The 126,044-nt window shown below is 44.8% G+C and overlaps 1 protein-coding gene across 1 annotated transcript; it reads right to left on the bottom strand.

The window, feature by feature from the left end:
• Positions 1-17,309: 17,309 nt before the first annotated feature.
• GRB2 (growth factor receptor bound protein 2) lies at positions 17,310-89,051 on the bottom strand. Its single transcript, XM_047081408.1, has 6 exons — positions 88,861-89,051; positions 80,227-80,441; positions 28,927-29,024; positions 22,443-22,565; positions 19,027-19,195; positions 17,310-17,841 (listed from the first exon to the last, which is right to left on the bottom strand). The coding sequence occupies exons 2-6, from the start codon at positions 80,302-80,304 to the stop codon at positions 17,656-17,658; spliced, it is 654 nt and encodes a 217-aa protein (XP_046937364.1). The 5' UTR covers positions 80,305-80,441; positions 88,861-89,051; the 3' UTR covers positions 17,310-17,655.
• Positions 89,052-126,044: the final 36,993 nt, after the last annotated feature.

Raw genomic sequence — 126,044 nt, 5'->3', positions numbered from 1 at the left:
GTGTGCCCAAGGTCCTTCAAAGGCAGATGGCAAATTCGTGGCCCAGCGGAAATGAGATCACTGGCAGGTGCCAGCCTTCCTGGGCTCACACCTTGGCTCCGGCTTTTGCATATTTAAAATCTGGTCATCTCATTTTAAGTTAAATATACTAAGTATATCCTATCGTGCGGAAAGAGAAACCGGAGAAAAGCGGTTCCCGTCAGCTTGGGGAAGTGAATCCTTCTGTGACCTCATCAAAATTTACCCTAAAGAGACCTATTAAAAGCTTCTTTGGATTTCCCCTGCCTTCTCAGAGGAAGTAAATACCTCCTTGGCCTTGACCACATAGGGTTGGTATTTATCAACTCCTCCACCAATGATCTGTCCAATCACAGGCAAAAGAATCTCTTATTGCCCGAGCCGTCAGCTGTGCCACCAAGAAGAGTCCTGAGAGCCAGGAGGTAATTTGCTGTGGCTCTGTAGCCAGGCACGCCTTCCTTTGGGCCACAGTTTCTCTACCTATGAAGATGGAAGTGTTAGGGGCACCTGGGTGGCTCAGTCGGTGAAGTGTCCGACTTCGCACAGGTTATGATCTCGCTGTTCACGGGTTCGAGCCCCGCGTCGGGCTCTGCTGTCAGCTCAGAGCCTGCTTCAGATCCTCTGTCCACCCCCCCCATCCTCCCCTGCATGCGCTTTCTCTCTCTCTCTCAAAAATAAATAAACATTAAAAAAAGAGGGAGAGATGGAAGTGTTGGACTACAGGGTGTCCAAGCTTTGCTGCCTCTGTGCTTCCAAAGGTATAAAAATATCTGCATTTTTAGTAAGCATCCCAAGGGTTCTCAACTTCAGCTGATGCAAGAATCATCTGGGGTGCTTATTTAAAAATGCGGGTACGCCTCCTTAGGGATGCTCATTCTGATCAAGCAGGTCTAGCATGTGGCCCAGGAATAAGCATTTTGGTTGGTGGCCCATGTTTGGAGGAAGATTGAATTAAGGGGTACACATCTTAGTGGATCATCCCAGGCTCTCCTTATTTCTTTCTCCTTTCTTATGACTCTGGGTGAGATGAAGGGCCTCTATTCCCCATCATTTTTTTCCATCAAATATTTATTGAGGGTCTGCCTAGCCAGACACTGTTAAAAAAATTTTTTTTTACGTTTGTTTATTTTGGAGAGAGAGGGAGAGAGAGTGTGAGTGGGGGAGGGTCAGAGAGAGGGGGAGACAGAGAATCTGAAGCAGGTTCAAGGCTCTGAGCTGTCAGCACAGAGCCTGACGCGGGGCTCGAACCCACGAACCATGAGATCATGACCTGAGCTGAAGTCGAAGTTGGGACGCCCAATGGACTGAGCCACCCAGGTGCCCCCAGACACTGTTTTTAGATGCTGGAGATATAGCAATGAGCAAATCAGAATTTCTTCCCTTCTGGAGCTTTCTTTCACTTAGTAATACGTACCTGAGTTTCCTCCATATCTCTCTGTGGTGTGATAGCTTACTTCTTTTTAGAACCAATAGTTCACTCTCTGGATGCATCACACATTCACATACTGAAGCACATCTTGGTTGCTTCCACATTTTATTTACCTTTTTAAAGTTTATTTATTTATTTTTGAGAAAGACAGAGACAGCATGGGCGGGAGAGGGCAGAGAGAGAGGGAGAGAGAGTGAATCCCAAGCAGGCTCTTTACTGCCAGCTGCAGAGCTCAATGTGGGGCGCGAACTCACGAACCATGAGATCATGACCTGAGCTGAAACCAAGAGGTGGACGCTTAATCGACTGAGCCACCCAGGTGCCCTGCTTCCATGTTTTAGTGATTATGAATAAAGCTTCTGTAAACATCTGGGTGTAGGTTTTTGTGTGCATGTAACTTTCCATCATTGTCATTTACTTATTTTTTAAACTTTGGGGCTGTAAGTTTGAGAAAATCATCAAAGACCAACAACTGTAGGAGGGTTCTGGAGGAAGCTGGGGCAGCTTGCAAGGGGCCAAAGATAGGGGCATGTTTGACCAAGTTCCCTTTTCTGTCCTTTCAGATTCAGTAAATGATTCAAACACCAGCGTACTAACCAAAGGGCGGGAAAACACACACACACACACACACACACACACACACACGAAAGAAAGAGGATTCACTGTCCAGTAGCTTTCAAGAGCTGATTTCTTATGCATTTCAACTTTCTTCTGCTCTTGTCAGCAGAGCCAAACATCAAGAAGCTATCAGGAATGTCAATGTCAGCCCCAGGAGAAAGCTTTCCAAGTCTGCTGGAGGGGTCTCTGGGCTTCCAGCTTTCTGTGGTTTCTAGCATTTGGTTCTCTCTGACAAGATCATCCGCCTTCGTGGGTGACAACACCTCACCCATTACTCATTTCTGAGCTTCCCTGAGAAGGTGTTTCCTGCTGTGTCTGTGGGAAGCCCGTCGTCAGTCACCGCGTAACGCGCAGAGGAAGAGTGGGTGCAGTTCCATCACAGACGAAAGGCTGCTGTGCCCCAGGTCAACTGCAGACCACGTCCCCTTCCTCCACGACTTCTGATCTCACCAGACTCAAGAATGACTACTTCTGGGAACCTCAAACTTGGACGTAAAGTTGACAGTAAAAAAGACGAACGACCCAATAAACAAATTAGGCAAGAGAGCTGAACAGACATTTCACAAAGAAAGATACAAATGGGTAATAAGCAAAGCACAAAAGCACCCGACAGCATAAGCCCAAAGGAAGTGCAAATTTGAAATGGCAATAAGGCACCACTGCACATCCACCGCAGTGGCTAAAGTTGTAAAAGACGGATGACACCAAACGTTAGCAAAGCTGTGGGGCAACCGGAACTCCGGCCCAGAGATGATTTTTAAGTAATCTCTACCCCTAACATGGGGCTCAAATCCAAAACCCTGAGGTCAAGAGTCCTGTGCTCCACCAACTGAGCCAGTCAGGTACCCCATTTTCAACTATTTTTTATTTATTTTTTATTTTTTAAAAATTTTTTTCAACGTTTTTTTTTTTTATTTATTTTTGGGACAGAGAGAGACAGAGCATGAACGGGGGAGGGGCAGAGAGAGAGGGAGACACAGAATCGGAAACAGGCTCCAGGCTCTGAGCCATCAGCCCAGAGTCTGACGCGGGGCTCGGACTCACGGACCGCGAGATCGTGACCTGGCTGAAGTCGGACGCTTAACCGACTGTGCCACCCAGGCGCCCTTCAACTATTTTTTAAACGTTTATTTCTTTTTGAGAGAGAGAGAGAGAGAGAGAGAGAGAGAGAGAGAATCTGAAGCAGGCTCTGTGCTGTCAGCGCAGAGCCTGATGCAGGGCTCGAACTCATAAACTGCGAGATCATGACCCAAACCAAAACCAAGAGATGAACACTTAACCAACTGAGCCACCCAGGCATCCCTCAACCATTTTTAAGTGTCCAATTTTGTGGCATTCACTCCATTTGCAATGTTGTGCAACCATCACCACTCTTTCTAAAATGTTTTTCTCACTCCAAACAGAAACCCTGTATCCATGACACAATAATTCCCCATTCCCCTTCTTTCCTGGCCCCTGGGAATCTTTTTTTTTTATTATTTTTATTATTTTTTAAAATTTACATCCAAATTAGTTAGCATATCGTGCAACAATGATTTCAGGAGTAGATTCCTTAGTGCCCCTTACCCATTTAGCCCATCCCCCTCCCACCACCCTTCCCGTAACCCTCAGTTTGTTCTCCATATTTACGAGTCTCTTCTGTTTGGTCCCCCTCCCTGTTTTTATATTATTTTTGTTTCCCTTCCCTTATGTTCATCTGTTTTGTCTCTTAATTTTTTTTTTAATTTTTAAATGTTTTTATTATTGAGAAAGCATGAGCAAGGGGAAGGCAGAGAGAGAGGGAGACCCAGAATCCGAAGCAGGCTCCAGGCTCTGAGCTGTCAGCACAGAGCCCAATGCGGGGCTCAAACCCATGAACTGTGAGATCATGACCTGAGCTGAAGTCGGACGCTTAACCGGCTGAGCCACCCAGGCGCCCCTGTTTTGTCTCTTAAAGTCCTCATATGAGTGAAGTCATATGATATTTGTCTTTCTCTAATTTCACTTAGCATAATAGCCTCCAGTTCCATCCACGTAGTTGCCAATGGCAAGATTTCATTCTTTTTGATCGCCGAGTAATACTCCATTGTGTGTGTGTGTGTGTGTATATATATATATATATATATATATATATATATATACCACATCTTTATCCATTCATCCATCGATGGACATTTGGGCTCTTTCCATGCTTTGGCTATTGTTGATAGGGCTGCTATAAACATGGGGGGGCATGCGTCCCTTTGAAACAGCACACCTGTGTCCCATGGATAAGTGCAGAGTAGTGCGATTGCTGGGTCATAGGGTAGTTCTATTTTTAGTTTTTTGAGGAACCTCCATACTGTTTTCCAGAGTGGCTGCACCAGCTTGCATTCCCATGGGAATCTTTACTCTACTTTCCAGGTCTATGGATTTACCTCTTTTAGATATTGCATGTAAGTGGAACCATACAATATTTGTCCTTTTGTGTCTGGTTTCTTTCATTTAGCATAATGTTTTCAAGGTTCATCTACATTGTAGCACGAATCAGAATTTCATTCTTTTTTCTTTTACGTTTATTTATTCATTTTGGGAGGGGGAAGGGGCAGAGAGAGAAGGAGAGAGAAAGAATCCCAAGCAGGTTCTGCACCGTCAGTGTGGAGCCAGACGAGAGGCTTGAACATACGAACCACAAGATCATGACCTGAGCTGAAATCAAGAGTCAGGTGCTTAATGGACTGAGCCACCCAGGCACCCCAGAACTTCATTTTTCTACGTGGCTGAAAAATATTCCATTTGCACGCATACACCTCATTTTGTTCATGCATTTGTCTTTTGATGGGTATTTGAATAGTTTCGCAATTGTGGACAATCCTGCAACAAACATTGGCTTGCAAGTATCTGAATCCTCATTTTCAATTCTTTCATCGGGTCCATGCCTAGAGGTGGAATTGTTGAGTTATATCGTAATTCTATGTTTAGTTTTGTTTGTTTGTTTGTTTGTTTGTTTTTAGGAATCACCAAACTGGTTTCCACAGCAATTTCACATCCGCACCAGCAATGTATGAGGGTTCCAACGTCTCCACATGGTTGTTAATACTTCTTTTCTATTTGTCTGATGCCACGTGCTTTTGCATACACAATTTTCTCTTCTTTCCCCCAGCGTCTCTCTGAAGCCCTTCCTGACCCCATCTGAGTCTGTGTTTCACCCCCCGCTTTCCCCATACCCTATCCCTGTCCTGAGACAGATCACTGGTCAGCTTCCTCCCTACGTTTTGAGCTCCCTGAAGGTTGGCGTTTGCCAACCTTCCCACTCTTCTGTCTCCAGCACCTAGCACAGATCCACGTTCAAAATGCTCAACACTTGGGGCACCCGGATTGCTCAGTCGGTAAAGCTACGGAGGAGCTTTCTGCATGGAGGAGAGTTGAATGGAGAAAGACTGTGGGGCCTCTTTGGGTGTCTTTTTTTGCTCACCTTTGGGGTGGGGATACACCTGCTTCTGAGGCCCCTTGAGCTCTGGAGAAAAAGAGGTGTCAGAGAATGTGGAGGATGAACGCTTGATACACATGCGTGAATGGTAGGGTTTCAGGATTAGATTCAGCCATGACAGTGACGGGGCCCTACAGTAACAGCGGCTAAATCCATCAAAGGGCAGGGGACACTGTCCAGGGCTGGTTAGGCCACTGTCTTCACGAATGTCCCACGGGCACAGAGGCCTAGTTCATCATGCCACCATCCCAGGTGTGGCTCTCACTGTCTGACCCCAGGCAGCAGCTGGAATTCTAGCAACAGGATGGAGGAAGGATTCGGAGGAGAAAGGGGTTCTGGGAGGGCTACCTGGAGCTCCCACATGAGACTTTCACTTGAATCCTATTGGTGAGAATTCAGTCACAGGGCCACACCTAAAAGCTGGAGTGGCTGAGGGGCACCTGGGTGGCTCAGTCGGTTGAGCGTCTGACTTCAGCTCAGGTCATGATCTTGCGATTGGTGAGTTCAAGCCCCACATCCGGCTCTGTGCTGACAGCTCGGAGCCTGGGGCCTGCTTCGGATTCTGTGTCTCCCTCTCTCTCTGCCCCTCCCTCATTCCCACTCTGTTTCTTTCTCAAAAATAAATAAACATTAAAAAAAATTAAATAAGTGTTAAAAATTTTTTTAAAAAAAGTCATGTACAGGCTATAAATTGAGTGTTCCACTACTCTAGAAGAGGAGGGAAGGGAGGGGGGGAGGAAATGACAGCCCGTGGCTCAAACCACGAGATCATGACCTGAGCCGAAGTCAGATTGACGACTGAGCCACCCAGGCGCCCCATGGACAGTCTTATTTTCTTATTTTTAAATATCCCACCCCCTTGTCAGCTGGATCCAGAACTCGGGCTGGGAAAGCAGGTCACCGTAGCTCTCCTGAGTCTGATAGGCCTCCCGAATGACAACTGGTGTGTTCGCTCTGAGCTCATGTAAGTGCCCCGAAGCGTAATGGGTGCAAACCTGGCCCTTGCCCTCACTCCTCCCGTGGTCCTGTCCTACGCTCGGGAATCGAAGGGCACCGGGTGCCCCCTCTTCTGTTCGCTCCCGTTCGGGCCCGTTGAGCACTCCTGGCAGCGATTTCCGTGGTCGACCTGGTTCCTGGGGTGTGTGGCCTTCTGACTCTGGAACTGGCGGCACCTGTCGCTCTAGCTAGAGGCTGAGGGGAGCCCATTTACACCCCTCCCTGAGACCATCCGCCGCGCCTTTCCGCTCTGCTCTCGGTCAGCCCGAACCTGGAAACTACCCCACTTCGGGGCGTCTGTGTGTGACACCGGTGCGATCTCCATAGTGACTCCCCTGCTGATATGCAAGCCAGCGCGTGAGAGGATTTCACGGTCTGTGCGTGGTGGGCGGTGGGGGGCAGATGGGACGTGGGCCAGCTCCTGCAGGAGGCTGTCTCGGGCCCCCACCCGGGACAAGTGGGCCCTCCCCGAAGCAGCAGGAGGTGCAGTGTTAGGAGAGGTGGGGGCTGGGACGCTGCTAGAGAGGAACCCGGACAGCCTCCTGCAAGGCGGAGAGACTCCCGCTGGGTCTTCCCGGCCTCTAACACAGACGGAGCAACAGCCACCTCGCGGCAGACGCCGAGGGTCCCGTCGGTCTTGTAGGTGAGTGGCATGAGGCAGCGTGAGTTTGGGGAGGACAAGCACCGGTGCCCAGAACAAATCAGGATCACCTGGAAGGGGCTGATGGGGCCAGGGCAGTTCGAGGGCGTGAAGAGTTACGGCACAGCCCAGCCGGGTTCTCATGCCTTCTGGTCAGTCTCATGCCTTCACAGTGAGCCGGACTGTGTGCGTTCCGGTTCTGTGTGGCCATGTGACGTTGCGCTGGAACGTGATATGCGCCACTTCTACGCTTGGCTGGCCCCTGAGGCCCCCCACGTTCTCTCCTCCCCGCCGCTGGCTGGATGCACTAGACATGCTCTACCACTGAGGTCGGGGGCGACGAGCTAAATGAGCAGCAAGACAGCGACGCTGACGCTGCCCCGAGACCAGCACCTTGCAGTCCTCCAGTCGCCTCTGCCAGTTCCCTGGGGCCTCGCCCCCCTCCCCAGGCTCGCGGCTCAGGAGGGCACGGCTGGCCGGTTCTCTCTTAATTGTTCTGACCCTACCTCTTGTGCCCTTGGTCAGTCACTGGGCGCATGTTTGTGCAGATTGTCCTGTGGTTCGTTCAGGCCTCTGCTCAAATAGGAGTCCTCTCTCAGAGAAGCCCTCCCGAAATACAAATAGTAATCCCCTCGATTCCAGCACTTTCTCGTCCTGACAGCACTGTTTTTCTGTATAGCTCCCGGGTCTCTTTCTTTTTTAATGTTTATTTTTGAGAGAGAAAGAGACAGAGTGTGAGCAGGGGAGGGGCAGAGAGAGAGGGAGACACAGAATCCAAAGCAGGCTCCAGGTTCCGAGCTGTCAGCACAGGGCCTGACACAGGGCTCAAACCCACAAACTGCGAGATCATGACCTGAGCCGAAGCCGGAAGATTAACCAACTGAGCCACCCAGGCGCCCCAAGATCTTTAAAACAAAAGAGCCTCAGGGGCGCCTGGGTGGCTCAGTTGGTTAAGTGTCTGACCTCCGCTCAGGTCATGATCTTGCGGTTTGTGAGTTCGAGCCCTGCATCGGGCTCTCTGCTGTCAGCACAGAGCCTGCTTCAGATCCTCTCTCTCTCTCTCTCTCTCTGTCTCTCTCTGCCCCTCTCCCCCAAAATAAATAAACGGTAAAAAAAAAAAAAAAAAAAATTCAAAGGAGCCTCAGTGCTGGGAAGCAGCAGGCTTTCCATCTCTCCTTGGCCCTGGGGCTAGAGCTGTGCTATTCCAGATAGCCCTGGGAAACAGATCAGCAAGCAAATCTTAAGTCAGGCACTTGCATTACAAGAGAGGAAACTTGTTGGGGCTTACAAGGACCCTTAGGACCCTTAGGCTGCTGCTGATTGAGTTGGGTAACCCTGGGGTAGGGAGAGCAGGGGAGCGGAGGGGGGGCGGGGAGGATGTTGGGCTCGTGGAAGTTGAGGTGCTTGTGGGCTAATGTCTAGGAGCAGCATGGCCTCCTCCCCTGTAGCTCAGGACATAAATCTGAGCAGGGGACCCAGGAAGAGAGGTTGTGGGCGTGGAGGCGGCCCTGAAGCCATGGCCCCGGCTGAGACCCCACACTTGCCACTCTTGGTGAGGAAACAGGGCCGAATTCTGCTGAGCCTGAGGAAGGCCAGGCCCTGAAGGCTGGACAAGGGGAGAGGAGGAAGCAACAGAGGCGGCAGAAGGGGCAGGAGGCAAACCAGCGCTGGAGGTGCTCAGGCAGCCCGTATGTGCTGTGAGGACCCTCCCCGAGGCTATCCTTAGCCAGCCCCTCAGCCTCCACCCCACCCAGACTGCGGCCCCCCTGCCCTGCCACACTTTCCCTCCTCTGCTGAGAAACCTTCCCAGCTTCCAGGACCAAGTGCAGACTCCTAACCCTCAGGAAGGTGTGATGTAAGGGGAAGCGGGGAGGCCCAGGGCTTTATTCCAGGCTGTGTGACCTTGGGCAGGGCCTTAAACTCCAATTCCCTTGTCCATCTGTTTAAAAAAAAAAAAAAAAAAGCCAATGTCGCCAGGTTGGCCTGAGGATCCATGATTGTGTGTAGGTGTTTTCAAACTTTTTTTTTTTAATTTTTAAAGCTTATTTATTTTGAGAAAGAGAGAGACCATGAGCAGGGGAGGGACAGAAAGAGAGCAAGAGAGAGAATCCCAAGCAGGCTCCACGCTATCAGCACCGAACCCGATGCAGGGCTTGAACCCACTGAACCGTGAGATCATGAGCTGAGCCGAAACCACGAGCTGGATGCTTAACCGACGGAGCCCCCCAGACACCCTGGTGTTTTCAAACCATGAAGTGCAATGGAACCGGTACTGATTACGATCTTGGCTTTCAAGGCCTTTTACAGTCTGAGCCTGGTTCTCTGGGCCAATTCCTCAACTCTTTGGCCCCCTAAGTTCCTTCTGAGTGTCCCTGGCTGTAGCCAGCATCCACTTTTCTCTCTGATCTGGGGCCAAGGGCTCTCTTCCTCTCTGCTTGTCTACTTATCCTCAGCCTGACGCCACAACTGACCCACGCCCCACCCCCCACCCCCTGAGGAGCCTTTCCTGACCAGCTTCCTGTGAGCTCTTGCTCTGCCACAGCCTCAAAACCCCACATGCCTGCCTTCCCTCCAATTGATGTCGCTGGTCTCTTCGTCCAACTGAGGAGCTGCTCCCTGAAGCCAGGACCCCTCCTTGACCTGCCTGTGGCCCTGCCCTCTGGCCACCACCACCAAGCCCAGCACCCCGATTCAATAGCCACCTGCTGGCAGGGCTCATCTGCAGTCAGGAGCCGCAGAGCAGTGGTCAGGACCCAGACTCTGGGTGACCTTGGACAGTTTGCCTCCTATGCTTTGGGAGTAACCAGGAGGTGACCTTGTACAAGCTACCTTTCTCAGCCTCAAGAAAGTTTGAAAAGCTACGTGAGGGTTGTCCAGGATACTGTGGGCTCCTCGATGCCAGCTCCCACACCTGGTAATCCATGCATGCATGCCAGCCCACTTCTGGTCAGCCCTGTGCCCACCCATGGCTTCTGTTCTTGTTGAGGGCAAAGAAATTCATCCATAGTTTCCCTCTTTTATGTTTCAACCTTTGACCCATTTGAAGGCTACCCTGGTGATCGTCGTGAGGTTCGACCCAGCTGTCTTTTTTCAGAAGGGTACCCGTTGTCCAGATTATATTTATTAAAAGGTCCATTGTTGGGGTGCCTGGGTGACTCAGTCGGGTGAGCGTCTGACTCTTGATTTTGGTTCAGGCGAGGATCTCATGGTTCGTGAGTTCAAGCCCCACTTCAGGCTCTGCTGACAGGGCAGAGCCTGCTTGGGGTTCTCCCCACCCTCCCCCTCAAATGAACATTAAAAAAAACAAGAAAGGTCCCTTTTCAGCTCTGAGATTTGAGAGGATGCATTTTACACTCTGAGTTTCCATATGCTGGGGTCCTGTTTCTGGGCTTTCCGTTCTGTTGCTGTTAGTGGCCCTGCTGGGCATGGCCGCCAGGCTCATTCCTGAGTCTTCCCAGGAGGTGGGGGTGTCCGATGCGCCACCCCTCTCCCACTGCTCTCCCTTCTCAAGTTCTCCTGGCTCTTCTGCTTGTTCATGTTTTCAATGTAAACTTCAGATAGTTCCAGGAAAAAAGCCTCTGGGTGTTTTTATTTGGATCGTGTTCAATTTATAAACTACCTTTGGAAGAATTGACATCTTTATGACGTTGGGTTTTTTCCTCGCCAAGAACACAGCTCCGCCTTTCCAATTTCATGTCCTTTGGGAATGTCTCAGAGTTTTCCTCGGGGAGGTTTTGCACGTTTCTTGTGATGTTTATTTCCAGATATTTTATCTGTTTTGTTGACATTGGAGATCAGACCTTCTCTTCCAACACGCCATCTCACTGGTGGGTGTTTACATGTAGGAAGGTATCGATTTCTCCATACGGGTTTTTATCTCACTTTCCTCCTGAATTCCTGGACTGTTTGAAGTGGTCTGGCAGTTGGTGTCATACAGATAAAATTGGTTTTAAATCTCAAGTTTAAACCCCACAACTAGGTGAGCTCTAAGAAGGCTCTTCCACTGCTTCTAGATCTCCCTGCACCGGGATCCCACAGAATTAGTTTAATGAGCAAATGACAGACTGAGAGATGGGGGGCTTAAATGGGATGCTTGATGACTCCTTGTCATGAAATCGCCTTAAATCTGTGCCAACATCTTATTTGCACAAAATTCTTTTTTTAAATATTTATTTTTGAGAGAGAGACACACAGAGCATGTGTGGGGGAGGGGCAGAGAGAGAGGGAGACACAGAATCCAAAGCAGATTCCAGGCTCTCAGCTGTCAGCACAGAGCCCGATGCGGGGCTTGAATTCACAGACCGCAAGATCATGACCTGAGCTGAAGTCAGATGCTTAACCGACTGAGTCACCCAGGTGCCCCTCTTTTTTTTTTTTTTTCTTTTATTCAAAACATTTTGTTCTAAGGGAAACAAGTTCTTTTACAAATGCTTTCTGCCCATAAAATTTCAATCACTTTCGTAGCCTGAGTAAAGTAACCTGTGAGGAGAGATTACCTTTTTCCGAACAAAATGCCAGATCTGTCAGGATGACTATTGTCAGGCAAAAAAATAAATTAATTTAAAAAAGGCAAAGCAACACGTGTTGGCAAGGATGTGGAGAAATAGGAACCCCCGTGTCCTGATGGTGGGAATGTAAATTGCTGCAGCCACTGCAGAAAACAGTATGGAGTTTCCCCAAAACATTACAAATAGGCCTACCTAATGATCCAGCAATCCTACTTCTGGGTATTTATCCAAAATAATTGAACTCAGGATCTCAAGGAGATATCAGCACTCCCGTGTTCATTGCAAGGCTAGTCACAGTAGCCAAGACTTAGAAACAACCTAAATGTCCATCAACAGATGAGTGGATAAAGAACATGTCACACGCACACACAATGGAATACTACTCATCCTTAATAAAAGGAAATTCTGCAATATGGGACAACAGGGATGAACACTGAGGACACTGTGCTAAGTGAAACAAGCCAGTCATGGGAGGACAAATATTGGATGCTTCCACTTACATGAGTCGAAAATATCAAATTCATAGAATCAAAGACTAAAATGGTTAATCAGCAGGAATTAGGTTTCAGTCAAGCAAGATGAGTAAGTTCTAGAGATCTGCTATACAACACGGTACCTATTGGTCAATGATAACGTATTGTACACATGAACATTTAAGAGGGGAGCGGCGCCCTGGGTGGCTCAGTCGGTTGAGCGTCCTGACTTTGGCTCAGTCGGTTGAGCGTCCTGACTTTGGCTCAGGTCACGATCCTGCAGTTTGTGGGTTTGAGCCCTGCGTCGGGCTGTGTGCTGACAGCTCAGAGCCTGGAGCCTGCTTTGGATTCTAGGTCTCCCTCTCATTCCTCTCTCCCCGACTTGTGCTCTCTCTCTCAAAAATAATAAACATTAAGAAAAAAGAAAATTTAAGAGGGGAGATCTTGTGCTAAGTTTTCTTATCACAATAAAAAAAGAAAAACATTGTTGGCTAAAATAGCTGGTTCTGGAAGCTCATGGAAGAGGGGAAGTAGGAAATACACATTTAAGGGAAAAAAATTCTTTGCAAAGCTCCCGGAGGATTCTGGCTCTAGCCCATCCTCCTCCTTTGATAGGATGGGCCAGGGATCAGAAGCCCAGAGGCAGTAATGAGGGTCTTGTCCAAGCCCTTAGAGCCTCACTTCCTTGTGGAGTCATCCTGTTTCAGTGCTAGTAGGTATGGACCAGAGAGAACACGGTCTTCCTACTCTCCAGCTGCACCCCTTACCCTAAGAGGTGAAAACAAGGGGCAGATGCATTTAAAAAACATTACTAATTGGTTTTCCTCCAAATCCTTGCTGCCTTTTCTGGCCTGGCAGGCAGGTCTGAACTTCAGAAAAACATGGCTGGACTTCCCTCCAACCTTCTACCCTCGAAGACTCCTAAAGCAGCTGGATGTGGTGGGGGAAAGCTTTGAGGTCTGTCTCCGTCAGCTCAGGCTGCTATAGCAAAATACCAGAGACTGGCGAGTCTGAGATCACGGTGCTGGCAGATTCGGTTCTTGGTGAGGGCTCTCTTCCAGGCTTGAGACGCTGTGGCCTCGCTGTTGTCTCACAAGGTGGAGAGAGAAAGCTCTGGTTATAAAGACTCTAACCCAACATGAGGACCCCACCCCCATGACCTCACCTAATCTAATTCTCTCCCAAAGGGCCTGCCTCCTCATACCATCACACTGGGGGTTAGGGCTTCAATATTTGGATGGGGGTGGAGAGGGGACACCCACATTCAGCCCATGGCAAAGTTCGTAGTCCTAGCTCCGGATCCTACGAGTTGTGTAACCTTGGGCGAGTTACCTAACGCCTCGGACCTTATTTCCTCATCAATATGATGGAATACAAAGTCTGCCTCCTAGGGTTTTGGGAGAAGTGAGTAATACATAAGATGTCAAGCACGATACCAGGGTATTTGCTCAATACAGGTTTCTCCTCTCTGTCCATCTGCGGCAGAGGCTGGCTGTCATCTTCTCCTCTCACATTTCTCATCTCACAGTTTGTGAGTTCAAGCTCTGAGTTAGGTTCTGCACTGACAGTTCGCTCTCTCCCTAGCCCCCTGCCCCTCCGCCACTCATGCTCCCACTCTCTCTCAAACTAAAAACAAAACCACCAAATGAACACACGCTTCAAGAGCATATACAGCGTCTCCCTGTTCTTTACTGTAAAACAGGGCTGAGGACTGGAGAATGTGCATTTCATGGAAACATGGTGTCTGGGGGAATGAAAGCATTTCTAAGGCACCAGATACCATTCCATGTTCATTCTTCCCAGTTATCCAGGCGCTCTGGTAAAGCAGAGCTCCATCCACACATCGCCGACCGTACGCAGGTCAAGGGAGCAAGACAAGGAAAGGCAGACTTCCTGTGCCCCTGGCCTTATCTCTTTCCATGACGTCGGTGTCTGTGCCCTCAAGCACCATCTTGGAGTACCTGAAGGTGGGGTCTGGTGCTGCAGAGACTGCCTTGAAGCCCTCGATGGGAGCTGTCAGCACTGCTCCCTCTGCAATCATGTTTGAAAATGAGCCTGTTACCAGTGAGCCGGGCGTACTGGGCCTCCTGCCGCTGCAGGGCCACCGCAGTGAGTGCAGTGCGAGGAAGTCTCAAGGCCACTCGTCCGCCTAACTCGTAGGCATCAAACGCAGCTGAGCTGTCCATGGGGCATGCCTCCCCAGGAATTACACATTCATGGTGGAAGGGGATCCAAACACCAAGAAACCTGTGACCAAACTCTGCAAAAGCATCACCGTTCCCATTAATTCCAATGCTGTTCTGACGCAATGAGTCAAACAGAGCAAAAAGCCACAAGGAGGCTGATGGGCAGGGCCTTAAGTTTTCACTAAAATGGCCCCACTTTGGAAACAACTGCTCAGCTTCGGAGTAGCTAGCACAGGTGGTCCAGGAGACCAGCAGAGTCCAGCAGGACGGTATCCACTGAGGTCATCGAAGAAATGCGAATTGAAAACTACTGCACAAGTAGGGCAACCACAAATGAGGTAGTATGCTGAACTGTAAGAACTAGACCACGAACACGGGGCCCCTGGGTGGCCGAGTCGGTTAAGCGTCCTACTCTTGGTTTTGGCTTAGGTCATGATCTCACGGTACACGAGTTTGAACCGGGCACGGGGCTCTGCATGGACAGTGTGGAGCCTGCTTGGGATTCTCTCTCTCCCTCTGCCCCTCCCGCACTCTCTCACTCTCAAAATAAATAACTTAAAAAAGAAAAAAAAAGATTCTGTCTCCCTCCTTCTTCCTCTCCCCCACTGGCACAGTCTCCCAATTTCTTGCTCTCAAAAACAAAACACAACAACAACAAACATAAAACACACACAACACAGACCAAGAAATTCCTTGGGTTCAATTTCCATCAGGCTCTCCCCAAACAACACTTGTTTGGTCTAGAACAGCCAGCACGATGTGGTCAGACACTCCTGGTCTCACCCTGCAACAGCCAGCCGAGCAGACGCTTTTTTTAGCTACTTAGCACATGGAGACTGCTTCAACACACAGCATTCTGTGCCTCTGTCCTTTATTTAAGGGAGGGGGAGAGGGGATGAGAACCAAAGAAGCCATGCTCTTTTGGTTAAGCGTCTGACTTGGGCTCAGGTCATGATCTCACAGTTCGCAGGCTCAAGCCCCACATGGGGCTCTCTGCTGTCAGCAAGGAGCCTGCTTCAGATCCTCTGTTCCTCCTAATCTCTCTGCCCCTTCCCCTGCTCACACGCTCTCAAACATAAACGTTAAAAAAAAAAACAACCCAAAACACCAGGCATGCCTGGCTGTGCCCTCAAGCATCTCGGAGCACCCAAGGGTGGGGTCTGGGCATCCATATTGTGAACAAGCCCCCCAGGGACCCTGATGAACAGCTGAGTGTGGGCATCCCTAATTCAGGGGCCCAGCAAGACCCACATGCTCCCCAAGGGGCTAGGTGAGTCAGAAGACAGGACACAGGAGTCCTGACATATGACATAGCTTTTAGGTTTTTACTTTAAGACGAAAGGGGGAAAAAAAGGAGAAAAGATACAGAGTGAAGAATTCATTGTATGTTTATTATTCACAGTTAATCACTACCTACCAAATGCTATCCGCAGAGTTAAAGGATTAAGTACATAAGTCTTTTTATTTAAACACTGATTTTTTTTTTAAATATATACACACACAAAACTTAGTTTAGCAAGGCTTCATGATATACACCAATTCCAAAATAAAACAATCAAATGGTCCAGGTGTAGAATGCCAGAGATTCCTCTTATCATCACCAAGGAAAGGAGAAGCTACCAGAAAGGGCGTGAGGTGGCAGATGCTCCATCCGGAAGAGCAGCCGCCTCCGGGGCCTCTGAGTACTCCGGGCCGAGTCCCGCTCCATAACCAAAGTCCAGGGGAGACTCCAACCTCCAACCAATTGGAGACTTCAGAATCCAAAGGCCGTCACCAACTCCGGGCAGCCCCATTTTTTGTTGCAGGAATGGGATCAGGTGGAGAAAGTTCACAGGCACATCACTATGAGGGGCAAGCAGCTGACAAGGCGTGCAGAGAGAGCTCTGCCATGGACACGGCCTTCCTACATTTCCCACTTGTCCTTCCCCAAACAGTCCCTGCCTCACGGAGACACTTCCTTGGGGGGGGGAGGGGGAGCAGCTATAAACACAGCCCTCTGGGAATAGAGACACGAAAACCCAGCCACTTCATCAACGCTGCCCCAGTGCTCGCCTGGGCAGGTTAGGGAGTCAGCACAAACGAAGAAAGCCACGAACAGACACCTCTGTTTCAGAGCAAGAAAAATGGAAGCTCTCATTTTCCACCCCAGTGCTGGAACACAGTACAACCTGGGACAGTCACAGAGGGACGTTTTAATTTCCTTGGGCTTTCCTGTTTGGAACTTGCTGGCTCCAGGGTTTTGTGTCTGGAGGGGGTGGGGGGAAGGATGGTGGGCGCTCTGGAGTTGAGGAGGGGCAGACAACAGCCTAGATCACAAGGTCAAGGACTCTGACCCCCCTCCTCCCTAGGTTAGATCCAGTCCGATGTGGGAGAAGCTGTAACCTCTCCTCCTTCCCCGGCAGCAGGTGCCACTGCAAACCCCAGAGGGCTGGACAAATATTAAAGCTGAACGTTCCAGGCTCGTGGCTGCGGACAGGCAGAAATGCCCACACCCTCCACCTGCGCTGGCCTCCTCTCCTCTACCCCACTCCCTCTCTCCCTCCCCCTACCCAGGGAGGATGATGTACACAGAGTAGGAGACAAATTGGCTGAAAAGCTCTGGACTGTCTTTAACTTACTTTAAAACAAATAAAAAAAAAAAAAACACCACTCATAAGCAACTCTTGAAATAAGGAAAAAGGCACTATGAAAAATCAACGTGCTTAATGATACCACGTGGAGAGAAAACAACATAGAAAAGAGACAAAGGTTTTCAGGTTGACTTTTCTCGGGAAGCCGTGAGGGGCCAACAGTCCTTCCCTTTTGCCCTGCTCCATTTCCAACTGTGTCACAAGACGCTGGGGCTGGGGGCCGCCCCTTTGGCAGAAGGTGACCAGCAGGGGCTGCCACCCACTGCCCTCTCCTCTGTGCATCGAGGAGCACAACGACGGCTGTTCTTTCTTCTGTCATTCCGACCACGACAGACAGTTTGCATAGAGAAAATACCAGCCTGCTTGGTTTCTTTTCTTTTATTATTGGCATCAGCTAGGACTATATGTGGTATTAGACGTCATGCACTGATGGACAGAAGAGGAAAAGGATGAAAAAGAGGAGAAAGGAGCAGCGGTGAAAATTTGTAATAAAAACTCTTTTCTTAATTTATAGGTAAGTTTTGGCATTTTTATATCCAACACCCCCTCCCGCCCCCCCAAAGTTCCAACCAAAGTGAGAGGGTCACCAGGTGACCCAGCCAGGTGTTCTGAGCTCCCTCACGGGCTGCTGTTAAGACAGCTCGTGGGTTTAAATCTTTTGTATGTGTTTTAAATTTTTCACTTTCTTTAAATAATCTCTTCTTGATTCTTAGACGTTCCGGTTCACAGGGGTGACGTAATTGCGGGGAAACATGCCGGTCTGCCCGTGGCAGGCCCCTTTCCACCAGTTGGGATCTGAGTTATCCATGACGTGGATAAAGTCTCCCCGACGGAATCCCAGCTCTCCATCCTCCTGGGGATCAAAGTCAAAGAGGGCCTGGACGTATGTTGGTTGCTGCAGAAGAGGGGCAGGGAAAGAGCACATGCTGGGTCTCTGCTCACAGCCAGCCCCCTGCTAGGTGGGGCTGGTCACAAGGGCGCAACAGATGTGTGCGACTCTTTATGTCTCCTGAGATGACCTCCCATTTCTCCTCCCCCTCCATTTATCCTTATAGGTCCTACGTCTACTCTCGTGGGTATGGAGTACTTTCACCAAAGCCCACAACACGCTAGAACACGCTGGAGTCTATTCCGCCACGGCGGCCAGGGCACCACACCATCGAAGCAAGTACTGCTTTCTCAGGGAAGGAACTTGGGAAACAGCAATCAGGCTTTGGTTTACAACTCCAGGCTTTGAAAAGGCTTTACTTCCCATCACTTTATTGCTTATAAAGTCCTTAAGGTTTTACAGAGTCAATAGCTTAAATAAAGTAAGGTGGAGGGCCACCTGGGTGGCTCAGTCGGTTAAGTGTCCGACTCTTAATTTCTGCTTAGGTCAGTTCGAGCTCCACATTGGGCTCTGTGCGGTCCGTGCACAGCCTGCCTGGCATTCTCTCTCTGCTCCTCCCCCCCACTCACGCTCTTCAGAATAAAAACTTTAAATAAATAAATAAAACAAACAGGGGCGCCTGGGTGGCTCAGTCGGTTAAGCATCTGACTTCAGCTCAGGTCATGATCTCACGATTCGTGAGTTCGAGCCCGGTGTTGGGCTCTGTGCTGACAGCTCGGAGCCTGGAGCCTGCTTCGGATTCTGTGTCTCCCTCTCTCCCTGCCCCTCCCCTGTTCATGCTCTGTCTCTGTCTCAAAAATAAATAAAAACATTAAAAAAATTTGTTTTAAACAAAGAAAAGTGGAGCTCCCCGTAACATAGGAATACAGGAATGAGCATGGACTCCACTCCCTCAACAAGTGAGGTTTTCCTCCTAACTTGCTTCCAGCGATACAATATTGGACAGCGTTAAAGACCGTTTCCCTAGAGAGACATAGGTGGTAACCAGCAACGCACTGCCTCAGCCGAGGGAGCCTCTGGAAAAGGCAAAACTATTTTGTTTCAACCACAAACCTTTAACATGAGCTAAAGGTAGTATTTTGAACAATGAGCACAGAAGCCCTGGCGGTAATCCTCTGAGAAGGTACTGGCCTGCCAGAGGAGCTACTCTGAATCGCTACAAGTGATCCCGGTCTCTCTGATGAGGCTTACCTGCGGCACCTGTTCTATGTCCCGGAGGAATATCTGCTGGTTTCTGGACACGGATGTAGATCTGTGATAATCTACCAGCTCATTCAAAGAGTTGAATTTCACCACCCAGAGGAAGTACTTCCCAGCTCCATCTCGGAGCACCTTGAAGTGCTGCACGTCATTCCCAAACCTGGGGGCGCAGAGAACAGGTCAGAGGGCTCTGTCCTGGCTCCCTGGGGGTCACCGGCCCATCAGATCAAGGAGGGGTCTTGTGAGGACTAGTATTCTGGCAACACTCCTCACAGGCTGAGGCACAAGAAGACTCCCTCGCTGGAGAGTTAGGACACCAAGTGCTCCTGAGAAGCCTCTAGGGGACTGATGCTCACCAGTGATGACAGGAAGTACCCTGGCAGATAGGGAAACCCTGTCCATCAGGTCAATTCTGAAGATGTTTGTAAAACAGAAGAGAATGGCCTAACCTATGGCATGCCTCTGTGTGCCCTGCACTGTACCACATCAAACAGAACCTCATTCAAGGCAAAGAATGTGACTTCGTTAACTTTTCAAGCAAAAAAATAATTAAAACCTTATGTGAGATTTCAAGATGACAAAAGGTGGGACAGGAAGGAGAGAGAGCGGACGGACTGGACACACTTTCAACAACTTTCCCGGAACTGGGACAGTTTAGAGTCATGATTCCTGCGTAGGGATTTTAGTTCTACTCATGGGAGAAAAGTATCAGAACAAAAGGACGTAGCAGAACAGTAAGTCCAAGAGGCTTGCCTATCACCCTCTTACATCAGCCCACAGGAGTGGGACCGCGACTGGGTGCTGACCACCCCTGACCACAGTGCTACGTGGCTGGAGCAGCAGCTCAGCAAGGCTCTGCCTGTCCTGCTCACTGCTGGGTCCTCAGCCCTCACAAGGCACTTGATGAACATCTGTAAATGAAGGACAGCGTCTCTTCTCTCTTTCAGTCTTAAAGGGGGAAAGAAATGGAAAAACTTCTTAAAAACCACCCAGCAGGTGGCAGCACTGGGCCTCAAGCAGGGGATTCCATGAGTTCAGAAACCGTGTTGCTATTTCATGGATGTCTCTGACTCCACAGAAGCTTAACCCCCACCGGTGTGAGGCAGACAGTTTCTAAAAGGTGTACTGGGTCCCAGACAGTGAGCTGTTATCTACCACAGTGTTTTCCATCACTGATTCACATCTTGACAACAGAGAAACATCTCAGAGACTGTGGATTCTTGAATCTCCTTTGAGAAGGTTTTTTTTTTTTTCTCAGTGTTTATTTATTTATTCTGAGAGAGAGAGAGGGAGGGGCAGAGACAGATGGAGAGAGAGAATCTCAAGCAGGCTCTGCACTTGCAGCACAGAGCCCAATGTGGGGCTTGATCCTACGAACCGTGAGACCATGGCCCTGAGTATCTTGAGGTGCAATTACTACCTTGATGTTTCTTGTTATCCTGTGTTTCATCATCTGTTTCCTTACGTTTTATGCTGATCTGAGTAGAAATCAAACACTATCAAATGAGGAGGGCAAGCAGTTACTCGTGGGTTAGTTCTGAGTGACGGCCACCACCATGGCAGGTGGTATGAGGTTGGAGGCCTTGATTACCAGTAAGTACTGTGCATGCTCACGCGGTAGCCACTGGCAATCTCCTGAAACCATTCCGTTTTATCAAATAAAACTTTAGGGGCGCCTGGGTGGCTCAGTCAGTTAAGCGTCCGACTTCGGCTCAGGTCACTATCTCGCGGTCTGTGAGTCCAAGCCCCGCGTCCGGCTCTGGGCTGATGGCTCAGAGCCTGGAGCCTGCTTCCGATTCTGTGTCTCCCTCTCTCTCTGCCCCTCCCCCGTTCATGCTCTGTCTCTGTCTCAAAAATAAACGTTAAAAAAATTAAAAAAACAAAACAAAACAAAACAAAAAAAACTTTAAAGAGCCCATGCATTTACTGTTTCAAAAATAAAATTTGAAACAGATGTTATTACTACCTTCAACAACACAAACACCTAGGGGGCACCTGGGTGGCTCAGTGGGTTAAGCATCCGACTCTTGATTTCGGCTCAGATCATGATCCCGGGGTCATGGGATGCAGCCCCACATTGAGCTCTGAGCTGACAGCCAGAGCCTGCTTGGGATTTTCTCTGCCTCTCTCAAATAAATGAAACTTAAAAAAAAAAAAAAAAAAAAGGCATTGGTAGAAGAGGAAAATTCTGATGATAATAATTAGACCCGGTTTGATTTTCATGTTGGGACTAAAAAAATTCACTCTGTAGGACAATGATCTGTGAAGTACTGTATCACAAAAAACTGCCTCCCATACCTTCAGTGAGGAAAGGAACACAAAAATTCAGTTTAAATCTACATTTCCAAAAACCGTACTGGTTCCTAAAATGAAACAAGATATTCAGTTGATTCTGGAAACTGAAATATCTACATTCTGTGCAAATGGCAAATAAATCGTCTTATGGGCTTCTCTTAAAACTAATCAATATAGGGGTGCCTGGGTGGCTCAGTCGGTTAAGCATCTGACTTAAGTTCAGGTCATTATCTCATGGTTTGTGAATTCAAGTCCCATGTCGGGCTCTGTGCTGACAGCTAATAGCCTGGAGCTTGAAGGCTTAGGATTCTGTGTCTCCCTCCCTGTCTGCCCCTACCCTGTTCATGCTCTGTCTCTCTCTCTCAAAAATAAATACACATTAAAAAAATTAACCTTTCAAGTTTTTATTTAAATTCTAGTTAGTTAACATATAGTGTAATATTAGTTTCAGGAGAATTTAATGACTCATCACTTACATACAACACCCAGTGATCTGGGTCTGTATGTAACCTAATCACACTGTCGTATAAATGATGTATAAGTGATGTGTAAGATTCCCAGGGCAGGGGTGCCTATGATAATACATTAAATGGAAAAAGATGGGAGTCAAAACACATATGGAAATGACACTGATTAAAAATCCTTATTTCACAGATGAGAAGCGATTTGCTCTGAATCCTCAAGGTTCCAACTTCTAGCCTCCATGGATTCCTTGGGCGGTAAAATTCCCACCTTCCCCATTCGTTCCCTGCTTTCCAGTTCCCCTTCACATTTATATCTACCACAGGGGAAAGCAAAACACCCCCAAACCCTTGTGTTAACCTTTTAAAGGTAAAGTGAGAGGCCCAGGACGGTGTAGATTCAAGCTAGGCATCACCAACTGAACGCTGGAGTCACGGGGCTCTAAACTCAGTGCTGGTAGAACTAATTTTTAAGAGGAGCCAGAAATTACTATTTTAATGTACAACTTTCTGATTTGGTAAAACACAGTTTAGGCCAATCCTTTACCAGCTGCTAACCTTTGGTGTGTGTAGCCAGACACCCGGCCTGTGGCTTCACAATTCGGATCATCAGAGAGAGGACTCCAGGAGACCAGAGCGGGAAGTACTTACTTGACGGAGAGGGAGAAGTCCCCAGGGGCACTCTCACTCTCTCGGATAAGAAAGGCCCCATCATGCCGCTGTTTGCTAAGCATTTCTTCTGCTTTGGCTCTGGGGATTTTGCCAAAAAACCACCTAAGGAAGGAAGACAAGCCAGTCAACATCTGCTTCCCCACAAAGAAACGGGATATCCAGCCTCCGAAATGTGAGTAACAGAACACTCCTTGCCAAAGGAAGGGGCCTCCCTCTTTACCCTCTAGTGTCAACATGCCCCACAAAGCCATTCAAGTCAGCTTCTCCCTTGAGAGATGGACCATCTCCCTTCAAATGACTGTTCCCTACCCTACTCTCCAGAAAGTGACTCATAAGGCATGATCGTGGGCCACTCTTCCTATAGAGGAAGACACTTAAAGATGGGCCTCCCGGGCCAAGGCCCACTGGGCTCCCTACTGACTCATCAGCAGGGCACTGGGGAAAGCCCGGGTCTGTCAATATGAAGCACCGGAAGAACCACATAAGGAGAGACAGGCCTCTACTTGCAGCCATTTGCCAAGGTCACGGTTTTGCTACAGTGGGATTAAGGGAAATGGAGGTAGGAAACCGGAAGGCCCAGAAACTCGAGACAGGGCTACTTCTTGTAACGGCCCAAGGCAAAGAGGGTCAGGCTCTGAGAGAGCAGCCTCTGCTGTCACAAAGGCTGGCACTCCTCTCGAGGCTCCGCTCTCTGCCATCACTGCTCAGAGTCGGCTTCTAGGAACCATCAGGAACATTATAATTTATCCTATGCAGAGGCAGCTAGTGGCAAAATTCAGCTTTTCATTTGGAGGTTACAGATTCTTCTGCTCTCAATGCTAATTCACCTTGGCCACAAGAAAAAGTGGGTGAATTCATGCAAAACTATGGGAGTATCTGGCCTGTGGAGGAGGAGGAGGAGGAGGAGGAGGAGGAGAACCGGTGAAAAGAGCTTAAAGTCATAGCTGCCTATTTCACACGAAAACCATTACTAATTAGGATGAGTGAACTGTGAAAACAATACTCTCTTTTCAAATTTGTCTTTAATGTGTTACTATTTTAAAAAGCAATGATAGGGGTGCCTGGGTGGCTTGATCAGTTAAGCATCCAACTCCTGATTCCGGCTAAGGTCATGGATCTCACGGTTTGGGAGATCGAGCGCCATGCTGACGGTGTGGAGGCGTGGAGCCTGCTTGGGATTCTTTCTCTCTCTCTCTCTCTCTCTCTCTCTCTCTCTCTCTCCTCCTCCTCCTCCTCCTCCTCCTCCCTGGCTCACTTTCTCTCTCAAAATAAACACACATTTAAAAAAATAAAAAGCAATGGTATTACTTAGAGCTAATAAAGATCTATCTGCTTCATCAGACTCTTTACATGGTACTTTGGAAGTCTGTTTATATATACAAGCTGTAATAACAAAGGTACCAAAAAGTCCGTTAAAGTAATAAATCTAACTTCTTCTACCTTACAAGTACGGAATCTCTAAAGTAACATACTAAAAAAATTTTTTTAATGTTTTTATTTATTTTTGAGACAGAGAGGGACAGAGCATGAGCAGGGGAGGGGCAGAGAGAGAGGAAGACACAGAATCTGAAGCAGGCTCCAGGCTCTGAGCTGTCAGCACAGAGCCCGACACGGGGCTCAAACTCACGGACTGTGAGAACATGACCCGAGCTGAAGTCAGATGCTTAACCGACTGAGCCACCCAGGCGCCCCTCTAAAGTAACATACTATACTGACATTCAAACGGAGTGAGCTGCTAGGGAAGATATGTTCAGAAGCTGCTATTAGCTGGATTCACCTTTAAATACTCCTAAACCTACCTTCTTGTGTCTTCCTCATGTTGAGTACTATAATGCCAGGCTGCTGAGGAGCTGCTACGAGCTAGCTTCCGGCTCCTACAAGTAACTCAAGGGTAAGTCCTCCAGGCCTGGAAGTCAGGCCGCACGAGAGACGTCACATATTAATACAACAGAATGATCTCCAACTACGAAAGGACAGCTGACTGTACTGAGACCATTAACACATTTTCTATTTTAATCTCTAGTGCTTTCAAATGTGGGATGCACTTGCAGGCAGTAAGCATCTGACTCGGGGTTGGGGCGGGGGGGGGGGGTCACTCAACAGCTGCTCTCTTTTCCTCCTAACCCCCACATCTTCCCACCAAGCAGGTATTGTCCCTTCTCCTCCCGTTTTAAAGTATAAATAATATGAATTTTAAAATAGCATAGATATTCGTCGAGTAAAAATAAAAAGCAAGACTTCCCTCAAAGTCCCCACAGCAGCAACTGTCAGCAGTTATGGGGGGTCGATTTTAGACCCTTGCTTCCGACGCACAAATTCGTAGATCTGGCCAGTGTTTTCCTGCCCCAACTTAAAACTAACTCAGTTTTGTTTTCAGTTAAAAAAGATAAACTTGGGGCGCCTGGGTGGCTCAGTCGGTTGAGCGTCTGACTTCGGCTCAGGTCATGATCTCGTAGTTGACGAGTTCGAACCCCGCATCAGGCTCTGGGCTGACAGCTCATAGCCTGGAGCCTGTTTCAGATTCTGTGTCTCCTTCTCTCTCTGACCCTCCCCCATTCATGCTCTGTCTCTGTTTCAAAAATAAATAAACGGGGGCACCTGGATGGCTCAGTTGGTTAAGCGTCCGACTTCAGCTCAGGTCACGATCTCGCGGTCCGTGAGTTCGAACCCCGCGTCGGGCTCTGGGCTGATGGCTTGGAGCCTGGAGCCTGCTTCCAATTCTGTGTCTCCCCCTCTCTCTGCCCCTCCCCTGTTCATGCTCTGTCTCTCTCTCTCTCTCAAAAACAAATAAACGTTAAATAAAAAAAATAAACGTTAAAAAAAAGAATTTAAAAAAAAAGATAAACTATAGTGAAATAAAGTACTCTGTATTGGGATTTTTAAAAGTAAACGCACTCATTATAAGCACGCAGATGGAAAACCAGAAAATTAGCTGGAGACCATTTTATACTTCTTTTGTATCTGCTTCCGTTTTTACTAATCTCTCTCTCCCTCTCTCCCCCTCTCCCTCTCATGGATGTCCCGGAACATAAGGGGTATTCGTACAACATAAGCAATCGCTCCCAGTTACAACATTTAAATAGTGACACGTGTATGTAACAACATGACTACGGTCACAATCTTTTAAATCTTTCAAAGTTGGGTTTATACTCTGACACAAATAGCAAAGGAGAAAGCTAACGAGAGGAGGCGGCTCATGTCCAATTTAATTCTTCACTACACCCCACAGGCTCCCATCCACATGCACTCAGTGTGAAAAGCATAGATCTGGATCCACCCCCCGTGTGTACAACCCGTGGCGCAACACTTCTGCCACCAATCACTTGGTAGTCTGTTTAATTTGTTAACCTGAATGCTGTGTTAGGCCGTACTCCATTTGAAACTTCCCTCCTCCTAACAAAAACTAAAGGTAGGGAGACAGGAAGGAGGGAGGGGAGAGGGAAGGGGGGCTTAATCCCCTGTGCTCTCCCACAGCTATGGGAGCGACGTGGACCCCGTACCTATGGATGACCAGTCAGAGCAGTCCTGGAACAGAATACGTGTCCATGAGGCCAGCTGCTGCAAAGACCCATGGCCACAGTCTGTTCAGCAATATGGTTTCCTTGTTCTGAGCCTGCAGTGGGGAAGCACTGCCCGCATTTCAGCCAGAGGCTGCAAAGACCACCACCACGGAGGCTGTCCTGGATGCTTCCCGATAGATTATTATTCCAGAGTTCTTTAGGGTCCTTGAAAGAGGACAAGGCAGGGGGCGCCTGGGTGGCGCAGTCAGTTAAGCGTCCGACTTCAGCCAGGTCACGATCTCGCGCTCCGTGAGTTCGAGCCCCGCGTCAGGCTCTGGGCTGATGGCTTGGAGCCTGGAGCCTGTTTCCGATGCTGTGTCTCCCTCTCTCTCTGCCCCTCCCCCGTTCATGCTCTGTCTCTCTCTGTCCCAAAAATAAATAAAAAACGTTGAAAAAAATAAAATAAAATAAAGTGCTTATATTAAGTATCTGTTCTTAAAAAAAAAAAAAAAAAAAAAAAAGAGGACAAGGCAGGATAGGGACTCTTCCTCGAGGGCTAAACCATCAACTGCGCAATGGGGCAGTAACTCGTACTTTCTGAGGAAGGAGGCCTTTCTTGTGTTTTCCCAACAGTTGGATTCGAAACGCCTACATTACCTCCAACAATTTGAAGAAAAACAAGGATTTAGAGCCACTGGCATTTTATTTAATATAAAGTTGCAGTATGATATTCTGCTGAATTCCCTTTCAGCACAGAAATATGGAAATGAAAAGGAACTGCAGTTTACTTTGTTATGACTGGATTGAGTGCAGGAGCCAGCAAATTAAAATTATGGCCCTCGGCCCAAATATGCCCAGTTTTTATATGGCCCACAATCTAAGACTTTGACAAATTTTTAAAGGGTTATTTAAAAAAAATTCGAAATATGTGACATGGCAGATATCGCAAATAGTTCTCAAAGTCTACAATATTTATCATCTGGTCCTTTACACAGAGTTTAGCCAACCTTTGATCTATTTTGAGGATAACTGAAAGAACAGATGTGTACAGACTACCTGGCTTATACGGACTGAGGGAGCTCCCACTATGTGATCTAAGGAGTCCCCCCCACTCCCGGTAACCCCTACCCAACTGCTTTTCCCCATGGAGTGCATCCCATGATGCTGTCCATGGAAAGTTCACACAGCCCCCAAAGCAAATACTGACACTAAATGGTTACAAGGATGCAAAGCTGTCCTTAGTATACTTTCCAGGACATCTGTACTAGTCTTGTGTTCACCTTCTGGAGTTTTTTGGTCGTTACCATTTGTGCCTATGTTTTAGTGACCTGGGCATGGCTGTTCATAAACCCCTGATCTAATATTATGGGGACTTCAAATAAGGAGTATTAGCAATCCACTGACAGGGGTCCAGGAATCTCTTCCACAGACACCTTTGGAAGTATTTTTTTTTTAATGCCTACTCAAAAAAAAAAAAAAAAAAAGATAGCATTTAGCTCTTATTTATTTGAGACAGAGACAGAGAGAGGAAGTGCACATGTGGAAGGGCCAGAGAGGGAGAGAGAGAGAAGTGAGGTTCACCTGGGGCTTGTGTTTTTACCCAGAGCAGGGCACAAGCTCACCCGATGTGGGACTCAGACTCACCAACTGTGAGATCATGACCTGAGCCAAAGTCAGATGCTTAAAGACTGAGCCACCCAGGCGCCCAGCATTTGGCTTGTACTTGACTGCCAGTGGTGGTCACCTCTGAAAGGGGTATGTGTGTAGAGAGAAACTCATGTACTGCTCTACAGTTTCCTACAATGTCTTTTATAATGAGAACTAAATTCATAAGTTACTGAAATTATAGCAGTGAAATAAAAATAGCTTCCCTAATTTCTAGGATAAAGGGAAATGAACTAGATGATCTTAAGGGCCCCTTCGGGCTCTGTGACACCGAGCCGGGTGTGTGATTAGATGGGGTTAAGATCTTCGCTCTAGTGCTTGGGAGAGGAAAGAAATGACGGCCACCCATGAGAGCAGTGACAGTGAAGGAGAGGGACAGTTGGGCTGCTATTCAAGGTGGGTCAAGTCATCTAAAGGGCTTATCGTTTTGTGTTAACTGAAGTAGACACAACTGACTCCTCCCTCGTGTCTCAATGGCACGCTAGTCTGAGCACGAAGCCTCAATTCCCACCGATGTACAAGGAATGGAAGAGACTGCTTCTGAGGGAGGAGCAGGGCCAGTGAAGGAGATGGTGGGTGAGGGTGGGAAGGCTGTGGTCTGTATGGGCTCCCAGGGTCCCACCATGTCACCTACCAGTATAAACTGGGTGGGGGAGGGGAGGTTCCTAGGGAGAAAAAGAGAAAAAAATTCACTGCTCTCAAGAGCCTGGAGTAGGGAGATTATTTTGTTTTCTCTAACGCGGGAACACTAAGTGGTAGGCAAGGGTAGTGATTAAAATAAGCATTTTCTGAAAACCTATTATACTGCCAAGCATTGTGCTCTGGGGATACAAAGATTATTAAGATAAAGTCCTATAGGGCAATCAAATGTATCAACAAGACCCTGTGGTAAGTACCCTTTCTAAAACTCAAAACATGTAGAATTATGAAACACTTCTGGCCCCAGGGGTTTTGTGAAAAAGAATCCTGGAGTGGCATTACTGTTGTTTTATTATTTGAAGATCACAGACAGTATCAATCCAAAACGTGTACTATTATTATGTAATAGTATATATACTACTGTTTCAAAAATGAAACAATTGCTTCATTAAAGATAACCAGCAACTATTATCAGTCTAAAACATACTACTATTGAGTATTATCATTACATACTATTAACATGCAAAATCAACATGCTTTGTTAATTTTCTGGGAAGATAAAAAATACGACTATTATCTCTAGGATCTCAATTTTAAAAACATTCTTTGAAATAAGCAGATGGGTCTGACCCTTGGAAGACTAGCAGAGCCCAACTTACGGATGTGGTTTCATTTCTATGTAATTCTTGGGAATGAAGCCATCTTTCCCGTTGAGCTCTGCCTTGTACCAGTTCTGATCACATTCTTCATTTAAAACCTGAAAAGAAAGAAAACAAGGGGGAAAAAAAATCAATCATTTCCTTTTCTTTTTTTTTTTCCTCCTTATCATTCTTAAAAAGGCAGCCACTAAGACAATGAATTTTGCCATTTAGGTTTGTTTGTATAAGGTGTTATCTGAAGTATGATCAGTTACATGGATGTAAAACTTCACATAAATTCAGAAAACCAACGTTATTGCCACCTCTTATATATTCTAGTTAAAAACAAAAAGAAACGGTCTCTGAAAATGAGAGTCTGGGGCCCCCAAACATCTAGCATTAACCCCTAGATGCAAATGGGAGAATGACAGGGGAAAGTACCAGTTTGGGAAAGGAGATTCTGCACAACAGCAGGCATTGATGCTGGAGAATGAAGGGAGCCCTACAGGGATGCTCTCTAGGAAAGCAGGAAGAACAGTAGAATGGAGAAGCAGCAGCAAAGAACTTCAAGACTTCTCTAGAACCCATCTCCAGAATCACAGATCCAATCCCAGGTCAGCCACCAAACAGGTGTGTCATGTACGTACATCCTTGTATCCTCATACATGAATCATTTTTTAATGAAAAAGCACAGCAAATCCTACTTCACTCACCCTCAAGGCCACAATGCGTTTGAGTTAGAAAATGCTGGAAGCACACCACCCAGCCCAATTCAGGGGGAAGATCCAGAGCCCATAAAACCGAAACACGGCATTCTCTAGACTGAAAACATCCTCTACAAATGTGACATGACTACCCAAGGTTATAAGCTAGTGAATCACACACTGATTTTCAGATCCCAAACTGTTCCTTGAGAGTTTACATGGATAGGCTGGACCATGATACTGCATGACAGTATAAGGAGCAGAAGAGAACAGATAGAGTATAAAAGCCACCTCTGAATTCTAGATTTCTAACAAAAGGTAAAGAGCAGAAGGCATTTTAATGACTTAAAAGAGAAAATAGAAACATGAACCCAACTCCAAAATGCTGAACACAAGAAAAGGTAGATGGACCAGCAGAGTGGCAGTTAGTCTATACTATACAACAAAGTTCTGTAAAGAAATTTTTTTTAACTAAAAAAATTTTTAAAAATGTTTTTTAAAGTTTATTTTTTCTTTAAGTGATCTCTATATCCAATGTGGGGTTTTAACTCGTAACTGCAAGATCAAAAGTCACGTGCTCTTTTAAACAAAAAAAAAAATTTTTTTAACATTTATTTTTGAGACAGAGAGAGACAGAGCATGAACGGGGGAGGGTCAGAGAGAGAGGGAGACACAGAATCTGAAACAGGCTCCAGGCTCTCAGCTGTCAGCACAGAGCCCGATGCGGGGCTCGAACTCACGGACCGTGAGATCACGATCTGAGCTGAAGTCGGCCGCCCAACCGACTGAGCCACCCAGGCGCCCCAAGAAAGCTGGTAAAATTCTTTACAAAATGATTTATTCAAGGGGTGCCTGGGTGGCTCAGTCGGTTGAACGTCCGACTCTTGATTTCACCTCAGGTCATGATCCCAGGGTTGTAGGACTGAACCCCGTGTTAAGGCTCTGTGCTGAACACGGAGCCTGCTTTAAGATATTCTCATTCTTATCCCTCTGTCTCCTCTCTCACTCCCTCTGCTGCTCTCTCACACTCCTTCTCTAAAAATAAAATAAATCTTAAAAAAAAAAAAAAAAAGATTCTCTCTCTGCCCCCTCCCCTGTTCGTGCATGCTCTCTCTAAAAAATAAAAATAAAAACCACAACCAAAACACCAAATGATTTATTCAAGATGCTGAACGATGCTGTACTCATTATCAAATTAGAACTTAGACTGCTCAGAGTGCATGATGTGTAGGTACAGATGGTCCCTGACCTATAACGGTTCGACTTATAAATTTTTGGCATTATGATGGTGTGAAAGTGACACATTCAGGAAAAAACTGTACTTCAAATTTTGAATTGTGATAGTTTCTTGGGCTAGCAATACATGGTCCTATTCTCTTTTGTGATGTGCAGCAGCTGAAGCTCCCAGTCAGCCATGCAATCCTGAGGGTCACTAATTAATGCACTGACAGCCATTCTGTACCCATTCGGCCACTCTGGTTTTCAAGTTTTGTTTTTGTTTTTATTTAAGTAATCTCTACACCCCACGTGTGACTCGAACTCAACAACCCTGAGATCAAGAGTAGCACGTTCTTCTGAATGAGCCAGCCAGACACACCCAGCCATTGTTTCTTTCAGTACAGTTTGCAATAAATGATGTGAAACGATCTGCACTTTATTATGGAAATAGGCTTTGTGTTACATGATTTTGCCCAAGTAGAGGTTAGTGTTTCGAGCACAATGAAAGTAGTCTGGATGAAGCTATGATGTTTTCATAGGTGAGGGGTATATTAAAGGCATTTTTGATTTGTGATAATTGTAAGTTGAGGAAGACGGGACATTCCAAAGTAAGACCCAACTTTAGACAGGTCAGCTACCCAACAAACAGCCAAGCTGCATCAGCAACAGCTCTAAGCAAATTCACTCCTGAACAGAAGTTACAACCTGAGGCGTTCTACAGTCCTGGTGCTGATCTGTGACGCTCGCCAGCCTCTGGCCCTAGGTGTCAGATAGTTTCAGCGGGCAGGCTAAGAGGGCAAATCCCGCAAGAGTTAATGAATGAACAGCTCTAAAAAACCAGCTACTGGTAAATCCCAGCAGTTTCAGCGATGAAAACTTTTGATTACTGTTTTCCCTTTTAAACCAATCATTAAGTTTTATTAAATACTGCAACGTTACAAACCAATACATGTAAAATACATTCATAATTTTGAAATCTGCATTTTAAAGACAATGAACTGTGGCAGCAGCCAGCAGTTATTCTGTTGCTAGACCGTCACACAGCCCATACTGAGGATAAGTGTTCCCAAGGTGCTCCCTGCCATGATAGCGCTGGCATCCCTGAACAGTGAGGTCACTCTACCAGTGTCACCCAAGATGCAGTGACCTCGGGTGGAAGCCCATAACGTGCCGGTGTCACAGAAGATTCAACAGCATGAGGGTGAAGGAGTGATTTCAGAAGTTGCTTAAGGGAGCGTCTGGGTGCCTCAGTGGGTTAAATGTCCAACTGACTCTTGATTTCAGCTCAGGTCATGATCTCACAGTTCATGAGATCGAGCCCCATATGGGGCTCTGCACTGACAGCGTGGAGCCTGCCTGGGATTCTCTCTCTCCCGCCCTCTCTGCCCTTACCCTGCTCACATGTGCACTCTCTCTTACTCAAAATAAACACACACACACACACACACACACACACACACACACACACACACAAAAGGCAGTATTCTGTTATCTACCAAAAAGAAGAGCTTATAGAAAAATGTGGCCCAGTAATTACCTAATTAATAATAACAATAACATCAGTAATAAACCTGTAGGCCTATGAATAAGAGTTTTTCAAAATGTCTTTAAAATTCCTGAAATGATGCATTCTCTACCTTAAAGATTTCTTGGAAAAAGAGGAGAATCAGGCTGACAAGGAGGGGGCTCTGGCCCATTTGGGCATCAAAACAGAATAAGGTAATCTGCCAGAAAAGGACCAGTTTTAATTTGTGACCAATAACCTCGCAGAAGAGGATAACTATGTTATACACCAGTTCATATAGCTGCACATTCTTACCACCTTTACTAAGGGCAACCCCCCTGAAGAATGCTCCCCCCTAACAAAAGAATTTCTGGGACAACTCTCAGACTTGGCAGCAATTTAGAACTACGGTTTTTTCTGCAAAACAAAATTATTACTTGGTGTTTAGTATGATTTTCTCCCCAGGAAGGCAGGGAAATATGGAATTGATGCACTTAGATTATTTTTAATGTATGTGAATAGTTAAAATTTTTGGTTTTCTGGAACATTCTATCACCTTGAATATCACTTTACCAGAAAGTCAAAATGTTGCTGTGCATGCCTCTAAACTTCTCTACTCTAGAACTTAGAAGACTGGTTTCGCTGGAGGCACAGCTCAGGAGAAACAGTGTATCTGCCAGCCTGGGCCACCCTGGGAGGCACGGACCAGGTCTTCCCACCCAGTGGCTTCACTGGTACCTCAGCACGACACGCAAGCCTGCAGCTGGGATGATGGAACACATATTTACAAATTAAGTTTTATTCACACATCTAAATGCTTAAAACAGCAAAGGACACAAAATAACTGAAGTGAGTCCACAGTGGAGCAGAAAAGGGGACCAGAACCATATGGGGAGGAGTCTGCACCTGTAAAGACTGGGTTTAACTTCCTAAGGATTTACATGAACACTCACATCCTTCACTAGCAATTTAAAAAGCCTGATCAGAGTTCTGAGAATGAGGAAGCGCCCCTCTCACCATTCGCCACGATGGAAGACAAGCGCATTCACTCGTTCCCTCTTAAAGAAAATAGATGGTGAAAAAAAAAAAAAATAGATGGTGGAGTTCAACAACCAAATCTTCAGTCTTGAACATTCCAAGGAATATTTTCAGCTTTTACCTCACAGCTGTAGGTTCTATTAACTCTCATAATCCCTCAGATTATGACTCTGTAGCCACACAAAACACTCTAGTTTAACAGAAGCAAACTGATCAAGAGAGGAGATTACAAAAGGAGGAAGTGACAAGTTTCAGTGACTCTTCTTCTTCTTTTTCTTCTTTTTTGGCAAAAAGACTGAAAATAATGTCAGAACCAAATCAGAAAGACACCTAAAAGATGAGGAATGATGTGAGGTTTATACAGGACACCTAAAACCATTCCAGTCCATGGAAGGGGACATATCAGGGGCTTTCGAGGTGTCATTAATGTTCTGTTTCTTGACTGTATGCTGGCTACCTGGGTATGTTTGGTTTGTGAGAATTCACTCAACTGGGTACTTAGGATACATGAACTTTTCTACATGCATATCATACTTCAACTAAAAGAAATACTCGGTGTCTGACTGGCTCACTCAGTACAGCATGGGAGACTCTTGACACTGGGGTCATCGGATTGAGCCCCATGTGGCGGGCAGAGTTCACTTAATTAAGAAAAAATAGAAATCTTTCAGTCAAGAGAACAGAGTCCTATTCTGGTCCAACTCACACATCAGAAAATCACACCAGGGCTTCCTCATACACTTTGGCCACAAACTTCTCACCCCCCAAAATACACAGGGAAGCAGAAAACAACACAGCGAGACTCCAGAAACTCCCACAATCGTAGCTTACTATCACTACTCTATGAAAAAAATTTTCTCAGAAATACAGCTTTCTTCACCATGTGGTTCTACGTTTCTCCATTATGTGATTTTGATACTATTCATTGCTGCCCTCACCCCCAATCGGACACCATTCTTAAAGCAATGCAAATTTCCATTTATACCAAGTCAAAGCTTTCCAAGTGGAAGGAGGAGGTGGAGGGATGGGGAGGGAGGGCAAAGGGAAAGGGAGGTCAGGTCAAAAATTTCAGTCTCAGGCCTCTTAGGATCTACCTGATCTGGATTCAAGGGGCTGAACACATGAGTTTAAATTCCAGTCTCACCAGTGAACTATGTGGTCTTGGGCAAATGACCTGTTCTCTAATTTTGGTTTCCCCACCTATAAAGTGGTGGTAATACCTACACCTCCCGGGGTTACTGAGGTGATTCATGAGAAAATGTGATAAACAGTGTAGCAATCAGTACAGAGCTACATTTCAGCTGTCTTAGTGGACAAATTTCACAACAGTTAACTCTGCCTTACACATGAGCAGCATCAGATCATAGAAAATGTGGCAATCCTGGGGGGACTGAATTTTATCTCTACTAAATTTCATGTAATGCTGTTCGTGGGCACCAGCAGGACACATATTAACAGAGTGCAGGGATTCTTGTTTTATTCTGAAAACACACAAATACAAGACTCTGGGCTTACTTCAAAAAAGATTTTAAATGCAGAGTTCAAGGGTTACAATAACAGCTAATTCTTTTCCCCCATCTCTTCTATACCAATATTGGAAGACAAGAACTGTACTCAACTTTCTATACAAATTATGGAAAAAGGTATCTTTTAGGAAAATGATAGATAAGTATTTTGTTTATAGACTGCTAGTTTAGATTGTAATTTGAAATATGGGGCTATTCTCCTGCCTGAACATATTCAGTTTTTTGTAAATAAACAACAAAAAACATGATTTTTAAAAAATAGGTATGTAGTGCAGTATGGAACAGTAGGCCAATCCAGAGTTGTATCAATTCACAGAGCAACTTGTGTAACAGCACTTGTGCATGAACGACAGGAACAATTGCATATTTAGGCTCTTACACATAAGGCCCCCAAAATACCACTTCTCTATGATCCTCGCATCATGGAAATTCAACAAAAGCCAGTGAGTTTCCTCTGCTCTTCAAAGGTCAATCAATGCTACAGGAACAATACTAAAAAACTGCCATGATGTGAAGACAGATTTCAAGAATCTGGTCATCATATTAACCTGAAGTTCTTAGAAAAGGGAGAACACACACACGCACGATGCACATACACGCTTTTAAAAGGCTTGAACCCCTAAAAAATTTGGCAGGGTCCTGGCTAGGGTAACTGCATTGGGACAGCCACTTAAAAATCAGTTGTGTTCAGGGGCTCCTGGGTGGCTCAGTTGGTTAAGTGTCCAACTTTGGCTCAGGTCACGATCTCATGGTTCATGGGTTTGAGCCCCGTGTGGGGCTCTGTGCTGACAGCTCAGAGCCTGCACCCAGCTTCAGGTTCTGTCTCCGGCTCTCTCTGCCCCTCCCCCTCTTGTGCTCTGTCTCTAAAATAAACGTTAAAAAAGAATTTTGTTTTTAAATCAGTTGTCTTCAGCTGTCTGTTGAGTATTTTATTCGAAACTCCTAGAATGCTCTTCAACTTTAGACTCCCTTTGCATGGATTACGGATTCGGTCTCAGACTTGCACTGATTCACTGCTAACACTTGAGATAAGTGCTTTGCAATCACCGCTCCGTCTGTTACGGGTTTTGTCAACGTGAAAAACATCTCAGGCTGGCTGCTCTACTGTGTGCCAAAGCACGAAAAACACCCACACTGTAGATAAGCTATTCAGCTTTTAATGATGAGATGACCAATTTAAAGGCAGTTTAATAATTAAGGTTCCTGGTTCCACAGAAACCTTCAATTGTTTACCCAAGCCCACGGAGAGCAACAGTTCTCCAAGTTCAGCCACCAGGTCAGTCTCCAGGCTGAAGGACTACAGCTCCTTCAACACTTGCCGGGGAACCTATGGCCCAGTTAAGACACTTGACAGGCAGTCGGCCTTTAGAGACCAGAAAGTTGAGAAAAACGAAATGCATTTATGAAGTTTTGTGTGTAAACATCAAACTATACCGTTTTATTTATTAAATGGTTGAAAGAGGGGTCCCTGTCTGCCTCAGTCAGCAGAGTCTGCAACTCTGGATCTCAGGGTCATGAGTTCAAGCCCTACATGGGGCGTAGAGCTTACTTAAAAGTAAATAAATAAATAAATGGTTTAAAGAAAGCCTATTCAGGGGCGCCTGGGTGTCTCAGTGAAGCATCTGACGTCCGTCGGGTCAGGTCATGATCTCACATTTTGTGAGTTCGAGCCCAGTGTCGGGCTTGCTGCTGTCAGTGCAGAGCCTGCTTCGAATCCTCTATCCCCCTTTCTCTCTGCCCCCCTCCGACTCTAGTGTGCACGCTCTCTCTCTCTCTCTCCCTCTCTCTCTCAAAAATAAACATTAAAAAAAAGGCCTATTCATTAAAAAAAGTATTCACATAAAGATACCAAGAGAAGAGGTATTTTACCTTATGGTGAGGACCTCTCTCAGCAAAAGTATAACATTTGTGCCAAGAAAAGCTTTTTTTAGTTCTCTTTGAGAAGGGTATTTCTAGAAGATTCATTTCTTTGGGGGATCCAGGAGTCTGAAATCTTTGACTTTTTTATGTTATTTTCTTTTAAGAGAGGATTGCATTTATCAAAGTAAAGAAATCCAATGGGCATTTGTTAGTTGAGCCTACCGTCTGACCACTAGGGACACATGGTGAAAGGGGCTCCGTTTTGCCCTTTAAACAACTGAGAGAAAAAGAGGAAGGGAGGGAAGGAGGAAAAAAACACTCAAACTCCCAAATTTTCCACTGGTAAAAATCATTCATCGCTTTTACACTGCCATCTGAATATGAACCAGTTGTACCCCAGAAATAGTATCTTCTTCCCTGTTGCTCAAGCTCGATTTCTGTACCCTCTCTAAACAGCTGCTACCAACGGAGATCAGTTTGAAAGGGGAACAGTGGTGAATCAGGAGGCTGAGGCGTACCAAATGCCCAAGCATTAAAGCTGCCTTAGTTTGACCTCAATGTATTGAATGCTCCAAATCAGTTGAAACACCACCATTTTTCTCTTTAAAAAGTACTCAGTAGCCTTCCACAGATTCAAGTTATCCTTAGTTTGGCATTCCAGTTTTCATAACTTGGCCATCACCCACTTAACTGCCTTCCTACCCACTTAGTTCTCTAAATGAACCCTTCAGTTCAGTCAAGCAAGTCAACTCATCAACCTCTAAACACACCGTACTTCCCTTTGGTTAGACTGTTCTCTTCCTTATCTATTTGATAAGCTCTAAAGATTCAGTTCAGAGCTTACAACCACCTTGGTCAACTTTTCTCTGTTTTACTTTTATAGTAGTCCATGGAGGATCATGCTCAACAGTAACATAATCGCTTATAACATCTTATCTACCACTATACTTTGTACTGTGTTCGGGTGTGCTTTGGCCCTCTCCTAAAATAAACTGCAAATACCCTGGAGCTGGCTCTGTGCCCAATTCTCCATCTGTGGTCCTCATAGTGCTTAGAATGGTGTCTAGCATATTTTGAGGAACTGACTTGTATATGGGGGCTGTGTTGTAAGTAACACATACCATAACCCAGAGCTAGCTGGTCTAAGGAGCAGCACAGATGATACACCACCGTCAAATTCCTTGATGAAAAACAACAGCCTCTTAAACAGACCCTAGTAAGAAGTCTGACCATCACAAGTTTGTTTCCCCAAGGAGGGAGAGGCAAAGTAAAGCAAGTAATAGAATCATCAGGCAGTCAGTCTTGCCGTCCTACTTGGGCACCACTGCCCAAAGACTTCCATGTGAAGATCTCAAAGGGGGTATGCTAAATCCTTTCCACAGGGCTATCTGCTGTTACTTTCCCCAAGATAAAAAGATATAAGGCAGGTATATGGGAATGGGTGGGTAGGGAGGAGAAATTTCAGTATGGAATGGAGAAAAGGAGTGATGACTGGATGGAACAGGGATAGAGGAAGTGTAGCTGCTACACTGCCCAGACTAATACCTTTCAGTAAGGGAGCACTTCCTGAAATGCTGACATGCCTGCTTCAGTCTGCATGTCTGACTTGTGACAGACTTTTGCAGGGTATTGTTTTATAGCTACAACCCTTCCAGAAAAATTTTTACACAAGACAGTCCAGAAGACCTCGGACTTAACTATTCTTCCACTGAATGGCAGCTAGATTGATGTGGAGAGAAAAATGATTAGACACACACACACACACACACACACACACACACACACACACACACACTGATTATATTAAGAGTTCATGCATTTTTTTTAAATGTTAAGACTTCCTTTATGTTTATATATATAAGAAAATGAACAATCAAGAAGGCTAACCAAATTATATTTCTCTTTCTCTGACCAACAGTTAAGTACTCAAAAAACAAATCAGACACTTTCTTCAACCCCTTAAGGTTCAGTTGTCATTAAAAGCTGCTTGTGACATTTCAACAAAACAGGAAGGTAGTTCACACTTTACGTGCTATTACTCCACCCAGATAAACCTGGAGGCAGTAAAACCTAAGTGCACAGGCAATACCCCAAAATAAACTCTTTCTACCAAAAGGGTACCAAGAGTTTCCACTCAAAATAATTGTCTTTTGTGTTCTGTGATTCATGGAAGTTGTATTACATTGGTGTAGCTGACTGCTCAACAGAAAAGTAAAATGCTCTCAGAACGTCAGAATTTCAACGGCAGGGTGTTGGGAGAGATGGGGGAGGGAGAGGGACAGCGATAGATACCAGAGAGTTTCAAGAGAGAAAATTTTGCGCATTTGAAAAGTTCAGCAATGATGGTCTGCTCTAGGCAGGTACAATGCACAGGAGTGCCAGGCCATGAGCTAGGGGAGTGAAGGAGACAGTGCATACCCCTTCCCAGGAGCTCGGAGTTTGGTAACTGCTAGTGCAACACGGGGAGACAGACGCCGGGAGAGGAGGTAGTAAGGGGTACTACCTACAGCAAGAACCAACTCAACAGAAAATATGAGTTCCCAACACTGAAGAGAAAGACCCAAGTCCAGTTTGGAAGACACAGGAAAACTTCCTGGATCGAGTGTGAACTAGGTTATACTCTCTGCATCTTTAGTTCTCCTCAGCCCATGCAGAACTGTGAGTGGAAGGAACACACTTCCCAACTTGCTGTCAAACAAACGGGGGATGGATTATTCTCTTGGCCACACTTGGCTGCCATTAACTAAAAATGACAGGTTAAGTTTCCTTAAGTTGAAAGTAAAACCTTACTAGCCGTACCAGAACTTCCCAACCGGAAATAACCAAAATAATCTCTAACTATAGCTAATTATTTAACAATAATATATTTGTACAAGATACTGTCTTGGGTCACCTGGGTGGCTCAGTCGGTTAAGCATCCAGCTCTTGACTTTGGCTCAGGTCATGATCTCACGTGATGAGCTGTGCTGAGAGCAGAGCCCTCTCTCTCTCTCCACCCCTCCCCAGTGCACATGCACCCCCCTCCCCCAAATAAATAACAATAACAACAACAAGAAAGATACTGTCTTTTCCATATTGTTCACTGACAACAGAACGTTTTCAATTTTAGGTCAATTTCTACAACCCTCCCCTCAAAGAACCAAACAAAATAAAAAACAAAGCCAGCCAAGGCAGAGCAGCAGGAGTTACTGTTTTCTGAGGATGAGCAAACCTGCGCCCATTCACCAATTCCAGTGTCTAAGACGTACTCGCTCCTCACTGCTTCAGTGTCATAAACACAACGGGGACAGGCGCTACCAAGAAATTCCCCTGCCTCCAAAAAACTAATGACAATAGAGTTTATTAAATTTCAATTAAGGCTTAACTGATTCAAGATGTGAACTAAGATCTATTGATTTACATTGTTAGCTGAGAGCTACCTCAGAAAATGTAACTGAAAGAAAAACAAAACAAAACACAAAAACACCAAAACCAATAGTCACTGAGCTACTTACCGACAGCCACATAAGGATCTAGGTCTCTTAAAAACTCAAGGCCAGGGGCGCCTGGGTGGCGCAGTCGGTTAAGCGTCCGACTTCAGCCAGGTCGCGATCTCGCGCTCCGTGAGTTCGAGCCCCGCGTCGGGCTCTGGGCTGATGGCTCAGAGCCTGGAGCCTGTTTCCGATTCTGTGTCTCCCTCTCTCTCTGCCCCTCCCCCGTTCATGCTCTGTCTCTCTCTGTCCCAAAAATAAATAAACGTTGAAAAAAAAAAATTAAAAAAAAAAAAAAAAACTCAAGGCCAGGGGTCCTTACACCTAGCATGTTAACATTCTGAGCTAAAAAAGCCAGTTGCAAATGCATTTCCACTTCCAAAGCAGTGAATCTGGCTCTAAATCAGACCAGTGTGTAACACAAGACAGACACAGAGGTACTGGATAGAGTGGGGAGTCCCTACTCCCTACTCCCATGGTGGAGGTGAGTGCAGGAAGTCAGGCAGGTAATTACAATACTAAGGTGAAAATGTGGATTACTGCTAAGTATAATCTGAGGGAGGAAACAAACACAGGAACTATCTAGTCTGCCATTAGGGGAGGTGATCAGAGTGGCATTTGGGGGGAGAGCCAAAGGGTCTTTCTGCAGATGCTGTGGGCAGAGAGCTACTGTGTGCAAATCAGGGAATGAGAAGTGGTAGCTAGGGATGACAATAAGGTACTGAAAAGTGACACTTTGCTGGCTGCATTGTGCAGGGAAGACAGGTGGCAAGACAGGTGATGACATTATAGTTGTGGGGACCCATGACACAGGCAGGGGCAGCGCAGTAGAGGGAAGAAATCATATTCAAGACATTTTTTGGAGGTGGAATCAAAAGGGCTTGGTAATGAAACTTTTCTTTTTAATGTTTATTTTTAAGACAGAGAGAGGGAGGGAGGGAGGGAGGGAGGGAGGAGAGAGGGAGGCAAGGAGGAAAAGGAGGGGGGGAGAGGACATGAACGAGCAGGGGAGGAGCAGAGAGAAAGGAAGACAGAATCCTAAGCAGGCTCCAGGCTCTGAGCTGTCAGCACAGAGCCCGACACAGGGATCCAACTCACAAATTGTGAGATCACGACCTGAACTGAAGTTGGTCGCTTAACTGTCTGAGCCACCCAGGTTCCCCAAAAGCCTTGGTATTTAGATGTGGTTCAGTGGTGTCTCGGCCACTGATTTTTTTCTGAAAAGCATTTTAGAAAAACACCTATGTGGAACTGCTGGGCAAATTTCTTTTAAAGACACCATGAGTAAAAATAATAATTTTATTTTCTCTTTAAGTTTTTATTTATTTATTTTGAGAGACAGAGAAAGTGCAAGTCGGGGAGGGGCAGAGAGAGGGGGAGAATCTCAAACAGGCTCAGCACTGTCTTCAAGAGCCCGATGCGGGGCTCGAACTCATTAACTTTAAGATCATGACCTGAGCCAAAATCAAGAGTCAGACGCTTAACTGACTGAGCACCCAGGTGCCCAAGAATAATTTTAAAAGGCAGATGGTACCCCTGTACTGGTACCTTCCACCTGCCTCTCCAGATCCAGCTGACACCCTTCTCTGTCTTTTCGTCCCTGGACCTGTGTGGACCCCATCAACAGGCTCCTCTACAGGCTCTCACGCTCTCAGTGGTCTCTTGCAATCTGGGGGTTTCTGTGGACAATCTTGAACCCTCAACTGTGGTCTTAGCCCCTCTGACACAATCTTTTTCTCCCCCAGGTAACTGGTAACTTCCCTCACTTCCTTTGCCCCACTCTCTGCAGGCCTCTGATGGCAACCCGGTTCCTTGCTCTGACATGGCACCATCCCCTGTGGTTCCCAGAGAAGCCCTGTCTACACCTTGTAAACAGTCTCATTATTAAAGTCTCCTCAAGAGGCGCCTGGGTGGCTCGGCTGAGTGTCCAACTCGATTTTGGCTCATGTCATGATCCCAGGGTTGTGGGATCGAGCCCCCACGTCGGGCTCTGTGCTGAGTGTGGAGCCTGCTTGGGATTTTCTCTCTCTCACTCTGCCTCTCTCCCTGCTTGTGAACTAAAATTTAAAAATTAATAATAAATGAAGTCTCCTCCAATTAGCTGGATTAAGGGTGTCATGTGTTTCCTCCCAGGATTGTGATTGAAATTACTCTCAAGATCAGTTGTATGTATCCTTTGGAACTCATTAAAAAGATATTTTGTTATACAGAGTGATATTTGTTGTGTGGCAATGAAAATACAAGTATCCAATTTCTACCAACTAACCTGGGAGTAGAAAATTATAAAAGAGCCTTGCTTTATGAGGACCTTATTCTTAAGCAGCCAAATGATTGTTCTATTTACTATTCAAATAGTTCTTGGGAACTTTTGAGAAAGAGGGTGAAGGTATGAAAATCCAGAGCCTGTTACCTGGTCATTACTAGATGGTCATAATAATTGACAGTAGCTGTCCACTTTGAATTGCACTTTAGTGAATGTTTATGTGTCCTCATTACACTGAAAGCATTATGCTAGGAAGCTAAAATGGGAATTAAAAAGAAAAAAAACAGACAGACATGGTCCTTGCCCTCAGAAGCAATTATGAACTAAGGGAGCTGTATATGTAAATAATGAGGGAGTAAGTAAAATGTGGGACAAGGGAAATTGCTGAGTTTGAATTGAATATGGAACCCACAGCTATCGGTTTCCAAATCAGTCGCATGGCTGATGTATAAAATTCAGTTCCTGTCTGGGAACTATAAAAAGGACAACTTCAAAGAGTCCAGGAACAGAGCAAGAACCTAAAGGTACAGCAACTCAGTATGTCAGAGGATATGGTAAACAAACGAATCTCCCCTCTTATATTTAGAAGAAGGGGCCACTGTTATCTTATCACATTTTGCCTGTGACCCTCTGCCAGGTTACGAGTTATCCTCCAGTGATGAAGCGGTCACGTGTCTAAACGACAAACGGTAATTACAGACACCGGATAGCTGGATGTGGCTCCATCAGGCAGAGTCACCTCTTACAGGTAACCACTCTGGCAGTGCGCTACTCCACTGCAGGGAAACTGCTGCCTAACAGGCAAGTCGAGCTGTCCTCTCCGCTGCTGCCTCCACTTGGCGAAAGGGCCAAAGAGTCCTAAAGCCCAGAAATCTTCAAGGACTTCAAGGATTTCATGCAGGCGTGCCTGGGATAACCAGATCAAGTGGCTCACTCCAAGTCTTCTGTTTCTGTCACTCATTTGACAGACCACCCTTTATCTCCCCTCCCTGTGGATGATCATGTTGGCAAAGATGAAAAAGTTACCGGTTGGAGTAGGAAAAAAGGTGTTATGGTTTTATGAAAAGGAACCTGGCCATACGTATCAAAGATCTGAATTTTCATACCTAGTAACCCAGTAATACCATTCTTAGGGTCCTATCCTAATAAAATAATCAGGGAGCAGGCAAGTATGCAGCGAGTGCCCACTTTGAGTCAGACGCTGTGCCAGGGACACAACAAAGAACTGATCCTTACTTGCAAGCAACAGACAGTGCGGAAGGCAAGGGAATCATAACTTCAGGTAGGATAAATTATATGATGAAAAGTTTAGGGCACTTTGTAGGAGAGCACATCTCAGGGAGAAATGATCTAATCCTGCGCAGAGATGAGTGTCAAGGAAAGCTCCTGTGGGCAGTAACACTTCAACTGAAACCTAAGCATGAGGAGGTCTTAGCTAGGCTGGGGGTGGGGTGAAGACACAGGTAAGAGTGAGGAAGGAATATTCTAAGCAGAGGGAAGAGTATGAGTGGAGGTTCCTGGGGGTTAGCCTAGAATTCAGACACTGAATCCCAGGGAGGATGTCCAAAGCAGAGGCGCTGGAGGTCACGGAGAGAGACCTGGGCAGGCCTTCAGAGAGAAAGACTCTGGCTTTTGTGGGGACAAAACTGGCAGCAGGAAGAAGCTACTGCAGCAAGCCAGGCAGGAGGAGATGGAAATTTAGAGTAGGGTAGGGGGATTTTGACGGTTTTGAAACCCTCTAAAATAAATATTTGAAAGTCCATACACATTATTTTAAGAATGTTCTCCTCCACGTGCAAAATCCCCGTTTGCAGGGATAGGGAACATAGTACGGTATAAGGTGTGCTAGAACACCTGGCGTCCTATCATGGGCTTCTCAGGGTGACCTAATTTAAAAGCTAAAGTATTTTCCACCATAAGTTAAAAAAAAGAAAAAGAAAATCTATAAAACATTGAGAACATTGGTCATATTTTAATTGCTATACAATTAAAAATAGACAAAACTGACATTACTTTTTCAGACAACCAATTCAAACAGGTATAACGTGAAGACAAACTTTAGAATCTATGAAAATACTCCATTTCAACGAGTACACCCTGACCCACGCTTAGTCACTTACTTACTAAGCTTTCTCTAACTTCCAGAAGTGACATTACAAGTCTTAAAAGACCTCAAATTGGACACTTTCATGAAGAAAACGGACACAAGAGTCCAGGATGGGACAACTTTCTCTAAGCACCTCTAATGCAACTGAAGACAAACGGCCGCCGTTAACAGACAGGCTAAACTGACTAGCCCTCCTTTTGCTGATGGAGCACAGGCCTCCCTCTCTAGTAATTAACTAGCTCTGTGGCCTCTTTCAGGCACCTGCACCGCCAGAAAGAGCAGGCTGGCAGGGAGGGCTGGGGGGCGGTGCCACTAGGAACGACCAAGCTGCTGCTGGGGACCATCAGAGATGACAAGCCCAGCCTTGCTCTCCTGTTAGTTTTCTTTCTCTAAGCACCTACACACTGTTCTGTGTGGAAAATCATCATTTTCGTCCCACGGAAATGTCACAACCTGCAGAGAATACAGGGACTGAGGACTAAATAATAGGATGTATTAATGCGAACGATGGCTTTGTCAGACCCTCAATTCCAGACTACAAGAACAACTTCCTGCTTGTACGTGGCATTTAAAGCGGGAAACTTGTGTGCCCCCAACCCCCCCCCGATTCTGGCCTAGCCACAGAACCAACTGAGGGCAGAACTAATCCGTGCTGCCTGGAAATGCAAGAGGGAAGCAGCCATACGGGATTCCCTCCCTTGTCAACAATAACAAGTAGTTTCCCCCCAAATGACCTGACATATTGCCATCAACTCAGGTATGACTCCTGTTTGCAGCTGCAGGATGCTATGGTTAGGCCTTTATACCCCCCCCCCCTCCATGCAGTAAAAGGGTTTTAATGTCACAACTGGTTGCACACAACAGACCTGTAGCGATTAAGCTGTCAAATCTGAACTGACTAGAACCAAAATGCTATGTTCTACAGTTGAATTTTCATTGTCAAGGTCATAGTTTGCACCTCTGGGAGAAAAAGTTAAGCTAGTTAAAAAAAAAAAAAAATTACAGTTCCTTTACTGGGTGGCCTTCTGCTTTTCCTAGAGTTCAAGTGGGCCTTAAAACAATTTTTTTTTCTGGCTTCATTTCACTTTTAAGTTATTACAACTTTTCAAGAATGCTATAAAATATCTGGGGTACCCACTCCCCTCTTCAACAGGCCTATCATTCTGGGGTTTTCCTCCAATACCTTTCTCAGCTGGATGTATCGATTTCTAGATTTCATGTCTTCCCCATTCTTGGTTTTAACTGTAGTGCGCTCTAAGTACTCTTACAAGAAAGGGTGTTTGGGAAGTAAACCTTTTGAGTCCTGGCATGCCTGAAAATGCCTTGATTCTATGCTTCTACCTGAAGCCCTGTCCGACTAGGCACAGAACTCCACAGAATTCTCGGCTGAACAGCACTTCCCCTCAGAACGTGAAGGACACTGTTTTTCGGTATTTGGAGCTGTTCATGCGGAGTTTATTTACTGGCAGTCTGATTATCAGTTCTTTATACAGACTTGTTTCTTCTAGATGCTCTTGGAACTTTTTCTTTTTCACTGCCACTTTGAAATTTCACAACAATGTATCCGAGTGTGGATCTGGTTTTTTTCAGCATGCTGGGTGCTTGGTGGGTAGGCCCTTCCATCTGAAAATTCACATCTATCAGCTATGAGAAGTTCCTTCTTTTTTTAAAAATTTGATCATGTCTTTCCTTCCATTTGCACCATTCTCCTTCTGCATCTTTAACTGTGTGTCAGTTATCAGACCTTATGAAAACCCACAAGGGGGCTCTCATTACATTCACCCTTTCCCAGAGGACTCTCACCTCCTAAGTCTCAACAGTGAGTCCACCACTCTTCCCAGCAGATGACATTCCTTCCTACTTCACTGACAAAATAGAAGCTAAAAGAAGACACCTTAGTAAGCTCCTGCTACACCTATACAATTATCTGTATCTATAGTCTTATCCTGGGGCGCTTGGTTGGCTCAGTCAGTTAAGCGTCCGACTTCAGGATCTGGTGGTTCGTGAGTTCGAGCCCCGTGTCGGGCTCTGGGCTAACAGCTCGGAGCCTGGAGCCTGCTTCAGATTCTGTGTCTCCCTGTCTGGCCCTCGGCTGCTTGCACTCTGTCTCTCGCATTGTCTCAAAAATAAACAAACATTATAGTCTTATCCTCTGCCTCCTATTATTCTTGCCCATGCTAGTACTTCTGTGCCACATCTCGTCTCTTCGGACGCTCATCCAGTAATATTCGTTTCTTTCTGTACCACCAATTTTTTTCTGTCTCTACTGGATCTCTGCTATCAGTAAATAAAAATGCCGTTATTTCTCCCCTCTTTGGGACTGGGGTAAAAAACAGATTTCTTTTGATTCGACTACCTCCTATCTTTCCTTCCCTTTACATCAAAACTCCCCGGAATAGTTGTCTCTATTCCCAATTTCTTTTCTCCTGTTCCCTCCCCCACCCCCAGCGTTAGATTTTCAAAGTTTTCTTTTTTTTCCTTAATTCTCAAGTTAGTTAACATACAGTGTAGTCTTGGCTTCAGGAGTAGAATCCAGTGATTCATCATTTAATGTATAGCACCCAGTGCTCATCCCATCAAGTGCCCTCCTTAAAGCTCATCACCCATTTTTCCTATCCCCACCCCCTCTTAAAAAAAAAAAAAATCACGTATTTATCTTGAGAGGGCGGAGGAGAGGCAAAGAGAGAGAGGGGGAGAGCTAGAATCCCAAGCAGGCTGTGCCGCACTATCAGTGCAGAGCCAGAGCCACGTGCGGGGCATGGGGCTTGATCCCACGAACTGTAGGATCATGACCTAAGGTGAGATCAAGAGTCGTACAGTTAACCGAATGAGCCACCCAGGCGTCCCTATTAAAGTTTTCAAACGTAGAACAAAGTTAAAATAATTTTACAAAGAACACACATTTACCTACCCACCTGATTTATATCATTAACAATATGTGTTTTACGGGGCGCCTGGGTGGTTCAGTCAGTTAAGCATCCAACTTCATCTCAAGTCATGATCTCACGGTTCGTGGATTCTAGCCCTGCGTCAGGCTCTGCTGACAGCTCAGAGCCTGGGTCCTGCTTCACATTCTGTCTCACACTCTCTGTGCCTCTCCCCCACCTGCACTCCATCTCTGTCTCTCAAAAATGAATAAATGTTAAAAAAAATTAAAAACAGTATGTGCTTTATCACATATTGATCCATCAATACATTCTTCCACTATCTATCCTGTTTTCTGGTACATTTCAAAGTTGCAGACAGACATCAGTACACTTTCTCCTAAATACGTCCGCACACAATTACTGACTACATTTAAGTACCAGTTCGCAGTGTTTTCTTTTGGTGTAAAGTTTACATAATCACTGCCACTCCCTAGCAAGTTTCCTCATGCCCCTTTCCCCGGGCCCACCCTTCTCTCTGAACCCACTCCAAGCCTACATTTGCTCTCACTACTCCACTCTAACTATCCAGAGAGGTCACTGATGATCTCCTATTGCTGAATCCAAAGGTCAGTTCCCCATCCCTATCTGACCTGGGTTATGAGCAGCACATAACTGGGGTGACCACTTCCTTTACCTTGAGATACTTCCTTGGCCTTCAGGACGTGACACTTGCTAGGTTCTCTTTCTATCCAACTGGCCACTCTGATTCAATCTCTTTTGCTAGCTTTTTTTCCTTTTCATTAACTTCTAAATGTTATAGCCATCCCTAACCTACTTTCTGCTCTATCTGCACTCACTGCCTTAATTTTCTCATCCTGTCTCATGGCTTTTACATATCCCAAATCAGAACGTTCTCTTCACTTCTACTGCTATCACTCTATCATTCCAACTGGCATTACCTCTGCTTGGTTATTACAGTGACTTCTTAACCGGTCCTGTTGACTTTTGTTCTGCCCCCTTTCAGAATGTTGTCAATTCTGCAAACCAGAGTAACATTGGTAAAATGTAAACCAGCTCAGTCAGCGGAGGAATCCAGGCAAACATGACAACTAAGGGTAATGTGGACCTGGAAGGGGCTCTGGGACACAAAAAGGACATTAGGAAGAAAAAAAAAAAAAAAAAAAAACTAAGGAAATCTAAATAAAGTGTGGACTTCAGTTAATAATGTGACAATATTCGTTCACTAATCGTAGAAAAAAAAATACACCATACTACCATAAGATATTAGTTCTAGAGGAGATTTGGTGTAAGGTGTACTTGAGCTTTTGTACAACTTTTTAGTAAATCTAAAACGTGCTGAAAATAGTTTTTTTTTTTTGTTTTTTTTTTTTAAAACTAGACTGTCATTCTGTTTAAGATACTTCAGTGGTTTCCCATTCCTCTAAGGTCCGGTCCTCCCTAGCTGTGTGTTCACATCTTAAGCTGAGACAATACAAAAGCCTCCTCTGGAAGTGGGTGAGGCTGGACAACATAAGCCTTTGCTTCAGAAGGAGTGAGCAGGGGTGTAGCTAGGACTCTTCGTTAGGAAGACTGGCTGAGTACCATTTCCAATGCACGAGAGTTTTTGGAGACAATTTAGCAAAAGCGGCACTGTCTGTTTTTCTCACTGACAGTTCTACCTTTGTTGATAAATCCTCTCATCACATTGTGACCTCCCTTTAAATTACAGATCCTGTTCACTGTTCTTTGTATTTTCTACTGAACACTCAACAAGCACTGAAAGGGAACGGGGAATGAGTGTGTCCACAGATGAAGAAGGAAGAAGGGCTACCACACAGCTTAAATTGGGATTAAAAACCAGCAACACAGCAATGTAGGAGACACTTGGTCAAATATATTAGAGCTTCAAAATTCTCATCAAAATGTTGAATGTAAGGACTTTTCCCCTACCAATGTAGGTAAAATCTAATTTGGAATCATTCATCTTTTTTTTTTTTTTAATTTTTTTTTTCAACGTTTATTTATTTTTGGGACAGAGAGAGACAGAGCATGAATGGGGGAGGGGCAGAGAGAGAGGGAGACACAGAATCGGAAACAGTCTCCAGGCTCTGAGCCATCAGCCCAGAGCCCGACGCGGGGCTCGAACTCACGGACCGCGAGATCGTGACCTGGCTGAAGTCGGACGCTTAACCGACTGCGCCACCCAGGCGCCCCTGGAATCATTCATCTTAACAGGTCTATGACCACATTCTTAGTTTAAATATTTACTTACTTATAAAAAGCTATAGGCAGGGAATCTGATAACTCAAGTGAAAAGCTGGGGATTAAGTTCAGGGAGCTGGCCTTTAACTGGCATAGCAAACACTACCAATCATTTGGTACAAGCTCCCAGTGCTTCCAGACTGCTATCAAGGGCACAGCTCCTCCCTATCAGGCCCCCGCCTGGCTCTCCAGTCTTGGCGGCTGTTAGTTACTTCCTGCCTTGAGCTCCAAGTTCCAACAAATACTAAAGCTACTGCAAGTGCTTCCCAACTGCCAGGATGTTTTATGATTTTCAGACTTGGTATATGCTGTTTCCTCTACTTAAAATGGCAAACTCAAGGCTCAACTTCAGAATCACTTCCTCTTTGCTACCGCTGATCTTTGCATTATCTCAGCTCTACCATCATACAGTCTCAATGTATTTTAACGATCTGTCTTCTCTACTAGACTGCGCTACTTGTGGGCAGGTCCCTCAACTATAAATCTTGGTATCCCTCAAGGGCACTCAGTGACGGTTTGATGGTTTGTCTTACAAGGAAAAACCCAAAACCTTTGTTGGAGAAACAGTGTGCTACAGAAATATTCTAGTTCTTTCTCTCTTAAAAGAAATGACAAACTATCTCCCAAATGTAAATGAGAAAATGTGATTATTGCATAATGAATTTTTATGGCTGGTTTTCTTTTTACTCATAATAAGCAAATGCTTCAATAGCTTAAGTCTCAAAAATATGGTTTCAACAGATTGCAGGCATTTAGTGTGTGCATGTGTCTCTGTCTCTCTCCCCCACCTCGTTCATGCGCACTCTTCCCCCACCCCCATCTTCCACCCACCCACATCTTAAAAAGACAATTCTGGACAACAGGGACTGGTTTTCTATGTGTTTGGAATAATTCCTGGTAATTGTAAGCCCTTCACACATAAAAATCAAAGGACCAGATGGGCTTTTAGGAGATCTTCCAATCCATTTTCCTATTATAAAGCCTAGTAAATGAAGTCACAAATATGGACAAAGTAATTATCCTATTTTAGGAGGCTTCCACAGAACTATCCTTAGGAATCCACACAAATGTAATCACTGCCAATGCAATGTAGGTCTCAATCAGCATTAGCTCACACACAGCCCTCACCATTACCACGTGTGTCCGCCCGGTAAGGAATGGTGTTAGAGAAAAGAAAGGTGCAGCGGAGCCGGAAGAACCAGAGCCAGTGGCATCCATGCTGTCCCTCCCTCTAACCTTGCTCCAGTCCCTTGACTCGTCTGGGCCTCACACAAATCCCTCATAAAATAAGAGTGCTGGACTGGAGCTGCACGATGCTAGCGGTCACTGCTGCCTTTTTTTTTTTTTTTTTAACTTTTTAACGTTATATTGTGTGTCTGTTACATAACCTTTCTATGTATATGAAAAACAACTCTTCCCAGAGAGGGTATTTTTATTTTATAGATGAACAAAGCAGGGCTCAAAGAAGTTCACTGACCACAAACACAGTTAATAAACAATGAAACTGCCCCTCAAATTTACGTCTCTCTTGTTCTACAATACATTTTGCTCATCTGTCTCCTGGAAAAGGGGGGGAAACCCAAAACTACACAGTGGCAAAGATACAAATAAGTGTTTTCCTTCAGGCAGTGTAAGGGCAGAAAAATAGGTCAGGACAGTGTACTATGCCATGGGAAGGGATAGGGAAATAGAAGAAAAATGGGCCGAAACACTTGGTTCTTTTAAAACGTCATTATAAATATATTATTTCTTTATCAGTCGCTTCACTTATTAGGAAATACCATCTTACTAGTCGCACAGATCTACCTGCAAAATACTACCTCCTGAATGAAGGTAGAGGTTAATACCTCAAACACGGCGAGGAACCATCCTCAATATCATAGTTGGAGGAGGGCAGGGAGAGAGTGCAGAACAAGAAACTCCTCACCAAATTGGAACACAAAAAATTCCCAATTTAGTAGTTTTTACCATCCCTGAAAACATTATGACGTCATGAGCAAAATGTATTATGCCAATTAAACGTCTGTTGCTAACTGAACAATTCCACTCATACAGATCATTAGTATCGTAAATCATAATGTTGGAAATATTTTAGGACTCATGTTTTCCCACTCTTGGTATTTTTTTCTGATTTTCTCATGTTTAAACCAACCTCAAAGTTCCTTGATGTAAGTGAACTATACAAATCAACTTTTTTGAATCCTTACACATACAGTGTTAGAATCACATAAGTCCTCAAAGCACCCATAGGCATTCTGGAAACACTTCAGATTATTCAGAGTTTATCACCTCAGACCAGTTTTAGAGATGAGAAAAATAAAGAAGGTGCATTAACACCCTCACAGACAGACACAGGGACTCAGAGCATGACAGGCACTGGAATGGGGTAGCCCAGTGACCCACAGCCTTAAAAGAAAAAAAAATCACCCCCCCATGAAACTTTTGTTACCAAAAATATACTATGTATCTATTTATGTAATATATGCATAAAAAGAGTAAGATTTTTTTCATCCTCCAACCACCAAATTTCACCCCCTGAGGGAAGAAGTCATCCCTGATGAGAATGCAGGATCCAGCTCATTTCCTCCACTAAATTACTCAGAATGCATACACGTCAGCAAGTATTAGCAATTTGGGAGCCAGCAGATATTTTTTAATACGCTGATTTTTTTAAGCAATAAGCAATACATACAGGTACTGAATAATTTTCACTTTATTTCTGTTCCTAGTATTTTAAATTGCTGGATGAAGAAAAACAGAAATAAAAGTTCTGTCTGTTGTAAAGTTTATCCTCTGGCCCCATTAGGTGCATGGGGCTTTGTCTTGCCTTTAAAAATTCTAAAACTATGGGGCGCCTGGGTGGCGCAGTCGGTTAAGCGTCCGACTTCAGCCAGGTCACGATCTCGCGGTCCGGGAGTTCGAGCCCCGCGTCGGGCTCTGGGCTGATGGCTCAGAGCCTGGAGCCTGTTTCCAATTCTGTGTCTCCCTCTCTCTCTGCCCCTCCCCCGTTCATGCTCTGTCTCTCTCTGTCCCAAAAATAAATAAACGTTGAAAAAAAAAAAAATTAAAAAAAAAAATTCTAAAACTATACATGCTCCCACTCACAGTATCATGCTTTTGCATTCAAAATCCAGCCAGCCTGCCTCTGCTCCTGTGTGGGCATCTGAGCACAATGGTGTGTGGGCCAACCTTAAAAAGGGCAGAACAGCCCCCCACCTCCAGCCAAGATCACCCAATTACTAATGTGACAGATACACACAGCCAAATAAAGCACTACAGTTAAAAGCTAAAGGCTTCCTCATCTTTGAGTATAAGAAGGAAGAAGAGTGGGGCGCCTGGGTGGCTCAGTCAGTTGAGCGTCTGACTTCGGCTCAGGTCATGATCTCACGGTTCGTGGGTTCGAGCCCTGCGTCGGGCTCTGTGCTGGCAGCTCAGAGCCTGGAGCCTGCTTCGGATTCTGTGTCTCCCTCTCTCTCTGCCCCTCCCCCATTCATGCCCTGTCTGTCTCACAAATAAATAAACATTAAAAATTTTTGGAAAAAAAAAAAGGAAGAATAGTAAGTCCAAAGGATAGACAGGGAAAAAAAAAAAATGAGAATCGTTCGAGTTGGGTCATTTGAAGAAGGAAGGAACAAATGAAAACAGAGGTGCCCAGCTGAGGGCTTGTTCCGGACACCATACTTTGTAATCTACTCTTGTCACAAAGTATGTATGTCCTATTTGTTTTGGGGGGAAAGATTATTTTCTATCACAAAGGTCTCCTGGTTTCTAACATCAAGAATCAAGACAAACTCTCTTAAAGGGTCTGAATACCTAAATTATCTTCTTTGGTCAACCTGTGTCCCAACACCCACCCACTACTAAGTACCTGCCAGGTCTTCCACTTTGCGAACGTCTAAAATCAGCTCCAGGGGGTAGGCTACTATCATTTCCACTCTGGGTAGCACCTTCGGCTTCTAAGCTTTCTCTATGGAGGATCTTTTCCACTTTGGAAAACTATGTGGCTTGTGTAGAAGAAGACAGTGATATTTTGTTTGATCATTTATCTCCGGAATCCAAAAGTTCAGTGGACACAAAGAATGCTGTATCTGTAAAATGCTCTACACAGAGTCTCATTCTTAAGAAATCACAACTCTGGGGGCACTTGGGTGGCTCAGTTGGTTAAGCGTCCGACTTTGGCTCAGATCATGATCTCACGGTTCGTGGAGTTCGAGCCCCACATCAGGCTTGCTGCTGTCAGCCTGTCAGAGCCGAGCCGCCTTCGGATCCTCTGCACCCCCCACTTGCGTTCTCACCCCCCAAAATAATATTAAGAATGAAAGAAAAAGGAAGGAAGGAAGGAAGGAAGGAAGGAAGGAAGGAAGGAAGGAAGGAAGGAAAGAAAGAAAGAAAGAAAGAAAGAAAGAAAGAAAGAAAGAAAGAAAGAAATCACAACTCTGAATTTGTTAAGCTTGCCCTAAAAGCGAATCAGCTAAAGAACGGAGAGCTGACGTGGTGTACACCAGAAAGTCAACATACTGACCGCACACCGAAAATCCACCTAAGATGTTGCCAGTACAGTTTTACAACGGCCTCTTTCGGTTTCAGGCGGCAGGAGTGCTTCCCCCCCACCCCGCGCTTGTGCCAACTCCCCTTCAGATGTCTAACACTCCTCCAGCTTCTCTTCTTGGTACTATTCTAACCTTACAGTTTCACTTTAGAAAAAGCTCACCTCTGCCCAAACTCTCATTAGTGCCTCCATTCTACTTGGATATGCACAAATCTCTTTAGCCCAGACCAACCTATTTAACTGTCCAATAAATCTCTTTTCTTGGACGTCTCACAAGCACCTTAATCATAACCAAATGGAGCTCAGGATGTTCCAAAAAATATTCTATCTCCCATATTACCTTTCCCAATGAATAGCACCCAGGCACCAAGCTGCTTTAATCAGACTTCTTCCTGACCCGCCCCTCAGTCTACTTCTATCATCTAAATAGGCATCCTCCTCAACAGAAACACCCACCATCTCTACACAGTGGAATGTCCTCACTGATTTCCCTTTACCACTCAGCTACAACTTCTTTCTTAAAATGAAACTCTGACGTTATTTCCATGCTTAACATCCTCCAATTACTTCCTGCTCTTAAAGAATCAAGTTCAACATGAACTCCCTAATTATATAGTTTCTACCCACTTCTCCAACTACCCCTGACATTTCCCCACAAAGACCCTGTTGCATTTTTTTTAAGTTTGTTTATTTTGAGAGAGAGAGAGGGAGCGAGCAGGGGAGGGGCGGGGGGGGGGGGTGGACAACAGAGAATCCCAAGCAGGCTGCAAGCTGTCAGCACAGAGCCCAACATGGCGCTTGAACTCACAAACCATGAAATCAAGACTTGAGCAAAACCAAGAGTCAGATGCGTTTTAACCGACTGAGCCACCCAGGCACCCCGACCCTGCTGCATTTTGACAACAGCAGAATCACCTGCGGTTCCCCAACCTCCCATGGTTTTTCATGTCTCTGCTCTCTGCCTGAAATGCCCTTACCTCCATATTTATTTACCTAATCTACTCTCAATCTTCAAAATGTAGCTGAATGGTCCATCTGTAAAATCTATCAGGGCCACTCTCCTTTCTAGGTGTGTACCTTGTACACATCTCCACTAATGAAATGAAACTAACTATACTACACTACCGCAGAGCATATACTCCCTACGTCCTGCAGAGTCCAGTCTTTGGTTTCATCACATTCCTGTATACAGGAGACACTCAACACCTGTTAGTGGGAAGAGTTAATCCCTCCTTTAATGAATAATTGAAATAACACAGCTTACTGTTATTAAGCAATTATTATATGCCAGAATTCAAGATATACTGGGCCATTTCATCCTCCTAACAACTCTGTAAGATGGGTAGGTATTATTCTATTTTAAAAGTGAAGAAGCTAAGGTCCACTCAAAGAGGCCAGAAAACTTGCCCAAGGAGACAAAGCTTGTAAATGGAAAAGGAAGGACTGGAACTCAGGTCTGACCAATTCCAGAGTCCATGCTTGTAGCCATTATGTATATTTCCCATCATGTGTTGTTTTCCACTTCTTTAACAGACATCCCCAAAAGTCCTATCCTGCTACTTTTTATTTATTTGTTTTAAATGTTTATTTTTGAGAGAGAAAGAGAGAGAGCGCGTGCATGCAGAGGAGGAGCAGAGAGGGAGACACAGAATCCGAAGCAGGCTCCGGGCTCTGTGTTGTCAGCATAGAGCCCGACGCGGGGCTCTTGAACTCATGAACTGTGAGATCGTGACCTGAGCCGAAGTCGGGCGCTCAACTGACTGAGCCATCCAGGTGCCCCCATCCATGCTATTTTTGACCAGTACTTCACAGAATTATCTAGTTAGGTTTCTATTAGGGTCTTATACTTTCTGTATCTTAGGGAATAGATTTATTTCAGCTTAAGAATGCTATGGACAATGAGCTCAGAATAATAGGATTACTATAAATGGCCTTGCATGCAAGTATCTGGTACCCAGTCTAATCTTTCCATTGTAACCAAACAGAAAAACCCAGCCACCTGGAAAGGTAGCTTTTTGAGGTCCACATAGGAAGGAGGAGGAGGAGGAGGAGGAGGAGGAGGAGGAGAAAAAAAGGAGGAGGAGGAGGAGAAAAAGGAGGAGGAGGAGGAAGAGGAGAAGAGGAAGAAGAAGAAGAAAAAATCTAACCACTTATTTACTTAGTTCAGTCTTCAAAAGGAGTAACTCCTCTCAATTTCTGGAAGGCAGGGCAGTCTGAAAATATAAAAACAAATCTTTTCATTTGGCAGTTTTGAGTCTCACAACCAAACTTCTGATGGCAGACCATGAAGACAAAGAGCAAACTAATCTAGTAAAAGCCTCTCCTCTGCTCCCAGCCATCTTTATTTTTAGGACATTCTCTGGCAGTTCTAGTATCAAATGATTGCTATACTGAGAATATGTAAGCTGGCAGGTGTCTAATACCAATCCTACCATCTGCTGCTCACCCAGATGCTTACATTTAAACTGGGAAAAAGTCCATGAAGGGAGTAGGAGCTAATGGCTCATCTTAAACCAGATCTCCTACTTTTAGCGATCTCAAAACAAAACAAAACCAAAAATCCTCTAAGTTAGGATTATTTAAATCTTCCCAGATAGAACCTTTTATCAAAGAAATTCTCAATCCTACTTTAATGAATTCTACTTTTGTTGTAAATAATGGTACAGAAAATTAAGCTGTCCTTTTTCTCAGAATAAATCAGTTATGCATTTTTAATAGAAGTGAAACAGTAAAACTAAGAAAGAGATGGCAGGGACAGGCGATTCTGGCCAGAAGTTGCCTTTACAACTGTGGTAGTAATGACTGACCGGTCTGACTTGAAAAGGAACATCCAGGGGCGCCTGGCTGGCTCAGTCAGTTAAGCGTCCGACTTCAGCTCAGGTCATGATCTCGCAGTCAGAGAGTTCGAGCCTGGTGTCGGGCTCTGTGCTGACAGCTCAGAGCCTGGAGCCTGTTTCGGGTTCTGTGTCTCCCTCTCTCTGCCCCTCCCCAGCTTGTGCTCTGTCTCTCTCAAAAATAAATAAACATTTAAAAAATTTAAAAAAAGAAAGAAAGAAAAGGAACATCTGGTACCATTTTCATCAAGGTGAAAGGTTCAAATCGAAGGATAATGGGACTGTGGGGGACAGAAATAATGAGTAAAAGAAAAAAGCACCATCAGTACAATTAGTGTCTTTAAAAGTTGAATGGATGAAAATAATTGGGAACAATTAATAACCAGTGGGTAACCAGGGGTTGCTCAGGAACACCAAAAAGATGACTAGAACCATCGGAGGAATGGCTCTCATTCAGTCTGTGGACACCAAAACCAACCGTCCAACCTCCAAGCCTCCCTACTATCCCATTGGCAACTCTATGGTAATACCACCCACTTTCACCATGACTTCTTTTCCCTTTCTTTCATATTCCCATCTACTCAGGTACCAAGTCTTATTTTTCCTTTAAAACACTTCTGAATATAATATTACATTAATAAGGATACTCACCTCAGCATTATTAAATGGTGGGACAGGGAGAGGAAACATTCTAAAATGTCCAACAATAGTGGAATGGTTAAAAATTATGGCACAGTCATATAATGAGATAGTCTGCAGCTGTTACAAATGTTGCTTCTAAGAGTTTATAATAGCATGGGCGGAGAAGACATTAAGTGGTCTCCTCAAACTCTAGTCTGCCTCTATGTAGTACCCACGAGGCTTGGGTGGGATCGGACCCCCAATCAACTCTCCCCTAACCCCCAGTGACTGGCTTAGTCCTTGGTTACTCGAACCAACCAAGCCAAAATTCAGGACTTTTGCTGGAGGTGAGGAGGGCACACTTCTCTCCCCCCTAATATTTAGTATATCTTTTAGTCAAGGTCCCTGTGATAGGCACACTGAAAACCAGCCTCAGAACAAAGCTAATACGTGTAACAAGGCATAGCTACCAAAAAATTATGGAGACACTGAGCTGAGGCCCTGATCAAACCATATCTGATCTCTACCCAACCTTTGATCTTTCTGATAACATAAGCCTATATTTAGACCAGTGAGTAGCATATTCTGTTGTACACAAACAACAGCAGCTTAATGCAATGGAAAAATACCGATTTTTTAAGAGGCACTTTCACATATGGTATGATCTCTACTTTAAAAATGTCTAGAAGAATGATCATTAGAAAAGAAAAGCAAATATAAACAGTGATTATTTCTGGGTGGATTGGGCTAGATTTGGGCAGTGATCAGGAACCGTCACATATTTAATTGCAAAAAAAAGACACTGCCATACTGATCCTTTTGAAACTCATATTCCATGTACACTCCAACCCTCTGTGAATACTACCACCTTTTTCTACCTATCCAGATCTTAGCCACTCAGGATCAGTGTTTCTCTTACTTCTTACCTTTAATCTCCAACAGCCACTTTCTCTGAATGTTCGATGCCTTCTCTGAATAGTTAACAGCAGCCAACTATTATAACCACCACATTTATTGAACATCTGCTATAACACCAGCTACATCCTGGGAACTTTATGTTATTACACGAAAACATAACTGTTTCTGTATTAGTCACTTCTTTTCAACTAAATACTAAATCCCTGGAGGACAGGAATTGTTTTACATTTATGTTGAACTGCCTCAACACCTAGCATATTCTAAAATAAAGCAGAGGTTCTTAATACAGAGTCTTTTTATATACACTTGGAAGGCAGGAAATCGTTTTTAACAGATTTTCAAAGGTGTGACCTCCAAAAACAGGTTAAGAAGTACTGCGACAGAGATTCAGCAAACAGTTCTTACATCAATAACTAAACAGACCACCAGTAAGCCAAAGATTCCCAGGGAAAATAGCCTGTGACAGACACCAGTCAGCAGAAGTCCCATTTTGGTATATTACAAGGCTTTAGGAATCTCACAGAGATAGTACTCTGATGAAATGGAGGCAAACAACTTCCCCTTGACAACTGACAGCACTGTTAATGGTCCCTCTCCACTGGACTCAGGGAGAAGTACCTGTGTTTTCAACCTTCTGTTCATACGAATTAGCTCTGTTTAACCAGAAATCATTTTAGCTAAGCCAGGAAGCTTTACCTAGGTCTACCATAATAAGCATAATTGGGCTAATGAGAAGTATAAAATTAACACAAGACTTTAGTACTTGAGCATCTTACATGGGAATTCTCGCTTGAATCTTTCATTTACAGGGCTATGCTATTAGCTATAAATAAAAATTACATTCTACTGTAACCAATTTAGAAAGTCTACTCCAATGGATTCTAGCATTTGCCACAAAGGGTCACGATCCCATCCATCACTCTATTTTAAGACAGACAGTGAAATAGGAATTGCCTACAGCAGTTAAGTCACAGGGGTGATTCATGCTCCTCCAGGTTAAGGCTGCTTCTTGCCATGGAAGATACAGAAGGAAGTTACCTTGTGAGCAGCGAGGTGGGTCCTGTTACCGTTTACTTAATTCACCCGTGGGTAGATTCTAAACCGTCCACAATATTTTTAGTTAAACCTCTTCCTATGGTTTAGCATTAAAGCTGTTTTCCCCAATTAGCTAATCGTTCACTTTCCCACCTTGGTTAGCGGTACCAGGGTGTCCCAGCCTCAAAGCCTCCCAGTTTTCCTGCCCACCTGCACCTCTTGCCCAATGAAGGCGTTTCTCCCCCTGTAATGCCCTCTAGACTGCGACTCTCCTCTGCTCCTGAGGACTTATCCCATCAGCACCCTGGTGGGATACAACTACATAGTTGCAATTTTAAATACTTATGTATTTTTTTAATGTTTGTTTATTTTTGAGAGAGAGAGAGCCCGAGCAGGGGAGGGGCAGAGAGAGGGAGACACAGAATCCAAAGCAGGCTCCGGCTCTGAGCTGCCAGCACAGAGCTCGACGTGGGGCTTGAACTCACAAACCAGGATATCATGACCTGAGCCGAAGTCGGACACTTAGCCGACTGAGCCACCCAGGAGCCCCTACTTACGTATTTCAATTCACCTAATCCTCACAAAAATCGGGTGAGTACTGTCAGTATCCCCCTTTTTCCAATGAGGAAATTTGGCACAAAGGAGTTAAAAAACTTGCCCAACATCACTCACGGTAAATAGCACAGCTGAAGTCTAAACCCAGACTCTCTGGCTCCAGCCCTGGCTCTTCACCCCTATGCCCTATCTTGCCTCTAACCTTTCCCTAGTCAAAGTCATCTTTCCAAAACACAGCTTTGGTAATCTCACTGTTCTAGGACCTATCAGAAAATGCTGCTGTTAAATCAACATAAATGCCTGCCTTCTGATCAGCCCACAGTTCAAAATCTAAATCTGATCAAATTATGCTCAAATGCCTACCTCCCACTCATTAGCTATGCAATTTCGCACAAGTTACTCAACCTCTCTGAGTTGCTATTAGGGCATTTGAAAATGCTCTCTCACTGAGCTGTTGAGAAGATTAAGGAGCAAAGTACCTGGTCCAAAGCCTGCCTGGCTCCCAAGACCATGAGCTCAGTAAGAGCTAATTTTCTTGCTCTAGCAAAGCTTTACTTTAGAAAGGCATCTCCATGTTCACATCATCTCTGGACTCCTGTTTCCTCCTACCCAGAAGGTTCTGATTGCTCAGATGGTAGCTACCATTTCATGCAGTACTTCTGAGTCCAAAATGACTTAGTTACAGTCCACAATCACTACATCTGAGTCTATGTTACTATACATCCTCTAAATCACCATCTTATCAGAAGATGCATTTCAGAGAATGGTCTCCTTTACACACTGATTCACAGGGACACAGAGCCTCAACCAGCCCAACTCAGAGTCCCAAGCACACCGAAACAGTTGGCACATGTGCGCGTGTGCACACACACACACACACACACACACACACACACACACAAAAGCTTGGGGACTGACCCAAACACAGTGTATGAAGAGAAAAATCTCAGGAATGTATTATGAGTTCCTTCATTTTACATCAACTTACCACCAGATACTCCTGAGTCCAAAAGGGGATGTATCAAAACTATAAGTTATTTCAATGATTTTAAGTTAGAACAAGTAGTAGTAGCTTAAAGTTGTAGCAAAACTGGAGGTTTCTCACACTACAATGCCAGGACCCAAAGGTAAAACATTTAAGAAGGCAAATATAAATCTTATGTTGCTTTACTCAAGTTTAAGACTCTGATCAACCTTGTACTGAAAAAAACCCCCATTTATTCCTTTGCTTCTTCTGAGCTCAGCTGCTTAGTCACCTCACATGACTCCTGAGACAAGGGCTGGGGGCTGACAGGGGCTGGGTTGGTAAAAAATGTGGACTTTCTGATTCGAGCCAACCAGCCTACTGAAGAATGGAACCAGTCGTGACAGAGATGGTACTTAACTTAAGGACTCTCTAATCCACCTACCACTACTAGAAAAACGCAAAATATATGTAGTCCTTTTGCTTTAAGGATACCATTAATACAGAAGTCATCCTATTACTAATGAAGAGGCACAGACACCCAACACTTTTTTTAAATGTTTATTTATTTTTGAGGGAGAGGGGTGGCAGGGAGCAGGACAGAGGATCCAAAGTGGGCTCCGTTCTGACAGCTGAGAGCCAATGTGGGGCTTGAACTCACAAACTGTGAGGTCAGGACCTGAGCCAAAGTTGGACACTTAACCGACTTGAGCCACCCAAGCACCCCTGGAATTTTTTTAAACATTTTGTTTGTTTTAAATAGGCTCCATGCCCAGCGAGGGGCTTGAACTCCAGATCCTGAGATTAAGAGTTGCATGTTCTGCCGACTAAGCCAGCCAGGTGCCCCGTTAAAATTAATGCTTAACGTTGAAGCTTAGATCGACTCATAGATTCAATGGCTAAAGCCAGGCCACAGTACAGATGCAAATTAATTATTTTGTGAATATCACAAGGCTACAATGTTAACACAGGTCAGTCACTGTTTCGGCTCCAAGTTTATCACCAGTATATGTACATTTCCAAGAGCTGGCTTCTACGGGTAAATTGAAAAGGAGGTATTAGTGCCTTGTTGGTTGAAACCCACTCCTCAGGGCCTAGAAGAACTGAAATGTCAGCCTATGAACAAATCAGAAGCTTGTCAGATCTGCCTGCATCACTCTCCCATGAAGATTTTCCAGAGTCCCACTAGGAGAGTACACTATTTACACCATTTGTTCATTCTGACTTCAGGATCGCATTTGGTTTGGGCCTGTTCCAGGTTGGCTACAGCTATGCCTGGCACCACAAAGCATGCCTCCACTCCTAAGTGTGTTGCTAATAGGAGGTCAGAAAGCATCCCTGGAAGCACAGGGACACAAGAGTTCAAACAATTGTCTGGAAGCAAAGTGTTCTGGCAAAGTTTCAAAACCAAGAAATTCTTCCCACTTCCCCTCAACCCACCTCACTTTTTAGCAGTAAATTCAAGAGAACATCTGATAAGAAAAGACTCCTCTTCCTGAAATCCAGTGCTCTGTGAAGTTGTTCTCTGGCACATTCTTCAAGGCTATGACTTGTGTAAATTATGTAAATCAGAACAAATCATCAGGGTTACTTCAAACTATTTCTTGGAAAATGTTTTCCTGTTTTATCCTTTCTTAAGTTTATTTATTTGAGAGAGCGAGCAAGCCCGCACGCATGTGTCATTTACCACCTATCTAATAGCACCCTAGAGGGTCTGGCAGTGCAGGTTGAATTCTGTCACATGTTTGGCTCCCTTCTCTGAATGCGGCCACCCCCATTTCCTCCTTCCCCTCCCTGTGTCCCTACCACCCTGTGTCATGGGTCATGGTGTTGGAGTCCCCTTGGTGCACACACAAGCAGAAGAGGGACAGTCAAGGGGAGGGAGAGAGAGAGGGAGGGAGGGAGGGAGAGAGAGAGAATGAGAGAGGGAGAGAGAGAGAATGAGAGAGGGAGAGAGAGAGAGAATATGAATGAATATGAATGAATCCCAAGCAGGCTCTGTGCTGTAGTGCAGAGCCCAAAGTGGGGCTTGATCTAAGGAACTGTGAGATCATAACCTGAGCCAATATAAAGAGTCTAATGCTTAACCAGCTGAATCGCCCAAGCACCCCTCCTCTTTCTTCTTCTTCTTACACTTAAATAATAAAGAACAGGGGCGCTTGGGTGGCTTAGTCCATTGAGAGTCCAACTTCAGCTTGGGTCATGGTCTCGTGGTTCGTGAGTTCAAGTCCCACATTGGGTTTGCTCCTTGTCAGCATGGAGCCTGCTTCGGATCCTCTGTCGTCCTCTCTCTCTCTCTGCTTGTCCCCCGCTCATGCTCACTCTCTCTCAAAATTACACGTTTTTTAAAAATAATAATAATAAAAAATAATAATAATAATAATAATAATAATAATAAAACAAAGGACAAACTCAAGAGAGAAAGCCTAAGTATTCAGAATCTCCTACAGCAATATTTCTTATATACCTAGGGACTATCTGCTGAAATAAATACCACAATGACTATGGATGGAATAAATGCCCCAAAACAAAAAACTGGAGGAAACTGGAAATGTTTTTTGGACAATAACTTAAAAATAAAACTGATTGAGTATTCTTTACATTATATGCACAGAAAAATGTAATTAAACTTTACAAAGACTCCACAAAAAAGCAGCTAAGAAACCTAAGGCAATCGCAAAAAATAAGGGAATAGAAAATACAACAGAAATTCAAGAATTCTTATTTTGTATCACCTAAATTAATGCAAAAACAGCCGAGGCAACATAAGAACCAAGCCTGACCTCTGACAGTGCAATGCTGGTGAAAACAAAGACAGTATCAACTATGGACTTAATTTGTACCGAGCAGGATGAAAGTGGTGTGGATTTCAATGCTTCCATTCCAACCCACTGAACCACCATATTGCTAGGCACTGTCAAGACAGAGACACAGAGCCCTACTGAGATATAGGGAATAGAAATACGCTGTGGCCAGATGTATACAATGGAGCCAAGGGGCAGTGGAGAGGGACCTGTTTGCTCTAGGTAATGAGGGAAGGATGGGAGATAGCCAAGATTACACTGGACGAAAAGAACGACATGACCAAAGACCAGAAGATGTAAAATAGCTTGGTGTTCAGGGAAACTATGCAACCAACTGAAACTTGACCAAATTTTGCTTAAAGATAGCATAAAGATGAACTGACCCATTATTTGACATTAATGGCAAAAGTATTCATCAACAGAACACTGTAGAGCTTTTTGGATGAGGATATTGTGCAAAATTTTAGAACAAGTTGACACAAAGAATCAAAATGACTCTACAAGAAGACTAAGACTTTCTCTAAGATTATTTACGTAACACAGTTCTGGGAAAAAAAACACAATAATTATGGTTTTTGAATTCAAAGAAATGCTGCCTCTGCTCTCTAGATGTACCTCAGATGCTGCTGTCTGCACATTTAGCTCAAGACCACATTACACATCCAGTGACACAAGGAACCCAAATTAGAAGGGAGAGAACTAGACTGGACAACCTCATATGTCATACCAGCAGAGCTAGTCTATGAGCACTCTTCTGGTCCCTCAATTTTCAAAAGAAAAGACAAATACCAGGTGGCAACAAGTTCCAAGTATCTGCCTCTGCACAGGCTGGAAGTAGAGAGGGCGCAGGACCATGAAGAAGGGGGCTTGAGAAACCAAAAGTTCACAAGGAAAGGGAGCAGTACAGACAGGGAAAAACTCCTAAGAGAGAGCCCACCCCAATTCTACCCCCAGCCTACAACAGTATTCTGCCTTCCCTCTCCCACACCAAGTCTGCCCCAGGGCCTCACCTCCAAGGACCAGAGTAACCCTGGACGCTTTTACGAGGAGAGAAGATAGGATTCCTGGCGTTCCAAGGTAAAACCCAAAATACTTTGAACACTAACAATGTTATCTAGGTAGGGACAATGTATAGCAGAGCTGGTCCAAAAACACTTCCTGCAACGATGTAAATACCCTATGTCTGCACTAATACAGTAGTCACTAGCCACATGTAGCTGTTGAGATGCTGAAATACAGCCAATGCAAGTGAAGACGGAATTTTTTTTATTTGACACAATTTTTTTTGGTTTGTTTTTAAGTTTACTTCTTTTGAGCCCAAAACCCACAGAGCCTGACGTGGGGCTTCAACACACAAACCATGAGCCCATGACCTGAACCAAAACCAAGAGTCAGATGCTTAATTGACTGAGCCACCCAGGTGCCCCTAACTTAAATTAATAAATTTTAATAGTCATATATAGCTAGTGGCCACAGTACTGAACAGTGCAGCACTAAAGAGCAGGCATATGGAGACCCAACACTTTGTGTTCCAGCCTTAAAATGTCATTAGCATGTATTACATGAGAAATAACACCTTCCACAGAAACAAATTTATAAGTTTTAGAAACCTGTCATTAAGTAGGGACTTAAGAGACTACTTAATGGACTCAAGAGAATGTTAAACTTTCAGTGTGTGTATGTATATGTACTTTTTAGAATCTATGTACACAGGGGCTACTGGCTGGCTCAGTCGAAAGAACATGTGCGACTCTTGATCCTGGGGTTATGAGTTTGAGCCCCATGGTGGGTGTAGAGATTACTTAAATAAAAACAACTTAAAAAATAAAATAGGGGTGTATGGGTGGCTCAGTTGGTTAAGCGTCCGACTTTGGCCCGGGTCAACATCTCATGGTTCATGAGTTTGACCACCAGATTGGGCTCTGCGTTGACAGCAAGGAGCCTGCTTGGCATTCTCTCTCTCCTTCTTTCTGTCCCTCCCCTGCTAACACTCTCAGGTCATGATCTCACAGTTCATGAGATCGGGCTCTGTACTGACAGCTCAGAGCCTGGAGCCTGCTTTGGATTCTGTGTCTCCCTCTCTCTCTGCCCCTCTCCTGCTCACAGTCTTTCTCTCTAAAATAAATAAACATTAAAAATATTTTTTCTGGGCGCCCAAGTGGTTCAGTCGGTTAAGCATCTGACTTCAGCTCAGGTCATGATCTCACGGTTTGTAAGTTCAAGCCCCGTGTTGGGCTCTGTGCCGACAGCTCAGAGCCTGGAGCCTGCTTGGGATTCTGTGTCTCCCTCTCTCTCTGCCCTTCCCCTCCTCACACTAAGTAAACTTAAAAATAAATAGTTCCTTCAAGGGGGTTGTGGTGTCAGAGACACAAAATTTGAGTTTAAAGACACTTACCTACATAAGGTCTTACCTAAATAAAGAAGGGTCATAATTACTCTGAAGATCCTGCACGTGCCACGCTATTACCAATATGGCTCACATCTACTTTTATAACTGCCAAATACAAGGAAAGGCCATTAACTATCCAGGTTTAAGTATTCTAGGACAACTCCCAACATCTCTTCAGGGCTGAGAGCAAGCTCTACTAATGTTAGAAACAGAAGTTCTCAGTAAATCAAGCATATCTGGATGGACAAATTGGTCCTGAGCATTTCTAAATTATGTCGAAAAAATTTTCAATATTCATGTCTCACTAAGTCTGTTTCATTCAGAATATCCAGTGCACACCTCTGGCACAGCTCTTAAAACAGCGTATTACTAAATATTATGTATATTTTGAACCCTTTGCACTAAGCATAGTACCCTTCACGTAGGACATACTCAGTAATTTGTCATGATTTACCAAGACACTGGATAAACAGTTGTAAGAATTCACCAAAATTCCACAATTATCATGACACACTCAAGGAAAAAATAATTCACCAACTAGACCTAATAGACATCTCTTTCTTTCCTTTCCTTTTTTCTTTCCTAATCTCTATGTCTGTCATGGGGCTTGAACTCATGACTCTGAGATCTAGAGTCACATGTCGTACCATCTGAGCCAGCCAGGCCCCGCCTACCAGACATCTATGGAACTCTACCCAACAACAAAAGAATAAACACTCATCTCGAATGTGCAGAACATTTTTCAGCATCATTTGTGAGGCAACAAAACAAGCACCAATAAACTTAAAAAGACTGAAATAATTCAATGTTCTACATGCACAATGAAATTATAACAGAATTCAACACCAGATGGAATTCTGGGAAATTCACAAATATGTGGAAATTAAACAGCACACTTCTAAATAACCAGTGGGTCAAAGAAAAAAACAAGGAAAATTAGAAAATACTTTGAGATGAATGAAAAAAAATAACTGCATACCAAATTTACAGGATGCAGCTAAGGCAAAATTTAGAGGGAAATTTATAGCTGTAAATACCACAGTTCACTCCAAATGGAGGTTGCTATTATTTTATGTATAAAACTCAAAACCTAAACCTCAAAGCAGGTAATACAAGAATAATTTCTCATCAGGTTATTTGAGAATATGGAGACGAGAAGCATGCCCTTTTGGCTAGGCCTTTAGTATCTAACTGGATAGGTATTTGTTTTTTCTGCCACACCAGTAACCTAAATTGGGGAAACCAATAATGCAATTAATCTCAAGAAAAGACCTGTAGGGATACTAGTTTCCACTTCTAGCACTAAGTGGCCATTAGTCACAAATTCACCTGGATATCTCATATGGACAATATTAACACAGTTTTAGAAAACTGACACCAATTTCAGGTTCAAGATCTACTGTGATTCAGCTTTATCATGTCACTTGGAGAAAGTAGTAATCATTATGATCTTCTCTAACAGCCTGGCATAGAAATCCTTTGAGCTACTGCTATTTTTTTTTTTAATTTTTTTTTTTCAACGTTTATTTATTTTTTTGGGACAGAGAGAGACAGAGCATGAACGGGGGAGGGGCAGAGAGAGAGGGAGACACAGAATCAGAAACAGGCTCCAGGCTCTGAGCCATCAGCCCAGAGCCCGACGCGGGGCTCGAACTCACGGACCGCGAGATCGTGACCTGGCTGAAGTCGGACGCTTAACCGACTGTGCCACCCAGGCGCCCCAAGCTACTGCTATTTTCAAAAGAGGTACACTTCAACAGAAACCCTGTCCTTGCTTCCGTAAGGTGAAGTACCTGCTTATTTTCATTATTAAAATTTTGAGTATGGTTTCAAAGTGTTTCTCACTGTATCTGGAAAGCATTAAAAAAGTAACTGTGGCTATATTAATTTTTTTTTCCTGAAAGGTGACAGAGAACCTGACCAATGAGTTTCCTTTTTTACATTTTCTAACAATAAGTGCAACATTTATTTATTTAATTTCAAAACAAAAACAGTTATCTGGGTGACAGGAGTATGGCCCAACTCTCTTTTACACTTTTCTATTAAATAATTCTAATAAGTGTTTAAAAAGAATAAAATGAGGAGCATCTGGGTGGCTCAGTCGGTTGAGTGTCCGACTTCGGCTCAGGTCACGATCTCATGGCTCGTGGGTTCAAGCCCCACATCGGGCTCTGTGCTGACGGCTCAGAGCCTGGAGTCTGCTTCGGATTCTGTGTCGCCTTCTCACTCTGCCCCTCCCTCGCTCATGCTGTCTCTCTCTCTCTCTCTCTCAAGAATAAATAAAACAGTAAAAAATATTTAAAAAAAGAATAAAATGAAGACACCTGATTTTTAATGCATAACAGATTAACGAGAAACCATTAATAACTTCAAACCTTTTTGTCTTAATTTTACTTTTCTAAGCTACACATTCTATTAAAGTTGATAAATAACAAAATGTCAGTTTGACTAGACCTAAATATGGACAAAAGGAGAAATGAATAATTAAACCTCTGAGAAGTGCAATTTGGCTGCATTAGTAATTTTAATCCAGTTTGAAAACTGATTTAAGTGAACATTAAATATGTAGGAAAGCACATAACATTACTTTCATTATCACTTGTTGGGAAAAGATGAGTGGGAAATAACTAGATCTGGGTGGCAAGACCAGTTTCAGGGCCAAACTATTCATAAGGAAAAGGGCTGAGCATGCTTCTAGTTCACGGCCACACATTCTACACAAAGCCTGTGCAATAGTCCTCGATGATGTGGAGGATGCTTGGGCTTCCAAACCAAGAGGAGTAAAACAAAAAACATAGAGCATAAAACATAAAACAAATTTGCTCCACGAGGCTGTACAGTGTTTTTTCCCTCTTGTTAAGAAAGCAAAACAGGCCTACCAATGTCTGTTGATTTGTAAACTGACATTTGAAAAATTATTGTGGTGGTGTTTTTTACTGCTTTTCTGGTTATGAAACAAATGTTTACAAAAACATCAATTATAGAAATACATGCTACAGAAAATGAAAATTCACCATAATCTCAAATATCCAGAGAAAACCGTTACCAACGGTTTTTTTTCTTCATACTGCAGTACATGTAAGTGAGGATGCTTCAGCAAGTCATTCTACCTTTTTGTTAAAAGCTCTCAGCAGGGGGCGCCTGGGTGGCGCAGTCGGTTGAGCGTCAACTTCAGCCAGGTCACGATCTCGCGGTCCGTGAGTTCGAGCCCCGCGTCAGGCTCTGGGCTGATGGCTCAGAGCCTGGAGCCTGTTTCTGATTTTGTGTCTCCCTCTCTCTCTGCCCCTCCCCCGTTCATGCTCTGTCTCTCTCTGTCCCAAAAATAAATAAACATTGAAAAAAAAATTTTTTTTAATAAAAAAAAAAAAAAAAAAAAAAAGCTCTCAGCAGAAGGTCCTGGCTCTAAAGAGCTCAACATTTACAGCATCAACTAACAAAACCTGGTTTGTTTTTCTAAACATAAGTTACCATGGATGATTTCCTCTAGAAGGGTTTCATTTAGGCAAAGTAAAACGGAATTAAAACTACCCTACAAGAGATGCCTGGCTGGCTCAGTCAAAAGAGCCCACAATTCTTGATCTCAGCGTTGTGAGTTTAAGTCCCATGTTGGGTGTAGCCATTACTTAAGTAAATAAATAAACTTAAAAGTAAAATAAAATAAAACTACATCTATGAATACATACCAAACTTCTCAGCTATCAAAATTACTTATTAACCTGACACAGCTATAAAAGCAGATTATGGGCACCTGGGTAGCTCAGTCAGTTAAGTGTCCGACTCTTGATTCTGGCTCAGGTCATGATCTCACGGTTTAGGAGTTCAAGTCCCGCCCTGGGCTCCAGGACTGACAGAGCAGAGCTTGCTTGGGATTCTCTCCTTCTCTCCCTCTCTCTATCTGCCCATCCCCCCCTACACACACGGCGCTCTCTCTCTCTCTCTCTCTCTCAAAACAAATAAACTTAAAAATAAATAAATAAAAGCAAATTATCAGCAGAAGGAATAGCACAAAATAAAATGTGCCTCAGAAAATCTATGCGCTGTTGTCAAGTATCTTAGATGCTGAGTGGAGGTTCCCTTGCTTCACACATCTGGTTCCACTGTCAAACTGAAATAATGTTCTGTGTTAAAGGAGACTGAAGCATGAAGCAGACATTAGCTGTGCTATTATTATGTATTCTGGCATGCAGTATGAGCCATTGTCATTTAACCAAAGTCAAGCAGGTAATCTGTTCAGCCCTTTTGGGAAGTAGATCATACACACCAAGAACCTCCTTTGAAATTATGAACAAAATTATCATCAGAAACAAGGTAAATATCAGCAATAGGGAAATAGTTAAGTCTATTATGATCGTTAACTTTAAAAGTACTTAATATCAAACCATTCCAAATAATCAGTAAAACTGGGATGCCTGGGTGGCTCAGTCGGTTAAGCATCTGACTCTTGATTTCAGCTCAGGTCAGGATCTCATGGTTCCAGAAATCAAGGCCTGAGTTGCTGGCAGCTCAGAGCCTGCTTAAGATTCTCTGTCTCCCTCTCTGCCCCTCCCCTGCTCATGTTCACTCTCAGAATCAATAAATATTTTTTAAAAAATCAGTAAAACCAATATGGGAAAATGGTAACATATGTTGTATTTTAAGTCTACTACAGTTACAGCATTACGAAAATGTACATATAATAATAAAACCTAGAAGAGATCTGAAATCATAAAAGTACAGGGGGAGGGGAACATGCAGGATTTTGAGCTTCCTATTTTTTTCTATGAATGTATATTAACGTAATTTTAAATGTTAAACTAAAGTGGAAATATTGCTAATAAAATGCTATAAATATATTTTCCCCTAACAATCCATTTTAAACCATACTTCTCAAAAATAAAAATAAAAAATAAACCATACTTCTCTATGAAAATAAAGGTCTATGCGAGAATAACACAAAGACGACAGGCAATAACCTATTTTCTCACTGATAACACATGCTCCCCTCTATTTCTCTGCAAAGCCTACAGTTTCAAGGTTCAAAATTTCCCCTCACTTTATAACTAATTTGATGCTTTTTGTATTTTTCAAAAGCAAAGTTCTACAGAAGGCTTTTGTCATTTTGCTAAACCTAGGTTTTAAAAGTCTGCTGTTAAAGAATAAATTAGTTAAAAATTAACAACAAAAATAGACATTAAAGAGGTATTAGAAACAAAAAGCAAGCAAACTATTGTTAAAGTGAGAAAATACTTCCAATATTTTACCCATAACCCTCAGCACCTGTTGGGGTAAAAATATATGGACAGAAAACATAAGAACTGATGCTAGAAATGGGACACAAGTAGGCTCTAAGCTTTCCTATAAGGTAAAGAAGGAAACACGTTAAAGCCGTATTTAAGCATCTCTAAGATTTTAGAAAGTTGTTTGGGGGGAATATCCGCCTATTTCTGGCACTGAGACCAGAAGAGAATCTTTTCTCGCCGAGGACACTTACAAACAGTGAAAGACTCCTTAATACCCCTACAGTAAATAAAATGATGAACTTTCCCAAGGCTGTTTCTCACCTATCTCAATGTTGGCCAACAGCACAACACTAAAGCTCCATTCAGCCAAGAAGTCTACAAAAGGAAGGCCCCCAGCAGAATGCTGGGCAGGTGCCCATTTCCTTGCTTTTGGGTTCAATCCTGAGGGAAACCAAAGACTTTAAGGATGGAGAAACCACTTGTCTTCCACACAACCCTCCACCAATGCCATACTTTTAGCTGAGCTCTACAACAAGGTTTAAACAGTTCTGACTTTGAGGTAATGTCAAGACAAGAACCTGGCTGGTTTTATGGGTAGAGTCATGTGACTTAACCTGAGCCAGCGGTTGGACTGACATCTTATCAAAGCTGTGTACCTGAATAACATGAATAAAATTAATGGCAGGGGCACCTGGCTGGCTCAGTCGGTGGAGGGTGCAACTCTTGATCTTGGGGTCATTGAGTTCAAGCCCCTCCTTTGGCATAAAGATTACTTAAATAAACAAACAAACCTTTTTAAAAACTAATCAAAAGACAAAACTAATGGCAGCTAGCCTTGTTGTCTACTTTAGTCCAATCACAGCATTAAGTACACTAACATATTAGCTTTTTAAATCTTCATTGTGACTCTAGGAAGGTAGGTGTTCTTCGTTCCATTTTACACATGGTTGAACCAAAGCACAAAGTAAATCGCCCAGGATCAAAATGCCAGCTCTCCCAACGGCTGAGCTGGGATTCAAAGCAGCTAGGTCTAGCCTGGAGTGTTGGAGTATGTGTTCTTTATCACAATACTACAGATGTCTCTCATTCCACATCCACAAGGAGGTGAAACTGAGGGGCCAGTTTCACCAAACTTGCCAAAAGGACCAAGATTTTCCTTAAAGTCATTTTGAGTCACTTTTTAAAATGTCTCTAAGTTTTAGGACACTGACACACAGTGAATTTCAGCCTAAAGATTTAAAAGCAGGTTAAGTCTCAGCTATTAAAAAAAACCCAACTGGGGCACCTGGTGGCTCAGTTGGTTAAGAGTCCAAATCTAGACCTCAGGTCACGATCTCATAATTGGTGAGAACGAGCCCCAAGTCTGGCTCTGCACTCACAATGCAAAGCCTCCTTGGGATTCCCGCTCTCTCCCTCTCTCTCTCTCTCTCTGCCCCTCCCCTGCTCACACAAATGCGAGCTAGCTCTCTCAAAAAAAAAATAAATAAACATTAAAAAACAAATAAATCTTGGGGGCACCTGGGTGGCTCAGTCGGTTAAATGTCCGACCTCGGCTCAGGTCATGATCTCACGGTTCGTGGGTTTGAGCCCCGTGTCAGGCTCTGTGCCTACAGCTCAGAGCCTGGGGCCTGCTTCAGTTTCTGTGTCTCCCTCTCTCTACCCCTCTCCTCACATTCTGTCTCTCTCAAAAACAAACAAACATTAAAACAAAACAAACATGCTTACCAGAGCACTTTAACTTCCCGGAATATTCGTCAAATAAAATGGATACAAAATGGTAACTACTATTTCAATATAACTTTTTTAATTTTTTTAAAAATATTTATCCATTTTTGAGAGACAGAAAGAGACAGAGTGTGAGCAGGGGAGGGGCAGAGAGAGACAGAGGCACAGAATCCGAAGCAGGCTCCAGGCTCTGAGCTGTCAGCACAGAGCCCAACATGGGGCCAGAACACTCGAACCTTGAGATCATGACTTGAGCCGAAGTTGGATGCTTAAGGGACAGAGCCACTCAGATGCCCCATAACTTTATTGTTTTCATAAAACTATAAATTAGTTAAAGTAAGACAAAAGAGTACAAAAGAAGAAGGAAAAAAAAATCACCTGAAATCAAGCCCCTTGGAGGTTACCACTGTTACCTTTTAGAGGACCATTCAGAAAGTCCACGTATTTAGCAAGCAAACAGAAATACCCCTAATGGGAGCTCCCTCTCCAGTTTGACCTCATTTGGGAATGAAAAGGCCCTACAGGGTGGCAGTTAAGAGCACAGAATCTGGATCCAAACCAGTCTGAATCTGAATGCTAACTGGTGAACTTGGGCCACTTACTGAACCTAACCCTCACATCCCTCATCAGTAAAATGGGAATAACAGCATCTTTATTAAGATTCTTTGGAGGGCTAAAAGGGAATGGAAGTAAAATACTTAGCTTCCTGCAAGGACATCCTGAGCACTCAATGTACTAGTTACGTTACTACTTTTTAAAAAAAGATCCACTTAAACACTTCTCTGTGCCAAGTGTAGACATTCTGTGTTGACATAGATTTACACCAACATTAACACCTTCATAGCATTCCATCTCACGGCACGATAACCTGCTTATGTAGCGTCCTAATGATGGGCTACTTAGGTTTGGGGTTTTGGTGTTTTTTTTTTTTTTTTTTTTTTTTTTTTTTTGGTAATATGGTTAATTCCATCAATTTAAAGATGCCTCTTTTTACACATTTTAACATGTCTGAAATGCATCATGTTTCATAATTTAACTGCAAAAACTTATTTTCCAGGTGGTACATATATTAACTGAAGTAAATATCCTATGTCTACATTTACACAAACTTGTTTGAGAATTTTCTTAGAATAAATTTTTAAAAGTAGAAATTGCTGGGTCGTTTCATGTTCTGATACATGTCACCAAGACACCATTCAGAAAAATTGTATTGTTGGGACACCCGGGTGGCTCAGTCGGTTGAGAGTCCAACTTCAGCTCAGGTCATGATCTCATGCCTCATGAGTTCAAGCCCTACATCGGGCTTGCTGCTGTCAGCTCAGAGCCTGGAACCTGCTTCCCATTCTGTGTCTCCCCCTCTCTCTGTCTCTGCCCCTCCCGTGCTTGTGCTCTGGTTCTGTCTCTCTTTTTCAAAAGAAATAAACATTATAAAATTTTTTTTTAAGAAAAACTGCATTATTGGTACAAACCTCTGCTGGCAGAAGGTGACAGAGCCCGTTTCTCCACATGCTGGCCAACACAAGGTGGGGTCAATTTTTATCATCTTTGCTAATCTGACAGGCAAAATGACCTCATTTTCTCCACTTCTTTCACTACTGAAGTCAATTTACTTTAGACAGGATGTCCAATAAGTCACTCAGTAGAAGAGTGCCACAAGCCGGCTGTCCAGGCCTGGCAGGTGAGCAAAGCAGGTCTGCTGATGCCTCACATTTCTGGGCTACTCACACCTGACAGTTAAAAGGAGCGGTAACGTGCTGTCGGGAGAGCATCGCAGCCAGACCTGAGACCAAGCCCCAGCTTTGTAACTTACTGCACTGTGTGAACCTGAGCAAGTTACTTCACTTGTGAGCCTGTTTCTGCAGGTGTAAGATGAGGCTAACGAGGGCCAACCTTTTAGTACCCAAACTAGAAATAATGTACGACATTGGGGCATAGTAAATGCTCCATAAATGGGAGCTATTCAAACCGAAAGACCCCCGAAGGAACACTGTATTTCCTTACTCATTTCTTCCTCTAAACAGGGATGACTGGTCTTCAGCCAGGCCCCCGGAAGGAGCCCTGTATGGGAACCGAAATCTCATTCTTAGCACCTACGTGGAAACAGTCCATTCAGATGACGGGGGAAAAATGCGTACAGTCAAAGGCAAACAAATCATTTGTTCTAAGAGAATTCAAATCATCCTCATACATAAAAATTAAATGCAAAATTCTGGTTTTAGTCAACAAGATCAGTAAGAATTCTTATCAACAGGCAGAGAAATGCTTCCACCAAGCAGACTGATACTAGGAATTTGAAACAGTTCCTTATTAAGTACTTTAAATCCCATCCTGTGTTTAATCATTCAAATACCTGAAAAGAGACTCCTGTACCCAAATTCAGGAGTTCTAGCGGCTGTGAAAACTATTACCAATTCAACCCCAGTTCAGATTCCTGACTTCTCAGGAACAGGCTCAGTGGGCATTCTTCTCTCAGCTACACGGATTTATTCCAAATGTCCCCAGCAGAAATTCCATTATTTTTCCCCCAGCATCTCTCAATGCCATCCACCCCCGACCTTTGTTCCTAGCCTCTGACACCTATGCAGGCACTTGCCTCCCAGGAAGCTAACTGCAACCTTCCAGGCTGGGGCTCCAGGCTTCCCTCCTATCACAGAACACTTCCCTCATCAGCTAAAAGCCTTTAAAGGCTTAAAGACAGATCAAATTCTTACTCTTTTTTCTTATCTTGCTCCAATTCTACCTTCTTTTCTACTATGGCACAGTCTTCAACCCCATTCTAGCATTCCTATCTCAAACACAAGCACCCACTCCCCCTCACCATCTCATGAGGTCGGGTTTAAGTCACACACCCTCCAACCGTCATTCTCAGACTTCAGCTCTTACAATCTCTGCCCTTCCTACATTATTACTCTGGCAGTCACAGTGTGTGACACAACTCGGCATTCCATTAAATAAATACCAGTTCCTTACTGGGACTCCTGGATGGTTCAGTCGGTGGCCTGGATGGTTCAGTCGGTGGAGTCTGACTCTTGATTTCAGCTCATGTCATGATCTCACAGAGTGTGAGTTCGAGCCCCACATCGGGCTCTGTGCTGACAGCTCAGAGCTTGGAGCCTGCTTCAGATTCTGTGTCTGCCCCCCCCCCCACCATGCTCTGTCTCTCTCAAAACTAAAGAAACATTTAAAAAAATTAAAAAACAAAAAAACCCAGTTCCTTACTAAGTACTTACTAAGAGTTGTGATCTTGGATCATTTAACCTCTGTGGGCCACTTCCTCATCTAAAAAATAAAATCTAAATTAAGACCTTTTAAAAGGTCCTCACCTGTTCTAAAAATCCTCTAATTTTGTATACTGCCATATCCTGTTTCACATATTAATTTCACTTCTCATATTTGATTTTAGAGGTCCTGAAGGGAGAAAGTATAACCTGTATTTCTTCCCCAACTTTCAAAGCAACTTATCCCAGGGTGTGGCTAAAGAAGATGCTCAGTAAATGTGACATTAAAACGGTCATCTGCACCAAGATAGAACGCTTCAAAGAGCCGAGTGTGAAGCCAAGATCTATTTCTTTCTTTCTTTAAGATTTTTATTTTTAAGTAATCTCTACACCCAGCGCTGGGCTTGAACTCACATCCCAGAGATCAAGAGTCACGTGCACCGAGCCAGCCAGGCACCCCGCAAGACCAATTTCTAAAGCAGTCTTGAAAACTGATAAAGGTAGTGCCAAATGAGCAGAAGACACCTAGACGACCCACTGCTGGTTCTCTTCTAGAATCAAAGGTGTGCCTTGATAGCAAATAAAAGCCACCAACTCTAGAAAGGAATGAGCACAGGTTTGAGAGCTCAAAATGGTCTCTTAATTTGTACGCAGCACTGCCTGAAGCACAGGCACATAAGCCCCTAAATGACAGATCTACCTTGGAGGTAAGCTCAGATGTGTTATGCGCTATAGGGGAGAGGATTCAGGGGCCTTGTCTGGTGGAGAACCCCTGGGACTATCTGAAGCCTGCACTACAACAGCAGGGAAATTTAGGTTCATTTCAGCCACGCAAGGCTGAAAATTGCAACAGACCAATTCCTTCCATTTCTATGCCCCAGTGCCCTTCTTCTCCTCCCCTCCAAAAAAAAAAAAAAAAAACAAAAAAAAAACCACACACACACAGACAAGGGACAGTAACAAAGGAGATATATTGAAGCATTCAGTTCTATTTTAGGTTTCCAGTGATATGTTTTCATTTTTGTCTCTTTTCTCAGAGCAGCACGAGTCAATATGTAGAAAGAAAATAAAGAAGTGGTCTGCTGGAGGATGGGGTCCACATTAACCAAAGTTAACCAGGCGCTCCAAGACAGTGAGAGGATGTAATCTTTCTGAACTTTACTCGGAGGCAAAGGGCTAAGCCCTTTTCTAGGGCATTATCTTCAAATAAAATGTATTCGATGCCCATATGTACACACACCCTCCCTTAGCAAAAGAGGGCAAATATAGCCCTATTTCAATCATGTCAAACTGGTCAATGCTATTCCAGCCACTTATAAACATGCTTTGGCTCACAACTAACATCCTTAAGAGCTATCAAATCAAATCAAAGCCACTCAAATGAAACCAGTTACTCCCTGAATAATCAAATGGAGAAAACACTGCTTTTTAAAATAACAGTTCTTAAGACAAAGCAATGTCCCTCCTCTTCACTCAGCTGTTCCACAGAATCATGAGACAAAGGGCAACTACTGTATTAGCACTTTTTTTTTTTCTTTTTGGAGTAAAGCCACAAGATTACTAACAAACAGCTAACGGTCACCATTCAAGAGTAATAATGACATTATGACTTCATATGCCAGTTATCTACCAAATTGGAAAGAAGCAAATATATGTATTTTTCTCTTCCCAAAGAAAATCTGAAAGTAAATGTGAGCACTCTGACTCACTTTCTCTCCCAACAGAACAATTTCTGGGGGAATGTTAAACAGTACCCTCTTCTCTAATTATAGGGTGGGAGAGAAGGGTTTCACACTTGTTCGTGAGCTTACCAACTGAAGCTGGAGAACTTACAAGATCCTCATGGTCTAGGTCTAGGATAAACTTCAGTGTTAACAGGGAAAAGCTCTTGCCTAAAAACTCTTAAAAATAGACCTCAAATCCTTAGTTTTGTTGCTTTAGTGCTAAATATGTAACAGGGTAAACGTAGAGGAAAATATGAACTACCAGGCTTCTAGGTTTAAGTTTCTTGGGTAAGCTCAATGGAGAAATCTACGTTTGTATTGCGGGGCGGCAGGGAAGGCCCCACAGGGTTTCGTACAAGCAACAGATACGGGTAGTTGAACAGCCAACTGTTTAAATTCCACTATAGTTAATGTTCACTGTTATACTGGTTTCAGGAGGACAATATTTGAGTAGCCAATCTTCTGATGATACCACAAGCTGCTTATCTGTTGAAAACAGTAATCACCTATGAACACATCAAATTACTCCTCTGTACACCAATGAAAGAGTAATTTAATAGTTCAAGTTATGTCTGGTCCCTTGCTCTGACTTCTAGTTAAGAAAACAGAAACAGAACACATATATTACCCTAAAACCTATAGCTGGTTCTGTCTGCTGACAATTCAGTGCTGACTTGGAGAATACCCTCAGAAAGCTGGGCATCACAAAAAACAGTTCTGAAAAGAACACACTTTCCTTCTGTTTCAAGGGCTCTTCAATATTGCCTTCTATGAAATACAACCTAAGATAAAGAAACTACTGAGCAGGTAACTTCAGAGTTGAACTCTATGCCTCCGGCAAAGAGAGCAAAATAGTAGCTACCCACAGGTCTGAAGGACTCAAAAGAAAAACAAAAAACAAAAAAACCCGTCCTTCTATAGGGGATATTTCTACATTTCCACTTTGTGCCTCTTTGTAAAATTCTCATAATTTTCATTCAGGGGTAACAAATGGGTGGCAAACCCCCAACCATCAGACTAGGCTCAGAGGAAAAAAAATGTCGAAAGCTGAGACGCAGTGAACATGCAAACACTCAACTTCAGGTTCTCCTCATGCAGAGCTGACACATTATTCGATAACACCCACCCTTGTAAAAATAAATTACATACCCAAAAGGGCAAGCTGCTGCCGTCAATTGGGTAAACAACATAATTACCATGTGCCAGGTGGAAAGTGAATCCTCGTGTAAATAGTTTGGGCTCAGAATGAGCTGCAAACTGTAAAGAAGCTGATTTTTAAACTGTCAGCAGGTTTCTTTTGTGCAATTAGAGTTTAACACAGGGTAATTGCTCAAGTTTCTTTTGAGAAAATCGCCCTGTGACTTGTACAACAACGCAACAAACCTCAGGATTTAGAACTCCACTAGTTTTCTCACAAAGAATAAAAATACACTGAGGTTCTTTAATGAGTTTTGGCATATACTTCTAACCGCCTCTCAAAACTAGAGGAAATTAATTTCTAACCAACTAGCATCATGTTCCAGAATGCAAAACCTTGACTGTGTAAGATAAGACTGAGTGCTTTTACATAAATACTTCAAGTTTAAGTCTTAAAAAAAAAAAAATCCCCTAATGCTTAATAAAGCTGCAAAATGTATCAGGCTACTCCGATACTTCCTTGTGACAATCACGCTGCTCTGACTTTACGCGCAAACAACAAGCAAATAGAGATACTGGAGGCATTCACACAAAGGCAGTTAAAGACCATACATCACACCAACCGTCTTAAGTCATATTTAATATTCCTCTCAGCATCTATCTCAGCTATCCAGAGCGCGCCCGATGGTAAATGGTCAACGCGGGCACTGAGAAAGGAGGAGCTCGGCTTCTTTGTGTGTTATCAGGGTAAACGAAGGTAGGGGAGTACAAGGGGAGGCCATCTCAGCATCTGCGTGGCATCACACTTACCTTGAGGATGTCCCCCCTTTTGAAGCTCAGCTCGTCGTCAGCAGTAGCTTTGAAGTCATATTTGGCGATGGCTTCCATTCTGGGCGCCGCTCAGTGCTCAGCAGCCTGAAGCCGGGGGAAGGGAGTCTTCCCTGCCGAAGCCACCCAGCGCCCTGGGCTCGGCCTCGCCGCTCTCTCGGGACCGGCTCGTGCACTCCGGGACACACAATGCCGCCCTGAATCACAAGAGGGATGGTTGAGAGAAGTGGCCAGCACCGAAGGCGGCCCCGCCCTGCCAATCTGCCTGCCGCCCCAGCCCCCACGCCCCCTGGCTCGGCCCGCCTCCCTCCCTCGCAGGCAGGAGCCCCGATCGCCTCCTTCCTCTTCGCAGGCTCGGCCCCCAGGCGACTGACAGGCCCGCCGGCCAATGGCGGCAGGCGCTCGAGCTATTCCCGCACACACTTCCTCTTCCTTCCCGCTGGGTGTGCGCGGTGTTCAGGAGGAGCCGGCTGAAGACCCTCTCGGTCTCCGCCTCTCCTCCCTCGCCCCTTGCGCTCTCTGCTCCTCCGGCCCGAAATGCAGTCCACCCAAAGAAAGGCCTCGCCCTGCGGACGGCACCCAGCCTTTCCCGGTTACACAGGCCTATCTCCTTCCTTTCTCCCTGCCGACCTTTCTGGTGTTCTGAAAATGTTCGGTCCCGTATCCAGTCAAAAGCAAGCAATTGTGGCTTTGGTCTTCAGCTGCTTTATTTCACTGTTCTCGGAAACTAACCTCGGCCTGCTCCTAGGAAAGCAGGTCAAAGTGAACCTAGGAACTACTTTTTAAAATTCAATTTGCTGTTCTGAGCAAGGCAGCTCTCTCTCTATCGCTTCCAGACTGATCGGCAAGCTCAGGTAACCAGAAATAGAGGAGATCCAGCTCTGACGCTTGAAAAGGCTCCAGCCTTTTATTGAAGACCTGCTCTTGCCTAAGGCTCCTTCTCCCCTGAAGACCCCCAAGACTTTGGACTCCAAAGAGCCCTTGAAATAGAGGTCTAAAGTTCAGCAATTCCAGAAGAAGCTTCTACATCACTTCTCACTACCCTAAGGAGCAAAGCTTAAATCCTAACTACACTTGAAAGGAATCCCCTTTTCCGAATCTGAGCTGCCAGATGTCTTATCCGGGGGAAAGAAAGTGCAGGGAGATGGTGCCAGGAAGTCTAACAAATCTCTCAGTCAACCTGAGAACAGCTACTTCTCTCAGCACCAAAGGAATACTAAGATGAACCAAGTTGCATTTTTGCAGGTAAAGATTCTGTAATAACCCTTAGGTAGTGTACTAGGTGATGGTGAACTGTGGGCAGTACAATCACTGTTGTAAAAAAAAAAAATCTCCAGGCACCAATACGGCCACAACCTAGACCTTTGCGTAACTAAAGGAAAATAAAGCCCCATTTCTGTTTTCAGTTACTGTTTTCATACAGGCTAAATAAAAGCAGAAAACAACACGGGACACTGGCAGAATGGGGACAGATTATTTATAGTGACACCGTTCTTGGATAATTACCACCTAGCAGAGAGCTCATCTGAGGGGCATGGGTGATTATCATCCTTTGTTCTAAAGTTAACAATTGGGGCATTAATCAGGCATAGCTGCAAAAGGACTAAGCAGTAAATCAGCTGGGAATATTAAGATTAGAAGAAAATGAGCATTACCAAAGAGGACAGAAATCACCTAGTAATAAAAAGTCCTTTAGTCAAATTCTGAACGCCAAACATTCTACTGCAGGTAAACTAATCAACCAAACCAATGTTTATTCTATCAGGCCATGATATCCCATGTAGGGCTGGCTCTAAGAGAGGAAAGTAAAGAGAGAGCTCTAGCAAATATATATATAAAAAAAAAAAATACAATTAGTCTCAGTATTTATTTATTTAAAATTTTCTTAGGTAATCTCGACACCCAACATGGGGCTTGAACTCATGACCCCACAATCAAGAGTCACATGATCTACTAACTCAGCCAGCCAGGGCTCAAAGTATTTATTTTTGTGTGTCCTTAAACCCCCTTTATTTATTCTCTCTGTAGTTGCTTTTTTTAATCAAACTAACCCATGTATATGATTTTGAAAGTCACAGATTTTGAAAGGCTTATTAAAAAAAAAAAGGGCAGTTCCCCACCCCAACACCTACAAGCAATCACCCTCAATTCTGTTTTTAGCTTTCTTTTTGCACCTACAGTATTTCTAAATAATATGCTTCTGTTGTTTTTAAATTTATTCCAGCCATGACCTATTGCTTGCAAGATGTTCACCCCCGACAGTTTCCCCTTGCCCCATCCCAGTAATACCACATATTCCGGTTTAAGCAGTTTCACACTGCAAAATATTCTTCACTGCTGATTTAAATATATTACAACCAACCTTCCTTTCTAGTATAATCCTTTACTTTTTCCTGGCATTAACAACTGCTTTTCCTTCTTTGACTACTCTCCAATATGTGTACCCATTTTTATTTTTTTGCAAAGGCTTCAAAATCTCTGCTATATGCCTGTCAATGTTTTCTACTGAGTATTTATTTTAATTGGCCTCCAGGGTTGACTGTTGGAACCATGTATCAGTGATGGGAAACCTAAGAATAACTGAGCAGATCTAACAAAAATAAGGAGCTGCATTTTTGAAAAAGAGAAATCAGAAAAATCGGACAGAAACTCAAAGCATTGTCATTGTCAAGGTGCTATGTTGCAACAGGGCGCAAACTTCTATTTCATTCGGAATTTCAGACAACTGCAGTGTAACCAACTGAACAGCAGCAGCATAAAAACCAAGACAGTTTTCAACACTGGTTTTCCTGTTACCTAACTCATCTACCACAGGTTTCCTAGAGAAAGCATAAACAGACTAACACTCTTGAAAATCATGTTTCAAGTAACTACTGCTTTGTGAGATACAGTTTGAGACAAATGAAAACCAGGCACAATCAATACTTCTGTGGCTGTGCCAAATAAAAATTAGCAGCTCATGGAGAAGACCTGGAGGGGTCAGCTTATCAGGCCAGCCACAGAAAAGAGCACTCAGGCTATTCAACGGGGTGTGTTTCATTAATAACAAAACTATCTTACACACAACACTAATGACTAAAAGGAAGAAAGCTGAAAGTGGACACAATGTATAATGATTTCAACAGAGAAGATGGGTGGAGAGTACACTGAACCCTAATGAGAATACTTAAAACTGTTTCAGCATACACCCTTCCTTCAGTCCATCACACAGCAAATTCTAAAGCAAGTGCAACTTGAATCGTTCATTTCAAGCAATGTGCACTGAATCCTAAAATGCAGTCTCCTAAAGGTATCTGTAGGATTTGTTCTCCTTCCATTTAACTCTTCTTCCCCAAATTTACAGAAAATAAAAATACACAACATTCACTGGGCAATATCACTTAGTGTTAAGACCCCATGGTCTCTAAAAGCAGGTTGATCTGGGTTGAACTAATGACCTTGGTGCTTACCGGCTATAATTTTGGGCAAGCCCCCCCCTTTTTTTTTGCTGGGGGGTAAGCCTTTTAAACAAGCCCCATTTCTCATTTGTAAAATGGGGATAGTATCACCTACTTCATAAGATTCATTCACCATTAAATTAGGTAATATAGATAATATACGTGAACTGCTTTGGACAGGGCCCGACATTAAGTCATTCAAAATAAGTTAAAATGTCCCTCCCCCGTTCATGCTCTGTCTCTCCCTGTCTCAAAAATAAATAAAACGTTAAAAAAAAAATTAAAAAAAAAAAAAGGGGCGCCTGGGTGGCTCAGTCGGTTAAGCGTCCAACTTCGGCTCAGGTCACGATCTCACTGTCCGTGAGTTCGAGCCCCGCGTCGGGCTCTGTGCTGACAGCTCAGAGCCTGGAGCCTGTTTCGGATTCTGTGTCTCCCTCTCTCTCTGACCCTCCCCCATTCATGCTCTGTCTCTCCCTGTCTCAAAAATAAATAAAACGTTAAAAAAAATTAAAAAAAAATAAGTTAAAATGTGATTCTACTTAAAACAGAGAAGATGTTCAACTTCACTAGTTAGAAACTGCAAATTACAACAATGAGATTTCTTTCACCTACTAGTTGCCCAATTTTTTAAAGGGTTATAATATTTAGCCTCTGCAATTCTCTGGTTGAACAGACTCCCAGGCTCTTTATTCAATGTTCATCCACTTAACAATTTGAGCTGCTACTATATGCCTGACAATGTGCTTGGTATTGGATTGTAATAATAAAACCATCACAGAGCACAGGAGCAGGGAATTAATCAGTTCAATCTTTTTGGAAAGTAATTGTATAGTATCTACTGACAATTTAAAAATACCCTTGAACAAGCAATTCCATTTCCTACATTTATCTTGCTGAAACACTGACAAACACCATGTGCAAAATGCATATATACCTGATCAATATCCATGAGAATGTCTATGAAATATATTTCTATATAAATACTAAAAGATACTATCAAGTTAAAAACAAAAAGAAAGACTTGTTTACCCCATTTCTGTAAAGCAAAACATTATTTATCAGCATGTGCTAAAGAAAAAAAAAAAAAATCAAAGGGTTAACAATGGTTATCTCCGGAAGCAAGGTCACAGAATATTTTCATTTTCTGCACCATATACCTCAGTTATATTTTCATCACTACTTTTATAGTTAGAAAAAACCCAACACCGGGACGCCTGGATTCCTGAGTTCGAGCCCTGCATCGAGCTCTCTGCTGTCTGCACAGAGCCCACTTCGGATCCTCTGTCCCCCTCTCTTTCTGCCCCTCCCCCGTTTGCACGTCCAGGCGTGCTCTCCCCCCCCCCCCCAACCAAATAAAATAACATTAAAAAAAAGAAAGAAGGAAAAAACAAACACCAAAATCTTACTGGTGTTCTGGAGTCAAACCTGGATTCAACTGTCGCTTTACCACTTGACTAGATGGGGAACACTAGAGAAATAACTTATAGTCTCTAATTCCTAGTTTCCCTAAGCTGGAAAATGGGGCTAACAGCATCTACCTTTCTTTTAAGGGCATTTTGACGATTAAAAGAAATAGCCCATGGGGCACCTGGCTGGTTCTGTCAGTAGAGCTTAGAGAATGCTCCTCTTTATCTCAGGGTTGTGAGTTTGAGCCCCACATTGGGTGTAAAAAATACTTAAAAAAAAAAAAATTAAAAGTCTTAAAAAAAAAAAAAAAAAGGGGCGCCAGGGTGGCTCAGTGCCCAACTTCAGCTCAGGTCATGATCTCACAGTTCCTGGGTTTGAGCCCCACATTGGGCTCTGTGCTGACAGCTCAGGGCCTGGAGCCTGCTTTAGATTCTGTGTCTCCGTGTCTCTGTGCTACTCCCCTACTCACACTCTGTCGCTCTCTCAAAAATAAATAAAGATTAAAAAATTAAAAATATATATATTAAAAAAATAAAAGAAATTTTAAAAAATCTTAAAAAGAGAGAGATACCATGTGTAAAGGCCTTCATAGAGTCTCTGGCGCAAAGTGCTAAGAAGTGATAACTGGCTAGTATCACCAGTACCTTTTCAAATACCAGGCCACTATATTCTTTCATCGTCCATCTTCCATCTGCGTACAAACTTAGCAGAGCATTCTCGTAGGTAAATTAACAGCCCTATTAAGTACAAAGTTTAAAATTAAATTGCTCCACATCACAGTCCTAACAATGCTCACATACTTACGCATATAAAGACTAATCACATCTATCATCAGTTACTCTGTTTGGCTTTTAAATATTTACTCTGTATATACAGAAGGTGTGATTTTAAATGGACTAATTGAAAGCCGCATTCCACTCCATCCTCATTATTTTACAGCTGCATTCTGCAGCAACAGTCTTGGTCCTTGGACCAGTAGCATCAAAACCTCCCTATTCAGAGACTGATTCACTGTGGGGTGCCTTCTGGAGTTCTGCAAAAGGTAGGGGCCTTAGGCCCAGAGCCTGATTTAAAGTAAGACTCACGGTAATTCTCATGCACACTAAATTCGAAGCATCACTGTTGTACTAGAAGGGCGCCTGAACCAGATTTTAAACTTTGCATTCCACACAATGCACTACAAGGTCTTTGCATAAAATGAAAATAATGCGTGTTCACTCGGCTCAACCAGGAAAACGCCAACTTTGACAAAACCAAGGACTCCCAACAGCCATTCAGTAGTGCTGGAAAGTTCTTCTGAATTAAGCAAGTAACTAATTAATTTCTCTCAGCAGAGCGCGGTGAGTCTCCGTATTACTTAATTTCTCCAAAATCTATTACTCTTCTGTTCTAGGTAACAATCAGAACTGCTGCAGCCCAACAGGCAACATAACAGATTTTTCTCAGAAAAATCGCTAAGTACCATCAACTAGTGGTATTTAAAACCTAGCAATCCCTCAGGGGCGCCTGGGTGGCGCAGTCGGTTAAGCGTCCGACTTCAGCCAGGTCACGATCTTGCGGTCCGTGAGTTTGAGCCCCGCGTCGGGCTCTGGGCTGATGGCTCAGAGCCTGGAGCCCGTTTCCGATTCTGTGTCTCCCTCTCTCTCTGCCCCTCGCCCGTTCGTGCTCTGTCTCTCTCTGTCCCAAAAATAAATAAACGTTGAAAAAATAAATAAATAAAACCTAGCAATCCCTCAGATCTGAATACACTTGCTAACGAAGTGAACTCCCTCAAGCATTTAAATGCTTGCTCTTAGTATCAGAAAAAGCCGATTATAAGAATTAACTTCGCTTTTTACCTTGGGAATTCAGAAAATTTTGAGCAAGGGAAGGAGCAATGGAACACAAGTTATTCCTCTCTGTCAAAAAAAAAAAAAAAACAACAACCCCTCAACAACAATAACAAAGATGAGTAATTAAAAGAACCCTGGTAAAGAATTCATACTATCACAATGGCCAGGTTTTAATTCATCGGCGGTCTAAATAAATTCCATTCCCTTAAATATTTCACGTTATCTTAATTCTATTGTAATATACAGGTCTATGACTGGTTTTTGTTTTTCAACATTAACCACTTCCCACTAAAAGCCAAAAAGAAGTCAGATGATGAGTGGGCCCCTGGGTGGCTCAGTCGGTTAAGCCTCCGACTTCAGCTCAGGTCATGATCTCGTGGTTCACGAGTTCGAGCCCCCAAGTAGGGCTTCTGTGCTGACAGCTCAGAGTCTGGAGCCTTCTTCCGATTCTGTGTCTCCCTCTCTCTCTGCCCCATCCCTGCTCTCTGTCTCACAAAAGTAAATAAATGTTAAAGAAAAAAAAAAAAAAGTCATACAAGCCCCAAATTGACCCAATCTTCCTTACTAACATGAGAAACCTAGAAAGAAAAAAGAAAGCAGTCACACGGTACAATGTTAAAATGAAAACAACTAAAACACAAATAACACAAGCCAGCTACACTTGTGACCTACTGGTGGTATTGATTACTTACGGATGAATTCAATCCTTTGAGCCTCCCCGTTCCCAGGGGGAGAACTTAAAAGTCTAGGCAAGGTTCTCTGGCAACTCTTCTGGGTGACTGGAGGAACCCATAAAGGAGGAAAGAGGGTATCTTCCCCAGAGAGAAAACGGACTCTTTAAATGAGGGAGAATACGAATTGCACCAAAGGTCAGAAACCTCGAAAAATTATGCCCAAGAGGGGGACAAAAAGGAGGAAGGGGAAGTAGATTAGAAAGAAAAAAAAAAAAAAACGGGGGCAGGGAGGAAGCAAATGACTTGCATTACACGAGTAAGCATTTAGTGTACTCAGTGAAATGGAGAAAGGAAAGGCAACTACTGGAGAAGTGCAAAGCGAAAAAGTGAGACAGGAAAGCCAAAGAGACTATGCTAACTTCTTTCATGTGTCTTTTAGACTCGTTTCCGAGGCAACAGAGCCAAAAGATAGACCCCGAGTGCCCTTCGGCTCCTCTGCAAATCGGACTTTCATAATAACTCCCTAAACAAGCTATAACTCCTACGGCTTGTGTTTAAAAGAGCAAATGAAAAGTACCACTGCTTTTCTAGCCTCTCGCATTGAAATCATTCCTCGGAACATTTCAACCAACTGCTGCTTGTTGTTCTTTACAAGAATTTTTCAGAGGATAGTTTCAAAAATTAAAAAAAAAAAAAAAAAGCGACAGACGTAAAGGCATCTCAACCGGCTCCAGAAGCAAAAGGTTCTCACTCATGGTATTCATAGGGTTGGTGGGGTCCCTCCCCAAATTCGGCCTAAAGACACCAGGAGATGGTGACGTGGTGGCCGTGCAGGTCGAAGGAGCATCAATCACCACATATGCAGCCGCTGCGAATCCCCCGCCTCCCGGGCCAAGTCAGACTGACTCACAGAATGAGTACCCAGGGCTCCCGGGCTTCTCCCGGGCCCCTTCTGCGCAAACCCTCTCGAAGAAAGCGTAGAACTTAATTAGGAGCCCCCGGCCCCCTGCCCCAGGGTCCGGGGCTGTGAGCCGAGCGAAGGGCCGGGGGAGGACGGTGCCCCAGGAAGGAAGCGCTCCAAAAGGGGAAACGCGGTGCCCGGAGCCCCGGGGACTCCGTCCCCCGCCATAGGCCTCGCCACTCCGAACCCGAGCCCCGGCAGCCCTCGGTAGGCTCCGGCCCGGTCCCCGCGGGCCAACTACCTCTGCGGAGCGGGGGGGAAAGAGGCACCGGAGCAGCGCCGCCGCCGCCGCCGGCCGCACTCACCGTGGCGCAGCTGCTCCGCTCCGCGCCCGGCCGTCCCCTCCGCAGCGGTGCGAGCGGCCACCGACCCCGCTGCTGCTCCCCTAGGGCAGCGCCTGTGCCCGTCGCCGTCACCGCTTCAATCTTCGTCGACACCGCCGTCGCCGCCGCCGCCCGCTCGCCGAAGCAGCACAGCCGCCTGGCTTCCGCTCCTCGTCGGGGTCCCGCGAGAACTTCTCCGCGCGGCCCCGCCCCGCCCCGCCCCCGCGAGACTTCCCCCGGCGGAAAAGCGCAGAGCGCAAGCGCTCCTCCTCCGCCCGGGTCGCGCAGGTAGCCACCATCTAGCAGCCTAGGCGCCTGCGCCAGACCGCCCCGCAGCAGGTGGCACCGCCGTGGCTCCGCCTCCGGGTCGCTGTAACCCTTTCGGTTCCGAGGCGGGTAAAGTACAGCCCAGCCCTGAAGGGGTGACTCTTCACCACACCCTAATCACTTCCCTTTTCTTGCCACCAAACCGAGGCAGTTGGCGGGGAGTGGTGATGGGGTGCGGAAATCTCCCTCCAGCATGAAGCACTCCAAATAGAGGACCAGGTTTTGAAATATTTGAGAATCCGGTCCAAACTGCAGTGTTAGGCGAATATATTCTTTGCTCCTTGATCTAATCAAGTGCTTGAAATATGCTAAGTGTAGGTATGAGTATAGGTGCTAGGTATAGAAGGTACAACGATGAACAGAAATCCTAGCCCTCAAGCAATTCAAGGTCTAGAGGGGATTAAAAGTAAACAAAAAATGCCGTATGTAATGTTAGAATTATTTGGGGGAATGCTGAGTAAGCCAAAAAGATGCGAGGAAGGACCGCTACTCTCATCTCAGAATAGCCTTCCCTGAAAAGGTGAATGATGATGATGTCTGAGCTGAAGACCAGTAGGAGTTCACCAGACAGAGAGGTGGAGATAGATGCATTCCTGGCGAAGGGAACAGCACGCATGTACAAGGAACGGAGGCGTGACAGAGTCGTGTTCTGTTCAATGCTAAGTAATTCCTATACCAGGGAGATAAGTAGGGTAGCGACAGATGAGGCTTGAAGAAGTAATTCATATTTTTCAGTTCCAAAAGCTCTTTCCAATTAAAGAGAACAGAACGTATCAAATGGTAATGTTCTCCCTGGAAGCCAACAAAATAGTGCTGAGAGGAGAATGACAAAACATCTGATTCTATAGAGAAAACAAGCCATCGAAATAAGGAAAATGAATTTTTCTTTCACCAAGTGATTATTGAGCATCAACTCCATGCAAGGCACTATGGGAGGGAATAGATGAACACTCCAAAGCCTCTGCTTTCAGCAGTTTGTAATCCAGAGGAGAGTTGCCTAGTCTGCAAGGCAACACAGCTGGCCTTACTTAATTCCCATTGAACCGTATATAAGACTTCAAAGGAGGGAGCCAGTTACTTGGTGCTCAGGTAATCAGGGAGGGCTTGGTGTTTGAACTGCAACCTGAAAGCAGGGAGGAAAGAGTGACAGAATTAGCCAATATTTCAGATTGCCCAGAGTTTAGTATTTGGGGTGGGGGGAAGTAATAAGAGGCAAGGCCAAGATGTACGGCTTAGGGTTCATTGGCAAGCGATTACCAACCTCTGAAGGCTTTTGAGCTGGACATGTCTGATACGTAGTGAAGATAATAAGAGGACTATCTATTTACTAACTGGAGTATGCTAAAGTCATAGCATTTCTACAGGGTGGATAAAAATATCCCCATTTACAGACTCAGAAACTGAGGCTTAGAGTTTAGTCTCAGCCTAGGCTTAGAAACTAGGCTTCTTAACTTACCCAAGAAAACCCAATTGTAATAGACCCAAGACTTGAACTTAGGCCTGTCTTGTTTCAAAAATCCATATTTTTCCAACTATGATACTTTATAATTACTTTGTAATTCTAGAATGGTGGCCAAAAAAAAAAAGAGAGAGAGAGAGAGAAATGAAAGGGTAGGACTTTGCTGAGCAGAGAGGAGAAGGAAGCGAGGGAAGAGTTGCATTTCTTTGTTTTGAGTAGGGGGAACAACAGAGAACTTTGCCAGTCAAGGGGACTAGCTAACTGGGCAGGGGAGGAGTTGTGCAGGGAAGGGGCAGGGAAGGAGATAAGGATGTCCAGTTTTGGAAATGGAGAGTTCATCATTCTAGGAGACATGCAGGTAGAAATGTCCAGTATGCTGTTGAAAACCTCAATGCATTCATTCGTTCTCCCCACAACGTTAACCGAGCAACTACTTTGTAGAGAGCGGAATGACCTGTCACAGAGCTTGCAGCCTAAATGGGAACATACCATCGAGAGTATGACATTTGCAGTCCAAAGTCCTTAGCACTTTTGGGAGCATACAGCGGGGGACCTGACCTAGCCCAGGGAAGGCCAGGGAAGGCTGAGGCAGAAGGTTTGAGACTCTGATTAGCCTGAGAGGAAAAGAGCGTTTTAGGAGAGAGGACGGCATGTACAAAGCCCAGACAGTAAGAGAGGACTCACGGAAGCCATCTCACTGGGATGATGAAGAATGTGGGATGTGCATAAAGCATTTGGAGAGGCTCATGCAAGGCCTTTTCAGTGCTGCTAAAAACTAGGCACTTGATCCTATAGGATGCTGAAGCAGGTGTGGGCCACGGTCAGATTTTCATCTTCAAACTACTTTATCACTCTGCCTGCAGAGTGAAAATCAATGAGAACTAAGATATTTATCATCCACAAGACAATAATATCTCAAGTTCCTTGCAAGACCTTTATGGATCTGACTCCTGCCTGCCAGCCCCACTCTGTCTCCAGCCAACACACACGCTCCACCCAAACTAAACCATGGAGCTTTCCAGAAGGTACCATAAGCTTCTGAGTGTCCACATCTTGGCACATGCAGTTTCCTCTGCTCAGTTGGAGCCACCCCACCCCTTTTAGGCCCTCAAGCCAGTTTTAGGGTTTCTTCCTCACAATTCCCACAGTCCCTCCAATCTCATGGCAGCATTATTTGCTCAAAATCTTCCCCCACCCTCCCTCCCTTCTAATGCTCTACAAGCTCCCAGAGAAACAGGACCATCCCTTTTCACATCTGTATTCCCAGCTCCAGCACAGTGTATGGAGGGAATAATGGATGGATGGATGGAAAATAAATAACAGAAGTTGACTGGAGATAAAGATGTGGCTGCTTTTCTGTGTGATGTGATATTTGAAGCTAAGGAAGTGGGTGAGATCTCAAAGGAGTATAAATTTCTAAGACAACAGGGGGAAAAAAAGTATGCACTTCCTTTTAAAAAAGACTCAGTATATCTATGCAAAAATATATGCGTACGGACCAGATTTGGAAGAGAACATTTAAAAATAAAAACAAATGTCTTGAAATGAAGCAATGTTGGTTGACTTATTAAAAAACAACAACAACAACAATACACACACACACACACACACAAACCCACCAAAACAAAACAAAAACCCCACTGAAACCTTCAACATTTGTTATGTGGTCTTTTCCACAAAAATTCTTTTCAACAGACACAGACTCAGAAACTTAAGAGAACAGTTGCCCAAAATCATTCCATGTAGAGAAAATAAACCGCACTAGAGGCAACAGCATTTGGCATGCATGTGGCTAATGTTAAGCAGCAAAAAGATGGTTGGAGTGAAGAGTCAAGTTGTGAGGTCAAAGTCACATCCTGGTATGCAAACCTGTTGTAACTGTAGCAAAACGTGCTGATTACAAACTGGCCACATCAGTCACTTCAGAATGCATAAATTAATCACCAAAAAAAAAAAAATCTCTCTTTTCGGTTGGGTTGGGGTTTGCGATTATTTTTAGTCGTCAGAAACGGTTTCTCGCTTTGCATTTTGTGAATTGGGGTGCTGCCGCCTGCCGGTAAGAACTGGGCATTACCCTGGCGTTTACTGAGCCTTCAAAGCCCAAAGGAAACTGACCTAGCAGTTGACCCCCTAACTTAGGAGCAGCCTCCAGCCTGTCTCAGGCTGGTCCTCGGAGCCCACATTTCTGAACTCCTCTTTAGTGGGAAAGAGCCAGGCAACCAGTGACAACCGAAACTTGGTCATTGAAATTCTACTCCCACCTGTTCAATTGACCTTAGAATTTCCTTTGGTCAAGTTGTGAGCCAAGGCTTTGTAGGCTTCTCAAGCTTCGAGCGTGGCCTCTGATGCTGAGCCTGCCAGTGCGGCAGCTAATCCTGTGACTTCCCTTCCTCTACCCCCTGACTCCATTTCTAACACCTAACCTGGTCCGCATCACCATCGTTTCTGCAGGGTTGCCCTGGGCTGCTTACTGATCGTCCTGCCCCCTTCAAAATCATTATCTAGGGCGCCTGGGTGGCGCAGTCGGTTAGGAGTCCGACTTCAGCCAGGTCACGATCTCGCGGTCCGTGAGTTAGAGCCCCGCGTCGGGCTCTGGGCTGATGGCTCAGAGCCTGGAGCCTGTTTCCGATTCTGTGTCTCCCTCTCTCTCTGCCCCTCCCCCGTTCATGCTCTGTCTCTCTCTGTCCCAAAAATAAATAAACGTTGAAAAAAAAATTAAAAAAAAAATCATTATCTACATGGCAACCAGAGTGGGCTCTCTAACTACAAATTGAATTGAGGGCATAGATAAGGTTCAAAGTCCTTAGCACGCCCCATGTGGTCCTCTGTGGCTGGCTCCTGCCAACAATTCCAGCCTCGTTGTCTCCACCCTTCTGAATGATGTGCAGTTCCCCGAATAACTCTATAGTTCTCTTACCTCCATGTTTTTGCACATACTGCTCTTTTGGGCCCGAGTGCCTCCTCTCCCTGCCTTCCCCAGAATCACCTGGCTCCCGTCTTGTCATTTAATATTCTATCTAGGTGCCACCTCCACCAGGAAGCCTCCCATGATGCTCTGGTCCTGCCAGTGCATTCTTACAGCACTCAGCATACTGCATTGCTGACAATTTCTCAAGACCATATGTTGGCCATCAACTTATCTGTCCTGCTCCCCTTTAGATTATAAGTTTCAAGAACAGGTACCATGTCTTGTTTTTCTTGGCTCCTCAAATAAAGCCTGACTCTAAGTAATGTGATCCAGCATGACAAGTGCTCTAGAAGCACACGGACTCAGTGTTAAGGGAGTCCAGGAGAGAGAGATAAGTTGGAGATAGAGAGTCCAAGAAGGCTTCATGGAGGAGGTGATAACAGTCGTCTTGAAGAATAGCTAGTATTCCATTAGGTAGAACCATAGAGGCCCTTCTGGACCAAAGAGCAAGTTTATGGGGTACCTGGGTGGCTCAGTCGGTTAAGCGTCTGACTTCAGCTCAGGTCATGATCTCGTGGTTCATGGGTTCAAGCCTCGCGTTGGGCTCTGTGCTGACAGCCTGGAGCCTGCTTTGGATTCTCTGTCTCCCTCTCACTCTGCCCCTTACCCACTCATGCTCTGTCTCTCTCTCTCAAAAATAAATAAACATTAAAAAAAAGAGCAAGTTTATAAAATGGAAAAAAGAGCCAGCAATTCTTTTCTAATGTTCTTACATTTTAATACACAAGAGAATCCCTGGGGATTTGTTTAAAATGCAAACTCCAGGGGCGTCTGGGTAGCTCAGTCGGTTAAGTTTCTTCTTGGATTCTGCTCAGGTCATGATCTCATGTTGCGAGAAGTTGAACCCCACATCGGGCTCTGCGCCTGCTGGTGTAAAGCCTGCTTGGGATTCTCTCCCTCTCTCCCTCTCCCCCTCTCTTTGCCCCCCCCCAAATAAATAAACTTGAAAAAATGCAAACTCCAGTACCCTAGAAATATTTAGCTCATTAGGTCTGGGAAAGTCCCAGAAATATGCATTTCAGGAGCCTCCTGCTCTACCAACTGAGCTAAGTGGGCACGCTAGAAATACACATTTTAAATAAGCAGCTGCAGGTAATTCTTTTTTTTAAATAATTTTTAAAGTTTATTTATTTATTTTGAGAGAGACATAGACAGCATGAGTGGGGGAGGGGCAAAGAGAGAATCCCAAGTAGGCTCCATACTGTCAGCACAGAGCCCAATGAGGGGCTCGAACTCACAAAACTGTGAGATCATGACCTGAGCCAAAACTGAGAGTCAGATGCTTAACCGACTGAGCCACCCAGGTGCCCCATTGCCGGTAATTCTTAGGCTACTCTCTGGGCCAGACTTTGAGAAGATAATGCTTACTGAATAAATGAGTCATGGGGATTCTGGAATCTTCCCAATAGGTCCTAGATTACAGGAATCAAAATGTGAATTGCTATGGGCCAAGAGAAATTGGGAACTCATTCCCCTGTGCACTCCCTTGGGATCTTAAGCTGCCCGCAGCTGAGAAATTCCAGTAAAGGCCGTTGGTGTGGCCATTATCTGGGTGAGTAGCACTTGGCATCACGGTGTAAATAAATAAAAAAATAAAAGCACAGATAAGCAAATGGACTCTGTTTTGACTGCTCTCTGTAGCAATGCCAGAGTCAAGTTCAGAGCAAGCTAGCTCTATTCCTTCTGTTTCAGTTTCCACATCTCTCTTTCACAAGAACACAAAAGATGGGAGCGCCTGGGTGGCTCAGTTGGTGAAGTGTCTGACTCTTGATTTCGGCTCAGGTCATGATCTCATGGTTCATGAGATTGAGACCCACATTGGGCTCTGGTCTGACAGTGTGGAGCCTGCTTGGGATTCTCTCTCCCCCTCTCTCTCTCTTTCTGCCCCTTTCCCACGCTTGCACATGCTCTCTCTCTCTCAAAATAAATAAATAAACTTAAAGAAAAAAAGAGCACAGAAGATGAAGTCAATTCAATTTTGGCTATGAGTTAAAATACAAGTGATGTATCCAAAAGGTGGAAATTTCCCCGCTGTTCCTACGCCTACAAGAAAGAAACATTAGCAATTTTAATACTAGGAATTTCCTCTGATATTGGTTTTATCATATTCTTTTAAGTAATAAAACATTCTGCATATGAGACTCTCCCTTTTCTTCTCCCTTAAGATTTTTCATTTTTAAAAATTTATTGGAGGGGCGCCTGGGTGGCGCAGTCGGTTGGGCGTCCGACTTCAGCCAGGTCATGATCTCGCGGTCCGTGAGTTGGAGCCCCGCGTCAGGCTCTGGGCTGATGGCTCAGAGCCTGGAGCCTGTTTCCGATGCTGTGTCTCCCTCTCTCTCTCTGCCCCTCCCCCGTTCATGCTCTGTCTCTCTCTGTCCCAAAAATAAATAAACGTTGAAAAAAAAAATTAAAAAAAAAAATTTATTGGAGCCTCTGATGCCCTTTTGCTTTCTAATTTTTTTTAATATTTATCTATTTTTGAGAGAGAGAAGGAGAGCGTGAGCAGGGGAGGAGTAGAGAGAGAGAGGGAGACAGAGGATCTAAAGCAGGCTCTGGGCTGTCAACACAGAGCCCGAGGTGGGGCTCAAACTCAGGAACCATGAGATCATGACCTGAACCCTTAATTTTTTTTTTTTTTTTACAAACTGAGTATTAATTAGACAAGCATTACATGGACAAACCCCTTATTTCATGAAAGATGAAAATATTAAAGACTAGCCCACAGGTATTGAGCACTAATTTGAGGCCAGTGAAAGTCTGAAGGCTTTTATGCACATTATCTCATTAGTCCCCACAATAACCACACACAGTAGATATTATGACTATGCCCATTTTATTGATGGGGAAAGTAAGTGTTTCCATATGGAGCGGGTAGTCAACCATGTCCAATGTTACCAGAGCGGATGGGCAAGAGGAAGTCAGGCAATCATTGAATTTGGAGATTGCTGGTGAAATGGACAGGAAGAATCTCAGCGGAGCTGGGGGGTGAGAGTCTGACTGGAGGGGATAAAGAACTGGGGGACAGAAAAACTATGTAAGTAAGGAAGTGCAAGCAAGTAAAAGTTCTTATATAAGAGTTTTGGGACAGGGGTGCTTGGCTCGGTCAGTCCGTAGAGCTCGGGGCTCTTGATCTCAGGGTTGAGGTTTCAAGCCCTTCTTTGGTTGTAGAGATTACTTTAAAAAATAAAGCCTTTAAAAAAAAAAAAAAGAGTTTTTCTATACAGCAGAGCAGAGAACAGGATTTAAAGAGCCAAGGAAGGGATTTTAAATATGGGACCTGTTAGGGCATGCTTTATATGCTCAAGGGAATTATCTAGTAGACAGGGAATCTTTGGGATGCAGGAGAGAAGAGGGATTGGGAAGCAAAGTCCCTGTGGCTCACTCATTTTCACGGACAATGAGTGGCACAGATGAGAATAGATACAGGTCCATGCGTGGCAATGGTCGTGGGAAGATGCAATCTCTCTGCACTGTAAACTTCTAGTCCCAAGGTCAGGGCGCCTGGGTGGCTCAGTCAGTTAAGCATCTGACTTCAGCTCAGGTCATGATCCTACAGTTCATGGGTTCGAGCCCCACACTGGGCTCTGTGCTGACAGCTCAGAGCCTGGAGCCTGCTTCGGATTCTGTGTCTTCCTCTCTCTGCCACTACCCACCCACTCATGCTCTGTCTCTCTCTCAAAAATAAGTAAACATTAAAAAAAATAAATAAATGAGTGGAGTCAACACCTGGGTGGGGGAGGGGGGAAGAGCGCAGGAAGTTTGCTTTGGTCAGAAGGCATGAAACTGAGCTTTTGGACTGTGGGGCATCAAATCAACTCAGGAAACATTACAGGTTGTGCTGAGGTTCCACTTGGATTTGTGGTTTTAATTTCAAAAGAGGCCACTCAGCCAGGTTGCGTGCCTTTAACCGGTTAAATTTGGCTGCCTGGTTGTAGACGCAGTGCAGGCAAAGGGTCTGAGTTGGCCAGGTTGGGATTTTGTGAAGCTGATATCACCAAAGGTGCAGGGCCAGGGTGTGGAGGGTGCATGTAAGGGGTCAGGTGTCTCGATGGGGCATGGAATCCAAGCCAAGCAGAACAGAAGGGTGCTGTGTGTGTGTGTGTGTGTGTGTGTGTGTGATGGGGACAAAGTTTCTGTTAGGAAAGATGAAAAAGGTCTGCAGGGGGGTGGTAGTTGATGGTTGCACAATAACATAAATGTACTTAATGTCACTGAACTATATACTTTTCTTTTTTTAATGTTGGTTTTGAGAGAGAATGCACATGCACTCACGTGAGTGGGAGAGGGGCAGACAGAGAGGGAGAGAGAGCATGTCAAATAGATTCCTTGCTGTCAGCACAGAGCCAGATGCAGGGCTCGAACTCACAAACCCATAAGATCATGACCTGAGCCAAAATCGAGAGACAGGCACTCAACCGTCTGAGCCACCCAGGTGCCCCTGAACTGCACACTTTTGAAAAAATATATTTCTTAAACATTTACTTATTTTTGAGAGAGAGAGACAGAGAAAGAGAGCAAGCGGGCGAGGGGCAGAGAGAGAGGGAGACACAGAATCCAAAGCAGGCTCCAGGCTCTGAGCTGTCAGCACAGAGCCCGACGCGGGGCTCGAACCGACGAGCCGTGAGATCATGACCTGAGCCGAAGTCAGATGTTTAATCGACTGAGCCACCCAGGCACTCCCTGGTGGTTAATGGTTAAAATGGTATTATATATACGTTACCACATTAAGAAGCTTTTAAAATATATCAAATATTGAAAAAAATGTATTGATACCTGGTGCTGTCCCAGATAAAGTCAAATCCCAGGAATTGGGGCCTAGACATGAGTGTTTTACTATACCGTGGAATTGCTGGATTAGCACGTTTTCACTCATTCGTCCCACGAACACACACTAAAGGCACATTATGACCTAGGCACTGGTGAATTTAAAAGGACAGGATTCCTGTTCTTGTGGAGCTTACGATCCGGTGAGGAAAGGTGGATGACACATCAGTAAACAAATAAATATTTAGGAGCGCCTGGGTGGCTCAGTTGTTTAAGCGTCCGACTTCGGCTCAGGTCATGATCTCACGGTCCGTGAGTTCGAGCCCCTCGTCAGGCTCTGTCCTGACAGCTCAGAGCCTGGAGCCTGCTTCAGATTCTGTGTCTCCCTCTCTCTCTGACCCTCCCCCATTCATGCTCTGCCTCTGTCTCAAAAATAAATAAAACATTTAAAAAAAAAACAACAAATAAATATTTAAACCACAATTTCAGAAGCTTGTTGCAACCACTTAAGTGAGTTTGGACTAGGTTGGTGAGTCAGAGATGGCCAGAGGGGCTGTGGGATGGGCGGGCTCGGGATCTTTACTGCCGGAGAAACCACAGCTTTCAGTGATGGAGCGTGGAGACGTGTGGTTGCACGTTGCTGCATTGGAAGGGAGAGGTGAGTGACAGCGGGAAGGAAGGGTGATTCCCGGGCTTCCAGCTCGAGGACGGGAGGACTGACCCAGGAGACACAGTGAAGTACAAGCAGGATTTGGCATGGGAGAAGTGGTTCTCATGATAGCTTTTCTGCTAAGTGACTGTGTGATCTCTGACGGGGGTTATGACCTGTTCGAGACTTAATTTTCTTGTCTGGAAAAATGGGGAATGCAAGTCAAAACAGAGCTGTCATGGAAATGAGGCAAAATTAGATAATCTGTTGTAAATGTTCCTTAATCTGTTGCAAAATGTTCCTTAGTCATAACCTTTTATTTTATTTTATTTTATTTTTTAATTTGTTTGTTTGTTTTGAGAGAGAGAGCAGGGGAGGGCAGAGAGAGGGGAACAGAGGATCTAAAGCGGGCTCTGCAGTAGAGAGCCCAATGCAGGGCCGGAATACACGAACCCCGAGATCATGACCTGAGCCGAAATCAAGAGTCCGATGCTCAACTGACTGAGCCACCCAGGTCCCCCCAGGACATTCTTTTATAAGTGAGCACTGGTACACAGTTTCTCCTACAAAAGCCTTAAGGCTCTTCTAGAGAGGAAACATCTCACCACCACCCTGTAGCTGGCCAGGTGGTACCCCTGAGAGACACATGTGTCATTCTAATTCAAGACAATCACTGCCAAGGCCAGGAGGTTGGGCACATCCAAACATTCAGTGGTTTCATGTTTTACAGGAAAGCATACTTCACAGCTTTAATTAGCAAGTGGGATAATTTCAACTTGCTCATGTTGTCAACCCTACCTGTCATCGTCAACCACAGGGCAATTAGCAAGGGAAAGAAGCAAGAGGCTTCTGTTGTGACGAGGAGTCCAACGTTTCGAAGGGGATCTCTTGCATAGGCTGGAAAATTGGGCAACTCCCTCTGGTTGCCAGTAGAGGTCCATCTAGACAGGCAAGAGCTTCCTCAGAGGTTGTAGCACTAACTGTAAAGGAATGTTGGTGTTTGGCTCCAAAAATGGATTTGACCTCGCTGCTGCCGGGACTAGCTGCTCTTGAATGCCAGGAAATGTCGCCTGCCAGGTCCCAGCGATGGAGCGTGGAGGAAATATCCAGTTGCACCCTATGCAATGGAAACCCTACTTCCCTGGAGCCAAAACAGAAATCAGGAATGAACAAGACTCCCCTCCCCTCTCACTCTGCCTGACCCCCAAATCTGCAACCACAAGTTTCAACCCCTTGTGGTTACCAAAGGATAGAAGTAATATTTTCCCGTTTATTTAATAAACCCCAAAGCTGCGTCCCCCTCCCTTTTTGTGTGAAACATGCCTTCCGTCTCCGCTAGACTCTTCTTTTGGTTTTATGGCCTGAGGGCAGAGCGTTATGGAACTTATCCTCTCTTCTCAAACTTTTTCAGATTGACACGGTTCCGCTGCAAGGTTTGTGGTGTCCTCCCTTCTGGCAAGGATCCTCGGTGTCTGAACATTTTGTCTCAGGAGCCTAGACGTAATAATGCACGTAGTGTGTTTAAGTCAGAGCCTGGCCCTCAGTAAGCGCTTAAGAAATGCTCACGGCTACCGTTATTACTATTATCGTGGCATCTGGACCATGACATTAAGATAATAGTCGGGACTGAGAGGAGCGAGACTGGTTGCAGGGATTTATTGTCGCCGCAAAGCCACTCCCAAGGTGGCCAGACAGCCCAAACTAGATTGCCACCGGGAACCACTCTTCCTGAGCAGTTCAACCACAGATGCCGTTTACTGGCTGTGTTTTGTATGACAACACAGCTAAGGGTTTTAACTGGCAACTCGAATAATGTCAACTCCATGGCTCCTCTAACCTTTCTTGTTATCAGCAATATAGTCAGGAAGAGACACAACTTGAACTGAGCGCCAACTACATTTTAGGAGCTTGGCCCATTTTATCTATGAGATAAGCTATCTTATTATTTTTTTTAATTAAAAAAATTTTTTTAACATTTATTTATTATTGAGAGACAGAGAGAGACAGGCTATGAGCAGAGGAGGGGCAGAGAGAGAGGGAGACACAGAATCCGAAGCAGGCTCCAGGCTCTGAGCTATCAGCACACAGCCCAACGCGGGGCTCAAACTCACGAACCACGAGATCATGACCTGACCCGATGTCAGACGCTTAACCGACTGAGCCACCCAGGCGCCCTGAGATAAGCTATCTTATATAGCATAGATATTTCATCTATGACGGCTTTAGAGCCGTCGGCCTTAAGAACGTGGGGTGTTATGAGGACTAGTTGATAAAGTGCATTTTCTTGCTTTCTTTAGGCTCATTTCATTTGGAAGAGGATTGCTTGTAAAGTAATTCTAATGCTTTTTGTTTTTCCGGTTTCTCCTCCTCCTCCTCCTCCTCCTCCTCCTCCTCCTCCCCCTCCTTCCCCCCTCCTCCTCTTCCAACTCCTCCTCCTTCAACTTTGTCTAGCTGAGGGTTTTATGAGACTTTACCCTGTCACAAAACACAGGGGAAGTTTACTGATGCCATCCTGTTCTCCTGCTCTGAGCCCCAAAGAAATAAAGCAACTCATTTCAAAGTCTTGCTGGCAGCCTTTCTGGGGCTAAGAGTCAACTGCTGAGTTCCTGAGTCTTTGGATCTGCTCAAGAAAACAAATTTCCATCCTCTCCCAAGTTAACACGAATATTTGGGCTTTAGGAACATGAAATCTCTGTAAGCATCACCGTGAGCTAAGATCAATATAAATACCAGAACTGCCTAGAGACCAGAAGGGAGTGTCTTTATTCACTCACTCTGATATTTTGGAAAGCCAGAAAATCTTTTGCTTTGTAAAGCTGTGCTTATACACACACAGGCCAAAGATGAATTCAGACAAGTGGCTCCAAAGGCTTGTAGATGCAGGGAAAGAGGATGCTTGTAGGAAGTGACAAATAGATGCCACCTCAAGGATCCTTCCCTATGTTCTGTGGAGGGAAAGTTCTTCAGGAGTCCCTGGCCTGTTTCGGAGGCCCTGAAAAGGAGAGAACACGCAGACCTGAACCGAAGGAGTAACTGAGGGGTTAGAAATTGAATGTAAATGAAAGATGAAGGAACTTGGATGGACTTTCATTTAGAATGAAAAGGACAGGAACGCCTGGGTGGCTCAGTCTGTTAAGCATCCAGCTTCAGCTCAGCTCAGGATCTTGCGGTTTGGGGGTTCAAGCCCGCGTCGGGCTCTGTGCTGACAGCTCAGAGCCTGGAACCTGCTTCAGATTCTGTGTCTCCTTCTGTCTCTGCCCCACCCCTTGCACTCTGTCTGTCTCTCCCTCTGTCCCCAAAATAATCAACATTAAAAGATTTTTGAATTAAAGGGACAAAAGCTAGTGTCTTCAAGCACACAGAAGATGATCACCACTATTTTCTTTAAATACTGGCTACCAGAGGAACTGCAGCTGTAGCGAACTGGGGTTAGATCCAAGTGGGAACTTCCTGACATAGAGTTAAGTACTGGAATGTGTTGCCGAGGTCACAGAATCTCTTTCAATTGGGGTGATTAAATACTCGTTTGTTTGACAGAAGACTGAAGGCAAGTGAGTGAGCTCTCTTAGCTCTATATATACACACACTCACCCTACTAACAGTGTGGCGACAAATAGCCCTGTTTATCCAGTAAACAGGTGCATCTTACGACCTGGGCAGGTTTAAATTCACCAAGTCGACCATGGATAAATATAAGATCTTTGGATTTTACGAAAAGAGACACCGGACTCCAGCAGGCCAGGGAGAGAAGGAAGGAAGGATCCCTGCTCGTTCCACCCGGCCTCTGCCCGTTGCCTTCTTTGACTCCTGCTTCGGACACCCCCCCCCCCCCCCCCCCCCCCCCCCCCGGCAGCTGAGGGCAAAGCTAGGCTACCTCAAGTATCTCTGCCCAGGAGGAAGGCAGAGACCCTAAGCCCTGGGGGAATGTCAGCAATGTGGGCTTGGCAAATGCGGAATGTCGGGAATGAGTTCACAGTGCAGAGTTCAGATCCCACAGTGTGGCTTTGCCCTGCCCTGACGTCCTCCACCGCAGATGAGGGGCTCTCTGCTCTGGGAGCTACGAATCCTGCTTCTGAATCATATTGCTTTTCTGAGCCCATGTGTCTTATTATAGCTAGAAAGACTTTATCCTGTCTGGCTCAGGCTGCAGACAACTAGCTATACTGTCAAAATACTCCCTAAGCTTGGGATCCAACAAGACCACACAGACAGCTGTCTTTATTATCAAACTGTTCTGCCTGGTGTTTAGCAAGGTATTCCACTGCAATGCTCATCAAAACGAATTTCACTCAACTGGGGTGTATGGCTGGCTCAGTCAGTGGAGCATGTAACGCTCGATCTCAGGGTTGTGAGCTCGAGACCCACACTGAGTGTCGAGGTTACTTCAAAAAAATTAAAATCTTGGGGCGCCTGGGTGGCTCAGTCAGTTGACTGTCCGACTTCGACTCAGGTCATGATCTCACGGTTCGTGGGTTTGAGCCCCACATCGGGCTCTGTGCTGACAGCTCAGAGCCTGGAGCCTGCTTGGGATTCTGTGTCTCCCTCTCTCTCCGCCCCTGCCCTATTCGCACTATGTCTCTCAAAAATAAATAAATGTTAAAAAAAATTTTTTTAATTAAAATCTTAAAAAAAAAACCCGGGGTGCCTGGGTGGCTCAGTCAGTTAAGCATCCAGCTCTTGGTTTTGGCTCAGGTCATGATCTCACAGTTTATGGGATTGAGCCCCTCAATGGGCTCTTCGCTGACAGCATGGAGTCTGCTTTGGATTCTTTTTTATTTCTCTCTCTCTAAAGAAATAAGCTTTAAAAAAATAAAAACAAAAATCTTAAAAAATAAAAATGAGGGGTGCCTGGGTGGCTCAGTCAGTTAAGCATTCAACACGAGCTCACGTCATGATCTCACGGTCCGTGAGTTCGAGCCCCGCGTCGGGCTCTGTGCTGACAGCTAGGAGCCTGGAGCCTGCTTCGGATTCTGTGTCTCCTGCTCTCTCTGCCCCTGCCCCACTCACACTCTGTCTCTGTCTATCCAAAAATGAATAAACATTAAAGATAAATGAATAAGTAAATAAATAAATAAAAATAAAAATGAGGGGTGCCTGGGTGGCTCAGTCGCTTGAGCGCCTGACTTTAGCTCGGGTCATGATTTCACGGTTCATGATTCAAGCCTGGAATCAGGCTCTGTGCAGACAGCTTGGAGCCTGGAACCTGCTTCGGATTCTGTGTCTCCCTCTGTCTGCTCCTCCCCTGCTCATACTCTGTCTCTCTGTCTCTCAAAAATAAATAAATAAACATCAAAAAAATAAAAAATAAATAAAAATCTTAAAAAACAAAAACAAGGGGCATCTGGGTGGCTCAGTCTGTTAAGTGTCCAATTCTTGACTTCAGCTCGGGTCATGACCTTGTGGTTTGTGGGTTCGAGCCCCACATCGGGCTCTGTGCTGGCCATGTGGAGCCTGCTTGAGATTCTGTCGCCCTCTGTCTGTGCCTCCCCTGCTTGCTCTCTCCCTCTCTCAAATAAAAATAATAAAACTTAAAAAAATAGATAAATAAAAACTAATGTCCCTCACAAGGAATTTTTTCAATAATGACAATTTCTGGGAGGATTCTCAGGAAACTTGTATATTAGCTGCCTCTGGAGAGGGGACCTGGAAGGAAGGGACAGGGCTGGAAAGGGACCTGTTTCTCACTGTATACCTCTTTGTTTCCTTTGAGTGACTTAAGTTGCATGTATTACCTATTCCAAAATAAATGTGATAATTTTTTAAACATAAGGTTTGTAAAATTCTGTGTGGAATTTAACTTGGCTCCTTCTCTTCCAAAGCAGGTTTTTTTCCCTTTCTTATTCAGCTCCCCATTTCACTGACGGTCACGACAGCCACATCCACCTGGTACCGACCACTTACTATGTACTGAGTGCTGTGCTCAGTATCTCCTGACCATTACCTCGTGATGTCGCTTAGCAAGCTAATGAGAAGGTTCCCTGGTTTTGCAGCTTCTACGGATGAATAAACTGGGGCTTAGAGAGGTCCCGTAGCCCGTAAGTATCAAATGTAGAATTCAAATCTGGGCTTATCTGGCTAGGCCCAACATAACCCCCAAACATCCTCCCTCAGTAGCAATTAGAACACGGAAGTATTAAGTGCATCAGACATATGGGGGGGGGGTTGCCACTGGGTGGCTCAGTTGGTTGAGCATCCCAATTTTTGATTTCGGCTCAGGTCATGATCTCAAGGTTCTTAGAATGGAGCCCTGCATCAGGCTCTGCGCTGACAGCATGGAACCTACTTGTGATTCTCTCTCTCCCTCTCTCTCTACCTCTCCCCTGCTCACGCACAAGTGCGCTCTCTCTCTCTCTCTCTCTCTCTCTAAAATTAAATTAAATTAAAATAAATAAATAAATAAATAAATTTAAAAATATTAAAAAATATTGTGAACTTTCTCACAAATTCCTTTGTCAGCCAAACCCTTAAAAGGCACAAAAGTGATGAAAAGCATTTAATGCACATTTTTCCCTGATAGCAAAGCTGGGTTTTTCAGTACCTGTGCCTTTTCATGTTGGGGGCACATCATTCTGCATGATAACTGACTAAGCCGGCTTATCGAAGTATGAGGCCTCTGATCCCCAGCAGCTAAACCCTGAGAGAGGGCCCTCTCAGCGGGACACATCATAAGCAGCATTCAGATGGGAAAGAGGACACTTTTGGTCTGAGTTAGAAGACACCACCAATAGATACACCAGCTCTATTTCTGGTTTAAGTGGGGAAAGCTCTGGGGTTCAGAGCAAAGCTGTGAGAATCTCAGAGGCCCCTTGAAAGGACAAGTCCCTGCCTTACTGGCAGTTTCTATGGACACAAGAAGAAAGGACAGGATTGCAATGAAAAATAAGTAAGCAGCCAGCAATTTGAGACAAGGCTGCAGAAGGCCAGGTGGAAAAACAGCTGATAATATATCACACGCTCTCATGAAGGCCCTGCCACCCAAAGATAGAAAAGGGCTTTTATAAACAGTCATCAATTATTTCAGGTTTGTGCGGTAAAAATCAAGGCAAGGATCTGGTCATTGTCCTTAAATAAACATGCCTTCCTTCATGCAGCTTATTCACATAGTTAGAAGGAAGACTTATGATATACTTTATTTTTTTTTTTTAATTTTTTTTTTTCAACGTTTATTTATTTTTGGGACAGAGAGAGACAGAGCATGAACGGGGGAGGGGCAGAGAGAGAGGGAGACACAGAATCAGAAACAGGCTCCAGGCTCTGAGCCATCAGCCCAGAGCCTGACGCGGGGCTCGAACTCCCGGACCGCGAGATCATGACCTGGCTGAAGTCGGACGCTTAACCGACTGCGCCACCCAGGCGCCCCGATATACTTTAGACTTGGCAGTTCAAAAGCATCTTCACATACAGTATCTCATGCGATCAGGCAAGGGTCCTCATTCTCCCCAGTCCTGGGGTCCACCAACTTCTGTCTTCACATCCGCCCCAACAAGCAACCACATTAGGCATGCTGCCTTTATTTTTAAAAAAAAAATTTTTTTTTAATGTTTATTTATTTTTGAGACAGAGAGAGACACAGCATGAGCAGGGAAGGGGCAGAGAGAGAGGGAGACACAGAATGTGAAGCAGGCTCCAGGTTCCGAGCTGTCAGCACAGAGCCCGATGTGGGGCTCAAACTCACAAACTGTGAGATCATGACCTGAGGGGGAGAAGGAGGAGAATGTTAAGCAGGCTCCACGTCCAGCATAGAGCGCAACGGGGGCTTGAACTCACGACCCTAAGATCAAGACCTGAGCTGAGATCAAGAGTCAGACGCTTAACGGACTGAGCCACCCAGGCGCCCCTCGGGGCCATATACTTGATTTTAAACAATGTAGCTTGAGGTGATTCAGCGTTGGCACTGGAACAAAATTTAAGAGAGATTTCTCCCACCTTCCTTCTCAAAGTTTGCGCTTATGACGTTCTTGCAATTAATCACTTCCAAGTACAAGCAACCACCCAAGTGAGCCATGTGGCTGAGAAGCACAGGGGACAGAGACAAGCCTGAGCCATGAGACATGTTCTTTCCCAGTGCTCACACTTCTCTGCCCAACAAATCCCAACAGACTCCCTGGGAGTCTGGCTCCCAGTTAATAGTTAAGACTTCTTGGGGTGCCTGAGTGGTCAATCGGTTGAGTATCTGACTCTTAATTTTGGCTCAGGTCATGATCCCAGGGTCGTGGGATTGAGCCCTGAGTCGGGCTCTGTAACTGAGCTTGGAATCGGCTTAGGACTCTCTCTCTCTCTCTCTCTCAAAAGAAAGAAAGAAAGAAAGAAAGAGAGAAAGAGAAAAAGAAAAAAGTACTAGACTTAAAAAAATAGATAGTTAAGACTTCTAGAAATGATAAGAGCTAATGGTAGGCCATGACTGACGGAGAGTTTGTAGGAGAGAGCAAACCTTCCCATAAAGCGGTGTTTTAAACCTTTTCAGGACTTCATTATTTCCCCCCAAAGAAAAAAAGTAAATTGAATTCAAATAATCCTTAATGAGGGAAATTAAATACCAAGAAATGAGATTTTGTTGGGCAGAAATGAGCTTTGGAGGCTCACCAACAATTGGAATATGTACAGTTTTTTTCATCTTCTGAAAACCAATTTTCTTTATTCCCCTTTAGGGGCAAAATTAGTCCTGTGGAGAGAATGCATTTCATAGAGGAAATTCAAATGTTTATCTTTTAGGGATATATTTTTTTCCTGGATGGCCATATCTGCATTCTTTCTTCTTCTTTTTCTTCTTCTTCTTCTTTTTTTTTTTTTTGAATTTTAATTTTAGTTAGTTAACATACAGTGAAATATTGGTTTCAGGAGTAGAATTCAGCGATTCATAACTTAGGTACAACACCCAGTGCTCATCACGAAGTGTTCTTCTTTTAATGTTTTTTTTATTTTTGAGAGAGAGACGGAGACAGAGCGCAAGCAGGGCAGGGGCAGAGAGAGAGGGAGACACAGAATCCGAAGAAGCAGGCTCCAGGCTCCGAGCTGTCAGCACAGAGCCCAAGACGGGGCTCGAACCCATGAACCGCGAGATCATGACCGGAGCCGAAGTCAGACGCTTAACCGACTAAGCCACCCAGGCGCCCCACCATGCATTATTTTTAACTAGAAAATTACGAGCTATACCAAGCAACTAGTATTCTAATGCTGAATGGAAAATGAAGTTTGTTGTATATTTTTTCTTGTTTGAATTTTTCTTTCTTTCTTTCTCCTCCCTCCCTGCCCCCGCAAGGTAAATTTGGTCTTAGTCAGTTTTTCAGTTTCCAAATCTGAAGCTTACATATCAGCAGCATTGGCCAAATTGTAACTCTGCAACCCTGGAATAGCCTGGCCTGGCCTGGCTGTTTACCAAGGATAAAGAAAACATACTGTACCTTCAAGTTCAGCTTGGATTTTCCCTTCTGGTCCAGAAGCTGGAAGGGCACGTTCCAAGTGGCTGGGATCCCCAGGCGGCTGTGCAGCAGGCATCTGCCCCCTATAGAACCTGCCCCTCCCCTGGAAAACTCAGAGGCCAGTGGAGAGGCGCTTGAAGCTCACCCGCTGAGGGAAGGGTGTGATGAATGACAAGCTTAGGACTTTATTTTCAGCCTCGACCCACAGCCCATTTATTGTGTGATCCTGAGCAAAACCATTTAGCGTGGTTGTCCTACCATTTTGCCTTGGAGAATATGGCTACGATTTTGCGGACTGCGGCCCATCTCGCGGGGATGTCCTAGGCAGAAGGGAGGTAGGACCTCAGGAAGCAGCTGTGGGAGGACCCCAAGGAAAGGCAGTGAGTGAATTCAAGGCTTTATTACGAGAACAGCAAACAGCTCTGAACTTCAGTCCAATAAAGACGTTCAGGGAGCACGAAAGTTTGTTTGGCACTGAGTAACACACTAACCACACCCAGGATAAAATCTAAACACAACCAAGGCAACAACCGACATGGGTTGGCCTTTTCACTCAAGATGAACTGCTCAGCTGCAGGGCTGGCTTCTGAACACCTGCAGACTGTTGTCCCAGCGAGGCCTCCGGTGTCTATTAGCTGACATTGATCACACAGCCATTACTGCACCCACAGGCCCCCGAGGCTGTCCCCCTGAGGTGGGGAATATGGTAGTGTAGAAGGAGAGGGGACAGCTGAGTCATCGGTGTCACCAGCCCGGCAAGGGACTTCAGCAGAGAAACCAGAAGAATCTTAGGTGCCGTCCTCTGGCAAGTCCCGAAGCCATCCCCCCTCAAACCTTTCTGCTCTTTGTGTGGGGCTTGTTGGCCACGCAGATTCCACAGCTAACTTCCATTCATCTGCACGCCCTGAGACAAGTTCCCTGGGGGAGAAAGACCCATCTCTCTGAGCGGACACAGCCTCCAGTGCTGAGGGGCTGGAAAGGGGGTGCACGTGTGAGCTGAAGGGCTGGGAAAAGTACTCATGAGACTTCTGTTACACTCGATACCTAAACTGACCAATTATTATTATTATTTTTTAAAGGTTTGTTTTTATTTCTGAGAAAGCGCAAGTGGGGGAGGGGCAGGGAGGGAGGGGGACAGAGGATCCAAAGCAGGTTCTGCACTGACAGCAGTGAGCTGGACGCGGGGCTCGAACTCACAAACTGTGAGATGGTGACCTGAGCCGAAGTCAGACGCTCAACCTGAGCCACCCAGGTGTCCCCTTAAAGTGACCAATTTTTTTTTAAGTTTATCTACTTATTTTGAGAGAGAGAGAGAGAGAGTAAGTGAGAGCCAGGGAGGGGCAGAGAGAGAGGGAGAGAGAATCTCAAGCAGACTCCACTCTGTCAGCACAGAGCCTGATGTGGGGCTTGAACCCGCGAACTGTGAGATCATGACCTGAGCCGAAGTCAGACGCTTAACCGACTGAGCCACCCAGGGGCCCCAAAATGACCTATTTTTAAACATAGGAATATTCTATTCCTCTGTATTAACAGCACATCCAGACACTAACCAGTCCCCTTGCAAATTTCTGCCCTTGAACAGAAAGGGACATGGATGAAAGGGAGCAGGTGAACTGATACAAACTCATGTCTCCCTTTAGAAAAGGAAGTGACATCAACCTTGTTGGGGAATGACCTGACATGAGGAATCTGCAACTGGCAAGGGTTTTTCTTCTGGGGACGTTTTCTGTCATTCTCAGAGGCAATCCCTCACCGCTCGGGTTTTAGGTCACCCAAAAAGTCAGGCGGGTGCCAACTACGCAAAGAATCTCAAGACTGATGTTAACACCAAACTGGTCGTTTGATTCATAGGATCCTTCACTACAGGAGGCTCAATAGAGAGGCATTTAAGAAACTTGTCTCGAGGGGCGCCTGGGTGGCGCAGTCGGTTAAGCGTCCGACTTCAGCCAGGTCACGATCTCGCGGTCCGTGAGTTCGAGCCCCGCGTCGGGCTCTGGGCTGATGGCTCGGAGCCTGGAGCCTGTTTCCGATTCTGTGTCTCCCTCTCTCTCTGCCCCTCCCCCGTTCATGCTCTGTCTCTCTCCCAAAAATAAATAAAAACGTTGAAAAAAAAATTAAAAAAAAAAAAAAAAGAAACTTGTCTCTAGGGGCGCCTGAGTGGCTCAGTCAGTTAAGAGTCCAATCTCGGCTCAGGTCATGATCTTGAGGTTTGCAAGTTCAAGCCCCACATCAGGCTCTCTGCTGTCAGTGTGGAGCCTGCTTTGGATCCTCTGTCCCTCTCTCTCTCTCTCTCTCTCTGTGCTCCTCCCCTGCTTGCTCTCTTTCTCTCTCTCAAAAATAAAAAAAAAAAAAATTAAAATAAAAGAGACAAACTTGTCTCTGTATCCCACATGACCCAGCAATTTTGCTCCTAGGTAATACCCAAGAGAAATGAAAACACACGTTCACACAAAAACTTACGCACAAATGTTCACAGCAGCATTATTCCTAATGGCCAAAGAAAGTGGAAACAACTCAAACGTCCGTCAGTGAGTGAATGGATAAACAAAATGCAGTCTATCCTTAGAATATTACTAGTTATTATTATTATTTTAAATTTTATTTATTTTTGAGAGAGAGCGCGAGTGGGGCAGGGGCAGAGAGAGAGGGAGATACAGAATCCGAAGCAGGCTCCAGCCTCTAAGCAAGCTTTCAGCCCAGAGCCTGATGCAGGGCTGAAACTCACGAACTATGAAATCATGACCTGAGCAGAAGTCAGATGCTTAACCGACTGGGCCACCCAGGAGCCCCGGAATATTACTGGCAACTAAAAAGAATGAAGTACTGGGGCACCTGGGTGGGTCAGTTGGTTAAGCTACTGACTCTTGGTTTTGGTTCAGGTCATGAACTCACGGTTCACAGGTTGGAGCCCCGCATTGGATTCTGCACTGGAAGTGCAGAATCTGCTTGGGATTCTCCCTCTCTCCCTCTCTCTGCACACCCCTCCCCACTCACTCTCTCTCTCAAAGATAAATAAATAAACATTTATAAATAAATAAATAAATAAATAAATGGAATGAGGTACTGATACATGTTACAATGTGCATGAATCCTGAAAACATTGTGTTTAGTGAAATAAGCCAGTCACTAAAGATCACGTGTGTTCTATGAATCTACTTATATGGAAAGTCCAGAATAGACAGTCCGTAAGATAGGAAGTAGATTAGTGGTTGTCTGAGGCTGGAGGAGGAGGTGGAGGGAAAATGGACATGACTGCTAGGGAGGATAGGGTTTCTTTTTCGGATTCTAAAAATGTTCTATAGTCACTTGCTAGGATGGTTGCACATATCTACCAATATACTAAAAGCCACTGAATGATAACTTTCTTCATTTTTAATGTTTATTCATTTTTGAGAGAGAGAGAAAGGGAGAGAAACAGAGTATAAGCAGGGTAGGGGCGGAGCGAGAGGGAGACACAGAATCCATAGCAGGCTCCAGGCTCTGAGATGTCAGCACAGAACTCGTGAAAGTGAGATCATGACCTGAACCGAAGTTGGACACTTAACCGACTGAGCACCCCTACTTTATTCATTTTTATTTTATTTTGTTTTATTTGAGAGACAGAGAGAGAGAGAGTGTAAGCGGCAGAGGGGGCAGAGGAAATCTTTTTTTAAATTTTTTTTTTACTTTTTTACATTTTATTTATTTTTGATAGGCAGAGAGAGAGAGAGACAGAGCACAAGTGGGGGAGGGGCAGAGAGAGAGGGAGACACAGAATCCGAAGCAGGCTACAGGCTCTCAGCCGTCGGCACAGAGCCTGATGCAGGGCTCGAACTCACAAACCGCGAGATCATGACCTGAGCCGAAGTCGGACGCTTAACTGACTGAGCCACCCAGGTGCCCCTAGAAGGAGAGGGGGAGAGAGAGAGAGAGAGAGAGAGAGAGAGAGAGAGAGAGAATCTTAAGCAGGCTCCACATTCGGCACAGAGCCTGACATGGGGCTTGATCCCACGACCCCAGGATCATGACCTGAGCTGAAATCAAGAGTCAGACGCTCGGGGCGCCTGGGTGGCTCAGTCGGTTAAGTGTCCGACTTAGGCTCAGGCCCTGATCTCATGGTTTGTGGGTTCGACACCCGCATTGGGCTCCATGCTGACAGCTCAGAGCCTGGAGCCTGCTTCAGATTCTGTGTCTCCTTCTCTCTCTGCCCCTCCCCTGCTTTCATTCTGTCTCTCTCAAAAATGAATACATGTTTAAAAAAAAGAAGTCAGACACTGAAACGACTGAGCCACCCAGGTGCCTTTGAATAGTATACTTTAAATGGGTGAATTGTATGGTATGTGAATTATATTTCAGTAAAGCTGTTAAAGAAAGAAAGAAAGAAAAGAACCTAGCCTCTAGAGCCAGACTGCCTGGTTGGAACCCGGCAAGTTACTTGGACCCTATGGGCCTCATTTTTCTCATCTCTGAAGTGGAAATGATAGTATTTCTAACCTAATAGGGTTAGTATGAGTTACGTAAAGCATTTAGAAGAGTGCAGAGTACATAGTAACCCTGCATAAAGGTTAACTATTGCTGACACTGTCATCGATCCCGTGTGTCCCCCAGGGTATCACCCAGCTGGTTTAGAACGATTCAGGAAAATGAATCGGAAGGATGCTTAGTAGTCAGTACTCAGTACTTGGTCCTTAATGCTTAGAAAGCACGAAGTCAGAAGCCAGTGGATATTCTTGTGGGTTACTTCACAGCCTTTGGAAGGCCCTTATGCACTCATTAGTCAAAGTCATCGAATGCGGGCTGGGCACTGTTCTAAGTGTTGAGAAGATAGTAATGATCAAAATAGATACAATTTTCTGCTCACAAGGCCATTCCAGGAGTTCCAGCAGCGGAGTGACATGATCTCACTTCTGTCATGAGGAGGTCCCTGTGGCTACTGGGCAGAGACTGGGTGGAGGGAAGCTGGAGAAGCAGCAGGAACTGAGTTTGGCAGTGAATCATGGCAGCCGGACGGCAGGTGCTAGCAGTGGCCTGGACTGCGGTGGTAGAGTTGGGAGTGAGAGAAGTGGACAGATTAGGGCTGGGGGCACCTGGGTGGCTTAGTCGGTTAAGTGTCTGACTCTTGATCTGGGCTCAGGTCGTGATCTCTTGGTGGTGAGGTCAAGCCCCACGTCGGGCTCCACACTGAGAGTGGAGCCTGCTTAGGATTCTCTCTCTCTGCCTCTCATCGCCCCCTCTTAAAGCAAATAAATAGGGGCGCCTGGGTGGTTCAGTCGGTTAAGCGTCTGACTTCAGCTCAGGTCATGATCTCACGGTTCATTAGTCTGAGCTCCACGTCGGGCTCTCTGCTGTCAGCACGGAGCCCACTTTGGATCCTCTCTGTTCCCCTGTTTCTCTGCCCTTCCTCCACTCGTTTTCTCTCTCTCCGTCTCCCTCAAAATAGTTAAATAAAACTTCAAAAAAAAAAACGTTAAAAAAAGATTAGGGCTATAATTTGGAGTTAGAGTCCACAGAACTTGCTGGTAGTTGAATGCAGATAGTGAGGAAAAGGCAGGACTCAAACCTGACAGGTTGCGGCTGGAGCAGGTGAGTGTTTGCTCATGCTGTTTACTGCAAGGAGGGGGGAAGGAAGCTGTTCCAGGGAGAGGCCATGAGCATGTTTTGGATGTTCCAAGTCTGAGATGCTTCTTAGACCTCCGGCAGGGGCGGGGTGGGGGGGATGTCAAGTAAGCAATTGGCTAAGTCAATCTGGAGTTTAGGGGAGAGATTAAGACTGATACAAGGAGCACCTGGGTGGCTCAGTGGTTAAGGGTCTGATTTCAGCCCAGGTGATGATCTTACGGGTTCGTGAGTTTGAGCCCCACATCGGGCTCGTTGTTGTTAGCACAGAGCCCACGATGGATCTTCTGTCCCCTTCTTTCTGCCCCTTCCCCACTTGTGCTCTCTGTCTCAAAAATAAATAAACATTAAAAAAAAAAAAAGACTGATACAAATGTGGATAGTCCTCAGAATATATCCAGCATTCAGGACCAGGGGCTTAGAGAAAAACCTGAGCAGAGAAGAGTGGAGGCCCTCCTCATGCCAATATCCAGAAGGGGAGCCAGCACGGGGACTAGGGAGGGGTGAGCAGTGAGTGGGAGAGGAACCAGAACAGAGCAGTGACCTAGAAGCAGAAGGAAAGGCTTATTTAAAAAAAAAAAAATTTTAAAGTTTATGTATTTTGAGAGACAGCACGAGCACAAGTGGGGGAGGGGCAGAGAGAGAGGGAGAGAGAGAATCCCAAGCAGGCTCCACACTGTCAGCGCAGCGCCCAGTGTGGGGCTCGAACTCCCAGACTGTGAGATCATGACCTGACCCGAAATCAATAGTTAGCGGCTTAACCGAATGAACCATCCAGGCAGTCTTTCTAAGAGGGTGAGGGGTGAGCGGAGAGTACCGTGTAAGTTTCAGGAAGCTTGTCTGTTACCCCGAAGGAGGGGCGGTGACTGCTCACTGACAAAGAGCACTTCTCCGCAGGAGGTTTGACTGTTTCCTTGATGCGCTGCATCCTGTTCGACTGATGTAGCCTGGTCATGGTCACTTCTGGTCCCGGCTGAACTGCGTCAGGGATTCTCCCACAATCCCACTGGAGTGGTGCCTCATCCAACGGCACTGATGGAGATGTGAAACATCCCTTGCCCCTGAATTTTCTCCAAACCAACCCCTCACACAGGCATCTATCTACATAGATGTCTCCACTGAAGGGTTGGGGAGGTGTGGGGATTTACATTGTAGAAACACAACCTTAAACTCCTATCAGGGACATTTTTTTCCTGAAAGTCCCTTGCTGTTTCCACAGTTCAGGCTCCAACCCCCGTCCACATTGCTCAGCCTTCCTCTCTGCTCTTTCCTCTCTTGTCCAGCTCCAGATTTTTGGTTCGATTTTCAGTGTAGAACATTTGGGTGCACTCTCTTACCACTTTGGCGCTTGCAGACCTAGGCATTTGGGGCCTCGTCTTTCCTTAAAACACATATCAAGTCTTTTCCTAAGCAAAGACAGTGTCCTCACTACCATTTTTTTGTGCTACTCTTGGGACACAAACGTATATGTAAACAACCACTCTGATAATCTGCGAGGAACTAAAAGCAGAAGGGCACTGTCTGTGCTCCCAGAGGGCGTAAATGTAGTTAATGAAATTGTCTTTACACCCAAGTGCTAAGAAGCAGTGTAAAAAATGAGTCCCAAATGCCAGGCAGAGAAGTCTGGAGCTGGTGTTTGGGAAATAAAGTGCTGGAGAAGGTTTCTGAAGTTGGGGTGGGAGGTGAGGATGGCTGGCTCCCTGTCTCCATGGGCTCCTCTTTCTAGTTTCTTTGGTTTTGTTTTTGTTTTTGTTTTCTGAGAGAGAGTGTGTGTGTATGAGTGCGAGCAGGGAAGGGCCAGGGGGAGAGAGAGGATCTTAAGCAGGATCTGTGCTTATTGTAGAGCCTGACGAGGGGCTCGATCTCACAACCCTGGGATCATGACCTGAGCCAAAATCAAGAGTTGGACATTCAACTGACTGAGCCACCCAGGTGCACCATCCTCTTCCTAGTTCATTTTCCACTAATATATCTTTCTTCTTCCCAAGCCTATCTTTTTTTTTCTTTTAAGTTTTATTTAAGTAATCTCCACATCCAACGTTGGAGCTTGAACTCTTGACCCCAAGTTCAAGAGTCACATGCTCTAAGACTAAGCCAGCAAGGTGCCCCTCAAGGTGCCCCTGACTGTCTATTCTCCTTCATTATGTATGTATGTATGTATTTTAATAATTTATTGTCAATTTAGCTAACATACAGTGTATCCAGTGTAGTCTTGGCATTGGGAGTAGATTCCCATGATTCATCGCTTACATACAACTCCCAAGGCTCATCCCAACAAGTGCCCTCCCCAATGCCCATCTCCCATTTTCCCCGCCCCCCCAACCCCCACCCCATCAACCCTCAGTTTGTTCTTTGTATTTAAGAGTCTTTTATGGTTTGTCTCTCTCTTTGTTTGTAACTTATTTTTCCTTCCTTTCCCCTATGGTCTTCTGTTAAGTTTCTCAAATTCCACATATGAGTGAGAACATATGATATCTGTTTTTCTCTGACATATTATTTTACTTAGCATAATACCCTCTAGTTCCATCCATGTTGTTGAAAATGGCAAGATTTCATTCTTTTTCATCTCCGAGTAGTATTCTATTGCATATAGATACCATATCTTCTTTATCCATTCATCACTTGATGGACATTTGGGCTCTTTCCATAATTTGGCTATTGTTGATAGTGTTGCTATAAACATTGGGGTACATGTGCCCCTATGAATCAGCAGTCCTGTATCCTTTGGATAAATTCCTAGTTGTGCTATTGCTGGGTTGTAGGGTAATTCTATTTTACATTTTTTGAGGAACGTCCACACTGTTTTCCAGAGTGACTGCACTAGTTTGCATTCCCACCAACAATGCAAGAGGGTTCCCCTTTCTCCACATCCTTGTCAACATCTGTTGTTTCCTGAGTTGTTAATTTTAGCCACTCTGACCTGTGTGAGGTGGTATCTCAATGTGGTTTTGATTTGTATTTCCCTGATGATGAGCGACGTTGAGCATCTTTCCATGTGTCTGTTGGCCATCTGGATGTCTTCTTTAGAAAAGTGTCTATTCTTGTCTTCTGCCCATTTCTTCACTGTATTATTTGTTTTTTGGATGTTGAGTTTGGTAAGTTCTTTATAGACTTTCGATACTAGCCCTTTCTCTGATATGTCATTTGCAAATATCTTCTCCCATTCCGTTGGTTGCCTTTAGTTTATTGACTGTTTCCTTTGCTGCGTAGAAGTTTTTATCTTGATAAGGTCCCAAAAGTTCATTTTGCTTTTATTTCCCTTGCCTTCGGAGACCTGTCAAGTAAGAAATTGCTGCAGGTGAGGTCAAAGAGGTTGTTGCCTGTTTTCTTCTCTAGTAATTTGATGGTTTCCTGTCTCCAATTTAGGTCTTTCATCCATTTTGAATTTATTTTTGTGTATGGTGTAAGAAAGTGGTCCAGTTTCATTCTTCTGCATGTTGCTGTCCAGTTCTCCCAGTACTATCTGCTGAAGAGACTGTCTTTTCCCCGTTGGCTACTCTTTCCTGCTTTGTCAAAGATTCATTGGCCACACATTTGTGCGTCCAACTCTGGGTTCTCTATTCTATTCCTTTGGTCTATGTGTCTGTTTGTGTGCCAGTGCCATACTGTCTTGATGAGGACAGCTTCGTAGTAGAGGCTAAAGTCCGGATTGTGATGCCTCCGGCTTTGGTTTTCTTTTTCAACATTACTTTGGCTATTCGAGGTCTTTTGTGGTTCCAAACAAATTTTAGGATCGTCTGTTCTAGCTCTGAGAAGAATGCTGGTGCTATTTTGATTGGGATTGCATTGAATATGTGGATTGCTTTGGGTAGTATTGACATTTTAACAATATTTGTTCTTTGAATCCATGAGCATAGAATGTTTTTCCATTTCTTTGTGTCTTCTTCAATTTCTTTCATAAGCTTCCTATAGTTTTCAGTGTATAGATTTTTTGTCTCTTTGGTTAGATTTATTCCTAGGTATTTTATGGTTCTTGGTGCAGTTGTAAATGGAATAGATTCCTTGATATCTCTTTCTGTTGCTTCATTTTTGGTGCACAGAAATGCAACCGATTTCTGTACATTGATTTTATATCCTGAGACTTTGCTGAATTCATGTATCAGTTCTAGCAGTTTTTTGATAGAGTCTTTCGGGTTTCCACCTAGAGTATCATGTCATCTGCGAAAAGTGAAAGTTTGACTTCTTTGCCAAAAGGGATCCCTTTGATTTCATGTTGCTGTCTGATTGCTGATGCTAGGACTTCCAACACTATGTTAAACAACAGTGGTGAGAGTGGACATCCCTGTCGTGTCCCTGATCTCAGGGGGAAAGCTGTCAGTTTTTCCCCATTGAGGATGATATTAGTTGTGCGCCTTTCACATATGGCTTTTATGATGTTATGTTCCTTCTATCCTGACTTTCTGGAGGGTTTTTATTAAAAAATTTTTTTAACGTTTATTTATTACTGAGAGACAGAGAGAGACAGAGCATGAGCAGGGGAGGGACCGAGAGACGGGGAGACACAGAATCCGAAGTGGGCTCCAGGCTCCGAGCTGTCAGTACAGAGCCCAAAGCGGGGCTCCAACCCACAAACCGCGAGATCATGACCTGAGCAGCCACGCAGGCGCCCCCTGGAGGGTTTTTATTAAGAAAGGATGCAGTATTTTGTCAAATGCTTTTTCTGCATCAACTTCTCTATTTAAAAGTGTTGGGGAGGGGTGCCTAGGTGGCTCAATCAGTTAAGCGTCCGACTCTTAATTTCAGCTCAGGTGATGATGTCACCGTTCTTGAGATGGCGCCCTACGTTGGGCTTTTTACTGGAAGCGCCGAGCCTGCTTGGGATTCTCTCTCTCCCTCTCCACCCCTCCCCAACACAAGCGCACGCTCTCTCTCACTCTCTCAAAATAAATAAACATTTTTTAAAAAGTGTACTTTAAAATATATAAAAGTGACAGGGGAAAGGGTGTTTTCCTTTATCTTCAGAGAGTTAATACTGGCTCTTCAGAAAACGGCTCCAACCTCCTCTAGAAGGACTTTCCAAAACAGTCCCTCCACGAAATGCTCCAAGCTCTCTAACCACAACAGGCGAGCTAGGTTAGGCTCAATTCCTATCGATGAGCAGTGAAATATGGCTTCTATTCTGGAAGATTAAAAATAGCTGTTTTGCAGCATGCAGAAGACCTGGATGTGAGTGAGATGCTGTTTAGTTATTTCTGGAAAGCAAAGAAAATAGAGGCCCCTCCTACACTGAATCCCAAAGATCAGTGTAAGGTGATACACTAATGGCATCATGGACATTGTGAACCAGATAATTCCTGGGTGTGGGGGCTGTCCTGTGCATTGTAAGGCATTTAGTAACATTCCTGGCCTCTATGCACTAGATGTCAGTAGCAGTCCCCAGTTGTGACAACCAAAAGTGTCCCCAGACATTGCTAAATAACCCTAGGGGCAACATCGTCTCAGTTGAGAGAGGAGATTGTTTTGTATACATATATCTTTGTCTCTTATTTCTCTCTCTCTCTCTTTCTCTCTCTCTCTCTCTATATGCCTTATTGAGGTAATGTATTTTTTTATTGAATTAATTTAAATACACTAAAATACACAGATTTTTTTTTTAAGGTAGGCTCCGTGCCCAGCGTGGAGTCCAACATGGGGCTTAAATTCACCACCCTGAGATCAAGACCTGAGCTGAGATCAAGATCTGGCTGGCTCAGTCGGAAGAGCATGAGACTCTTGATCTTGGGGTTGTGGGTTTGAGCCCCACACTGAGTGTAGAGATTACTTAAAAATAAAATCTTTAGGGGCACCTGGGTGGCTCAGTCGGTTGAGTGTCTGACTTCGGCTCAGGTCGTGATTTCGTGAGTTTGAGCCCCACATAGGGCTCACTGCTGTCAGCCTATCAGCACAGAGCCTGCTTCAGATCCTCTGTTCCCCTCTCTCTGCCCCTCCCCTGCTTGTGCTCTCCCCAAAATAAATAAATATTTTTAAAAAATCTTTGGAGGCATCTGGCTCTCTCAGTCAGTAGAGCACGTGACCCTTAATCTCACGATTGTGAGTTCAAGCCCCATGCTGGGCATACAGCCCACTTAAATAATAATTTTTTTTAATCTTAAAAAAAAATAAAAGAGAGAGAGGTGCCTGAGTGTCTCAGTCTGTTAAGCCTCTGACTTCGGCTCAGGTCATGATCTCACGGTTCACGAGTTCAATCCCTGCGTCTGCTTCTGTGCTGACAGCTCGGGGCCCAGAGCCTGCTTCGCATTCTGTCTCCCTCTCTCCCTGTCCCTTCCCTGCTCACACTCTGTTTCTCTCTCTCTCTCTCTCAAAATAAACATTAAAAAAAGAAGAAGTGTAATCAACATTCAGGCCATTTCCAGTTCGCAGTCACCACCCCAGAGGCCTGGCCCTGGCATCTGCCCCCTTTTCAGCCTCTGAGCCATTTCCTCATGGCTTTTTCCTCCCCTGCTATCTCCTTCCATCCCTTCCTGCTGTGCAGTCGGAAGCCCTTGTGTTTTTGTGAGGAAAATCTCCACCAGCCTCGGGATCTTCAAAGGACCCTCTTGCTATCTGCTTCCTTGCTCCAAGGAGTGACCTTCCCATTAAAGGGTCATTTTTCGGGGCGCCTGGGTGGCTCAGTCGGTTGAGCGTCCGACTTCGGCTCAGGTCATGATCTCGCGGTTCGTGGGTTCGAGCCCCGTGTTGGAGCCTGGAGCCTGCTTCGGATTCTGTGTCTCCCTCTCTCTTCTCCACTCATGCTCTGTCTCTCAAAAATGAATAAACGGTAAAAAAAAATTTAAAAAAATAAATAAAGGGTCATTTTTCCCACAGTCCCTGATCAGAAGAAGCACTTCTGCCAAAGCCAAGTACCTCGGGGCTGGGAAACAGCAGCCCCGTTTTCCCTGCTTTTGTGCCTAATTCCAGACCATTCCCTTTTTTCCTCATGAAAATTCCCTTTCAAAGAGCATGCCATCTGGCAATCATCTGTGACCCCACATGTTCCAGTCTGTTCCATGCTCTGCCATGACCCTGTTTGGATAACCCATCCAATTGCTTAGGCTATTCTTGCTTTTTCCCCCTTGAAAGAATTGAGATCTAAGTGGCATACAACATTGTGTAAGTTTAAGGTGTACCCACCCACCCACAGCTTTGGAACTATTTCCTAAAGTTGCATTACCATGGAAAGAGATAATCAAGACAGAGAGTTGATCATTTCATGGTCAGATTGGCCAGCAAAAATATTGTAACCATGTACGATGCAATGCAAAAGAAAAAAAAATATATATATATATATAAACATACAAATTTCACCATAGACTCAGCGTTATTACATTTTATTATTATATCTAGTAGGTGAGAAATGGCACCTGTGTGTTACTTTTATTTATTTATTATTTTAATGTTTATTACTATTATTATTTTTTTAATGTTTTTTATTTATTTTTGACAGAGACAGAGAGACAGAGCACAAGTGGGGAGGGGCAGAGAGAGAAGGAGACAGAATCCAAAGCAGGCTCCAGGCTCTGAGCTGTCAGCACAGAGCCCGACGCGGGGCTCGAACTCACAGACCGCGAGATCATGACCTGAGTTGAAGTCGGACGCTCAGCCGACTGAGCCACCCAGGCGCCCCCTAATGTTTATTATTTTGAGAGAGAGAGACAGGAGTGGGGGCAGGGGAACGGGACAGAGAAAGAGGGAGACAGAGAATCCCAAGCAGGCTCTAAACTCTCAGGATGGAGCCCGAGGTGGAGGCTCGAACTCATGAACCGTGAGATCATGACCTGAACTGAAATCGAGAGTCAGATGCTCAACCAACAGAGCCCCCCAGGTGGCCCTGTGTTTGTTTTAAGGTAATGTTCTTTGCTTATTAGTGAGATCGAACCCTTTCCCCCCAAAACTAATTCCTAATATTCAGTTTCTTCTTGTGTAAACTGTCTGCTCACGTCCTTTGATCCTTTGGTCCACCCTTCCAAAGAGCCTGGAAGTGCCTGGAGGTCTGTCTGGAACTTCAGAGCAATAGAGGTACTTAGCGATTGGCAGGATGTGGATCCCGCCATTGATTTCTGACAAAGGACTCTTGATTCTGATTGCGGTGTTTAGCTCAGTGGAGTTAAAAGAATTTCAGCCCAGAGATCTTCGACCATCACCATCTCATGCTGCCACCTTTAAACAAATGATTAGGTGGAAAGGCCAGGAGGAAGGATGTTCTAGCACAGGGGGAGGGGCTTGTTCAAAACCTGCATCAAGTCCTGCGGAGTCACCCACGTTCGTTCTCTGACCCAGGTCTCAGATCTGCATCTAAATTTTTTTTTTTACCGTTTATTTATTCTTGAGACAGAGAGAGACAGAGCATGAACGGGGGAGGGTCAGAGAGAGGGAGACACAGAATCGGAAACAGGCTCCAGGCTCTGAGCTGTCAGCACAGAGCCCGACGTGGGGCTCGAACTCACGGACCATGAGATCATGACCTGAGCCAAAGTCGGACGCCCAACCGACTGAGCCACCCAGGCGCCCCTCAGATCTGCATCTAGATGAAGTGAAGTCTCATAAACAGTCAGAATTGTTTCCTGGATGGTGCTTCTTTGTTCTGTGCTTTGCTCTCAACTGGCTGTTTCGAGGCATCTGGGGCTGAGCAGAAGTACCTTGCCATTAGAACTGATGCCATGTGAGGTCCAGCATGTAGAAACCTAGGTATCATTCGTCCCTTTTTCTCCCCGGACCTTACGTCCCATCAATCACTACCTTTTGCCTAGTCTGCCTGCTAAATATCTCTTGAACACATCTACCTCTTGCCACGCCGGCTGCTACCCCCTTAGCACTGGGGCTACGTCGAACAGATTACTGCCAAGCCTTCTCTCTAGGCTTCTCCAAGCTGCTGTTGCTTCTCTGCAATCCGTTCCCCACTCAGCAGCCGAAATGAGTATTTTTATTTTTTTAATTTTTAAAAATATGTTTGTTTATTTAGTTTTGAGAGGTAGAGAGAGCACAAGGGGGAGGGGCAGAGAGAGACACAGAATCAGAAGCAGGTTCCAGGCTCTGAGCTGTCAGCGCAGAGCCTGACGCAGGGCTCGAATTTGTGAACCGTGAGATCGTGACCTGAGCTGAAGTCAGACGCTTCACCGACTGAGCCACCCAGGCGCCCCCAAAATGAGTATTTTTGTAAATGCCAATTGGACCGTGGTACTCTCTTGTTGTTCAACTCTCTTGTTGAAAACCCTCCGAGAGGGGTGCCTGCTTGGCTCAGTCCGTAGAAGAGGGAAATCTTGATCCCGGGCTCGTGAGTTCGAGTCCCACACTGACTGTGGAGATTACTTACCAACCCTCCCTACCAAGAAACCATCCATGAGTTTTCCAGAGCCCTTAGAATAAAGTTCAAAACCTGCAGCGTGTTGCAGAAGATCCCGGATGAGCTGCCCCCTGACACCCCTGGCTTTGTCTCCACCATTCCACTCTCCCCCTTCCCTGATCCAGTCATGCAGGAATCCCCTTCAGTTCCTTGGTTTCATATCTTCCTTCCTCAGGGCCTTTACGCCTTCCACCTCTCCCTCTGAGATGCTTGTTTTCATTCCCTTTGTCTGACTAACTTGTCATCCTTCAGATTTCAGCTTCAACGTTACTTCTTCAGGAAAGCCTGCCCCAGCCAACCGAGATGTTAAGATGCCATTAGAGATGCTTGTTTGCAGCACTTTGCACACTTGTGATGAAGTAATTATTTCTTTAACACCTTGTGTCCTCCACTAGAATATTAGCGACTTGAGGGTGGGATCCTGTCAGTTTTCTTCACCACCGTATGCCCAGCGTCCAGTTCCGGTCCTGGCACATACAAGGAACTCAGCAAACATGTGCTGACCAATTGGCAGGTAGGTCAACATAGTATGATGTCGTTGGTCAGTTTCAAACTGAGGTTTATTTCGGGCTGATTTGATAACGTTTGAAACATGTTTCTTAAATTCACATTACACTGAAATGTTCAGCTCGATCTCTGAAATATTCCACAGGGTCACAAAATGAATGAAGCAGTGATTTTCTGTTGGCTATACTACCTAAGGTGAAGTCACTAGGTGTTACTACTGGCTAGTATAACAGAGACATTGCATCGCAGAAGGAGAAGGAGCTGGGGCGCCTGGGTGGCTCAGTCAGTTGAGCGACCAACTCTTGATTTCGGCTCAGGTCATGATCTCCCGATTGGGGACACTGAGCTCTATGTCAGGCTCTGTGCTGACGGTGCGGAGCCTGCTTGGGATTCTTTCTCTCCCTCTCTCTTTCTACCCCCTACCTTCTCAAAATCAATAAATAAACATTAAAAAGAAAAGGAGGGGGGAGCCTGGGTGGCTCCATGGTTAAGCATCCGACTTCAGCTCAGGTCATGATCTCACAGTTTGTGGATTTGAGCCCAACGTTGGGCTCTGTGCTGACAGCTCAGAGCCTGGAGCCTGCCTCAGACTCTGTATCTCCCTCTTTCTCTGCCCCTTCCCCACTTGTGCTGTGTCTCTCAAAATAAAATAAAACATTAAATAAATAAATAAATAAATAAATAAATAAATAAATAAAGGAGAGGGAACTTCCTGCTGGCATATCCATTAGCTATATGGCAGAGTGTCACATAGGACAGACCATGGAGTATGGAAGGCCTTCCTCCTTTCTCCTTCTCTTTTCCCTCTACTGCCTCTCCCCTTTTGTTTTAAGGAGAGAACTATGAGTGTTTATACAGCTGGGGGGAAAGAACTGATAGAAAGGAAGCAACTAAAAACGCAAGAGAGACAGGATAATTGGGCACCAGTTCATTTATTCCACAAGCATCAGATGTCTATGGTTAAACAAAGCCAGGCACTTTGTTAATCAATACTGACACACAGATGAGTAAGACACAGTGCTTGGAATCGAGGGGATCACAGGAAGAGAAATGTCACATAGATAATGCTATTAACTATACGAAACCTAGCAATGGGCATATCCATTCTTTACACAGAATTGTATACAAAGAAATGTTAGCTGGCACCCAGAAGTAATCACAAAGCAACTTCAAATATTATTGTATTCTCTTGAGAAAAATGCCAAAGGGGGAATTCCATACATGGTTCATAAGAAACCTTCTTAAACTCCTATTGTTCATTTCTCTTTCCCTCCTCCTGTCTGTTGAGGACTCTGTCTTTACCTATTAGGTTCCCAGATCATTGCACAGTATTGAATAATAGGGGAAGGCATTTTACCTATTCACCTAAGGTATTTCTTTAAAAAAAAAATTTTTTTTTTTAGTGTTTATTTTTGAGAGAGACAGAGAGAGAGAGAGAGACAGACAGACAGACAGAAGCAGAGCATGAGCAGAGGAGGGGCAGACACAGAATCCGAAGCAGGCTCCAGGCTCTGAGCTGTAGGCCCAGAACCCAACGTAGGGCTCGAACTTGAGAGAACCATGAAATCATGACCTAGGCCAAAGTCGGATGCTTAACCGACTGAGCACCCAGGCACCCCATCTAAGGTATTTCTCACTCTGCCCTAAAGCTTCTCTCTTCCATCGCTCCAAACTTCTTCCACCTCTTCTAGAATCCACACCACCTTGGCTCTTCTCTTTGCTTGCTCCTCCCCTCTTTTAAAACCGTCTGCTCTCATCAGCTGGTAACTCCTCTTCCTATCCAAACTAAACCAAGTCATTCAAGACTTGGCCCTTCTCAGTCCTACCCTTCCCCTATTAATCTACTGCTGGGCAATGATCTGGGAACCTAACAAGCACAGACAGAATCCTCCTTAGCAAGCAAGAGGAGAGAAAAGAGACTGGAAATACGCATTATTATTACTGTTACTGTTCTTATGAATTGTAATTTCTTAGTTGAAATATAGCTGAACACTAGTGCATTATTAATATTATTTTCCTGTGGTAAGTGAAGTGATACGGTTATCTAGGGGCATTCGGAACAAACAGAGCAGGACCATCATCATAAAGGACGATAGGGAGTTAGCCAGGAAGAAAGGCGGTAAGAGGCATTTCAGGCACAGTGAACAGGATAAGCTAAG

The sequence above is a fragment of the Lynx rufus genome, unplaced genomic scaffold, assembly GCF_022079265.1.
Source record: "Lynx rufus isolate CCGP_SWC_20201006 ecotype Redwood Valley unplaced genomic scaffold, mLynRuf1.p SCAF_18, whole genome shotgun sequence".
Classification (NCBI taxonomy): Eukaryota; Metazoa; Chordata; class Mammalia; order Carnivora; family Felidae; genus Lynx; species Lynx rufus.
The sequence above is the reverse complement of the archived record's forward strand: the minus strand, read 5'-3'. Positions and strand labels throughout refer to the sequence as shown.

Bases quoted from the DNA above. Each gene is read 5' to 3' on its own strand.
- GRB2 (XM_047081408.1), bottom strand. From the start codon at position 80,304: ATGGAAGCCATCGCCAAATATGACTTCAAAGCTACTGCTGACGACGAG. The intron at 19,196-22,442 runs GTAAGTACTTCC...CTGCGCCCCCAG, and splicing joins GACTTCTCCCTCTCCGTCAA to GTTTGGGAATGACGTGCAGC. The intron at 17,842-19,026 runs GTAAGCCTCATC...CCTCTTCTGCAG, and splicing joins ACATAGAACAGGTGCCGCAG to CAACCAACATACGTCCAGGC.